The sequence below is a fragment of the Pholcus phalangioides genome, unplaced genomic scaffold (genome assembly GCF_987345545.1).
Source record: "Pholcus phalangioides strain wild (caught in Gottingen) unplaced genomic scaffold, Ppha-v1.0 ptg000009l_1, whole genome shotgun sequence".
Lineage (NCBI taxonomy): Eukaryota > Metazoa > Arthropoda > Arachnida > Araneae > Pholcidae > Pholcus > Pholcus phalangioides.
In genome coordinates, this window is record NW_028301602.1 from 43,116,854 (window position 1) to 43,248,389 (window position 131,536).

The 131,536-nt window shown below is 34.3% G+C and overlaps 4 protein-coding genes across 5 annotated transcripts; 2 read left to right on the forward strand and 2 right to left on the reverse strand.

The window, feature by feature from the left end:
• Positions 1 to 6,959: 6,959 nt before the first annotated feature.
• On the reverse strand, positions 6,960 to 26,122 carry LOC149083112 (uncharacterized). Of its 2 annotated transcripts, XM_089236252.1 has the most exons (8): positions 25,821 to 26,122; positions 24,148 to 24,368; positions 19,298 to 19,448; positions 17,990 to 18,121; positions 14,886 to 14,959; positions 14,408 to 14,514; positions 12,918 to 13,050; positions 6,960 to 9,985 (listed from the first exon to the last, which is right to left on the reverse strand). In XM_089236252.1, the coding sequence occupies exons 1-8, from the start codon at positions 26,090 to 26,092 to the stop codon at positions 9,441 to 9,443; spliced, it is 1,635 nt and encodes a 544-aa protein (XP_089092378.1). In that variant the 5' UTR covers positions 26,093 to 26,122; the 3' UTR covers positions 6,960 to 9,440. The 2 variants fall into 2 exon arrangements, with proteins under 2 accessions (XP_089092378.1, XP_089092379.1); XM_089236253.1 differs by lacking the exons at positions 24,148 to 24,368; positions 25,821 to 26,122 and adding an exon at positions 19,758 to 19,949 and having other exon boundaries at positions 9,315 to 9,985.
• A 336-nt stretch (positions 26,123 to 26,458) lies between these two features.
• Positions 26,459 to 38,310, forward strand: Wbp2 (WW domain binding protein 2). The gene is made up of 8 exons (XM_089236254.1): positions 26,459 to 26,654; positions 27,368 to 27,470; positions 31,917 to 32,055; positions 32,714 to 32,806; positions 32,974 to 33,120; positions 34,809 to 35,060; positions 35,908 to 36,014; positions 37,971 to 38,310. The coding sequence occupies exons 1-8, from the start codon at positions 26,599 to 26,601 to the stop codon at positions 38,016 to 38,018; spliced, it is 945 nt and encodes a 314-aa protein (XP_089092380.1). The 5' UTR covers positions 26,459 to 26,598; the 3' UTR covers positions 38,019 to 38,310.
• Positions 38,311 to 46,469: 8,159 nt separating this feature from the next.
• Positions 46,470 to 85,808, reverse strand: l(2)gl (LLGL domain-containing protein l(2)gl). Its single transcript, XM_089236255.1, has 25 exons — positions 85,418 to 85,808; positions 81,869 to 81,997; positions 78,236 to 78,333; positions 72,072 to 72,153; positions 70,113 to 70,222; positions 68,850 to 68,993; positions 68,337 to 68,493; positions 67,295 to 67,421; positions 65,093 to 65,147; positions 64,838 to 64,992; positions 62,593 to 62,813; positions 62,277 to 62,489; positions 60,607 to 60,759; positions 58,833 to 59,008; positions 58,644 to 58,732; positions 57,571 to 57,721; positions 56,289 to 56,458; positions 55,541 to 55,657; positions 55,236 to 55,402; positions 54,219 to 54,324; positions 53,296 to 53,416; positions 50,617 to 50,910; positions 50,251 to 50,364; positions 47,425 to 47,594; positions 46,470 to 46,899 (listed from the first exon to the last, which is right to left on the reverse strand). Exons 2-25 carry the CDS (start codon positions 81,950 to 81,952, stop codon positions 46,886 to 46,888), a joined length of 3,288 nt encoding a protein of 1,095 aa, XP_089092381.1. The 5' UTR covers positions 81,953 to 81,997; positions 85,418 to 85,808; the 3' UTR covers positions 46,470 to 46,885.
• An 11,800-nt stretch (positions 85,809 to 97,608) lies between these two features.
• On the forward strand, positions 97,609 to 105,186 carry LOC149083115 (uncharacterized). The gene is made up of 2 exons (XM_089236256.1): positions 97,609 to 97,741; positions 101,381 to 105,186. Exon 2 carries the CDS (start codon positions 103,258 to 103,260, stop codon positions 104,029 to 104,031), a length of 774 nt encoding a protein of 257 aa, XP_089092382.1. The 5' UTR covers positions 97,609 to 97,741; positions 101,381 to 103,257; the 3' UTR covers positions 104,032 to 105,186.
• The last annotated feature ends 26,350 nt before the right edge of the window (positions 105,187 to 131,536 follow it).

The window sequence follows — 131,536 nt, forward strand, 5'->3', positions numbered from 1 at the left end:
TTCACTAGTTTTCATAAACTTTTGGGACACATAGTTTTAATAAACTACAATTATAAATACAATTTTTATTATTTTATGCAGAATGTTCTCTATATTATTGAAAAACTACCTTTTCTTTTTCGTGAAAAAATTGCACTTCATTACACCACATACTGCAAAAGTTATACGGAAAAAAAACAAGAGTCTATGAACTTTTGGGACATCCAAAATGCAAATTGAATGTCTGATTCAACAGTTTTGAGTTCAAATAGACATTTGAGCACCAAAGACTAAAAATTATGAATTGTTAGTGCACATTTTTAATGTGTTTTTCTTCAAACAAGAAAATATTCATATTTGCATTTTCAGATCAAGTTCTTTAATTTGTCTATCTCATGGGTAAACAACCTTTTCAGTCCCCGGGCCAGATATACATTAATTCTGCCATTCACAGACCAGAAACTTGCATTTGTAACCTGTATTTTACAGGACATCCCCATAATTTTGTCATTCCAACTCTTTTGTAAAATGTCCTGTTTTTCCCCTTATTTTCAATGAGGCTTACTTGAATTTTTGAGATCAAGAAAATTAAGATTACTTTCATGACAAATAAATTATTGACTTGGACAATTCTTTTTGGATATAATTTGTAATTTTATTTACCTTTAACAATTTTTTGGCCATGATTGGCAACTTACCGTTGACAATATTTTTTGGCTGTAATCAGCAACTTTACTTGCATTAGACAATTTTTCAGTGATAATTTGTGATAACCTATATGGATGAAGATTTCCTGCATTTTTATAAAGGAGATATGATCAGTCTAGGCATTTATCATGTTGAGTGTTTTGGTATTTTTGTACAGGAACACCTTTTGTGGACTGGCTGGAATCTCTTGGCAGGTCATATTTGTCCTGCGCTTGTGCACCGCTGGTCTATCTGATATCAAATTTGTATTCTTGATATTGCAAAGTTTTGATAATACAGTTGACTCTCATTATATTGACCATTCTATTATTATCACTGATAAGTCCCAAAATGTTTTCATATAACAACTACTCAAGATAATGTGTTTCCCATGGAATGATAGGGGGAGGGAGTCGTTGCTACAAATGTTGATGACATGATGTTTATTAATATTCTTCTGTTTTTGCGAATCTGTCAATACTCTGCAAAAAATAATTATGGAATATCTGTGTTTTCTGATTCTACTATCTCGGAGGGACCTAAGCTTTCTTTTCCACTGCCCACCCCCCTTCTTTGGCAATATTTTTTTTTCTCATGGAACCCCCAAATTAAGTCAACCCATAGGATCTTGTTATACCCAGTTTCTACTGTCCTCCTCCGGACCATTCCATTGCCCTCTTCAGGAAACACTTTCTTTCAAACCAAACAACTCAGGTCTATCACTGTGGGCAATTTGCGACCTATTGAGTTGTGCGGAAGTGTGAGTGTATGTATAGTGTGTTGTTAGATTTTTCAGTGCTGCCATCGGTGTTTCAGAAACGAGTGAAATTTAATGATTGAATATTCATACCATCACAGGCCTGTAGCTCTATGTGGCGAGAATTTTTAGCAGGGAGATTGACTCGCATTCACCTCTCAAAGTTGGCTTGGGAAACACTAGTCTATCTGATACAGAAAATTTGTATTCTTGATATATTGCACAGGTATATATTTTAATAATACAGTCAACACTTGTTATAATGACCATTGTATTATGACTGGTATGATAGGTCCCATACATTTTCATATAACTACCACCTTATACATATGTATATGTATTCCTTTTGAAATAGCAACCACCCGAGATAACACATCTGTTTCCCATGGAATGATTGAGGGGTGATTACAATGAGCAGTAACTTTAACATTCTTCTGTTTTTGCAATTGTCAGTACTCTGCAAAAAAAATTGAATATCTGCCAATGCTAAAAACCTTAGCATAGATATTGTTTTTGTTATATAGTTAGCCTTAGCATAGATATTGTAGTTTTTATAAAGGAAAATACCATTTATTGCATTTTATTTAAATATTGACATTTTTTGTTTCTTGTAAATTTGTGTCATTGTTTAAAAGAAAGAGTTCTAATCATATCCATGTGACTTGGTTGTATGTAATATAAAAGTATTTACTGTTAAACGTGTGGATTTTTCCCCTTCCCCTGATGTTTTTGCAGCACCCATGTTTTTTTGTTTTTTATTGAAAATATTTAATGGATCATTGTTTTGTTTTTAGTTATGATCCGCTGATTTAATTTACAGATCAAAAAAATCGATGTGAATATATGTATGTATTAATGTATGTACAAAAATGTATGTTGCTTTGATTTCCCCTGTGATAAAATGTTCTTTTTATGGTGTTTATAATAAGACTTTATATTTTTGTATTTTTCATATGATGTTTTTTCATGCACGTCTTTCAATTTCATTTTCTTTGTGCAGCGTTCATTACTGCTTGTGCATTTTGTGACAATATCTTTTGAATTGTATGTATGTATTCCATAAAGTAGTCTCTTTCTGTAACATATAATATACTGTTAAAATTAAACTATCCAGTATTGCTTGAGCCTGAGTACATTTTCACATTTTAGTATCGCTTTAATTTTAAGAAAAAAATTGCTCTTATTTATCAAGTAAAAATTTCTAGAGGAAAGTTTTTTTTCACTTTGCAAAATTCTTGTGAACCAAGATACACATAATCAAAGATTCTAACTGCATTAATAAATGATTGTGAAAAAAAGACTCTCTTAAACTACCCTTCATATTTCATTGCTTTGTCTTCCATCATCTCCCCCCCCCCCTTCTTTATGGTAAAAAGACTTTTTTCGTAGCTGTGGTTCTTGTTTATCAACTGTACACAACCATAATTCATTTTTTCCTGTCAGTAAAATGAAATTATATGGTGAAATTAATAAATTAAATAAAGTTAATTAAATTACAAATTTTACATTATTTAAAAGAAAATAAAAACAGAACAAAATGGTATTTGAGTAAACACAGTAGAACAGTTATTTATAATGTGATGAAGAAAGCTGGGACCGGGAAGAGAGCAGTAGCTTAATACAAGTAAAATGCTTCCACCCTATGACAATATTTTTATTAATTAAATTAAAGAGTGAATGATGATAGCCTGTATATTCAAAGAAAAATTATTTATCCTTCATAGTATATACAGGGTGTTCTTAAACTGTTCACACACACACTCAAGACAAATAATATTTGCAATGGGACATATGGTCACGATCCAGTGTCAGGAAAAACAAAGCAAATTGGATGTGGCGAACCTATAAAGTGGCCTCCACGCTCACTGGACATGTATCCACTGCTTCTTGTTAAGATACCTGTAGATTGTGGAAAATCTCATTGCTAGAATCCTTCTTGCAGCAGACGTCTATTTGATACCAGGAGGTGTCTAAGAGAGGGTGTGCTAGTCTTTCATTTGATCAGCCACTGTGCAGTCGTCCCACTGGATGCTCATAGTGAGGATCCAGGTTAAACTCGTTAGTGGCTGGCTTAAGTTGGTTTTCTAACTTTGAGGTGCCAATGAGAGTCGTTCTTTCATTTGAAAAAGTCTTTCCGCAAAGAAACCTTCAACACGATACATAAAAGGAAAATTCAATCTTATTTACCATCTTCACTTCAAAATATAGAAGACGAGTGGCAGCATCAGCAAGAACACAAAACAAGCATAACTTCTAACAAATATGTCACGGCCACATATCCACTTACGCACACATGCACGATTTATTAGAAATTTAACTGAAGAATGTATATTAGGTGCATATATGTATGGTTAAGTAGTAGTAGTAGCCGTTGTTGTGGTCGAGTGATCATAGTGACAGACGCACATAGTGAAGACCCGGGTTTGAATCCCACCTTCATTACAGTGGTGGTTGGCTGAAATTGGTTTTCTGTGGTTCTTTCCCGAATTGGAGGCGCGAATGCGAGCCAATCTCCCAGTTAAAAAGTCTCGTCACAGAGAGCAAAAGGAGATATAATTATTCAATCATTACACATCACTTCTGAAATATAGATGGCAGCAATGAAAAATCAGACACTGTATATGCACTCAGACTGTTTTGTTAAGTACTCACACTTCTGGTGCAAGTCACTCTGTAGTAAATTGCCAATGGACCAGAGTTATGCTCAGTTTGAAAGAAAAGAAAAAGAACGGTTAAGTAGTAGTAGTATATTAGTCTTTCATTTGCCGATTTGAAATGTCCAACGACACTCAGCATCTCATTTGAGTCTTTTGCTGATCTGCACAAGATTGTGCAACTTATAATTTCATTATTTCTCTAGTTTTCAATGTAGGCAATTTACTTTACGCTTTTGACACACTGAATGTATTGGGACCATAAATTCTATTGGAAATATTGTTCGTCTGATGGGTACTATCACCCCCTCAATTTTTTCTAAACAGTTTACGAACACCCTGTATTAATTCTTCAGAGCTATCTCAAAGCCTCTTTATTGAAACTAGCCATCAAAGCTATCCTTAAAAAAATTTTAATGCGTGTTATGAGGAATTGAAAAGTGTGTCTCTGGTGTATTGGTTAGCGCACTTGCCCGGTATGCAAGGGGACCCAGGTTCGATTCCCGGAGGAAGCAAATCACTTTTCTTTCCAAACATCAGTTTCTGCATTAACATCCAGAAAATTCAATTTCAGTGTCTAAAATGTTTTGCACGATGAATGCACATGCAAACAAAAAAAAATCGTAGCAATGCTCTTGCTACTTTATTTCTAGCAAATAATCAAATTAATGCTGAACAGCATATTTCATTCAACAAATATGAATTTAATGCATGTATAACATATATATAAATCTTGGTTACAATTAAACCATTCTACTCATAAAAATAATGTATATGTACTTATGCACAGCATAAAATAGACATTCTCCAAGCCATCTAACATGTGAGTGTGTAAAAAAAATAACAGACAACCGAATTATTTTCACTAATGATATGTTCATAAACTCATATTGAACTAAAACATTCTAAATGCACAACTAATAAGTAATAAATGTATCAGTTAAGTATTTTTATGCACAAAAAAAATTTAATTTTTAAAGATTGCAATATAAAGAACAAGTTTGACCACTCTTTTTACACTCAAGTATGTATACATGGTGAATTTCAGCTAACCTACCAGGTGAAAGTAGGCCATAGACCAGCTCATGTGGAACATAAAAAAATTGCTGTAACTCTGCCCTTTCTCTAATCATTTTCAAGTTATGGTGGGTAGAAGAAAAATGTCAAGTCTGCAAAAAACCCAAATTTATGAAAGATTGACACACAAACTGAGCACATATTTGAAAATAGCAGAAAAGATTCTGTAAGATTTCCACCAGAATATCTGGATTTAATGGCGAGCTACAACTGTCAAGACATTGGCAGAGTGCGAAATTGAATTATTGCCAAAATCTGCAACCACCCTTTTAGCCATAGTCGGTCAAATTTACCAAAAACTTGTCTGTTCCACAAGCTTTTGAAAGAGGTTCCAATGAACCATATTGGTTTTCTAGTTCAGAAAAATGTAGTCGTGTTTGTAATGCAAGTTTTTGGTAAATTTAACCAATTTTAGCTAGAAGGGTGTTTGCAAAATTGTTGGTTATAGATTTTGGAACTAATTTGGCACTAATTTCTCAATGCTTGTAGCTTGCCATTGAATCTAGATATCTTGATAGAAATGGTGTTACCTTATAAATATTTTCTGCTCTTTCTAAATTTGTGCTTAATTTGCATGTAAGTCTTTCAGAAACTTTGCAAATTTGAGTTTTTTCAATTTCCCATCTATCTACCATAACACAAAAATGGTTGGAGATGGGACATAGTTGTTACTGTGTTTTTACTCCATGTGGGCTCATCCATATCCCCCTCCCTCCCTTCTCTTTCATTTGGTAGATGAGGTGAAAAGTTCACTCGCTATATACTTTAATGAGGGATGAAAGTAGGTTTGTGGTCGAAAATATCATGAAAGCAAGGTATGAAAAAAATTGAAGTTGCTTCATGTAACATTATGCAAAAAAAAGGAAATATTTTTATGTCCTTTGAACAACAACAGTCTGAAATAATTGAAACATGACTAGCAGTAAAATATATTTCACAATAAAGGAAACTTATATAAATGCGGACCTATATATTCACAAAAGTATTTACATATAGTCAAAACATTTGCAGATAAAACTAGCACAATAGAAATGTTGTAGAGTCAATGTTCGTTTTTATGATCCTTTACAGATATCAAAAATTTGAACAAAACAATGCAGATCACTGGATACCAAGTGAAGATAATTGGGAAGAAAAGGCATATTCCTTGGAGGGGAACCGAACCACCAAACTCGCACTTTTCGGGCGCGGTTGATGGTTTGATTCCCAGCAGAGCAATGTAATTTTTCTTCACAATTATCTTCACTTGGTATCCAGTGTCATCTGCACTTCATATAATTAATGGAGAGTTTCATCGCTTCGTTCTATGTCGTCATCTGGAGGCTAATTTCGTTACGAGCTGTTGCTGAGTTAGGAGGTTGCCTATTGCGCAGTCCTGTTCAGCCCAAAAAAGAACAGTGTTCTTAGAAACATAGAGCAACAGGCCTACAGCGGTATAATTATTCATTCATTAAACTTCACTCACTATAAGTTGAGGGAAAAAACTGTTAAAAAAAATTTATTGTAGATGGCAGCACTACACAGAAACAAACTTCACGAAAGGTCCACTATATGTACACACACATTCCAACATGTACCAATTCGTTAGAAGTTCTGCAGAGCAATATGGACGAGGTGCATGTCTGGTTTAGTAGTGTTCTTAGGGGAGAAAATGTTTGTCCTGTGTAGCTTAATGGTATAGCATGCGCCTGGAAAGTGCAAGGTTGGTGGTTCAATTCCCCACAGAGGGATGTGACTTTTCTTTAATTATCTTTGCTTGGTATCCAGTCTCTCATCTGTACTTCATATCAACAATTTTTTTTTTTATAAATGGGAAAGTCATTTAAAGGTACAGCATATTGCTTAGGACAAGAAAATTAGTTTGTAAAAACATGCAGTTTAAACTGGAGGTTCATGAAATAGTGCATCAACTGTACATAAATTCTTTTAGGAATCTAACGCTTTTCAGTGCTATGCTCGAGCATATATATCACTAGAGCACTATTATTTGGGTGGAATGGAGGTAAGCTTACTGCAGAAAGTCACTATTTTAGTTCCACCAGCATAATGGATTGGTACTTATATCAGGCACGGATCCAGAGGGGACACATTGCTCTGCATTTGTGACTGGCTGATATTGATATTACTCTGCCTGAAAAGGGGTGGGCGAATTACCCTAGAAAAAAAACTAAAGGAGTCACAAATTGAAGCCAAGAAGTAAACTAATTTCTTATCCCTTTTCATGAAAAAAAGCATGTTAGCAGCAAAATCATCAATCTTGATCAAATTATTATTGCTTTTCTATTTTCAAATATAATTCTTAAAACAGAATAAAAGTTCTTAGCAATGTCAGGGACAGAGACTTTGCATAAACTATCAAAATGTTTAAATTGTTGGCAAACACACATGTAGTAAATGTTAGAAAAGATCCTAGATTTTTTTAATATGAGGATGAAGAACAGAGAAAAATAAAAAAAAAAACATATCACTTCACAATTTATATCCAGAATTCTAATACATTACAACCTTGGTTATCTGATGTAATTAGAATAAGCCAACAGGGAGAAACAATGTATTTTTTGCTATACGTCACCGTCTGGGGTTATTGTCATTAAGAGCTATTAGCTGAGTTAGGAGGCTGCCCTGCAGTGTCCTATTTAACACACATATAAGCTTTATCTGCCCTCTGTAGCTTAACGGTAGAGCACTCACCCAGACTATAAGAGGTTGGTGGCTCAACTTTCCGCAGGGGCTTGTCAATTTTCTTTCTGAGTGTCATCTCCACTTGGTATCCAGTCGAACAAGCCTACATCAGAAAATCATAATTTCTGTATAAGCCAATATGAATCAATTTGAAGGGCCAGTAGTGGCCAATGTTTTCCTAGCCAGCGCAACTATCAAGACCACAAATCTTATTTGTGCCACTCAATTTTTCGCTTTCACCACCTTTTATGGCATCCAAAATACTCCCATTTTTTGAAAGAATCTCTGTGTCCCAAAAAATTTTACTCAAATCCATTTATTCATTTTTCACAATTTTCTGGAAATTGATTTTTTGAACACTTCCAATATTTTGGAAAAATGTGTGTGACAAACTTGGTATGTTAAACTTAGCACCATAGTGTACTACTAATAATAAGTTGGCCACCTATGGGATCTATACCAATTATGATAGAATATACATAGGTATACTACTACTGCTTAACTGTATATGCACCTCGTACACATTCCTCTGTGGAATTTCTAACAAAAAATGGTACATGCCAGAATGTGTGTCCTAAATATATGTGCAAGTCTCTAATATATATTTATGTTATTAGAGTTGTGCTTGTTTTGTGCTCTGTTGATGCTGCCATCTGTCTTCCATATTTTGAAGTGAAGATGGTAAGCACTTCAATTTTCATGTCATGTAAGTATCATGCTGAAGGACTGTCTGCTCTCTGCGGAGAGACTTTTTCAAATGGGAGGCCCGCTTCATAGGTTTACTGAATATTTGTATTGTACATTCCCCCAACATATGAATAATTTGGTTATCTGTCGCATAAATAGCTTTGTTGTAGGTTATTTGGATGAAATTTCCACTCATAAAAATCAAAAAGAAAAGCCTCTGGAACTACTTATTGGCTTCTACTAAGATCTTGAGCATAAAAAACGAAGTTGATACAAGTAACCATCACATATTCTTAGTTCATGGGGGGGGGGGGGGACAAATTCAACTGAAACATGATTCACACTACAAAATGTGACTTATACGGAAATTTATCATTTTATCACATAGGCTGGGGGTTTATAAAAAAAGACTAAATATTTGGAAAAAAAATCTATAAATTCATAAGATTTCAACATTATCATGCTTATAAAAATACAAACATCAACAAAAATTTTCTAATGACATCACAAAAAATAGAATTGATCAATGCTTTAAAAGCTATAGTCAGACAATTAAAACAATAGCATAAATGGCAAACAACTAATCAAAACAAAATTTGAAGATAAAAGGAAAATTTAAAATTTCAGAAACAAAAAAATAAATTTTTTCATAAATGCAGAAAATTGCATGACTTTAAAAACATCTCAACTAAGTAAAATGCATCATAATAAATTTCTAGCAAATAATTAATAGCAATAACAAATCATGTATTTCTTCTATATATATATATATAAAGCAGTGATATCTGGTCAAAAATAAAAGCTTACGTGTGTGAAATTTTTTTACATACTTTTATGACACTGCAAATAACCTTAATGTAAAAAAAATGTGTGTGAAGCGATCTGTATATTGCAATTTAATTACACGAATAACATTTTCATCCAAGAATTTCTGTTTCCACGGGAATGAGCAATTCATCAGTCTGTGAGGAGGCTTCAGCAGTCAAAGATTCAACATTTTCATTCATGCCAGGCACATCTGGAACTATCATAACAGATTCCGTTACCACAATACTCTCACCATCGCAATAATGCTCTTCCATACCAGGACAACCACTGCAGCAAGCTCCATTATTCTGGCATTTATTTGGTCCACATTTGCATATATCAGCCATTTCGGCTGATGCAGATATGATATCAATAACTGGCACAGGCGAAGATGGTTCTGCATCAACATTTGAAATCTCATAAACACCACTCGAATCTTCCACATTGTCTTCGGATTCTCCTTCAACATAGTTAAGCTCAGGTGGTATGGTTACAATAGGGTTTTGGGCTACAAAAGTTGATGGCAATAACTGTGTCAAACCCATATTTTGAAAAGTTGGCTGTATTGACAATGAGGAATCCTCGACTGGAGTTATGAATCCTACACTACCGAAAGATTTATTACTATTGGGCGTCAGAGGAACCAAAGCATATGCTAGAAAGAAAAAAAATATACATTCAAAAATAAGAAAAATTAATATAAACCATAAATCAACAAGTCATTGTTTTTAATGCTCTTTGTGATTTTATTTATGTATGTGATCTACAAATACTTTCTAATTTGATAAATACTTTTTCTAATTTGATGCTGTGAATGGTGAAGTGACTACACTCAAAAACAAGCTGCTATGCTATAGAAGTTCTTTGTTGCAATAAAGTCCTTTTTTTTTTACAAAGTCCCTTTGTAATACTAATTTATTTTTGCTGGTCATTGTATTGGATAAAATATAATATGGCATGAATATAAAATCATTCTGGACTTTTCATATCAGTTGTTATAATAGGAGGGGTGCTAAATTGCACCCCTTATCATGGGTGGGAACATCCAAAGTTTAGTGAATTATTTGATCGCTCTAATGAAGAAGGGTCGTTATAACGAGTGTCGATTATATTTCTCTATATCCAAATTTTTTTTACAAAGTCCCTTTGTACATATCACACCTTTTTATTTTATCCATGAACCTGATTGGGTGATATGCATTGTAAAATAAAAACATCTTCCTTAAATTCTCCTTCATCCGATTGGGAAGTTGCTCATCGCAGCCTTCTGATAAGTTTTATAAATATGTAAATAAAAAAATATCTCTAAATTTCGGACTTACTGAAGATGTTTTATGATTACAGTGCACATAACCGAGTCAGGTTTGTGGGTAAAATAAAAGTGTGTTGTAATGGTGTGCTATGTGATGTGTCCAATCGGACCACACCATGATGATATTTGTTTCTATCTTGAAGATCCCAGTTCAGCTCATTTTTCTGTCTCATCCATGCAGATAGAAAAGATGAACTCCAAGAACGTCTGAATTATTAAGTATGATGCTCAGAGTGTGCACTGTAAACATACAAGGCTAGGTTTTCCCGCAAAAATATTAATTTTGTCTATGCATATTCGTTCTTTTATATGAAATGGCTCAAAAGATATCTAAAAGAAAAATAGATGTGAAAAATAAATTTCAAAACTTTTATTAAATAAAATAAATATGGAAACTGATTCCTAGGCAGACATAAAAAAATCAAGCTCGAGTAACGGTAATTCTGATGATGATTGGCAGAAAAATTCAGCTCATGATGTGGTAGTGTGGTGCCAGCATGTGCATCCACATCAACAAAAATGTTCATTAGATCAATCTGTATTAGTTAGCCAAGGCAAAAAAAGTGTGGAAAGAATGTTCGTTAGCCAGAAAATTTGTAAGCTGAGGTGTTCGTTAGCTGAAGTATCAATGCATAGTTTTTAAAAGTGTATTTGTTAGTAAATATTTAGTTATAAACAATACTCTATTTTTATGGTAAATAAATATATATATATTACTTTTACAAGTTTTTATTTAAGGTATCTGTTTTAGCACATGCAAATAGTTGTTTACTATAAGAAAAACAGGAATCATATTTTATTGGAAAATAAATAAATAATTAATTTATTAGTTGTGCTTTATTTAGCTTTTTAATTGTGATGCCATCAGACAACACAGATACACAAAGCCTCTTACAGACTGGTCGTCATCTAGGATGCTTTGATATATGTATTACTCATATTGTGAGATATTGATAACTCATGGAGTCAAAATTGCTTTGTACACTTCCGATATTACTCAGGCTGTGTCACCCATGTCTCTATTGCAGTTCGACGATGACGTGAAGTTATTCTCTCCAGTAGAAAATGTAGGGGCCTAAGAATTGCATGCCAACAACTTTTCCAGTGGAGTTGTCAGTATAAACTCCCTATTTCATCATTAAAAAGCGAATCAATGCATTTAGGTAGACGCACCAATCCTGAATATTATCAACTAGGTAATGAAACGTTACAGCAATTGGACACATGCGTGGATTTAGGTATTGCAATGAGCCTCATTGTGGATTTCAGTGATCATTATCACGGCATAGTCTACAAAGCTAACAGAATCTTATACATGTTATATATACTGCAAGTGTGATGCGCATATGTTGTCATATCCTTTCTGTGTGTACGTTCGCCTGACTCGGAAGTTCTGTTCACAAGTATGGAGCACTTACAAAATCAAGGACATAAAGCTCCCCGAAAAGCCACAGAGGTAGTTTACTGAAACGAATAGCAGGCATTGCCAGAGACTTCAGTTTCTGGGTTTGCCCTCGCTAGAATGGCGTAGAATCGCTTCAGATCTGAAGATGTGCTACAAACTAGTCTACCAAATTGCTTATCTACCGCCGAGAGAACCTTTCTTCGAAATCATAGACAGGCGCGTCAGCCTACAGAGGCATCGCTTCCAAATAAGAATACCAATGGCCAGAAGAAATTGCCTTTTCCATGGATACAGATGCCGTGCGGCGAGAATATGGAAGTCTGCCATCAGAACTTGTATGCGCCTCCTACGCAAAATTTGCTTCCGCTATTGAGGATTTCGACCTGCTCCGTAAGCAAAGTGCTATCCTTTCTGACTATTATTTCTAATTATCTTTATTATTTGTTCATCATTATTATTATTCCAGTGTAAGTGCATTTCATGCCTTCTGGGGTTATTGTAAATAAATAAAATAAAATAAATAAAATTCATTTAAAAAATTTCCTCCGGTGCACAATGTTGCTCAAACAAAATTTCTTTAAAAATTTTTGCTAGTCTTTTGAGACACTAATAATTCTAAGTTTTAGTACTTTCGGAAAATAAATCGATTACATGCACAAAATTGCTAAAGATAGCTAAACTATGCAAATGCATTTACGTATAATCAGGGCTCTTATTACACATCCAGAGACTATACCGTTAATGAAACTGATAAGAAATAATTCTTATAAAGAAAATTTGATACATAAAAATTAATTGATAAGCAATAATTGAAATTTTACTAATTCTATACAATTTGAAATAAATTAAAAGTTTTGAATCTAGTCTCACCAGAGATTGTTCCATCTGGCATTGTTTCATAGTTTATGGCAGAAAAAGGAATATTTAAGACAACATTATCCGTATTGCATGAAACTTGAACATTTCCACCATCATCTGCATGCGTGGGTTGGTCTTCTTGTGTCTGTAATGCGAAATATTTCTAATCATTATAACACAGTTAAGCAAAACAAAATCATAAAAACTTAATCCCATGAAATATCCAGTAAAACTGATACATAATGATGCTAAAAAAGACAGTGTTTTTCAACCTTTTTTTCGTCCAGCACCGAAAGTGCAATTAGATTTGTCTTGCACTATAATTGTCTACTTGTTCAAACATTTATTTTTTGTAATTAATTACATTAATTATCCACAATTAGTAGTTATAAAATTCTGAACTTGAAATTTAACAATAAAATTAGTGAAGAAAAAATATCACAGGCTTATCAAACCAACAAAAGTAAATTTACATGTCGATTTTTAGTGACTAATTTGTTTGGTTTTTTCTTTTTATAATAATATTGAAAAATTTAGGTTCTTTTTTAGAAAAGGGGCTACCAGCATGTATCACTATAGTCCGGAAGTTTAGGCACTAAAAATGGTCGAAATAGGCAGGCAAAAAAGGCACTAAAAAAAGGCATTTATAGTTTATGAAAGAACAAAAATAACTACAAAAAAGTATTAAAGGTCTAAAAACTAGTTGAAAACTTGGTTGCACTTAATTCATATATTGTTTTAATTATGGTTTATAATAACTGCATTATTATCCAAGTTAAATTGATTTCAATCCCAAAATAAAATGTTACTAGACCCTCAAGATTAGGCCAATTCCAGGACCACCATTACCAGACGCTGAGCCGGTAGAGAAAATGATTTGTTTCTGTAGTTGAAATATGGCTATCTTGTTCTATTTTTATAAAAAAAAATTAACTTTTTATTTATATTACCAGGTATTTAGGAGTCCTTCAAGCACAGGGCCCTGTGTGGCCGCATCTGTTGGTCGATTTAATCGACTACTAGATATGTATTCTTAATAAATAGCCATAGTTGTTTGCAGTGCATTTATGGTGCAAAAAAAAAATGAAATCAAAACAACATGGGCCCTCAGAGCCCTGTCTGCTCCTATCCCACTTTGTGTGAGCCATGACGTCAATTCATGACCTCTTGGGACAGTCATGCACAATGCAGTTCAGTGGCTAATTGAGACATTATGTGAAGCATTGTGGAGAAACAAAAAAATTTAATTTACCTCTGCCCAACTAGTGTTAGGTTATCTAAGGTACTTCTCATAAATTGATTGTTTCAAAATGACATAGAAAATGCTTTGCATCTGAACAAACTGGTTCATTATCATATTTTATCAAAGGTAATTAGTTTTGAAAAAAAAAGAAAATTCATTCATGGCACAAATGCTTGATTGAAATTCTTATTTAGTAGCAATCAAAATCAAATAGATGTAGACATTACAAATAATAATAATACGGGAAAAAAATTGAAACCTCTGAATGTAGCTTTCCATGCCTCTTATTCAAATGGGACCTCATATTATACAATGAAGTAAAGGACTTGTTGCAACCTGATTCAGTACATACATATGGTTTCTCACCTACAAAAAAAAATAAACGCATAAAATACTTTTATAGCACACTTCCAAATTGTTGGAACTGAAACCCAATTGATTTTATATCTTTAAACTAAGGAAAGGGTCCAAAGATGACATCTTCAAAGAGTTTTGAAAAAATTACTACTGATTCTACTCATCTAAATATGCACAAAAAACATTTTTAAAAATTCGGCGAAATTATTATACGCCATTCAAAAAATTGTAAATAGAGTATTAACATTTTGAAAGAATTTGTGAACTTTTACAACACCACCAACTCTCAAAAGTTTCTCTCGTACAATTCCTGAACATAACATTCCTAAATTTTAAAATTAAAAAATTTTCTATTGCATGAATCAGTTGTATTCACATACCCGTATGTGTCCTTACATGTTTCTTCAGATGGTGACTTGCTGAAAATTTCTTTCCACATCCTCCTTCTTCACACCTAAAGAAACAGAACATAATGAAAGGTGAGCATTCAGTTTCCACTGGAAAAAGTATTTTTTTCATTTAAATTAACTAGGTTGCTTAGTGCTTACTAAGTAAAATTAACTTTGTTAATCATTAAGAATGCATATTTTTTTCATTTGATCATTCAAATTTAATTTAAAATCAATGAATGAACTCTCTGACAAAACCAAAAATCTGTTTACATAAAAAAAAGTTTGCAACACACATCCATTAGTTGAGTTAGAATTAACTCCAAGAATAGCATTTTTCTTGAAATGTTAGTTTATGAGGCTATGCTCTTTTGCAAAGTAAATGTCTGGTGGCGATCAAATATCACATATTGTGCAGCTATCCCTCGACGTACAGAATGAAATAGTTGAAAAGCATATTATAGTGACTATACAGTTTTGTACATAATTGATCGATGCATGCATTATGATGTGTGACGACGCATTATGTTAGGGGCCATTCAAGTATTACGTAAGCAGATTTTTAGCCATCGGGGACCCCCTCCCCCCATCGGCAAAATTTCGTCGGCAGCTCAGAATATTTCATAACTTCAAAAAGGGGTGGTTGATGGCGTAAGCAACCTTCAAACCCCCTTCCCCCTCTTGTCATCAAAAGTCAGCAAATCCAAAACCCCCTTCCCCCCCCCCCCGATGCTGAAGTAATACTTTAATGACCCCTTACTTAATATTTTACATGTTATTATTCTTTCATGGATTTAACACATTGTGGTAAAAATGAGCAAACAATAGGTTTTTCACTTTTCATATTTTAATTGTCTAACAGTGTTTATGTTTGTACAGCATTAGTTATCATTTTCAGTCAACACTAAGGGCATAGAATCAAAGGCTTTGTAGAGAAACCAATTTCCCCCCGTCCTTCTTTTTATTGCCCACTTCATTTCTTTCTTTTTTTATTTTTTACCCATGTCTCCCTTGCCCAGTCATTGTTCATCCACAGCTTTTATAACGGTCTTTAAAGCACTGAACAGGCGCACATTAATGCCAGCAGCTTATCGCAATGCCCCAACCAGGATTGGCAACTCTCCTAGAAGCTGCGACACACACATTGAGGAACACTGTGCCATTGACATGAAAAATATAAACTTTAAAGATGGTAGAAGTACGGCTCTTCTGTCTGCTCTTTCAACAACCCTTCAAATGAAATGTGCTGTCCATGATTCTAAAGGATGCATATGAAACATAATACTTCCTCGAAGTTGAAATCATGAAATAAATCTGCCTTATCTAAAATTTCCATGATTCCTATACTAGAAATAGTAAGATATTTCTTTTTGAAATACAAAAACTACTTTTATTTTGTTTTCAAGCTTTGTCAATTTGCTTCCACAAAATAAGGTAAATTAAAATTAGCACAACCAAGATGCATAAAAAATACTTTTTTGTGCAGTTGTACCTAAATTTAACTCACAAAATTTTTTCTTCAAATTTTTACACTCACAAAAGTAGGCTATATCTAGAAATCAAACATCCATTTTCCTGTATTGTGTCTAAGGATTGAGCTTCAAATCAATATTCACAAGATTTTCTAACTTCTTTTAATCAGATTTATGACTTTACCACATTAAAATAACATTTATGGTATATGGGGTATTTTTACTTGAAATTTAATTAAAGCCAATGATATTTTTTTAAATCAAGTGATCAAAATCAAGCTGATTTAAATCAGCATACCCTGAGTAAAAGCTACAAAAACCGAGGAATTATTAAATTAAGATATTAGGATAATTTTAAACATAATATGGAGCTTTTATACTAGAAACAATCAAGAACAATCACTATGGTAAAGCTTTGTAGAAGCAAAGAAAAAACACACATTCATGAAATACAGTGGAACTTCTGTTAACAAGAGGTTCAGTTAATGAGAAATTTGCATAACGAGCAAAAATTTTGAACAAATTTTGATTCGATTAACGAGAGATGATTCGCATTGCGAGCAAAAATTTTGTGCTTTGTTTATTTATTCAAATTATCACAACTGAGCAGATGGTTTTTCTCTTTCTCGCTCACACACATGCTGTGAAATTGTGGGTAATATTCTCCTATACTGTCTTTGGTCAGCGTGCCCAACTCGAAAAATGAACACCAGTACAAGTGTGACTGTTTACAGTACGAAACTAGATGTAGTCTTGTAACCACAGGTGTGTTCACTTGAAGTTTTTTGTTAATTCTGCTTGGAGAAAAATGTGGGCTAATTACATTATTAAACATGACTTTGAGGGTTAGCTCATGAACAAGGGCTACCATTTCTGAAGAGATTGTGTCCTTGCAGAAGACTATGGGACTGGAGGTACATGAGCCCAACATTCAAGAACTAGTGGAGGATCATAGTAATGTCCATAGACGAGCAGATGGATCTCCATTGCACGTAACTGTAAGACCTTATGCAAGAGCTCTCGTCTGAGAAAGACGTAGAGAGAAATGAGGAATCCTTCACTTCAAATGAGATTAAGAGATGTGTGGCACGTGGGAATCTTTGTCGAAGAGAACCACCCCAAATAAATCTGTAGCAGTATGAGCAATAAAATCTGTCCAACAATATTGCGCTTTCTCATTTCCGAAAAAAACAATAAAAGTGGCAAAAGCAAGTAATATATAGGGTTCATAAACATAAGGGTATATTACGTCTAAGATATATATAGAGAGAGAGTTCCTTTTTTTAAACTCACACAAAGTTTGCAGATTGTGAGTGCGCTATATAGTCTTCCTTTCTCTGGTCGTTTAGAGTAAGTTAATTTGTAAACATTATCGAATTGTATGTTTATTTATGGCATTATTACTTTTTAAATACTTTATGTATTATTTATTGTATTATTATTGTGTTGCATTATTGAATGAATGACGTTTTTATTAGTCATTTTCATGTGAATGAATTATTGTGGAATGAATTATCTAAGTTTCCATTATTTCCTATGAGGAAGTTTGATTTGAATAACTAATTTATTAAGTTTGTTAACCGAAGTTCCACTGTAAATGATAACGAGAAATTTATAACTTACTGGTAAGGTTTTTCACCCGTATGTATTCTTGCATGTTTGCGCAGATCACTCTGTGTAGTAAAGTGTTTTAGGCACCCATTTTCATCACAATTAAACGTATTACCAGTGTGTATCCTCTGATGCGACTTCAATCTTTAAAAAAAAGTAAAGTATTATCATGTACATTTTATATTAGCTATTGAGATTAAATTATATATAACACAGGTTTTAAAATATAAATGAAAAATTTGAATGTGTAATAGATACAGTGTAATCTGTCTAAGATGGACACTGTATGAGACGGAAACCTGTTTAAAATGGAATCAAAATATAGTCTGTTCAATGATTAATGCTTTGATTTGCACCTTTATGAAATGGAAATCTGTCTAAAACGGAACATTATTTTAGTCTCTTGACGTTCTGTTTTGTACAGGTTTTACTGCACAAGGAAAATAGTATCAATTACAAAAGTAGTGCTTGTGATCATGCATAAGATACTCCAGAGTTTCAGGCTCGAATTGTGAGTAAACCAAAGTAGGTTTATGTGAATTATCAGTCAATGTGTTGCTTTGCTGAATTATTTCCAGATGTGAACTTATTTTATTACAAAGGGGTGTCCCTCCCCCCTAAAAATTAAATATAGAAACAAGATTAAGTGAGCGCACTGATAGTCTTAAGAATCAAGAATGCCAGAAATTGACCATCTCCTCACACTGCTGACAAGAGGGTCACAGATTCAAATTTCATGGAGCGAGATATTTTCTTAACATTTCTCCATGGCCTATTTAGACTTCTGCGAAAGCAGCATATATTCAAGCTTCCAAAATATATTGGCAAATGATAATAAATCAACACCACCATTTGCAGCGCAATGGCTTAGGTACATTAGGAGCGGGAATTTTAAGAACATTTGAATAGGCCAATTAAATAGCTATATTTCGAACCTACTAATCAGAATGTTGCTTTAGACTTACATGCAAACTCTCAGCTTATTCAAATTATAAGGGACTCAAGGGACACATTTTTTTCCGCTGAGCAACCGGAAGTGAAGATTTGGTAACACAAATTAACCAATCCAAGTCAGCATGATAGTGATTATATTTGAGCTAAGCCTTCTTATGGTAACAGTTTTTAATGTGTTTCATGCCAGTGTAATAAGCATATAAAGGCTTGCTCATTATTAAGTAATCTTGGCCAAAATGTAATTTTTATTCTAGTTTCCAGAGGGTTATACTAAAGTCTGACTGTGTTATCGCGACTAATTTTTTGAATTGACTTCGAATTAAAAATTTTAAAAAATATGAACGCAAAATACCTTATATGACATACCTGTATAAGGTTTTGAAAGTCTTCTCACACCCTGTAATATCACAACCGAATGGCTTCTCTTTTGTGTGTACTCTGATGTGTATTTTCAAGCTATAGGATGATAGAAAAGCTTTCCCACAGCCTTCCTCCGTGCACACAAAAGTATATTCCCCTGTTAAAATTGGAAAAAGTAATTAATAACAGTTACAGGAAGTATAATCAGGGCTGTCTTAAGAGTATCATGGGCCCCCAGGCCAAGTGATTTTTCAGGGGGGGGGGGGGGGGGGCTACCTGGCAAATTTTTGAAAAATTCAACTACTTCTAATTTTTCTGAGGGCCATACCTGGGTGGGCCCATGCATTAAGACAGCACTGAGTATAAATGAAAAACTTAGTACATGTTCATGATATGCAGTTATGGGATAACCCATTTGAAAAAGTCTCTCAGCAGAGAGCAGGCAGAACTTCAACACGATACTCACGAAATATAAAAATCCAAGCATTTTTGCCATCTTCACTTTGAAATATAGAAAACAGATGGCAGCACCAGCAAGACCACCTTTGTGATAGTGGTGGTTGGCTGAAGTTGGTTTCCATGGTTCCCAACCTCGAGGTGCAAATGCAAGCTGATCTCCCGGTTAAAAAGTCTCGCCACAGAGAGCAACAAGCCTACAATGATATAATTATTCAATCATTATACTTCACTTATAGTCAGAAAAACTGATGGCAGATGGTGGCACTACACATAACAAGCATTACACAAAAACAAACTTCACGTCAGATTCATAACAAGTACATAAACATTCCGACATGTACTAATTTGTTAGATGTTCTGCAAAAGAATGTGGACGAGATGCGGGTGGTTTAGTAGCAGTAGTACCAACAAGAACATGAAACAAGCCTAACTCTAACAAAAAAAAAAAACAATAGGGGACACAAATTGTGCCATGTTTCAATTTGTTAGAAGTTCCACAAAGAAACACATGTATGAGATGCATGTATTATCAAAGAATAGTAGTCATAGAATAACATATATATAGATCCAATAATTCTAATATGATGGTAGGTGTAATTTTTGCCTATTCACACAATATTTATTGAATTTTTTAAGTTATAGGAATACAGTAGAATTTTGCTTAACTGGGGGAGGGGAGAGATGGATCCAAGGTCACTTCAAATACCAAGAACCTCAATGAATAGAGATGATCCCAGAATATGTAAGACATAACATCCTGCCAATCACAGGTGAATTAATTTTTTCTGATGGTAGCTTTTTATCACGAGATATCCAGCTCCCTATTTTCCTGCACATGCCACTTTAAACTTCTTAAATTTCTTGAGTGAACTTTCTTGCAGTAAATGGCTCATCACCATTCCCAATGTATTTTTTGGAGATCGCAGCTTTCGATTCAAGATTGAACCAGAGATACCCCTTGGACATGTTGCTGTTTAAACCAAACGAAAACGACTTCATCAAGCTCATCACAAATCTTGTTGTTTTTTTTTTTAATCAGGTATTTTAACTAAGATTTTTGAGTCTATTTTAATATAAAACTCATCAATTTCTTCTCGATACAGTAATAATTCATGAATGATTTGACATTTTTGAATAGCTCCGATGCTGTTTTTTTTTTTTTGTTCTATCAACACAACTCTCTTCCATTCGTTACTACTACTAAACTGTGCATGTATAGAGGTACATGGACGCAACAGGTAAATGTCGGAATGTGCATGTATGCATTGCAAAACTAAGGCGAAGTTTGTAGAATGCTTGTTATGTATTGCCACCTGACTTCCAAATTTGGGAGCAGAGAAATTTTACGGTTGTTTTTTGCTTGTGTCATGCATGAAATTTTTGGATGTTGTACATAGGCTTGATTGCTCTCTAGGGGAGAGACTTTTTTAAATGTGAGATCAGCTTGCATTCGTGCCTTGAAGTCAGAAAATGACAAGATGATCTTAGAATAGACTGTATCACTTGAAGTTTCCCTTCCATTATTAAACCAGTCCCTTAGCCAAAATATATGGGGGGAGGAGTTGAATGCTGCCATTCAGATTTCACAATAAACTGTTGGTCCCAGTCTAATTAGTGTACAGAGAATGACCATGGTAAACCAGAAACTAAAATTTATGTTATCAATCTTGAACTACCCTGCCTTCCCCCTCCGGTTACTACAATTGACTTGCATTGCATGGTGTTGGTGCACCAATTTATGATTGACCATTCTTGGTGTTACTGAATGCTAAAGACAAATCTTAGCTTTTGTTTTAAAAGTCGATAAAGTATTATTTTTTTATCGTACTTTCACCAATGCATATAATAACTGGATCTTTTCGGAATGATGCTGGAGCTGCAGAATCATGGCAACTTGTTTTGCAAAGAGTCAGAAAGTTTATCCTGCAAGCCTATAGCCGATAGCTCAGTAAATTTGAGAAGCATATGAGGACTCAGAAAGACAGACAGAATGAGCCTGGTTGAACTCCAAGACTTTTTCTTCCTTCAGGAGAAACTGGCTTTTGTTCTGGAAATGCTTGGTTTATACAACTTCAGCCAACCACCAGTATGCCGTCAGTGGGGTTTGAACCTGCGTCTTCTTCATGCAAGTCCATGATGATGCCATTTCATTTGTTACTTTCTTTCAAACTAAGCACAACTCTGGTCTATCGTCAAGGACAATTTACTACTGATTGAGTTGTGCCAGAAGTGCGAGTGTGTGTGTACTTAACAGTTGAGAGTGCATATAGTGTTGAGCGTGAGTTCTTAGTAGTGGCATCTATATTTCAAATTGTGAGTGAGGTGTAATGATAGAAATATTTGTAGTGTTGTAGAACTGTTGCTCTCAGTGGCAAGGCAGTGTTAATAGAGAGATCAGCTCAGATTTGCACCGCAAAGTTGGGAACCACAGAAAACCAACTTCAGCTGACCATCACTGTGGTGCCAATGGGGTTTGGACTGAGGTCCTCGCACATGATGCAAGTCCATCACTATTACCACTCACCCACCACAGCTGCTCCATTTCTTACAAGAGCTCACCCAGCTGGAAGAGGCTGACAGTCAGCTAACCTTGTTGTGAACGTCATTTGCCCCATTAACATATTTAGAGATGAAAAATTTTCGAGAATAATCTCTAAGAGAATATTCTCTAGAAGGACTACTTTCTTTGATGAGAATTCTTGATGAGAATATTTTCCTGTTATTTATAATATAGTTACATATAATATTGTTGAGAATAAATACTCTCTGGAAGGACTATTTTTATTAATTACTGGGGAATGTTCTCTTATCGAAAATAATAAGAATTACTCTCAAGTTATTAATAGTCCTTCCTGAGAATATTCTCCTCAATGAGAATATTCTTCAGCTATTTATAATAGTAGTCCTTCCAGAGAGTATTCAAGAATATTTGTAACAACATGTATTATAATAAATTAACAATAAATAACTTGAGAATAACTCTTATTATTTTTGATAAGAATATTTTCTAGTAATTTATAATACTAGTCCTTTGAGAGAATATTCCTTGTTTCCATCTCTCTCCTTGACAGGAATATTGAAGTTTGTAGCCCACAATATTGAAGCTTGAAAGCAAGAAAATTAAACCAACATGGCTGAATTGCCCAACTTTTAAAGAAATATGAGTGATAGAGAATATTTAAGTGTATGTACATTGACGAAAACAACAGTTCTGTTTATTCTAATTCATTATTTATTTATTTTTATTATTTATTTAATTCTCGATTATTCTAATTTTCACATCCAGGAGAATATACTCGTTCGCCGAGAATATTCTCTTCCTCACATCTCTAAAAATATTTAAACTTCTGAAATTGCATAGGCAGAATTATTCTCATTTTAATAATAGAAAACACAATGCTTTCGCATAACCTCTTGCTTACCACTGTTTTCATATACACGATTAAAACTTAAGCATCACGACTTTAGTTTATACTGATTGGTGTCCAGACATTAAAACATAAATTTAGATATCATTTCATTCCGATGCTTTACTTAATCAATTAAAATTAGAGCTTCTTTGTAACATAGAAGTATCTCCTGGTTATACTCACTTTCTTTCTGCTTTGCATATGTAAGGGTTCGTATATAACTAGTTCCCTGGAATGCTCATAATTTTTGAGCAGGGGGAATTCCTTTAAAATGGTGAAAATGTAGTATTTAGTGCATCTTCGCCTCCCTGGCAGCAAGGAAGTTTGTGATGACCAGCCTGTGGTGAGTTCATTTATTTTTATGTGTGTGTAATGATATATTCGGAAAATCCATTCTTTAATTATTGTGAATCATGTATATTAATTGATTGATTTCGTTCAATCTTGGCACAAAAACACAATTAAATACCGATTTAAAATTTGCATTTAATTGTGTTTGAATAATTATCATTGATACATTTCAAAATACTTAAAGTTTGATTAAAGTTAATAATTATTGCGGTACACAACACACCTGAATGTTTATTTGATTACGTGTGTATTTTTCATATAATTATAAGCATCTTTGTGTCACCACAATCACGACAACCTTGGTCAAATGACACACCTTATTCAAAGAGATCATGGTTGACAGTGGCTCAGTAAATCAAGACTCCACTGTATTATATCATCCTAATATAATGTGATCACAACCAATGTTCTCTGTGACCTGTGCATGTTTGCGGTCACCCTTTTGAACACACAAAATCTCTGCCTGATTAGCTAATTCCTAGGATGACATGCTCATCAGCACTTCTCCCTCTTCTTCCCTCAACCTAGTTGCAGTTTTTCTAAAAATCTACAGGAAATAAAAGCAAAAATGCAAGACATCCAGCCAAAACTTCTAATAACACACAGAACATTGAAGCATTCAAAGTAATGCATTACCCGTGTGAGTCTTTTTGTGGGTTTTAAGATTACCGGCTGTTGTGTAGGTTCTGGAACATCCTTCATAGTCACAGTGGAATTTCTTCACTTCTTTTATATTAGTCTCCTGGTTTCGACTCTCAACTGTGATTGTAGCGTGCGATAGATTTTCCGGAAGTGAACTGTTCCCGGGATTGATCTGCATACATATTTGATCAGCTGATATCGTTTGCTGGATATATCTGAAACAAGCATTAAAATGACAAGTTTTAAAATGTTCTTGAAAAGACAGATTCTCCAGATTTAGACAGAAAATCAGTTGTTTATTATGGCCAGAGTTGGTGTTTGGTGAAGTAGTCGTGGAGATCAGTACACCCTTTACCCAGTAGATCACCCTCCGATAGACAGTCAACCAATCCTTTGTGTCCTGTAGCTTTACAATCGGGAAACTACCTGAGTGGATGTCAGGAAAGGCCAATGATGGCAGAGTTAGTTTATAGTTGGAGGCTCCCAACTCCCCAGGTGGAGTCTACCGACGAGTGAAGAAGTATAACATTGCAGCTGATCAAGACTTGGAATGTGATCAGACGATCTTGGCATTGCCTTATATACGACAGATTGCTTGGTTGTTGAATAGTTAATCGTAATTTGCTGCTGACTAAACAACAAATCCCTACCAACCCCATCCCATTAGCATATCCTCCAGAGCTCTTAGAAAACAATGTCATGTTTTTTAACATAAATAACAAGGCAGGTGTCTCTTGATGATGGCTTCCATCTGATGACCTCTGATCGGCCTTAGATGATACGACTTGGAAATTACAGGTGAATTTAATGAACAATATCAAATTTATTCATGTAAAAGCACTTATTTGAATAGGGTGGTGCCTCTGCACTTGCCGCGTGGGTCTGATACTCTTACACCATATTTGCTGTGGTTTTGTTTAGCAGATTTGCCATGCTCTTTCTCTCCCTCCCTCTTTTTTTTTGTTCGCCCTTTGACAGCACAAAATGAAGGAGATGCAACACAAGCTCCTTCCCCTGAACCCATTACCTGTGCAGCCTTCCAAGTTAGGCAATCGTAGAGTGTGCATTGCTTGGCTCACAATGAAATATTTTGTGACAGCTTATATATGGATGGAAAACCACTCTCTCAAGGACAACATATAGCACATGTTCGTGTAGACACAACCTAAGGTGCACTACGCACACTGTCAAAGATCTCATTGGGTTAATATCTAACAGTTGATTGAGCCAAAAAACTTCATGATCTTTTCTATGCAATCATCAAATTTTTTGATCATCAAGGCTAGACAAATTGATAAAAAACCTACGTGCCAACCAAAGGTATTAGGAGCCAAGGGAATTTCTTTTTTTAGACTTAGTGAACACAGATAGAAAAAATTTAGGATGCAAATATCAATTTTTTAGTTGCCATAGCATCTGGATCAAATCCCTGGTGATCATATATCAAATACAGAACCTATGCAATGAAATCTTGAGACCCCAAAAACTACTTGTATTTTTGAATATCATGAAGTTTCCATCAATAAACTAAAAACTCACGTGCATGTTAATAAATTTTTTTGGCAATATATAAGCACCCAATCAACCAAATTCATGAATCAAATACCATCACAAAGATTTCTGAGTGTAAATATTACTTTGTCCACGGCAAGTTATTGAATATTTACCCGGTATTTTCTTGATCTTCGCTGTTGAAATTGCCATTGCTCGTTTTAGACGGTGTGAAGTGTACGTCCAGGGAAGAAGAGTCATCTTCTAGGTGCCTTTCTCCTTCAAGATTCTTGTTGGAATCTAGAGTTTGATTATCTGGATAATCGGGAGCACCTCGAAGGTACTCGTCGAGATCGAATACGGATGAATCCTCAAAAGAAGACGGGTAAACCAAGTTCCGACAGTCCTCCGAAGTCAGATGGTGAAATTGATCGCAATTTACATCCATTACGACGGACGATCTCGTGATGATGCAAAGCAAAACATTACCCGATAGGGGTTGTTAGCCTTGGAAACGGCTACTCCACTGGCATCCAGTATTTTTCATCCTGTATTTTTTTTTCAAGATATGGTCTTTCAGGGTTAAGGGAGGAAAAAAGAAAAATGCTCATGATCAGGAAATAATTTCATCATTACCTACAATTTTTTCAGTTTTTACAAGAATTTCCTCCGTTTTACATATGTAGGATCCCAAACAATTCACGTAATTTTGACTTTGTGATATGGTCAGAAAAAGTTGGAAGAGAAAGAAATCTGCGTCAACGATCAGGTAATGACTCTAGCGGGTAGATCCCTGTATAATATTGAAGTTGATATCGATGACGTAATTAGAAAGAAAGCTGTTGATGCAAGCTGAGTATTGCGATATTACCGTGAATACTAATAAGTAATGGTTTCAACTTTTTGAATTGTCATAGTTGTTATTACAACGAAAATCGTTGATTTAAAAGGAAAATGTCGCTCAACACAGCGCACGTTAATGGTGGAGTTCTTATTTTCAATGGTGAAATGTGAGTATCATACCACTACGTACTTGTCATAATCGTAGTACGTATTTGTCTTGTCATAATTTTGTTTTTATTGTCACAGTTAGGGTAGAAATTTCGCATATTCCCGTCTTTACTTCAATGTGTTATTGGATCAATGGATAGTAAAAGCTATCGCCAATTATGCGTAGGCTATTGTTACGTAATTTAATGAGGAAGTCTACAACTACATACAGGGGGGAGAAAGAAAAGCTAAATTAATGTTGAATACCCTATATATGTACAATTATCCTTTTAAATAACGTGTTGACTAACCAGGAATTTAAACTTTTGAAGTCCATGTAAATAAGCTTCGCATGCAAAATTGTTTAATTAGAATTGTATTACCATGTAGTAGATATATTAATTTTTTTAAATCTGAATATCACTTCTACACTGTTCTGACGGCGTTAACAACTGGTTGGTGCAAAGGGAACAGCTATAGTATAATCGCTTATGGCATTGTGTAGGCGATTTTTTTTTCTTTTTGCGGGGAAAAACGCCCGAAAACATGACAAGAAGTTCCCAAAAGTGAAACAAACAAAAGAAGCAGCTTTGGCACCAAAAAGGACTTTTAACTAAGGATTTATGGTGCCGGGTCGAAAATTAAAATTATGTTACGGATTGAAAATTTTTGCTTGTTGAATTTAAGCTTTGTTTGCATGAGTTGATTGTATTGAACCATTTTACTTCAACAGTATAATCCTGTATTGTGATGGCGTTGAAATGCAGTTTGAAGGTATTGACGTGAAAGGCTTTGCTGGAACAAAGAAGGGTAGGATCTATCTCACTACTCACAGGGTAAGTCGTTTTTTTTTTGTGTGTAACACTTTACAAGACACTTTCTTTAGTTGGGAAAGTGTCATATTGAAAAAGCAATATAAGTAATGTGGCTTTTCAGTATTACTAAAAAACTGTCAAACCATAGAATGTGAAAAATTACAGATTGGCCAGAGTTGCCAACTGCTACGGTTTGTCGGTAGTTTCTACAGTTGGACTTACTAAACTACAGAGTTACTGAAAAAACCCCCTCCCCATATTAAAGAACCCACTTTTATGCATTGAATTTAAATAATGAAAAAGTAACACAAAAAATAAATAAAAATATGACATACTTATTTTAGAATGATTTAACAATATTTTAAACATTCGTGGGAAAACCAAATTCAAAATGAAAGTGGGAAAAATATTGCAATCCACAAAAAAAAATTTTGAGGGTCATGTTTTATTGCCCCCTTCCCCTCGTCAACATGCATTGCTGCTGACAGCCTCAGTCCAAATGTTAGCAAGTCTGCAATAGCCCGTAATCGAGATCGCATATGTACTCATTGCGTGTTCCTCTATGTACCAATTTGTTATATATAGAAATGTCCCAAAGGAACGTTTACAAGGTGCATGTAGGGTTAAATAGTAGCCACAAAGCAGAATATGTCGAAATCTGTGACGTACATTGCACAACAATCAATGCTACTGCAGAACAATTTGTAAGAACTTTAAGAAAAGTGTAGAAAACAGTATTGTGGGAATTTTTACTGCAGAACATTTCCATTCAGTCAGCCGAGAGCTCGTTGCAGAACAATGCAAAGCATTCTGCTTTTGGGAGTAGTTGTAGTCTTTCAGTCGGTGATGTTTTAATAAATGGAGGGTGGGTGCAAATCAAATTTGCACCTTTGAAATATTTGACAGGTTTTGTTAATAAAATAAATTTTGAAATTGAATTATGGCTTGAATCTTTGATACTCATTGGAGACGTTTTTATTGTCATGAAAATTTAGCTAATGGCATGACTATTTTATTAGTTGATGCATCCTATCAACTAAAATGTCCGTTAGGAGAGGCATAAAAATGCAGAAAAAATCTCTTGTTTGTTGAAAATTTCTCAATCCGAGGTGTTAGCAAAGTATCACTGTGTGCGTGTGTGTGTGTGTATATATACAGGGTGAAAGTTGCCTGTTCTGCCAAACAAAAGGGGGGGGAGGGTGATAGATGAGCTGAAGTTAAACATAAAACACCTTTCCAACTTTTGCTGTCTCGGACCTTTTCAGAGTTATGGTGGATAATGGATTATGGAAGAAAAGCATGTCAAGTCTGCAAAAAACCCAATTTTGTAAAATTTCTGGAAGACCTACATGCAAACCAAGCACATATTTGAAATGAACAGAAAATCCAGTAAGGAGACAAAATTTTCATCAAAATGTTAGGATTTACTGGTGCCCTACAAGTGCTGAGATTTGCTAAGTTCAAAATCAAATTGTCTCAAAAATTTTTCATCTCAAATTCTACACCCCCTTTTCTAGCTACAGTCTGTCAAATTAACCAAAAACTTGTCCATTGTATTAGCTTTCAAAAGAGCCTACAATAAACCATATCAGTGATCTAGTTCAGGAGAAATTCAGCCTTTTGTTTGCAATGCATCACCGAAATTGTTTGTTGAAGTAGACATTCTAATACAGTGGTTCCCAACCTTTTTCAGTCCACGTACCCCCAGCTGGCTCGGTTCCTTTCCGCGTAACCCCAACCCCAAATCCTCCAGACTCCCCACCCCCCCACCCCCTCCAATCTGTTTCATCCATTACAGTTTTCGAAAAAATTCAAAAAAAGGAGCATGTTGAATTAAATTAAATGGTCTATTTTTTCATTCAGATTTTTTTATTTTTAAATTAAGCAAACAAATTAACACAAAGATTGGGAAAGAAATTAATGTGATGTTTGGGACTGTATTGAATTACAAAGTTTTGAAAAATTAAGCTCAAAAGAGGATTAATTTCAAACTCAAATCCGCGTTCAATTTGCTTCTATACTTATTTTTTATGTAAATATATGAAGAAAACGCCCGTTCAACAAGCTCCGTGCTAACAAAGGGCAACAAAAACATTATGGCTTTTCTAGAAAGTTCAACGTACTCATCACCGCGGCAAATGCAAAAACTGACTAGTTTCACCATTCCATCATTGAAGAGGATCTTCAGAGGGGTATCTGATGCGAGCTCTAGCAATTTCTCCTTTCCTGGAATCGACAATAAAGCTGGTTCAAAATACTTTGGAAGGATTAGATATCCACCGATCACCCATTTCGGACTCTAAAAATATTTTTCAAACAAGGATTTTAATCCCTCCAAGTGGCAGACTGTTAAATTTAGCTCAGCTTGTGGCAAGAAATTGTGAAGTGTTTCAAACACTTCCTGAAAAAAAGGCCACCTCTTGCCGAAGTTCTAGCAGCCACATCAGGACTTAACCCCGGGACAACCACCTAACTTCGGTGTGCAAAAGCAAACCGTTGTGAAGGATGTCCATGTCTTCACACAACAATTTAAACAACCTGTAGTTGGTAGAATTCACCTTGACAAAGTTGACAACCTTGACCGCTTCATCAAGAATGTTTCGCAAATTTGGAGACAACGGTTTCGATGCAGGGATGTGTCTGTGAATATAGAAGTGAGTTCATTTTATTTTGTGAGCGACTTCTGCCACGACGGCCTGAGTAGCAACCTTCCGGGGATTTTCCTCCATCTGTTGTGAGCCCAATGCATTTTAACTATTAAATTCTTTTTTCAAGGAAATAATGGTTAATTGCTTTAAATAAGTCTTTAGCAGTCGTACGGCCTCTTCAATGGGTGACAATCTGACAAATAAAAAGACTTACTTCAAGTACTTAGCAATTACAAGTAGCACAGAATATTGTGCAACGTCGGTACTTTCATTACTTTATTCTCTTCATAAGAGAAATTAAACTCATTATAAGAGCACTTTCCTCTGCAAACATGCATCTGAAAGCATATTTTCACCAATAGTGTGATTTTTTTTCTTGTCTCACAATACGATAGCTAATACAAATACAACTCCACAACAGGCAAAATGGTGGCTGAAAAAAATGTAGTAAGAGATTTCGGTAGCTTTGGCACAATCACTTTTGAAAGATTCAAAATGTTTACAGGTGCACGGTATTTCATTTTGGTGTTTCAGTACGTTTCCGCACAGATCTAGTTTTTAGCCACTGATCCATAGCGCAAATCACGTGAGTAGTAGGTGCTTGGTAGAAAATTGCGAGAGTAACACGCACACGCCTCAATACAAACGCCCACAACAAAAGTTGAACACAACACTAATTAATTCTTCGCTTTTATGCACAGCCCGGCATTGTCAATAATCAAATCTAAAACGCTAAAGAAAAGTGAACCGAGAGGAAGGAGTGCGTGAATCTGTGTCATAGGTTAGGGGCAAGCGGGATAAGGGAAGGCCGGACCTTCCAGCGAACGCAACCATGGCCCCCACATTATGGAGTAGGGCCATTAGGCTGGGACCTTTTTCAGGGCCCCCGGTTAGACTTTTCACGGGCCTCTTCTGTGGTTAAATTATAGCGTGAAAAATAAAAAAAAATGAGAACTGTCCCAGGCCACAGGGCTAGAGTCCTGTCAGCCCCCCCCCCCCTTTGTGGGGGCCATGAACACAACCCCTCTGTTATAGAAGATTTTATTAATAGGGAAGTCAATATATTACAACTGACAATATTAGTAAAAACCTCTACCTACTTTTAAAAATTCTTTTTAATGTTTTTTTAAATCATTTTGCGCTTTTTTCAGATAGATGGCCGCCATTACCATTTTCTTTTCGCGTACCCCCAGTTGGGAACTGCTGTTCTAATAGATCTTGGCAAAAATTTTATTTTGTATCTCATTAATCTCTCAGCTCCTATAATTTGAGGAATTCTGATGACAATTCGATTTTAAATTTTTCAGTGCTTGTAGATCACCAATAAATCCAGATATTTTGATGGAAATGGTGTCACCTTATAGTATTTTTTCTGCTCTTTCAACACATGTGCTTAATTTTCATATAGATTTTTCAGAAATTTCACAAATTCTGATGTTTTTCAGATTTGACTCATATTTTTTTCCATAATGAATTATCCATCATGACTCGAACACATTTGAGATAGGATAGGGTTGGTAGGGTATTTCATGGTGCACTTGGGCTCGTCGATCCCTCCTTTTCGTTTAGCAGAACAGGTTACATTGACCTTGTATAAAAGTCCTTATGCAAGTCCTGAAGTTTGCTATATTAACTTGCAGAACACACAAATAAAAGCCACTTGATTGGAAATCATTTTTAAAAGAAATTGATTTGCACAATTTATAAAAGTCGAACATCACTCATTGAAGCCTACATGATAGCCAATGATATCACCTTTTTTTTGTCGTGTGATACAATTACATTTTATTCATGTTACTGTTCTCTCCTTTTTTTCCAGATGATTTTTATAAACAAGAATTCTAGCGATCCTTTACAGTCATTCAGTTTCCCTTTCTTCAGCATGTTTGGCATTGAGTTGGAACAACCGATTTTTGGAGCGAACTACATAAAGGGGAATGTGAGAGCACAGGCTGCAGGTACCATCCTGATCTATTCTTGTTTTTGTCAGAAAAATCTGAAATTCCTGCTGATCCAGGAAAGAGAAGTCATAAGTTAAGGGCTTGATAAATCCTAGGTCACCATGGGAACTAGGAAATTTGTATTTGCGCCTAAAATTTTTTATATGTGATTGCTAAATTGGAGTCAGAAGATGAAACAATTTTTTATTTCATTGCGGTATGTCTTTTAACATGGAGAGGAGCTATCAAGTCCTCTCAAAAAACAGTAAAAAAACATTATTTAGGGGGTTTTTTTCTCCTCAAGCTAAAACCAAGCTCTGCTCTTAAAAAATTTAGTTAGCACACACATATATATATATATTTTTTATCCCAATTTGCCAAGCCCTGGCCAATAGCAAAATGCAAAAGGAGGACTGTGGATATGTCATAATGTCTACATTGGAATTTGGTTGGTTTAGTTCAATATGCTTTCTCTGGCTCCATGTTTGTAAACCAAGACTAGTTTGTTAACCAAATTATTCTATTCATAAACTGAGGGTTTTCTGTATTTGTTCTTTATGAAAGTTTTATTCCAATCGAAAATATATATATATATTAAAGGGGAAAAAAATCCTACCCTAAAATTGATTTATAATGGTTTTTTACGTTTGTCATTGTTTTCTCTTCACCCTGAAAGGGAACTGGACTGGTCAAGCTGTTTTCAAGCTGAAGTTCATGAGTGGGGGAGCAATCGAATTTGGTCAAGCAATGCTGCAAACTGCAAAAATGGGTAACTTCATTCTTCTCAGATGATTATTGATAGTTTTCAGAAATGCTTGTGGTTCAAGTTGCGATTATGATGATCTTTAAAAATATTTTGTAGTATTATCTTTTTATTGCAAGAGTTTTATGTAGTATCTGATAGTTATTCATGACAATTCATTTATGATTTCACAGCAAGTCAGTATATGCCGCAACAACCTCCAGCGTATACTCCTCACCAGGGGCCGTATTATCCTGCGCCGCCTCCGGCATACACTCCTCCACCAGGTGGTTTCAATGGATTTGTACCACCCACTCATGTTTTCCCTGATGCACCTCCTGGTATGTATATCTGTGTCTATGATGGATTTTTTTTTTTCTGTTGGCTCTTGTTAAAAAAATGCATAGGTGCCAATGCTTCAGATTTTTCGTTTCTTTGTAGTAGAAAAATCCCTTAAATTGTTTTTTGCTTCACAGAAATTAGAATTCTCTAAAGAAAATCCCCTAGTCTTCCCCAAGTTAAAAAAAGGGAGAATTGCCAAATTTTTTTAGCTTAAATATGATACCAAAACTGAACAAAATTTCCAAGCATTACTAAAATCTCCAATGTTGGTAAAGAAAGTGCTACTGCAAATCAGAGGGGGCATTAAAATGAATTCCACTGAAAAGGGAAAAAAAGCATAAAATACATGACAAATATATAAGATGAATATTCAGAGTCATGATCAGCTTGATTACAGTGAAGAATAAAAATTCAAATAGGCTTTGTTGAAAATACGGGAAGAAACAGGATAATTTTTATGAAAAGTGATTAGAACCAAAATTACAGAAAAATATGGGAATGTCCTAGAAAAACACGTCAACCATATGGTCACCCCCCCCAAAAGACACCTATGCGAATGTTACCGCTTGCACTGTTTGTGAAATATTTGGTTTTCAATGGCAGTCGAGTCTCTATAGCCAAATCAATATCAATCTCATATTTCTTGGAGAAAAATATTACTGTATATATGTATATACATATCCTGCAATTAGCCAGCATGCTGGGAATACCCATATTTTACCAGAAATTTGAGTCACAGATTCTAGAAAACTCTTAAATATCTTTATTGTAAAAATTCATTGAATTGGCTGAATGCATTTTGTGTCATTATTAAACCTCACTTTTTCCGCTATGCTGGGAATGGACTCCTGACTTTCAAAAAGCTGGTAACCCTGAGTTTTACAGCATGCTGGCTAATACATACTGTATATATAGGCAGTCTTTTTGTCCAGCAGAACTGTAGTGAACTTTATTATATGCAGACCCTGTATTTTTAAACTTCCAATTATTGAAGTGTGATAAGTCATTTAAAAAACATTCCATAATTTTGGACATAATATGTATTAAGATGTTTGACTAGGGTTTTAAGCATTCATTGCTTATTGTTGTGTAAACCAGTGTTCTTTTACAACTGCTGATTGGTTAAAGCATTTCAGCAACTTTGCAGACTGGCAGAAATGAAAGAAAAATTATTTCTTTCATTTCTGCGGGCCACCAGAAAATGAATAAATAACAAATAATTTAAGGATCAGTAAAAAATAAATAGGTGAAATAGGCTAATAAATAAAAGGAATAGCTGGTGGATTGAACAAAATTGTAATATAAGAAATAATTTGTGTGCACCAGCAAAACATTTTGAGAAGTAATATGCAGACATGTTGGCGGCTATGACAGAAATAAAAACCAATATAGAGAGATGGTGTAATATTTAATAAATCCGATTATGTAGCAGCTATATGAATTGGTCGAAATGATTTGTAGACCATCAGGTAATTTTTATAAACCCAACCTTCTGGCAAGAGGTTGGAGGGGATTGTGTAACTAGTCCACACACAAAACAAAACATTAGTCTACAAAAACATATTTCAGTCACTCCAGTTGTTTTTCTCGGTACATCCCAGAAGCTTGTTTACTATAAGTTAATGGTATAATTGTGTTCTTCATTGCATATCAGTTAGCATCATGTTCGACTTTTTTTTTTTTTTAGCTAATAGTGTTTACACAACTGGTATGCCTCCACCATATCCTGGTATCTACCCACCACCATACTCTGGTGCTCCTCAACCTGGTTACCCTCAAATGGGTTATCCACAAGCTGGTATGCCACAACAACCACCGGGATACACACCTTCCAGTTCTGGCTATCCTGGTGCTGGTCCACCGCTACCAGGATTCAACACCAATGTGCAACAACAGCAGATGCAGAATGCGGCGAGTGCTCCAGCAATGGATATTAACAGTGAGTAAAATTCTTGATGTTTCTTGTCTTCCCTGAAATAAAAATACAGTACAACCTTTCTTCAACAGAAAAGCAAGGGACATAAATTTTTTTTCCATTTAACACAAGTTTCCATGTAATGAAGGTTCGATTGACATAATGTGTAAAATTAGGTTTTCACAGCATCTCTATAAAATTTCACCCCACGCTGTTGTTCTAAATTAACAGTATTTACATTATTTTTGACTTTCTAAAATTGTTGTGTCTGATTCAGTTTGTACATTGTCATCTATGTTTATGTAATCCTCAGAACCAGGACCATAACTAGGGTTTTATTGTGGGGGGAATGCACATGATTTTCTTGCCCCTACCACTGTAAAATTCAATGATTTTATAAGCTCGATTAAAATTTCCCTACCAACATTTTGCCACTCTGGCAGTTGTCCCCTTCACCTCCCTTTGAAACCAGCACTGCTATCACAGAAAGCAGCTTACATGTAATTTCATGTCTTGCATAACATTTGGAAATCTAACCCTCGCACCGATCAAAAATGGCTGAAAATCTGCTTACGTAATACTTGAATGGCCCCTAAGCATTAACAGTAAAAATTTGTTTTATTTTCACAGATGACATTTGTAAGCTTGAATAATTCATAGAAATAATTTATTTTTTTTTAATTATTGTACTGGAATTCTTCCCATCACTATCGTACTCACTTTATACAATTATTTTGCGGAACCAATTTATCACATGAAATGAGGGTCACCTGTTGTTAGTTTTAATATATATGTATGAATAAGTATATATATTGTGCACATATTTTTGCATACATCTTCCTCTAGAGTACAAATTTATGTAATATTTCAGATTCAAAAGAACAAGAGGCTATGGCATCTGCTTATTACAACCCGTACAATCCTAACAATGTGTACGTTCCACAGGCTAATGGATATTCACAGAATCCTCCTCAATATGTAAGTTTTTTTTTTACATCTATATATTCTCTTCCATCATTTGATTAACAAAAATTTCCAGTAGAAAATTTTTAAAAAATAATTAAATTTTATATGTAAAAGAATTGCAGAGTGGAATTTTATCATATTTTATACACGTAGAATCACTTATCATTAGAAATATAAGAAAAAGAAATTTAAAAGAAGCAAAGTATATTGCTCTGGGGATGGGAATTAGCGCATAAAAATGTAGATATTGGCACTCAACATTCTGAAGTTTGATCATGATTATTTGGTGTAATTATATTACACCTTTGATCATCCCATCCACAAGATACTTCAGAAGCAATCTTTTCCTGACCGGTGCTAATACAGTTGAGCAGGACTTGATAAATTTTAGCCATCTGGTTGCCATGGCAACTTGACAATTTTAGAGTGCAGTAGCCCAGGTCAATAAGACACCAAAGGATGTTTGGAGGTGTCACGAGTTTGATACCTGGTTTGTCCTTCTCAGTAATGGTACAACAAAAACAACATGATCACAGAAAAAGATTACAGCCGCAGGAAATCCTACAACGAGGGGTTAGTTTTTTCTCTAATAGGGTTGTTAGTAAATGGAATAGCTTACCCCTGGAGATAGTAAATTGTAACACAATTGACATGTTTAAAAAGAAAAGCATGTTGGGGTAAATCTAGAAGCTATCCATACTTAGAATAAGACAACCATAAGTATTCTTTATGGGCATTGTATAGTATTTTATCATGTGAATATATTGATTATAATTTTTGTTAATTGCTTTTTTAATTGGGTTGCTATATATTTTTTTGGAAACGTATGACATTCATATTTTTATGGGCATCTTTTTCTCAGCCACCTCGTTGGGCATTTTGCCTGTTGTAGCGTTGTATTTGTATATAGTGCAGTTTTTCTCAACCGCTGGGTTCTGGCATCAGTCAAACCGGGCCATGAGTGATTCATCTTTTAATTCTTCCCCATTTATTTTCCGTAATCGTGTTTATGACCGGGCCTTCCACTCAAAAAAAAATATTCAACCGGGCCATAGCCTTCCAAAGGTTCAGAACCACTGGACTAGTGCACCAACCACTTGGTGGAAAAAAAAAAAAACAAAGGCTGCCATTCTCAGACTCAATGATAAATTCTAGGTCCCGGGCTAATTAGCCCTCATGTGCAGAAAATGATTTTTTTTTACTTTCCCTAATCACTCTTTTCAACGCCCTTCTTTTATTAGTAAATGATGACAGGTCACCTTGACCATTTTTAGACTCTCTAAATGCCTTTTTCTTACATTTTTTTTCATAAACTGGGGGTGTGTAACAAGTAAACATTTTTTTTTACGAAGTATGCTATGACATTGTGCAAAACAAAGAACTAAGATTTTTCCTAAATTCTCCCCAATATTTTTACATTTATATCAGCATATCCACTAACATGGGAGAGGAGGGGATCACTGTGTCCTGGGGAAAAAAAGGAAGTACATTGTTTTAGACCTTTTTTTCCGGGAGAAAGAAAGTTATGTTCCAAAAAAAACCATGTTCTGGTGTGTAGATGTTTTTGCAATTTGTCAAGCCCTGCATTATACATTATAGCTATGGAATTGCAGCATCTTGCACTGCAGACTTGTAATTTAAAATTGCAACCAGAGATGTGGTCTAAAGGCAAGATTATTGTAGTCACTGAGCATTGTTCTTTTCGGGGCTATTTCTTCAACAGCCACAGATAATTCACACACAATACTTTCTTACATGCACCAGTTTGTTAGAAATCCCGCAGAAGGAATGTTATGAAGTGTATGTACAGTGTAGTAGTAGTCATATAGCAGCTCTGCTTTGACATCATCGAGTCGTTATATGGATATGAAACATTGTGCTTTCTATTTCTGAATTGTACATATGCATAAATAATAAATCTGTTTTATATAAATCATATTCAACGACCAACCTTACTTTCTTTTCCAGAATTGCCCTCCTCCACCTTATAGCGAGGCCTCAAAGAAAAACCAGTAAAGACAGAAGCCCTAGTCAGTGTTTGAGATAATAACGATGCGGGCATACATGTATAAGTTTCAATATCTATTGTAAAATGTCCCAGATTCTTTGGATTCTGTTCAAATACTCGTTCCTTTTGAGACTTCATTTTTTGCTTGCAATAAAGCTGTTAATATTAAATATGTATATTCTAATATTGATCGCCAAAAAAAAAATATGTAAGCATATATTTGTGTTTAAACATTCCGTAAGAGTGGAATTTCATGTTAGGTATTATAAATGTTTTAAATAAAGTTATGCGTGTATTGAATATTGTTTGTGTGTGTTTGTTGTTCAAAATTAGACGTAGATGAAGTGTCCTGTATTCCTAATTTGAACTTACTCATATTTATCATACTCTGAAGTGCTATAAAAACTGGTACACACCCACCTAATGTTGTATGCGTCCCTCTCGAGCACTCAGAACTGCTGCAACATGATATGACATGCACATATGTGAAGGTATTCTGAAGACAATTCACACAATAATTCTCTCGGGGCAGTCCACAATTCCATAACGGTGCAAGGTATCCCATATGTGCTCAATAATGTTCATGTCTGAGGGATTTAAATGGTCCTACGGAGAGTACTGAAGTCAGAAGAATTGTGTTCCTGGAACCAGTCAGTAGTCATTTTCGACTGCTGTTATTTTGCATTGCCTTTTTGGAATTGTCCAAGCCAATCAGAATGCACACAGGACATGAATGGGGTTTTAAGTCATCAGAAAGGATGTTTAGTACTGGTCACCATTCATAGTCATCTATAGCCTTATCAGGGCGGTCCTGTACCGTGATATAGCCTCTGAACAGTCTGTTGTCATGCGGGGTCCATGACTTTATGGGGTTTTCTCCATCCTGTACATGTCCATCAACCCGATACAACTAGAATCAGTGTACAGTTTTCACGCTGATACTTGATGCCCTGACGTTGATATCTGTAATGATTTGAAGTGTTGCTCATCCATCTCATAAAGCAATTCTTGTCAGCCATCTGTGACCCCGTTCTATCGGGGTCTTTTTCTGTGCACGTTTTTCAAAGATTAAACTTTTTTATGTTCATGGTACGCACTTGCAATAGTTGTATGTAAAAATCCAAATTTCAGCTCCACCTTGGAAATGCTGTAACCCTTCGTGTGTGTTGACTACTATATATATTATATAAGTCACGTTCAAAGTCACTTAAATTGTGATAACTTGCCGTTTTAGCAGCAGAAACTGATCGAGCAGCTTCTCTAGATAACTGTTTTATATAGGTGCTTCTGACCACATCGACTTATGTTGATTAGTTGCATTTCTTCTTTATTTACAAACGCTTATCTGTACCAGTTTTTTCAGCACTTCAATGTGATATCATACCGTTAATGCTTATTTATATGGACCAGGCCTGCCCCCCCCCCCCCGGCTTTAGAAAATACACTAGAAATGGTATATATACAAGAGTACACATATTCTTTGCCTCTCCCCCTGGAAAAGTTGAAATGACTGCCCTGGTGTGGACCATAATAGTAGTAAACCAAACATGCACCTCGTCCACATATACCTCTGCAGAACTGCTAACGAATTGGTACATGTTGGAATGTGTGTGTAGCGAACCTTCCGTGAGGTTTGTTTCAGTGTAATGTTGGTTAGGTGGTGTGCTGTCATCTGCCATCAATTTTTCTAACTATGCATGAAATGTAATTATTGAATAATATACAGTTGTGAGTAGGCCTGTTGCTCTCCGTGGCGAGATTTTTTAACGGGGAGATCGGCTCACATTTGTGCCTCGAAGTTGGGAACCACTGTGCACTGTGGCAATGGTGGAGTTCGAACCTGGGTACTCACGATGCGAGTCTGTCACTATGGCCAGTCGACCACCACAGTGGCTATGCACCATGCTATTAGATAGCACGTTATTTAGGCCATTCTATTATAATGGCCAGATGGAGCACAATTGTTTTCTTATTCATAATATGTAATTTTTCATCTAATTTTTTAATTCCGTTCGATCCAATACAATGTCGGAACTCAGCTCTGTCCTGCTCCTTTTTTTGCAAAATGTACAAAATCAGTATTTTTTGTTTGCCAAAATTGTTTTCGACCTTAACATTGGAGAATTCAGTACATGGTTGTGAATGTAATTAATTATTAAAAAAATTTTCAAACCTAATTAGTTCATAGCTGCTAACTTTGGAGAATGAGAATTTGGGAGAGGTTTTCGTGCCGATCCAAATTCCTTACAAAATAAATGTAAAAGGGATGGATCTAAAACATTTTAGGGATTTTTCATTAGTAAAAGTCCTTAGGTTCTTACCTCTCAAAAATCAAATCTTGCAAACCAAAAAATCAGTCGGACCCAAAACAGGACTTGGCCAAACATACATACGATCGTCCCAATTTTGGATTTCGAAAGGCGGTGTTGACAACACTTGCTGATTTGCAAAATTTTGTGTTTTCTCTTGGCGACAACTTACACATCGCTTATGAAACTGGTTTTTTTTAGGTAAATTTTTTGGGGAATAATTTTTTACAACCATGGGCGAAATACAGGAGATATAAGAATTTTTCTGTAGTCTGGGAGATAAAGTAGAAATTCGGGAGACTTGGCAGCTATGTTAGTGTTACCAGATTCTGAAACTTAGAAATGAGGACGCACATGCACACTCTCAATAATGTCAGTTACCGTGTCTTCACAATAGATGGTGCTTTTATACCTACCAATTTATATACTTTCTCTTGAAAACCATGCTTTGGGATCTCAAATTATCATGAGACCACCATATGCATCCGAGGCCCCCGAATGGGGGCAGGCATGCATAGAAAGAACCACAGTGAATACTCACTCCACAAATGTGTCAAAGATCAAGGAAGAAAATTTTTTATAAATAGTTCATTTTCCAATTCCTACAGATGGCAGAATACTATAAACCTGTAAAACACAACTATCCAGTTTGGGGAAGGGGGGGGGGGAGAATGCTTGTCTCTAAACTTTGAATTTTTTAACCAAAAGCTAGTTTATGAATAAATTTCCTGATGAAACAGAAAATGGCAAAGTCGTTAATTTTTTTTTTTTAATTGGCTGTTGACTAGAGTGAGGATTCTTGAATAAGAATTTGCATGTACTTTGAGACGCGGTTATGCAATTTGATATATTGGGTGTATACTTTCAGCTGCCCAATAATCACACTTGCGATTCCTTATGAAAAACAAATGTAAAAAAAAAGTTTTCCATTTTTGGATCGTTACAAATATTTCAGGAGTTATTAACATTTTAAAGTTTTGTGACGTTTTAGTTGTAATAATCACTACACGCCAAACGAAAGTAAATTTCATCCCATGCCAGAGGGTTGCAGCTTCTTGAAAATGAACAAAAATATTTGATTGCCTTCTTTCATGATTACATGAAGGGGGGAAAAAGCGGCAGAGTGATGTTATAACTTTGTTACTGCATGTTATTAACGTCCGCTGTATTGAGAAGTTTATGTCTAGATTTATAAAGTGTTAGCCAAATGAGATCTATCTGAAAAATTGTTTTCCCAAAATCAACACAGTGCCAAAATGTGGTCATTTTCTCTCCTTCACTATAAAGTGATGTGCTGTGAGGGAAGGTGCATAGGTTACTTACCTGTTTAATTAAAAAGTCAATATTTTTTAAACAATTCTCATAGATACTGTTACGCGTAAAAAAACTTCGATGAAGGATGTAAAAATAATAGCTTGACTAAGGTGGCTGGTGGAAACAGTAAAATAATAACGATTCAATATCAGAAACTTTTAATCAAACCAATTACTTTATGAATTGACATATTAAAAATAATTACTGGTTTTGGATTTTTTTCTATTGATCATCGTCACATTTTCGTACCAAATTCTACATGATTTTTCACTTGTGACTACAGTTGATTTTTATCTCACTGAAATGTCTTTTATGAACTTGTAACTCTGTCTTCATAAATTTGCTTGTAACTTTTTACAACAAAAATTTTGAATACTTTGAAATTTATTCCAGCCTACACGTTTCATGCAGAACTTGGTCATTTTTTTCTGATGAAATTTCATTCAGGGGCATATTTATGGGGAGGGGGGCTCTCAGCAGAGACACACTTCGAGCTCTCACTGCCCTAGGCCAGTGGTTTCAAAGCATGGCTAGTGAGCCACATTTGGCCTGTGGAGCACTTTGGCGTGGCCTGCAGACTTTATTTAGAAGAAACAAAAATTATGCTTACATGCCAATGAGGGACAGAGCACAAGAGTTTTTGAGGCCCCGATTTAATACGAGTATATTTTAGTCAGAAAAAATCTGCATATATAAAAAAAGGCATACCCACCTATTTACAGAATTCATAGAATGCTGATAAATACTATTATGAATTTTTGAATTCAATTTCAGCATTTTTGAAAGAAATAATTTTAGAATTGTTGAAATTATTTTACAATTGATGGAAATTTCTAATGAATGGGAGAATAATTCCAGAACAAAAATAAAGGAAATAATTTTTGAAACAAATATTTTCAGAATTAATAGAAATTATTTTCATAGTTGAGGGAAAAAAAATTTCAGAACTGAAATTATTTCAAAATTAATGATTTTTTTTTTTTGAATTAAAATGATAATTCCAAGGTATATTGAAGGAAATAATTTCAGAACTACCAGAATAAAAATAGGTACAGAATTATTTAAATTAATTTCAAAATTAAATGTAATTCAAAATTTTTTTCCAGAATTGGTGAAAGACATGATTTTTTTCATAATATAATGAAAGATATTTCAGAAATGACATCTTCAATTATTTTGGGCCCCTGTTTAACTCAGGGCTGCCTGTTAAGATATCACTGTGCCATTGTAAATATTCCATCTTATAATTCTAGATACTTCAGTACGAGTTGGTGACCTCAACTTCGTGGGAAGTTTTTCAATTTGGCCCATGACGTCTGGAAGGTTGAAGTAAGTAGTACCATAGGCGGAGATATAGACTTGGAAGTCTGGGGGGGACGATGACGTCAATTCATATACATATTAGATCTGCCCCCAACCCAGTATCTCCGCCCATGTGTAGTACTACTACTAATTTTTCTACCCCTTTGAGATGCTTTTATATTTCAAGCTTGGCCCCCCTCAAGAGGGGCTGACAGATCTCCAGCCCAAGACGATTTTCATTTCTTGTTTTTTCACGCAAGAAATTTATCGTATAGGGACCCGTGAAAGTCAGGTCTGGCAAGAAAACGATCGCCAAAGCAGAATGTGCCAACATCTGCGACATACGTCGCAGAACAATTAGCGCTACTGTAGAACAATTCGGAAGAATTATAAGAAAAAGTGCAAAAAACACTATTACATGTATGGGGATTTTTACTGCAGAACATTTCCAGTCAGCTGAGGGCTTGTCGCAGTACAATGCTGAACATTCTGTTTTGGGGAAAATGATCTCGGCCTAGAGGCCCTGCTCCAGGATGTGGGGGCCATGATTTCAAGTTTCTCAATTTTTTCCCTAAAAATCATGTTCCACTTTCTATCTCTCAATTTTCAAAAAAAATATTAAAGCCATCTCTTCACTGTTCTCCTAAAAATATAGTTTTAAATATTGTTTTATACACACACAGACCATATTATAAATGACAAGTTTTTGTACTTGATGTGAAACTTTTATCAAAGAAAATTTATATTTGTGGGTATAACCACTTAAAAATTTGGAAAGTAGTGAAAAAAACTACATAGTTTGTATAATTATTCATTTTCACAATTTTTCCGAGGGTCAGCCATTTATTCAGCTTCAAAAATGTAGTTATACGTTCAGTGAATTCGGAGGTGATATAAGGCTTTAAAAAAGATTACATAACTCCCAAATGATTGGTCAAATGAAAAAAAAAATTTTTAATACTTTTCCACAAGGAATAATGTGTAATTATTGGTCACTCGATAGTACCCACCCTGCACATGTGAAAGGACAAAATATACTCGATTTAATGCAAAGGGAATTTTTTTTCTGATCAGCAAAACATTCTGCGCACAGAAACATTCTCAGACTTAAGTCCATATTTTGTAAAATTTGTGAAAAATGACTTACTTTTGTCCATAACCAATAAATGGACAAAAATAAAACTACTAGCAAGAATAGACTTCTCTAGAAAATAACTACACGGTATAGTATCATATAAGTAAGATTGATGTAAAAAGTATCAATCAAATAATACCCCTGCTGCTACCTATCAAATAAAGAACTTAATTCTTTGATTGAAATAGTTTATTTATGTGTTACAAAATATTATACCATATTTTTTATAAAAGCAATAAATATTAGTAGAGTTTACTTCAGAATTTTAACTATTGTAAAATAGGAGTAAAATCTGCAAAGAGAAGCGTCAGACTTCCTTGGCTTTTTTTTTTTTCTTGTAATTCAAAGGCTATCTACACCAGAATATATCCCTTTAAGACCGAGCTCTATCAATCTCATGCGGGTGATAAAATTTGTTTTCAAAAATTTCCTAGTATTAAGGGAGCCTTTGTGGTGGTCATAGTGACACTCACATCGCGAGGATCTGGGTTCAAACCCCCACCATCGCAACAGCGGTGGTCGGCTGAAGTTGGTTTTTTGTGGTTCCCAACTTCAAAGTGCAAATGCGAGCCGATCTCCCTGTTAAAAAGTCTCGCCGCAAAGAGCAACCCAGGCCTATAACATTCATTACACTTCACTCATAGTTAAGGGAAAAACTAAGAAAATTTATCACAGATGGCAGCACTTACACATAGCAATCATCACATAAACAAACTTAACGGAAGGTTCACAGACGTGCCAACTTTTAAAATCCAGAAATCCGGCGATTCTCCCGAGGGGGTACACCTCCCCCCCCCCACACTTCAACACTCTTATCAAAAAAAATTCAAAAATTTACTCGAAAAAAAAAATTTTTTTTAATCAATAAAAAAAAAATTACATTCCTTCCCCCCCCCCAAGGCAGGTTCTGCATTGCCCCCGAGTAGAATATAATTCCATGTCGGTCATCACATCTACATACTGTTTATAAAATATGTTTCCTTTCGTGGATGCTATCAGTGATTCTATCTTGGGTATATGAACTCTTGAAAGCTTTGTATGGCTTGGAGTTTTATATTTTCTTTCTGAAGACGTTTAATCGGAAGGAAAAAATTCAAATTACAAAGTTGCCGACGAAAAAACGTGTTTACCGCACGGCTGTTAATGGAATACAATAACGATTATACAGGAATTTCGGCAACCACGGTCATGCCCCTGATAAATGATGGCCGATAAACGCTAGGAAAACGAAGTCGCTTCTTCGCCAGTTACGTAAATGCGGTCACTTTTTTTTTAAGGCTACTCCATGGAAATGACTGTCCTCTATGAGTGTTTTCCCTAACGACGACGGTAATCATTGACGCCACGACAATGTGAAAGCTCGCGTAAAATCTAATTTTCTGCCAAAATCCAGAGAAATTTTAACAAATCCGGGAGAGCCTAAATCGGGAGTTGGTGTATAGTGAACCCAGACCTGCCAATTCATTAGAAGTTCTGCAGAGGAATATGGACGAGGTGCAGTGTCTGGTTTAAGTCTTAAAGGGTTCCATATTCTATACTTGCACAATTATAAAAGCTAAGAGGCACATCCGAGTATTATAAAATACAATAAAATTTTGAAACTTGAATTTAACATTATTGCTCATGACTAGGATTTTTTTTTTTATGACCTAAAGACGATAATGTCAGATTAGCTGAAAAAAATCAGGAAAAAAAATTCAAGTTTTTTAACCTATCAGCAATATTTCATTTTATAGGTCATAAAAAATCCACTACTCCATGGAATTTAATATCAAATCGTTTTTTTTCTAATACAACACATTTTGAGAGAGCCGTTTTTGTATATCTCACAAATAACAGCAGAGATTCAAATGTAGTATTTGTTGAACTCTATACAAGAGACAAAGCATTAAAGTGGGCTTACTATAAATTCCTGAACTTGGTCACGAGGATATGAATGCACTCCCACCTTTGGCTATGTATTCCTTACATACGTTTACAACAAATATGTGCCACCACAACAATAAACAATTATTTTCAATCCCAAAATAACATTTTTCTAACTGCTTTTCAATGGAGAATTAATTTTCAGACATTCAGTTGAATTTTGGAATTTAAGATAGAAAAGGTTCTTTAATAAATTTACATTTCTGCTCTTTAAATATGCCTGTCGCTCAGGGAGGATTGATTATTCACATGCTAAGTCATTCTTTTGGTTACTTGCATGCTTGCACACTAGCTCAGGTTTTCTAGAACCCTTCTTAATAATGGCCAGGGGACTGAAAACTTGCACCATTTACTCTATACAATATATACCTATTTTCTTTTTATATATGTTGAATGTTTTCCCCTTCGGTGCAGTTTTGTCAAAAAGTTAGAATTGACATAATTTACTAATATGCAAAAACAGAACAAAAATGTAAAACATTAAAATCGACAGTTTTATTAAGCTAGAAAAATACAGCTTCAAAATGCTCGTAGTTTGACAAAAAAAAGTGGAAATATGTAAACAATTAAGAAAAAATTTTAGCTGCTCTTTATAAATACCAAGCAGCTGCTATACTTTTAAAGTGAAATATATACCTTAAAAAATTGCATTTTGATAAACTTGTAAAAAAATTAACCCATCAACATTATCACACTGTTCCCGAATTGAGCAGTTCATTTCTTTATAAAGCTGATTGCCTCTTTACGCGTGCGCTCAGTTCAATCCAATTTTAAGTCTTTTCTTCCTGAAGAAATGCACAAACATTGAAGGACGGACACTGTAAAAGCATTCAGGTTTTCCTACCAGATGGGGAGGAAAAAAGGCTCCTTGATTGGTATAGATGCCACTTCAGTCTATAAAATCTATAAAAAAAAGAAAACCATTACTCCAAATAACGCAAAACATTTTCTCACTGCAACGACACCCAAAATACTAAGTTACCACATGTTGAACTCCTCAATACACTATCCTTTATTATGATTAAGTTCCATGAAGATAATTTGTGTAATGCACAATAAAGTTGTGTGGCAAACCACTTTACAATTAGGAACTGAATTTATCACTCTGAACTTTGTTACACGCAAATGATTTTTTAACACATTGTGATACAAACAATGGCAATTCAAAAGAAATACAAACACAAATTTGGTGATGAATGATAAATGGCACCTCTTGATATAACCTCTACAATGATATTTTTTTGTTGGTCCACAGAGTATCATATCAAGGTTTAATAGTAATTGAAAATTATGTAAGAACACACTTAAAGCAAGGACTGCCTGTCAACTCACGAGTGTTGATCAAATTTAATTCAAATCAAGTGATTAAATTTCTAAAAAAAAAAAAAAAAAAAAAAAGATTCCGTAAAAAATTTTCCTGAGCCTCACCTGCAACAGAATTAACAACAGTCTCTTTAATAGAGGTTGAAGTAACCTTTAACGTCTCTGATGTCTTCATAATCTTAGAGGTCACTTCATTTTCAATGACAGACACTTTATTCTCAATGACAGAAGCCACCTCATTTTTGATGACAGAAACTTCCTCCGTTGTGAGATTTCTGTTCAAACATAGATATGAACATGTTTAGAATATCATAATGTACAGAAATGAGAAAAAGAAAATATAATGGTTTACAAACGAATTAGTTCTTTAATATGATAAAATACTTTTTTTATACAGATTAAATCAAAATTTAGGTCACCATTTCTTAGAAAATTAGATTTGATCTGTAACAAAGCAACGAGCAAATTCAACCCTCATCCTCTATCAAAAAGCAGGGATTAAAAGATGCATATATAATAAGGAACCATGTGAATAGAGAAAAACAACCATGCTTATTTCTTCACAATAACTATTTAATAATCTGGTAATTCAAACCAGTCAGATTGCTATCCATAGATTTCAATACCATAGCTGCCAACTTGGAACTTTGGAGAATAATACACGTAAAATTTCCCAAGATTCAAATTATGTACAGACAAATATAAAAGGGATGTCTTAAAAACCTAATAAAAAAGTAAAATTCTAGGTATTTTTTGCCTTTGGAAAAACATTACATCCTGCCACTCATTGCCAATTACCTCTCAAAACAACATTTGTCATCACTGCTCTGGGCAGTGATCACTGACACTAGCCTCTTTCTCAGCCATCTCGTTGGGCATTTTACCTGTTGTGGCCTTGTATTTAAAATCAATTGTGCCCAAGGATAAGAACTGGAACGCATAGTAATTCAGGTGATCTTACACATTAGAACGTGCCAAGGCTAGACTAATACTGGCCGTTTGGCAAGAAAAAAATTTAAAATTTGGTGCAATGGTAACAATTTCTTCCCCCCACCCAAAAAAGTTAAGTAAAAGGTAACAGAAGGATACTGGATAAACAGGATCAATTCTAATTTTTACCATGATTTTAAAAAATTGGAGACTTAACATTATCAAAAGTTGAGTTATTTTCAAATTTTTGCGCGTACAGTAAAACTGTTCTTAAATGGACAATCCTCAGATGCGGTCACCCTTTTTTATAGCCAAATAACTTCATATAATAAAAGTATGCATTTTAAACCCCTGGTTCAGACATTTGTCTGGCCAATTGTCTGTTAAAAAAAAAAAGTACTGTATTTTGAATTTCACAAAGATAGAAATTGTTCACCAAGTTTAAAGAGGTATTCGGAAGACCTGCGATATTAAAAATACAATTTATGAATTATAAAAAGAAAAAATCTGAATTGGGCACAATGTAATGTGAAAATCACCTTTAACAAGATAAAGTCAAACATGACAGTGGATAGCGTATGCTAAAGAGAAAATAACTGGCACAGCATGTAACCTAAATATCACAGCTAAAAATTTTATGCAAATATTCACTTCAGCTATTGTTTGAAAACAAGAAAAATATGAATTAGTTCTTCTGAGTAAAGACAAAAGCCTATTTAGAGTGAATAGGACAATTTTGGTAGCCAGTCGGTATACGCCAATACCATGAAATATTGTCTTGACAAGCAATAAATGACAGGTCATCCGAGGAGAAAACGTTTTTCTGTTGGAGAAAAAATAAATTTAGAATTCAATGGAAATGTTAAACACAAATCAGCTGTATGGTCATTTTTCAGGCATCCTGATTTTATTCCGAAGTTTATTTTTTCCAACTTTTGTCAGAAATAAGTTTTAACAGCAACCCGAAAGGAAAGTTTTTTTTATAATCACCCCGTATTTAAAGCTATCCCGACATATGGGCCCCTAACTATCATACCATTCATAGAAACTGAATGAAATTTTGGCATAAGGTATTTTGAGGTATGCGCTCAAGAATGATATGGAAAACAACAGTGTCACTCTAACAGTTACGGTTACAGTGAGAAAATTTCGAAAATATCAAATGACAACACCAAGTTTTTTGTATTGGAATGCGATCTCCATACTGAAAAACACTAAATAGCGTTGGAATGGCACCTGTAGCACGAAAATCCCGGAGCTAGGCAAGGAAAAAATAAAAAGGACTTTGCCGTGAGCATTAATGTTCGTTTCATTCGTCACACCGTTTCTTCGGCTGAGATCCCAGCCTGATTAGTCCTCCACAAGGTCATGTGGAAAATTTGTGAAACACAATAAAATGCTTTATTTTATGCTGCTTCTGTCCTTATTGGTTGTCCTCACTTTTAGCATATCTACCACCGGTAATTTTCATGCTGCAGTTGCCGTTCGAACGCTATTTAGTGTTTTTCAGTATAGAGATCGCATTCCAATACAAAAAACTTGGTGTTGCCATTTGATATTTTCGAAATTTTCTCACTGTAACCGTAACTGTTAGAGTGACACTGTTTTCCATATCATTCTTCAGCGCATATATCAAAATACCTTATGCCAAAATTTCATTCAGTTTCTGTGAATGGTACGATAGTTAGGGGCCCATATGTCGGGATAGTTTTTTTTATAATCACCTTGTATTTGGCATTTCAAGGCTGTTTATGCTTTCTATTAATTTGACCCCGATTTAATAATTAAATGAGTGAAATTGGTTTCCCCAATCCATTAAATCTAGGTTCAACTATTTCAAAAAGAAATTGAATATTAAAAAGACATTAAATAACCAGTAAGTTAAACAGAATTTATAGTAAGTTACAACGACAAAAATTTAAATTCTGTTCACATGGAAAACTAAAATGTGTGGAAGTCAAAGCACTGATCAATATCTAATTCATTTGGATATGTACTTACGCCAGATGGTCTTTTACACTATCTACTGTGATATCTAGGTCTTTTTTATCTTCATCCTGAGATAAGTTAGCATCAGGTTTGCTCTCTGAAGTATTCATTTTGTCTTCAGTTTTCCTAAAAAGTTTAAAAAGAACTTTTTTCAAAAAGACCAGAAGCATCAAGTCTGATTAGATAGCGTTAATCTATAAAAATCTCAATTCAATGATGCTCGTGTTAAATATACCTAGATAAGAACATTGTAAAACCAGAAGACATAAGCCTTTTTAAATAGTAAAAATTACCTAAATATGAATTTAATAACTAGTTTTGTAGAAAGACTTAAGCTAGTTTTCCGCAAAGTTTTCTGAAGTAACAAAATAAACTTACGAATCATCTGTGCACTCATCCCTTTTCGTATCTTCTTTAACGTCTGTTGACATTTGTTCCTCTTTGGGGTCTTCAGCAGTCTCCGTCACAGTCTGTTCTTTTGCTTCTTTGACAGTTTCAGGTTCTTCTGCCTTGACCTCTTCCACAATGACAGGCCTTGCACCTTCTGGTAGCTCTATTTTGAAATCTGCTTTAGTCACATACTTGGCTGAAAGAGTGAATCGTCTCATCTCGCAGGGTGATTGAAGATGGAAACCTTCTCCAAATTTCGTGAACACGACACTTGAAATCCCACTGAAATAAAAATAGTCGAAATTAAATTTCAATGAGACCTCACTAGAAATTTATTGCAGATGGCAATCAACTGCATTCTGAATGATCAGATTGAAACTTAAATAGACCTGAACACATTTGAGTGCAAATATGTTATCTTTTTTTTCATCATGCAGCAGTTGCAAGTTCTCCAGGTAATGCAACAGTTTCATCACACGCTGATAATTGAGCGGCCTTTGCACAACTGTTTTCTTCCAAGTATAGTTTGTCAGCATATCGCCAAAGTGAAGCTCCACCATGTATGGGCATCAGGAAGTGTAGTGTCACAACGACCCATCTACTGCATTTGCACTTAGTGTTTGTTTACTGCCCAAACCTTTCCAAATATGTGGGAATAGCCATGCTCTGTTAGAGATTGGTTATTTGTGGAGATGAAGATTACAAGAAAAAGGGTCTGGCCACGAATAAAAACAGTCTTTCGATGAATCTTGTATTGACAAGTGGACAGGACGTTTCTATATGCAGACCCTTTTATACTATATTTGCTGCTGCACTTTGTGCAAATTTTTCAAGAGCATTCATCCAGCACCTAGAGGTAGACCTCTGCACTCTGACGTCAGTAAATAGTTCATTTTCTCAGAAATATTCAAGAAAAAAATTCCATGCTCATGCTAGTATCATAGTTGTGAGGAAAAGAAATGATCGGGCTCAGAATTGGCAATTTCTATGTCGCACATTCAATAACTATGCGGTATTTGTGAGACAATCAGGAAGATTCTACGCCAAAATAAAAAATGAAATATGATGCTGTGTTCCAAGATATGGCAAACTTGCTAGATAGTCTGAATGACATTTATGTAAACAATGCAGAGATCTATTTCTAGAAGGTGCTGATTCATCCCATGTCTTGTCAGTGATGATCGTTGAATTCTGCACGAAAACATCCATGTCTGAGGCAAGGGCCCGGCTTCTAATATTAGCCGAGTAGTTGCTTCCTTGGCCAATTTATCTTTTTCATAACAGTCAATGTGGGCTTAAACTTATGTAGGAATCTGTAAATATGCTTAAGTTAAAAATCTTTTTTCTTCAAGCCGAGCACAACTCAGATCTATTGCCATGGGCAATTTACTGCCTAGTGAGTTGTGCCGGAAATGTATGTGTACCTAACAGTCTGAGTGCATATCTAGTGTTGTGTATGATTTTTTAGTGCTGCCATCTATATCTCAGGAGTGAAGTGTAATGACAATATTTGTACTGTTTGTAAGACTGGCTCTCATTTGCGCCTTGAAGTTGAAACCACAGAAAACCAACTTCAGCCAACCACCACTGTGGTGATGGTGGGGCTCGAACCCGGGTCCCACGATGCGAGTCAGTCACTATGACCACTCAACCACCACAGCGGCATAAGATTAAATTGCTCGGACATTGGAATGTCGTGTATGAGGATTCATAACAAATTAGATGCTCTGTGTATATGACTGCAGGCTTCGGCATCTGTTCGGCTCGTATGATGGCATTAAGTAATACATAGATCTCCACCTGGAAGACACTTTTCATTTGTTATTCTTTAACTCCATTGTTCTGCTACCAATCACCCGTATCGCATGCACTGCCAGTTGCATATTGCCAGTAAGGATAATGACAGCCACCTTCTATAGGCACCTCAAACTATAGTCAGTGTTTAAATTCAAATCAATAAAAATGTAACTCGGCACACGTCCTGCTTGTTGTCATCTTATAAATTTAATTTATATTGTATTATCACAATTTTTAGAAATTACTCATGTTGGTCAGTTCAAAAAATTTTAAGATATGTTTCAAGAATTCTGTTGTATTGTCATTTGTTGATATACAGCAAAGAGACCCCCCCCCCCACTTTTGAGTGGAGTTACTTCCTGCTAATCCTGTTTGAAACTTGAAAACTCAACCTGTAGACTAAAAGCCACAGCTGAATGCAATTGATTTCTGAAATTCGAGCAAGAGATGATCAAACTGAATTGAAATGTTTCAAGTGAGTGGAAGGAAAGTTATTGACAATTGCAATGCTCATTCACAAATAACATCTGACAATCAATGTTTTCCCCACCTGATCAGATTATTCTCAATACAAGAACTTTAGATCAACATTAATTTACAGATAACAGAATTATGTAACAATATACAGATGTTTTCACACATAGATCTTCGAAAATTAAAAAAGGTCAAAACATTAACTCAATACCCCCCCCCCCCAAGGGAATCTAATGATTTTTACACTGTATTAAGATAAATTTCAATTTATTTTAAAACTACAGTACACCGTGTATATCACTAGTAATAAAGTTGTATAATTTTAAAGGCCAAGTCAGTTCAACAACTCTTCATAACTTGATTTAGTAAGACAAAATATTCACTGTTAAGACTCACTTGATATCTTCTCGCTTGAGACATGTATAAATCTGTTGCCTCCTCAAATCAGGTATGCTGTATAGACCAATCTCCCCCTGATTTGAAAGGCATACCATGACAGGCTCAACATAGCTCTCATCTATTAAAAAAAATGAAAGTACAGATAAACAAGATCAATGAACCAATATAAATTTGAGGAAAGTTTCAAACTGAACAAGTTCATAATTGATAAAATAAATTGTCATAACCTAAAAATTCACCTACACTCAGCAACATCACTTAAATATGAACTAACAGTCATTGGTTTACTTTATTCCAATCATGAAAATTGACGTATTAAACAAAATTGGAAAAAAGATTAAAACTAAACAATTTTGAAATTTTATAAAAATCACTTTCAAGAATATTAAAATCTTTCACAACTTGATTTTTAAACATTTCTTAAATGTTTTCCCTTGGTAATATTTCAATTTGTGTGCCTAAAGTATAGCAAGGTTACTTCACGAAAGACTTTTATCAATTAATTGGTTTAGCAAAGAATGTAGCCTAACAAGTTTTATGCAAGCCTTTCAACAATTCTCTGCATATGTTTACCATTTCCTAATAGGATAATAAATATGCTCAACTTCAGCTTTTTTTCTGCCTGCACAAACCATTAGCAACCGCATATCATACAAAATAAAGGTGCACAGCAAGTCTCAAGTGTCAACCATGCTTTGATCAACCCATGTTCAACACTTTTCTAGTGCTAGTTACTTGTCTCAAGTATTTGAGAAATCTATACACATTGGTTGGGAAGTTCAAGCAACAACCTGATGAACCCCAAATGCATCCTAGTTTTTATTTACAAAATTTCAAACTCAACAGCAAACCAAAGACAAGCAACTGAAGTTGTTTCAGTGAAATACACTTTTGGCCACAAACTTCTAAAAATTATTTACCACTTTTGCTTCTGAAATCAAGAATTCCAACTTTTCTGACTCTGGAGCCTTCATGAGCAGTAAGTTTGAACTTGCAATATGGCTTCAAACTTGGTAGAGTAAATACCTAAGTTCAGAAAATAATTTAATCAGTTTACACAATTTTTCGAAAACCAAAAATACCAGTGAATCCTTAAAAAAAAATAATTTGAAAAACTTAAATATATTAGATATGGAAACACCACAAATATACTCCCGTGTTAAATAAATGAGTTATTACTGAATAATTTATTGGTTTTGAACAAAGGGAGAAGAACAGTATAAAAACAAAAAATAATTTGAAATCAAGACGTCATAATATTTGTTTCTAGGTTAACAAGAACCATACTCTTAATGAAAAATTCATTTCCTAGGAAATTGATTTATTGACTGAAAATAAAATTTACAGTTAGCACTGTTTGGTGCAGCATAAGCTGATTGTGACTGACACATTGTCAATCATTTTGATAGGAAGGAGCTATACCGAGGGTTTCTGGTATGTGTATAGATAGTCATGTTAACTTGCTTTGAATCCATTAAAATTGATTTAGTCTATGTTCTCTACAAATCTAATTTTAGACTGATGATCAAATTTTATATATATCAAAACGGGGCCACAACTTGAATAGGCTACTTTAAAATTTTATTTCTTTAATGCTGTTAGTATTGTGTATAATAGTTTATTCTTTTATAATTGTCACTTTTAGCAACTCACCATTATCCACAAAACCATTAGTTTTTATTTAAGCTTTTTTGGAGAATATTCTCCAGAAAGATTAGAATTTTACATCTCTGGGAATATTTTACATCATTCAATTAAGAATTGGATTTTTTAAATTGAAACATTAAATTCAATTTTCAATAAGGAAGTTTCAGATGTGTGTAGAAGTTAATTTTACACCTACAAGCATTTTAATTCCTTTTTTTACCACCATGTTTATTTCTCAAACTCTCCAACATAGTCTTGTTAGACGGAAGAGAATTTTCGAAACAAATTACCTTGAACTGTTCTTCTGAACATATTAGCACCCTGTGATTTCCAGAAAGATCAGCAGGCTTAGCTTTCTCATTCTCAACCTCGTGAGGTTTAGGTAATGGACGACCAGTACCATCCAAGATCTGAATAGCTATCACCGGGGCTCTGTGTTTCAGCTGAATTTCTTTACCTGCACATTAGAGAAATTAAATAACAATGATCATGACTTTATCTGACAAACATTTTTATTTAGATGTACTATTTTTGTACACTGCAGCATGTCTAGTTTGGATTTAATTTTTTCTTAACTGAAAACAAAAAAACTTACCAAGTTGGAATACCACAGCATCAGTTTCTCGTTTATCTTTCTGAGGACGAGATAAAGTGAAAACATATATTGCTCCAGCATTAGTGCCAGCCCAAAGAGTTGAAGTGGTCATCGTATCTAGAAAGACAAAACAATAGTTACACTTAAAACAATCCAGCATCAAACTTGCTAGACCAATTTAAATTTCAAATTCAAGGACTTAAAGATTTCCATAATAAAATTATCTGACCTAGTCAGGACCTAGGGTTAGCCAGTTTAATAAAAAGAATCTGGTTCATTAAAAGATGTGAATGTTAAACTATATACATTGTGTATTGAATTTTGTATTCCAGAAAAATATTTTAATGCACGAGTATTTAAAAAAAAAATTATGTACAATAAAAACTACAGATCTTAAACCTACAGATTTATGAATTTTCATGCACAAAGTAAGACAAGATCACCCGTAAGTTACATGAAATTAAGCCTCCCCCCGGTACCCTTTATCCACAAAACAATTTTTTCACATCAATACATAAAACAATTAATAAAGACCTGTATATAATTATATGAACAAACATCAATTTCTATTCCAGTGAAATAACATTTTATGCAGCTCGCAAGCCAAGGTGTTTAGCATCCAGAACTTCTATCAAGTACAGAAGTTCTTGTATCCTCATTAGAAAATCCCTATGCCAGATAAGTTTAACTGAATATTAAACTAAAATTTTTCAAGGCGGTTTTAAATTAGTTGAAAAAGCAATTTTACTGTTAATGATGAAACTCTGATCCAAGTACAGGCAGCGAACCATTGAGCCAAGGCTATCGTCAGCTGAGCGAGCTTCAACTTGTCTTTCAACTGGTTTAGTTTCTTGAATCGGAGTGGAAGTGGCACCATCACCAGCAACTGGCTCGACATCTCCAGTTTCTTTTGGGGTGCTATTTATAAATACATGTCACTTATTACAAGAGTTATTCAAACCAATTTTAAAAATAAAAACATGCATCAATCACAAATAACAATATTTTGTTACAATTTGAAAATCTGTTCATGAACATGTTTTGTTTTAATTCAAAACAGTCAGGAAGTTAAAAAATAGAACCCCTTCTAGAATCTAATCTCCGAAGATTAGTCATTTATAAAAGTATACAGTTTATCAAAAACAAAGTTTTTCCAGAAACTAAATATTTACATCATTAAAGGATGCCAAATAAATTTCAAAATTTCACCTAGTGCACATGCTCCAAGGAAAAAACAAAGCAAACTTTTTCCTAGAATAAATGATTCATAATCTATATTTCAATTATGAAAAGATTTTGCTTGTGACCTGGAAAACCCATTGGTTACTATAAAATATTAAACCTTCCATTACAATGATAAAGATTAGTTAAAAAAATTTCATAAAAAAGGTATTGAAGAAACTAAAAAAACTATTTAACTTATGTAACAAGTTTTGAAATTCGGGTGTTTATAAATGCATGCCGTATTGTAAAATTTCCAAGAAGATATACAAAATCAAACCATGCACGATGTCATTGCACAACAATGCGCATAAACATGCAATTAAATATGCCGCTCAATACGCCAGTACATACCCGCTATGCAAGAAGCCACTTTGAGCAGAAAATGGAAAAGCTGAAGAAAATAGTAATCTCAGAAAGTGACACAAAAGTTTCTATATATAATTTCAATGACAAATTTCATTCAATAAAGTTTAAAACTGTTGGTTTATCAGGGGAAACATTAAAATATGCCAAGTGACTAAGAATTTGATCGACCAACACTCACTATATAATTATTCGGCTACTCGACATACAATGAATAAATAAAATTCACTTTCACATGAGTTTCAGCAAGTTTAACAACTTAAATGTGAAGATAAAGAAATGAAAATAATTAAATTATGTTCCAAGTTTATATCAGCCTGGCTTCAGATCATGCCAGTATTCAATACAAACAAGAACAATTTTTTGTACAATTACACTAAATTAAAAATATTTCTAATAGAATCTATATTTTACAAACCTAGTTTAAAAAAAATAAGACTCGCCTTTGTTTAATATCCTCAGCCTGTCTAGTTGGGGTCTTTTCCCTCTTCCCTCGCTGTGATCGTCCTTTTCTCAATCGCCTGAATGATTCTCGCAGAGACTTTTTGAAAGACTTTCTGCGGGACATTGCTGCATCACCTGTGGCCAGAAGATCTAAATAGATATTTTTTTAAAGATATGTTAGCACCATTAATATTCTTACATCCAACACCAAGAATATTAGACAAAAGAAATATTTACATTAACATTCCTTCATCGCAGTCGATCTCACTTGTGTTTTTAAAAAACAGTCAAGAAAAACACGAGCAGGAAAAAATTTAAACAGGAAATCTTTAGTATCAAGTTAGAACCATGAAAATAAATCTTACTAAGCAGGAAGGCATTCCAACTGGAAATGTTATAAATAGGATTTATTGTCTAAAAATGTATTACATTATGTGCATTTCTATCCTACTACTTAATTGCCTGCCCAGCATTTACGAAGGACATTGTAAGCGAGAGAAAAACTTCCATTTTGATTGATTCAAATAATCAATATTCTGTTGTACTCAAAAGAGTGAAAAATTAATAATTGGAAAATATTTATTCAAATAACAAAATGTTAATTTTGAGAAATTAATGAAACCAGTTCATGGTATCTTAACAGCCAAGGACTGGAATCAAATAGGAGGACTTAAATTATTCAACGCTTTCATATTCTGAAATTTCTTTAATATCAATTTTCACTAAATCCTACATTTTTCTTAATTCTGGAATTCTCACGACTTCGGAATTCTTATTCTACAATTATCGGTTTAATTTTAAATTTTTAAATTGTTCTTCCATCAATTTTGAATTGAGGACACTAAGAAAATCAGTCCCAGCATAGACCTCTAAAACCTGAAGGTGCCCCTGAAACCAGTGTAATGCAACAAATACATTTTTAACCAGATTTGTGAAAAGATTCGTATGACCCATGTCAGAAGCCCCTGCTCTAAAACCAAGAGATGTACCATCTTTTCCCTCTTCAAATAGTTTTTTTTTTATCTCTAGTGCACAAAAAAAAAAAAAAACTGCCTTGTGAAAAGAAACTTACCACTAGGATTCAAAGTACATTTAGACATAACCACTTTTTTCTGGATATAATCAAATAAACCAAAGCCATGAGCAGTTCCAGCTGCAATTCTATAAGGAAAAGTTTTGTATTTTATTTCAAAAGATAAGCTCATATTTGAAACTAAATGAATTCCTTTCAAAAACCTCAAAATGATACAAGTTGACTTACAGGCACCAATCGGAGTGCAAGGCCACAGCAGTTATAGCAGCCGGAGGTGAAAGCTGGGTGATTACAAATGGTTGATACCCATTCGTAAACTTTTGCTTTCCTTTCTTCAGAGTCAATTCATCGTGGCCTTTCCAAACAAAATTATCTCTATCACTAACAATATTCAAGGAAACCGCCTGCAAAATAGATAAGATACTTGAATGTAGACCAGTCATTAAAGAATATCAGCAGACTTCCTTAATTTCTAACAATCTTCATTCTCTTTTTAACAAACATTCATATATTTTAATAAAGCTAATAAATTCTTTATTTAATTCTCTTTGAATCCTGCTATATCAAATCATAGTTAATAAATCATTAAAACTGGAAATAACTCACTCATCTTCGTAACACAAAGGATTTTAAGATTCATAAATGACAACTTCAGAGAATGAGAAACATTAAACAGATTCCTTTTATATTTCATGGAATTTGGATTTTTTAAAAAATTTCACATTTGATAAAAATAAAGAATTATTTTAAAACGTGACATCATGCACACCACTGCCGATTGTTGCCAATTAATTTGTTAAGTACTTATTACTCTCAAATCACATTGAAAAACCACCAGGTCCAAAACAGGGCATATGGTCAAGGTAAATAAGTCATCAATAATTGACAAAACCAAATTGATGGTGGCTGTATAATGAATGTCTCCTCCCGAAATTGAAATTTGTGATTTGGCACACACAATGGCAACTAATTTACATTACGCTTGATAAAAACAGTATTTCAGGGTAAGTTCTTAAGGTATCTGACTACGTTGAAAACTTCATTTTGGAAGAAAATATGGCTTTTCATTTTTATAAATGCCTTATTTGTCGCGATTCCAAAACGGCCTTGTTTTGTTTATATGATGTTTAGAATCAAAGTTACGTTCACTTTATCGTTGCGTTTTTACATACAAGTAATATGCAAATAAAAACTTTAAACGTGTTTTACAAAGAATGCTTTGACATTTTAATTGACTCACATGATTTGTAAAAATTGATGCATTGCATCTTTATAAAATTTCAACTTTATATTTTGCTATATATTGTTGAGGTTATGAACCAAAATCTAAGGTCTATCGCATATTTTTTGAATTACAGTGTTTTATAGACAAAATGTAAGATGAAAAATTTTAAAAATTCACACGTACTTAAACATTTTGGTATAACTTATGAACATATCATGCAATACTTTAAATTTTGGTTCGTAACCTACAACATTACTGGCTAAATGCACTGAAAATCACAAAGCATTTCATTAGTAAAATTTTTTACAATCTTGTTTGGAATATCACATGAATTTTGCTTAAAATTTAACATAAAAACAACTTTTTCATAGAAAATATAATAGGTAGACCCAAAATTTATCCTGTTTACCATTTCGAGATACTTTCTGTCAAAAAAATATATATTTAAAGTTTCACTCCAGAACCATTTTAAAAAAAAGTGACAAGAAAGGTAGTCCGATACCTTTAGGAAAAACTTAAGAGAATTATTCCTTATCTGTCAAAATTTGGGAAATAAATTTTTTAGAAGCCTCCCAGATTTTCCGGGATGCTTTGTATTTAAATATTTGCATAGCTATACCAACTGACATGTAAATTGAAAATAGATACCTTTCAATTCAATATAGATATTCAATAGATACCTTTATAAGTAGCAAAGTAAATTTGATTTTTAACTAAGAGTTTGAAAATTTCTTAAACTTTTAATGTAAAACCATAGCTAGTATAAATTTTACATACTTCAACTTCTTTTTCACATTCATCTTCTTTCAGATCAAATAAGATAACTTGACCAGCTGTTCCAGCAACCATCAATGTTTGCGTATATACACAAAGCAATATTTTCTTTATGGCAAGGCGGGGATCATCACTGTATGGATCGAAACTTCCAACCTATCAAGTAAATTAATAGTTAAAATTCTTACATCAGCAATTCTAAAAGTTTTCTATTTTTTAAATTAATCAAAGGTATTTAATAATCTTTTCAAACAGCTAATGTTCTTTACAATGCTGATTCAAAAAGGTGTCGATACGTATTTGGTGGTACTCTATTTCAATTTTTACTATTTTTCTTGGTCAGCACGCTGTTCTGAAATTTTACTGTACAGTGGAATTTCAGTTAACGAGCTTTATTCTGCCAATGTGCTTGCTATACGAATCACTCGTTATACGAAGCAAGCTTCCTTACAGGAAATGGGATAATTCGTTCTAGTTATTCACATGCAAATGACTGACAAACTTCATTCACTCAATAATACAACACAATAGTGAATAAGACATAAAATACTTATAATACCATAAACATACAATACAATAATGTTCACAAATTAACTTGCTCTAAAGTCTAAATGACCAGAGAGGAAGACTATCGCTTTTTCTGGTTTTTCCAAAAATGGGAAATTGCACTATCATTGAACAGTTGACTGCTCACACTGTTACCTATTTGGGATGATTCTCTTCTACAAAATTTGGCACAGATTCCCATACTCTACTCATCTCTCACCCTTATTTGAAGTGCAGGATTCCTCATTTGTCTCAGTCTTCCTCGGACAAGATCCCATTCATAAGCTTTTGCTCACAATGGAGATCATCAGTTTGTATATGACCATGTTCTTCCACTAGTTAAATGTCAGGCTTATGTATCTCCAGTCCTATGGTCTTCCTCAATGACAATCTCTTCCGAAATGGTGACCCTTGTTCATGAGCAAATCCCTGAAGTCACGTTCAATAATGCAACTAGCCTAGTTTTCTCCAAGCAGAATTTTAAAAAATTCAAGCACACATACACATGGTTACAACGCTATATCTAGTTTCGTATTGTAAACAGTCGCATTCGTAAGGGTGTATTTTTCGAGTTGGACCCACTGAATAAAAAAGGGAAAATATTGGCAATTTTACACAAGTGTTATGCGATATTGCAACTGAGCTGATTGGTGTTGCCCATGTGAAAATAAATGAAGCTCAATTTTTGGTTAACGAAACAAATACGACCAATTTGTATAACAAGCAAAGTTCCACTGCAATTCATATTGTAACTATTACTATACAGTGGAACTTTGTTTAATCAATTTGCTCATTAATCAAAAATTTAATTTTGATTAACGAGCAATGATTTACAGTAGGAGCAAAAAAATTTACATTTAGTTTATGTTCCCAACTTAACTAAGATTTTTTTTGCCTTCACCCATATGCGTGTTGCGAAATAGTAAATATTCTTTTATGTATAGAATGCGAGAATCCATGCAGTCTTATGAAAAAAAAAACCACTAAATCTAACAGTGTACAACCTGGTCAACAGGATTTCTCCCCCTCCCATTTTCTAAAAAATAAGAAATCATCATTGGATAGGTTCTTTCCAAAGTCACCACAGTTGAAATCAATAGTTTTATAATAAAGATTAAGTATTTTACTTTACGAAAAGCTGGCCATTCTTCCTCTTCTACAGCGCTAGGTTCCACATCTTCTCCTACAAATAAGTTGGATGTATATAATGTGTACAGATGACACAAGGCCACACCAGATGCATCCCAAAAACGTATAGTTCCATCTTCGTGGCCAGTAAGCAATAGATCATGGGCAGTCTTTTTTACTTCTTCCGGCATTCCACCAGTTATAGGCCATTCCTAGACATAAAAAAAAATTCATATTAAACATATGACCAATTTCATACAAGTAGAAAATTTAAATATACTATGCAGAACATTTATTAGCATATAAAACACTTACTCTGTCAGTATATTTTCCTGATACTTGCTTGTTACCAGTTGTTACAATTTTATTCCATAGATCTTGAGGCACATCACTGTAGTGTTGAGAGCATGTTATAGCCGAAGAGTGCAAGCTGGACATGTATGGCAAGCGAAAGGGCAACCAATCTTCCGATTCCAAATCTATGACAACTAGTTCCTCTTCCGCCAGCACAACTAGTGTATGAGGGTTCTCATAATCTGAAAAATATATGAACTTTACATGTTCATGGAATGTTAGATAATAACAAAGGTTTTGCTTGCATGTAAAGTTTTAAAGTATAATTTAAAAGTCATTAATTTTCAATAAAGTTTTTACGAAATCAAGATAAATGAGAATTTCAGTTAAAACAAAGGGAAACCTATTTGTATGGAACATTACTACACATGAAGACACAAGTAAAAGGATCTATCATATAGACTTCATTTTAACCCTTTAAGCAACATTGATAAGATGTCATCTCTAAATATTAATATTAAAGTATTTTGTAAAGTTGATATTTCACTATAAAACACTTGAAAGCGGTCGACTGTGCTCAGCCTTCCACTATAAGTTTTCGTTTTGCTCCAAAACTTATAAACTGATCTGGAAAGAAAACCATGAATATTCCTCTATTATATTTATGAATTTTATCAAAGCATGAATCAATAGTATTTTTTGTAAACCAACAAAATGTATCCCACTAGATAGTTTCAATATAAATACAGGTTTAAAATGTAAATGTACTACGAATTATTTATTGCCGCGTTAAATGAATTGAATTTTAGTTTGAATCATTCGAGAAAACCACAAATGAGATGTAAATTAAAGGTTGAGGATCAACAAGATGTTGAAATGCAAGAAGTCATTCTGAAATTATGAACCTACCATTTGCATTTTTGTTCCTTAGTTTTTCTAAAAGGATTGAATAACTAAAGTTCATGAATAGGTACATTATTTTCAAATATGCATTTGTAAATAAATTTAAATTATAGTCATAATTTGATCCATCACAAGTTCATTTATTACAATTTTTTAAAGACATCTGGGAAAAAATATACTTTACTAGTCTATTTTAAATCAGCAAATTAAGATGTTTAAACCTAGTAATTTAATAGTTTCTTTTGGAAAAATCAAACTATTTTATTAAATACTAGTTCAAAGTTTAATATTTCCAAAAAAATTTAAATATTGCAATATAGTCAACTTCTTGAAATAGCATTCATTTTAAAAACAATTTTTTTTCAATTATTTACACCAGTTTCCAGGTTATAATTGAAATAAAGTTTTACAAATAAATTGATATACTGATTAAAGATAAAGTAATATATGTCCACTGAACCACATGTAAACTATATAATTAACTAGAAAGATTTTTTTATTTGACATATATAGGCTTACAAGCAAATGAATATCATTAGTTTCAACATTAAGTATTTTTTTCTAGCTTTCTTGTCAAGAAATCTTAAAATATTGCTCCATCACTATTTACTTTATGCAGCTAAAAACAGCAAACTTCCACAAAATAGCTAAGATATGCTTTGACCATGTATTTTTTTGGTTGTAAACCTTTATTACCCAACTGTCTAGCATAAAAATACCCCGCTAAAAAGTAGATTTAAGGGGTAGTCCACTCCACTATCTTCCCTACCCTTTAGTTTACACTAGCTGAAAATCTAAAGACAGCCCATTTCATTAAAAAGATAACATTTTAAAAGAGGGAGTTGCGATTTCCGCTATGCCACTTAAAAAAGTTATACCGATAATTTTATTCTTGCCTGAACTATATACACAGATCATGGTGGTTTATTTAATTAGATGTCAAAAAACAGTTAATTATATTTTAATAAAAAGGTACAAGTGTATCACTTCGTTCACTTTGCTGCATCTTGGGTAATTTAGGACCAAAATATAGAATAGAAATATGGAAGGAATAATATCCTTGGGTGACAATACCAAAGCTATTTCTTAATCCAAGTTTAAGCTATTAAAATAAATTCCATGACCAGTTTAAATATACGTGAGTTATCTGAAGGTTTGAAAAGTCTGAAAAAAAAAATTGCTATATACTTCATAAAATTTATTTTATTATATAAAAAAATTTTTCAAGTTTTAAATTCTAATGTTAAATATTTGTGGACATTTGGTGAAAGATTTTCTGAAAAATATATAGACAAGTATATACATATATATACACAAATAAGCTATTTGCTATGTTATAGTTTGATAGTCAAAAGGAACTGACCAGACTCTTCATCTCCATGTGTGAGTGTAAGGAAATCCACAACCTTTGATGTGAAATCCAACACCTGATGCTTGTCTCCACAAATTACAGTCACTGTTTGACGGTCACCGTAACTTGCACGAGGCATTCCACCAGCAAAGATTGTGAAATCATCACTGGAAAAAAAAAAATTATACATGATACAAGTAATAATGTAGGTTAAAAATCACAGCTATACCAATCTAATTTTCTTCTAAAGAATCTTAAATAACTCACCCGCCTTTAACACATTTTCTCAATATCTTTGTGATGGCTTTACATGGGAAAGGACCTGAAGATGAAAGTTTGTAAAAAAATATGACAGAAAAAGAAATAACTGACTTGTAGTTAAAATATTTAAAAAAAGTGATTTTTATTTAAAATTACTTTTAAAATGCACATCCAAAAAACCCAATAAAAAATTCTTTATAGCAACATTTCATAGGATTCACATAAATGACTGGCTGTTACCTACGGCTTTACGCACTTATATTTGTTAATCTAAAAATTTGCCCTTAAGTCTTTTGAAATATTTTATTTAAAAAAAAACTCTCAGCAAGACTACCTTATAAAACATACTGACCAAATCTCATTTATAGCTTCAGCTGTTTTAGTTCGACGATGAATTAGCCAGGAAATATTTTATATATACAGGGCACATAGGTAACAGGACATTATATTATATTGGCGAAGCATTTGTCAGATGTATATTTCCAATTAGAAAAACAAATATAGGTAAAACTGTTCTTATTTGATGCCGTACTCCCACCCTTCAAATTAGAATATTGCATCTAGAACTTATTTGTTATATCAGGAGAGGACATCTAATTAGATTTTCGGACACAGATTAAACATTTTCATTTTAATAACTATTAAACCCCTCACAACATTAATGACATATCTGAGTACAACACATGATTGATACTTTTTCTAACTGGAATTATACCTTCAGGATAACTAGGATTTACTAGTTAACCAGTAAAATACCATATGCCCTCTTACCTATGCATCCTGTATACAGATCTAGTCAATTCTGTTGGTTGAATATACAGTGGTAGATAAGAAACCGAATTATTTGTTGGTTTGGCTCAAACAGAATTAAACAGATCATGATAGTCTGGATGACAGTAAATATATCTGAATCCACTGTATAAATACACTTTTAAATTAGCTTACATAAAATCAATAGCTATAATTTCTATAGGTACTAATATCCAAACTTGAAAATTTTTGAGTTAGTCATGATGCTAAATATTTTGCTATAGAAGAAACCATGTCAGGCAAATAAAATAGGATTTTTTAGACATTGCATATAATAACCATCTGTTTTTCCCCAGATACTGCCTTATTTTCCTATAATTTTAACCCCCCCCCCCCAAATTTTTTATAAAGATCTTTTTCAACAAAGCTATATAGTGCTTACATATATTTATAAGCATGGTAAATTAGAAACATGTTAACCAATAGATTTCATTTAAATCCACTGCATACCAATTTGTATTGGAACTTGTCCCCACTATGATGATATTTCTAATTAATTTTAATATTTAACAACTTTGTTTCAATGTTGACAGCTTGTATTTCATGAACATTCAAATTTTAAATATGCAGAAAATTACTGATTTCACATAATCTGAGAAAGTATCGCCTGCCTAGGATTAAAGGACAATTTTTAGGAATTTCATTTTTTCAAAACAAGCATCGAGAATTTCTCTATTAAGATAAAAATCTGAATAAACTAGTTTCCGGTTGGAAAACGTCAATAAGTAAGTCAGGAACATTGGTATCTATGAATTGCGTGATAGCTTGGTTATTTATTCTGAAACTTTTAATGACCTCACAAATACCAAAATATTATTTGTCCAAAAGTTCAACAATAAGAGTGAACAGAAACATTTATCACAATTGAAAAAAATCTGTCAGTTCAATTTAAGAACTCGTGAAAATATGAAAGAATATAGGTAATTCAGAAATTAGGTCTAGCACCAAAATACGACTATATATTTAAGCATTCAATAAATTAGAACAGACTCCCTCTATAAAATCGCACCTTGTTATACATGTGGATATTTTATGCCTTTATTATAATTGCTGTTGATTTTTAAAATTATAATATATACACATACTCTCATGGGTATCTTTTTCCATAGCCTATTCTTGTTAGGCATTTCGTATGATCTTTATAAAAAATGCCTCGGCATATAAATACAAAGTTATTACCTTAGCTTAATAACAAGGAAGTATTTCCCAAATGTGTTATATATGCCAAGAAAAAGTCACTTATTGTATAACAAATATGTAAAAAAATTCTGAAACCAGATTTTTATTAGTTTGGTACTAAATGTTTTGAAGTTCATCTAAGTATTAAGTTTAAGCTGAACCCCACTTGATATTAATAAAAATAAAAAGTTAAATTTATGTAACTAAAATATTAAATACCATAAGGAGTAGTCGGTCCGTCTTCCGGTTTAGATGAATCTGTTGAACTCCAAATGATATAGCTTCCATCATTATGGGAACTGACAAATTTAGTTCCACTTCTATGCCAACAAACGGATTCAAGTTGCTATGAAAACATCCAAATAATTTAATAAACAGTTGTATTATAAAAACTCCATTGAATAATTCTATAATTATTCAAAATCAAACAAAAATAAAATAAGTTCTAAATAAATTACTATAGTAGAAGTTTAAACATTGAAATTTACTTCAATAAAATGAATTTAAATAAAAACTTCAATTTGTACAGGTGCTAATTCCCAGACTTCAGAAATCTAGTTTCATGTAATGAAATATTTCGCTGCCAAAGTAAATGAGTCATTCAAGCAAAAAGAACGTTTTCAGAGATTGTATAGCGACTATATGACCTGTTTTCTATGACAGTCGTTTAATTTTTGGCCACTAGATTTTTTTAACGAAGCCTACTTGAACCACTGAAATCAAAGATCAAAATTTTTTTAACTTATCTATTATATAAATATGAATTTTTATATATTTATCTTATGAAACTTATTTGTGAAGTTTTTCATTAGAAATTTATTTTGATCTACTGTTTATTGATTCGCATTAAAAGCTTCAATTAAAAGTATTTTCTACAATTGTGAAAGATTACAATCTGTTCACTTTTGACATCATATTGGAGGACAGCCTTCCTGTGATCTGAAAGTTAATGCCCTGTGTTTAAAGAAACATGGCAAGAACTAAGGAGTTTTTAGGGATTTTCAGTTTCGCGAAACATAATTTAAAGATGTTTTTAAAAATAGAAATAATTTGAATCTGGTTTCAGATCAGAAGATTTTAATTAACATTTTAATAATGTTCTTGAAAAAAAGACTTCCAGCTAAATCAAAAGAATTGGCACCTATGAAATTGTCATAACATTTCAACTTCAAGAATATCTCAGAGTATACTCAAACATTTTTTCAATCATAAACATCACAATATATATATAACGATGTTTCAATTTTATAAATTACCATACCTGATTACCAATGTATGTGTTTTCAGAATTCAATGTAACATTGTCCCAGAGAACCATAAGTCCACGGTTATAGCCAATCAATATTTTATTAGGATTAACTGGATGTTCAGCAATAGCCTCAACTGAACCTGGATTGAGCTTGTAATCATCAGGGACACTGGAAAATGAAGTTTAAATTTCATACTCATATTTTATATTTCTATCGGCGTTATATTAAGCTCATAAAACTATTAAACATATTGACATTGTCACCTTATAATCAAAACTCTTACATCTTTTTCTGAGAATGACTATCTTAAATGAAATATAATTTTGATATATCACAGCTTTGAAAAATCTGCAACAATCTGCTTTTTATAGAAAAAAAATTTAACCTTTTTATACGTTAATTCACAATGGAATGAACTATTTTTGTTCCTGTAAAATTGGAAATTGATATACGAAGGTTTTTATTATGAAAAGGTGACAATATAGTTTCAAATGAAAAAAAATAAATTTCTGACAAGAACTCACTTTTGCATGACAATATCTTGATAAATAATCTGATCCGTCATCTCAAAAGTCTTTACATCCAATAGATAAATGTTTCCACCATCAGTTCCTATCAACAGATGCTCTCCATCAGACTTAAGACAGCAGGTGGTCACTTTCTTCAGCCTTTGTACAATTAAAGTGAAAAGTAATAAAAGCAAATGATAGAATTCCTATAAACCATCTGTAGCCTAAATTTAATTACTGAATTAAGCCTATATTTTATTACTGGACTATATTGATCAAGATTTTCACTTAAAAAAATTACATTATACAAATACAACGCCACAACAGGCAAAATACCTAACGAGGTGGCTGATAAAAAGATGCCCATAAAAATAGATGTCATATTTCAAAAATACAGCAACCCAATTAAATAAAAATGCAACCAACACAAATTATAAACAATATATACACATGATAAAATATACAATACCCATAAAGAATACTTATGGTTGTCTTTTATTCTAAGAATGGATAGCTTCTCGATTTACCCCAACATGTTTATCGTATTTTTTTTTAAACGTGTCAATTGTGTTACAATTTATTACCTCTGGGGGTAAGCTATTCCATTTATTAACCCTATTAGAGAAAAATTCCCCCCCCCCGCGACACCATAACCTTGCATTGTCCCTTACCAATCGATACCGGTGTCCCCTTGTAAAAGCAGTCGATTGGCGGTGTACTAAAAGTTCATGGTCCATCCTATCCATCCCATTGAAAATTTTGAAGACTTCGATCATATCTCCTCGACACCTATGTTCATCCAATGTAAACATTAAAAAAATGAAGTCTCTTCATAACTCAAGCCCTGTGTGCCAATAAGGACACGCGCAGCTCTTCTCTGCACCCTTTCAACCAAGTCTATGTCCCTCTGTAGGTATGGTCTCCAAAACCTTAGTTCATCCTGGACTGGAGTATGCTGCAAGCCTCAAAAAAGCGGAAGAATGACTTTAGGAGAACGCGAAGAGACCTTTTTGAAAATGAGACCAAGCATTCTATTTGCTTTTTTGACCACCGCTGAACAATGTTCAGAAAACCTAAGTCGCTCGTCAATGAGAATTCCCAAATCGGTGACCCTCGTTGCATATGGGATAGTGACACCATTCAACTCGTAAGAGAACCGTGGGTTGTTCAAATCAAAATGAACGGCCATGCACTTATCAACGCTTAGAATGCACTTAGAAATATGTGTGATATCACAAATACACAATTTCGAAAACTTAACTAATGTTTATATCTTACCTTCCTTCCAAGGAACAACATTTCACTTCCTCCAAAATCCATTTACCTTCCTTTTCATTGATCTCAAAAAGATGGAGCGAGCTGTCATCACACTGAGTTATGAGGCGGCCCTGATAAAAATCCATAAGTTTGATAAAACTATAGCAAGTCATTTTCAATGTTAATTAAATTAATGTATAAAGAAATTCTTTAATGCATAAGAAAAAATTCCATGTAATTTAATAGTTTACATGAAGGTAAACTCGCATAAAATGTATATTAAGTTTATTAATGATTCATGTTTTTTAGCTTCACCTAAGGTATAATTACAGCCTTAATTTCAATATTATATTTCATACATTGTTTGCCGGTGTTCATATTTACAACATTAAAACTGTTAATCCTTTGTATTTTAGTCAAAGTTAATTTATTCTCTAATCATTCAACAAATGCCCTTCTCTTGGCTGTTCCAAACCATAAAATTTTTCAATAGAAAGATCTGGTTTTCCCCCATACAAGGTGCACTGGTTGGTCCTAACCTCTTCATGCCCGAGCTGAAAAAAAATTTGTTTATGTCCTTTAAAAAAGGAACTGGTGCAGCGAAAAGTGAAAAACTACCTACAAAATATCTGGACCTGTGATAAAAGGCTTATCAAAACTAGATATCTTGTCAATGCTGCTTAAAGGGTTAAACAAGTATTATTTAAATACTTATAGTATAAACAAAGATTACTATTTCCTAGTACTCTGATCCCATGAAAATATTCAACTAGTTTCCTGAAAAGATTAACATTAGTAACATTTAACTTACTCCAAGTCAAAAATTATACTTGGTACAAAGATACAAGTGTTTATAAAATGTCTTCCCTGGGTATTTTGCCTTTTTAAAAATAAAAAATTCTATAATAAATCCAGTTAGAGTAAGTGCCCAACCTATGGCCCACTGGGCCAAACAACTTGAAATTCTATCCAACCTCTAGTATTTAAAAAAAAATACATGTCTATCGACACATGTTTTGACTAACATTATAGTAGTAACATTTCATCTTTGTGTTATAACACGAGACATCTTCAATGTTCTTAAAACCAGTGCACAGGTGTAGACGTTATTAAATATAAAACCTATATAAATACTTTCACTTGTTAAATATGGAATTATGTAAAGGCTATATAAATTATATCAAACTTTTAATGAACCAGCAGGAAATCAAATAGACAATTGCTTTAATACATAATTTAATCACTAAGTCTGGTCTTTATAAAAATAGGACAAAACTCAGGTGGCAGGTCGCCATTGCAAATAAAAATTTAGATTATCATATAAATTTCCTGTGTACGATTATCTAATACAAGTCCGAGGACAACGTTTTCAGAATTTATAGCAGCTTGTCATAAGTAATGCCGTGGTATACGTTTAAATTTATGAATTTCCAAAAAAGAAAAATTTTGGAAATTTCATCCCGATTTTGGATCTGGAAATTTTTTCCATGACTATGAATAAAAGTAATTATTTTAAAAATAGCTTTTTCTCAAATTTGTGTAATTAACTTTTCACAAGATTTCCCAAAATAATCATTAAAATAAAGTTAATTTATATAAATTGAAAAGTAATACAACTGGAAATTCACATTAAAAAAATTTAACAAGTTTTTATTTGTAAACTTCTCAAATATGTTGATTAACTACAGCTGTCAAACATAAATGATACAATTTGGTCACGAATTGGAAGAATCAAAAATGGGTTAGCATATATAAGCATAATTAAAATTTAAGTCATTTTTCAATTTCAAAACATATTTCTTACAATAAAGTTTGACACTTCACTTGCTGATAAATTTTCATAAGTGTCTAGTATTGTCCTAAATTCCAAAGAATAAAACTTAACTAAATGTAAAACTAAAATATATTTATAAAAATACATGATAATCAGTAAAAATAACCTCGCTGAATATTTTGAAAAGGCATGATAAAAAGACTCACTTGTCCACTGAGGAAATATAGACCAGTCACATGACACTCTTCCTTATGTTCTGCCTCAAACTCAACACCAGCAGCTCCGTAACTACACTTTAGTTAAGTATAAAGCTATAAATCAATGTTTTTCTAAAAATTCAATACCAGGTATAAAAAAGCTTATTTAATAAGCAATTTGTTCATTCATAATTAACTTATTAAATGTATTTTTTTTACGAAGCACGCAATTTACATTCATTAATACACACAATAGATTCCATCTCCACATTTCACTTTTCAAAAATAAAAAAAATTTGGAACATGAAACAATGCAGATATAAAGAGCTTAAAAGCCTATTATTTCAAGAGGAAAACACTATTCAAGTCTATCAATATTGCTTTTAACAAGCAGCCTTTCAATTCGGGGTATGAAAAAATGTTTTTGAAAATAATGATTTAAACTGACTGCTTATTGATTAAGAATCTTCATTAAGAATGCTGAATTAAATTTTAGACAAGGTAAAAATGCAATTAATAAACTGCAATTCTTCATCACTGATTTAACATTCACTTTACAGTGGCGCCGTAGGGCCGCTCCGAATCTGTCCCGTATTGTACGGGACATATGGTCAACGTTATCCGCACCAGTCACGTTAATGTAGTTTGACTTTGGTTGTCATTTTGCTGGTTTCTGCCTAAATATAAACATGGCCTCACCTTAGCCATTGCCAAATAAGAGTGACGACCCCCAAAATACAATTATATTGGCAGCATATACTTATAAGCCGGGGTCCCGCCCACAAAACATCGATTCCCCCCCCCCCCCCTACCGAACAGGGTTTACGCCTAGGCCATAAGCTGCCGATTTGTGATAGGACACTACTTGCCGCTTTGCCTCACACCGACTCCGGTGTCGTATCGCTGTGCCGCAATTTCCTAATCAGAAGCTGGGCCCTCTGTGGAGACACGGAAAACACTGCAATCTGAATGAATTGATCCGCGAAAAAACTGCCTCGAAATTCTTACAATCAGATTCCCTTTAAAAACTCGACTATACATAAACTGGAAATACAGTATAACCCGTACCCTTCCGAATTCAAAAGTAACGTAGACTCTTCTACAAGTAAACAAATCCAAGCTCTACAGCTAAATTCGAAGAACGTCTGTACATCGCAGAGCAAAAAGTTTCTTCGCGCTAGACTATAACCAGCTCAACCTCAGAAACATGTCCTAAAAAGAATTTTTCCTTTGCTTCGGGGAACATACTCCGGCCCAATCTGAATCTTCCGAAAATTTTATCCGGACCGCAAAGAGACTTGAAAAATATTTACCACTACAAAACGATGTTCAACCTTTTCACAACTGCGCACCGGTAAACGTAAAAATTTAAAGACCGGGCGCAAAATACGCAAGCGGTATTGAGTATGTCATTAGAATTTAAATTATGTATCGGGGGACCACATGAATTGCCTGAAATGTTTCGCGGACATGGAAATTTCCGGGAACCAACGGTTGAACGCAGCTTTAAAATGATAAACGGGGTTGGACGCGATATGTATAAGAATTCGTAATTTATGCAAAAAGATCTCTACACGAATGGAAACTGGTTTACATTCATATTTGACTCCAAAGTAATTAAACACTTCTAACAGCAGAAGTTATTCTGGGGAAAACACTCCTACGGGCAGTGAGCAAGAAATTTGGTGTACCCATGATTTTAAGGTATTTTATCGATCAAAGCGAGAAAACCACGTGATACGATTTAAACGAGATATTGTCAGATTTCCAATGGGATTAGCCATATATTAAAAAGGCTGCCTTTTTATTTCAACTGAGTGATTGAATTGAAAATCTCACGGAAGGAAAGAAAATGCCAGCACCACAACACTATTCAAGGTCCCCCACTCCTTCCATAACAAACAGAAAAATACAATCAACCATCCGTTGGAAACGCATACGTTTTGTTTTCTCAGCTGCAGACAAAACAGGAAGGATTACAGGGAGGGGGATTTTTTTCACTCCCGACTATTCTGTCACGCATATTACCGATCTACTTTCCCCAAAAAAATTTGCGCCCCAAGCAACAAAAGCCGATTGTATGCACACAAACATATCTTTGGCATGACATCACTTGCCTGTGGCACAAGGAGAAATTTCTTTGCTGACAGATTGCAGGAGTATCAAGATGAATGAGCTTTGAATCTCCCCCTCCCCTTTTTTTCGTCTTTAAAGATGTTATGGGAGAGCGGGAAGAGATGAATTCTTTATTTGTTATCTGTTTCCCTAGATCCAGGGTAGGGCAGAACTCCCAGAGATCAAAGTTCCTTCCTCTATTCACCTAACTGAAAACTGTAGGATAGGTGTAAGTATGCACATTTATATTCAACCCCTTGAGCAGCACATCAGAAATCTCAAACCCTTCAAAATATTTTTTAATGAAGTAGGCTTTCAGATTTTCGGCAGGTGCGAACCAGGGGTTTAATGGGGAAAGTTCCGTTGACAAATCAACTTTACAAAACATCTGGGCTTGTCAATGTTAAAATAGGCTCTTAACCCTTTCCCCATACATGCTGCTGGAGATAAATGTGATAGCCTTGTTCCATGTTAAAAAAGGAAGAGAAAGAAAATGAAATAAGGATGGGGAGAAACTTGATTGTATATGAGTATCAGTATAGTGCTTATCTTTTTCACCCTCACCTAAAAATCTAGTTTTCTCACTTCCATATGCAGTATAAAAATAGGATTGGTTTCCATAAAGATACATTGTGTGTGGAGGGGGGGAACGCCATGTAGAAGGGAGAAAAACTGAGCAAAACCAAAACACCATTATATAACTGACAATACATCACTGATCCTAACCAGGGCTGCCAAAAAATTAGAAAAAGTAAGATGGAGAGAGTACCCCCTCTCAGTACAATTTAATACCTAAATTTTTGAAATTTTTTTAAATTCTCTTTTCATAGCACTATTTCAGTATCCTGTAAGATTAACTCTAGCCAAAGCAAAATGACAGAAATGACTGTTGCAAAAACAATTTTTGGTCAAAATAAGGTGGTGTTTAGCAACCACAAATAATTGTCTCTGCTCACACAATATATATTTTTTTGGAGTCTTCCATAGTCGTCTTTCACAACTCTCAATAATGCACACAGCAAATTATGAAGACATGCAAGTTCAAGAATGATGCTCCTTTGACACCACTTCCAAGAACAGTGCTAAATATGTAAATTACAAAAAGGTCCGATATATAATACAAGGTGGACCAGATAGTTTTACCGCGTTAAATTTTAGTGTTTAATGCCAGAGTAATCATTTGACAAATGAAGCACTTTCATTTCTAGCTCTTTGCTGAGCACTAAATTAGCTTGTGCCTCTGCATGCCTTAATACAGAAGACAATTGAATATTATTGGGCATCGGTCACAAAACTTAGAATAGGCCTATGTACCCAACTGCTTTGTTATGCAAACTGCTGTCTCACCTATACATAAAATGTACACCATATTGATGAATGTTACTTTCAGGACCATGTAGTAAACAATTTTTTCAACCAGGCAGAAATTTTTAATTGACTACTCTACTTGAATCCTCAAACTAAGCAAAAACTTTACAATTAATGATTCCGCCACTATTACATACATTTGGCATATAGAGGATTTCCTCCTCAAATCAACTAAGAATTTTGTTGATAGGATTTGGTAGAAAAGTAATACGAGTTGCAGATCTGCTTAACTTTTATCTTTGAAACAAGCTATTACGATGTTCAATTCTTAATTTTAGAAGAGCTCTCCTATAACTAGTATTTACAAATTGTCCACAAAAACTAACAATGCAGAGAATCCTGAACATGTATAAAAACACTGCATTGATGGCTTTTACCATTTGCCTAATGCTGTAGAAAATATTGCATTTAATACAATTCTTAGATTTGATTTCTAAATATAAATAAAAATGTCAAATAACGTCACAGCAATAAGGAGAACACTATTTTTACATATATAAACTAATTTTTACTGGCCAAGATTAAATATCAAATTTGTACCTCATTACCTACGGAACACCTAAAACTATAATTATTTAATGAGTTAATACACCATTTGCTTCAACAAGACCAGTATCATTTAATAAAGGACAACTCCAAGTTGTGTCGCAGGGAATTTAACATGGTTCTCAAATTGAATAGCTTACCCACAGAGGCCATGGATTCCAAATGTTATTTAAAGTAATGCAATGGTGTTAAATTTTTAGCAATACTGATGTGAACAGGAAAAAACAGTAGGTCTATAAAAAATATTCAGATATTCTTTTAGAAAGAAAATTAGCCAGAAAAATATATATCTGCTGTGATTTAGAAAAATTCTTAATACTGACTTATCATTTTCCTTCATTCAATTTCTTTGAATTCAAATAGAAGTGGGGAGGAAATCAAGCCAAACTGTAGGCCTACCCAATATATGTGGCACAACATACACAAAGAGAAAGTTAAGATAGTAAAAAGTCTGAATAAAATACTGTTTCAAAGGAAATACATGTCATAACATCTATTTAATTAAATCTGGTTTATAAACTTTACTGACCCAAAATTGATAAAACTAGTGATTTTTTCAGCAAAAAAACCTTTAAATCAGATTTGAATTAAATTCAACATTTATGCAGGTTTTAATCAAAAGTTTAAAATGCAATTAGTGGTATTAAAGTTTCCATACATAAGTTATAGTTCTCATTTCACCTTATGGACAATATTAACTTCTAATGGTCTTTAAAAAAAAATAAGGAAAATCTCATTTTGCATATTACAGACATGCACCTCATCCATATTCCTACAAACTTCTAACGAATTGGTATATACTGGTATATGTGTAAGTATAATGAACCTTCCATGAAGTTTCTATTACTTTCAGAAATTAATAGTATTTCCCCCCCCCCCCCAACTGAATTATTCCCATAATACATTGCCTAGTTCCTCAAAAAGCCTGGTAGTAAATTTCCATTCCAAGTATAAAAGGCTGAATAAAATTAACACTAATATAACCTTCACTGTCTTTATGGGGAAAAAAGTTCTTGGGAGATACTAGAATCATTTCTCTAAAAAATCTCTTGATAATCCTGATAAAAACTGAATTCTACCAATCTGACTTGACCCAAAAATATTAATAAACACAAATATGGAAAATTCAATTAAAATATTACATCACAAGTAAAAATATTCAAAACAGCTTGAAATACCAAAAATTGATTTAAATCAGTGATTTTTAAAAGATTCAAATTGATATACCTCCCACCCATAGAGAAAACATAGCATGATTAGAAGAACTGAACAAACATTGTTTCATGGATAACTAGTTTCCAACCTTATTTAAAATTTAAATTTGAAAAAATATTTTAAATAATATTTACATGATTTTGAAAATACAATCATTTATTTTGTACCGGTTATATCATGACCAAATGACAATAGCTTGAGTCAGAAATATGTACCCACAAGGTTCCTCCAAAAATCTGCTTGATCATTTGATTCATAACTGTTGAAATATTTCAGATATTAACCTTCCAAATGATTTTTTATGGTCTTTTTCCCCCACAGAATTTTTTCTGGATCTATCAAACACTTACGTATTTCCCCGACTTTAGCCAGGAGAAATTTAAAAGTATTTGACTATTTTTCATATCAATGAATTTCCAAATTTGCTGAAAACCCTGCATCTACCTGAATGTAATAAGTGCTCATTAATTTAAATTTACCTAATTCTTAAAATAGACAGAGCACACGAATGTAAAAATATATTACAAGTCCCACTCCTCCGGGAAAATATTGAAAAAATTTACTAAAAATCAACTCCCCACCTATGAACAAAGAAACTTGACACTTTAAAATTCACTCCGAGCCAAGATAAAAAACACAAAAACAAAACATTTGAATATAAATAGTTATTTTTCGAGATTTGCTACAGCAAAATTAATATAGCTAATTACAAGATGAAAATTTTATTGTACCTGGAAGTTTTGTTAAACCAGCTTTTACACATTCATTTTTTAGAACTGTTACACAACGCTGAAAAATAACCACATCAACAATAGAAACAGATTTTGAATGAAGATTAAGATTTGAACCTTGTAATATTAAAAAAAAAAAAAAAGAATTAAAATACAAGGCAAACCTTTGTTTATTCTCAAAACAAATTGAAAGGATACATTCTAACAAGTCCATTACGAGTACCCACAGCAAGCAATTGTAATTTGGAATCCCACGCTAGGCTACTTGGACGGTGTGGGAAACCATGAGGAACAGTCTAGAAATAAAAACATTAATTTATTGCTAATATATTACAAAAATCCTATATCAATTATTGACAGTTTTTTTATACACAAGACAATACAGCAATACATCTTTGAGTAAAGAAAAATTCCTATAGGTTTCTATGGAAAACATTTATTGCAGGCATTGCTTAAATTGTTATATCTAACCAATAAAAGAACACATTTTATAACAAACACCCACAAATAACATACCAAAAACTAAAAAAAATTTAAAGAACATCCATTAATGTTAACTCGCTCCTGCATTCTATTAAAAGAAATTGTCAATGCATTTGTTTTCAAAAGAAACTGGTATTTTTAAACTGATTATTCCCATGCTCTGATTAGAACATGCATGTATGTTTTTCTCAGTCAGTCTTTATTTCTATGAAACATTTTACTGTATTGATATAACCAACCGTCCAGTGGGTTGTTGAAAAATAAGATGACAATTGAGTTGCCTCCCTGAATGAAGGGCTGTATACTGAATTTTCTGATTTCTGTGGGGTTACATAATAGAAATTATAGTACTTTCCTGACCATCTACTGCCATTTGAAAACATTCGGTATCATTCTGGCATAAATTTACTTGGTTCTTACAAGACTGCAAAAATATACATTTTGAAAAATCTTAAAGGATTAGAATACCTATTTGTAAAAAATTTTAAGGGCCGTTAGAAAAACTGATTCTGTAAAAACTCAACCTTGAATATACAGCTTTATCTAGTTGCTATGTGATCATTTCGCATTATAGAAATCAAGGGTGTGTATACGGAATAAGACTCTGGAAGGACAATTTTTCTTCCACATCACCCCCCCCCCCCCGGATTTTCACCTTTGACAAAAAACCGGACCTTTCTCTAATAGTGATAATTCACTAAATAACATTTTCTGAAATTTGATTTCATGTTGGCTACCTTCGAGAGAAAAAACTTGCCACAATGATCAGACTTACACATATATGAATTATATTTCAAATCCAAAAGAAAAGTAAAATGCTAGACACATACAAGCACACTTAAGTAACACTAACACAATGTTCTGACATAGCTCCCATATTAAGATACGGAAAATATATAACAGTTAAGTGGTAGTTTGACAGTTAAGTAGATTAGGGTTACGGACCATCAGGACGGGAAAAGATCAGGAAATTACAAGGATTCGTATGAATAAATTTAACACATAATACAGACACTTAATCAGAAAATGTTATTGAAAAAGCTAAGGTTTCCCAAAATGGAAAATCAGTCAGGAAAGAATTTAGGAGATATTAATATATAGTTGTTAACCTAATTTATTTATATAATCAAACCCCTCTATCTCGAAACTGCCAGGGCCAAAAAAAATTCAAAAGTTAAGAAATAGTTTTCCAGTAATAAAAAGCATGAAAAAATGTGAATTTAATTGATAAGGGTAAAGAATACTATATTTTACTATATACACTAATGAAATTTTTTATTGGTAAAGTTACACAATCAACATTCAATCCAACTATATGCAAATATATTAAAATAAGTTTGAATTGAATAAAAAAAATTTACATATCTTATTTAAGATAATGCATAAACTTAGTTTGATGTATATATATACACACACACACAATATAATTTTTTGCTCATTGAGCCTCTTTACAATTTAATCTATATTAGGAGGAGCTGCTATGCTAACAGCTTATTTTTTTTTGTCTACTCCAGAGAAAATATATTTTTTATATATCCTCTGGAACATTTTCTGCTGTATTTGTCATCCGAGTCAGCCATACATTCAGCAATAATTTTAGTATCAGTCAAGGTTCTACAAGTTTTTTGTGTAAATGGACAGTACACTACATCGACAAATGAAATTTCTAGCTTTGAGTGTTTTTAGAAATGCTCTTAAATTTCATCAACATTATTCAAGGATACATTGAAATTTAAGAACTACTTGATCTGATCAGATTCATCACTGAGACGACTGGTTCTAAACCCACAGCTTTCTTAAAGTAATTTTAAATTGTCTATTAGCCAACTTTTTGCCATGCTGAACAAGCCATCCACCTGGCATCTACCCCGTCAATCATAATATCTGCCCACGATTGATGAAACCTATCAAGACAAGACTTTTACTGAATAATCTATTGTTTTTTTATTTCTGGAGAAAAATCAAATTTGTACAAAAGAAAAAAGGAATTAAATGTTTTTTTGAAGTTCCCTTTGTTAGACTAGACTTTCGAAACGAAGTTATTTGAAAATCACTATTCCAAGACAAGTGAAAATATATTAAATCAATAGGATATTAAATACAAATTAAATGCAAGGATTTCATTTTGAGACAAACCTTCTTGGAAACTTTAGATTTATTATAAGTATTAAATTCATAGTGTTCATGGGTTTCTTTACAAGCAGTCTACCAATAGACAAAGGTAAAAGAACCTAGTCATAAGCTAGTAAATTAATTTCTTCAATGTTTTGGATCGAACATGTTTTAAGAAATGATTCATGGGAATATTATTTAATGGTGGGGAGGACCACTTCACTCAGAGACTCAGATTTTACCAATAACCTAGTACAACGGCACCTCTATACCATTTACATTAAGACATTCAAGTTAAATTTAATATATTACATTTTTCAAAGAAATATTTTTACATAAGACAGCCTATATTTAAAAACAAATTTAAGTGCCTTGTAAAATAGGATATGTGCCGATCCTAAAGCAAAATATACCAAAAACAAACATGTTGCAGAACTTTATGTCAAAAACACTGGGAAATATTGTGCAGTAAAAATTCCAATAATTAGATAAGAGCTTGTTGTAAAATACAAAGCATTACTTTGAGATGTATAAAGGTATAAAGTCTTGGGAAAGGGACACTAGCCTCTTGCAATTATAAATTTAAAATATTTTTTGAAAAAATTAAGTGAAATTTTAAAAATACATTTCCATCAATTTAAATATATTTTAAATGTTAGTCATTTAAAATTTCTCCAGAATTTTTTGCAGGATCATCCCTAAAAGGTAGATCTTACATATGCATACTTCTGGATATATGTTATTAATACAAAATTTAAGAAAAGACCTTTAACTTCAGTCTTAGAAACGACACAATTTAGAAAAAGTTAGCTACCTTTACTATACTATCATTAATAGTATTGTTATATTTATACCTTTATTACATAGCTATGTAATATATAACTTGAAGACAAAATTAACACATGGAAATACTGATTAATTCACCAATTTCATATACATAAAGTTGGTCAATAGCAAGTCTAGAGAAATTTAAAACTAAAAAAAATCCAACACTTCCCTAACTATAGCTTAAAACTAAATTTCAATGAAACTTTTCTTTAAAGAAAGCATTCGATTCGCACCAACAATTAAATTCTAACAGGTATGAAATCCTAGTTAGGGCATGGATGTTTACTAAAACACTAACAAATTCCCTGGACAGATCATGCTGATCCCTTGGGAATACGTGAAGATCATAACTTTTTTTTTTTTAAATAACGTGAACATAAAATTTTTTTAAAAAGACAGACTTCTTACCTTTTTGAAATCAAACAATTCCTTATGTAACTTTAAACGTTCAGCAGTAAGGTGATGACCTTTACTCCTCATAAACTTCAACATTGTGGATGTTTCGATGAACTAGTTTAGAAAGTCCAGTCTAATCACCTGAAATTAAAAGTATTACATCAGAAGAGATTCAAGACAAACTATCAACCTAATTGAAATTTTTGATATAAAAATCACTTCAATATTCCGGATAAGCATCCATTGGCTATAAATTACTGGCAAACCATGGATCCTAGAAACATTTTCAATTAGAAAAATATCTAAATAACGCATAGATCTCAGATACGTGATTCATATTATAAAGGGATTGTAAAGTGTAAGGGATTGCTATTACAGTAAAACCTTGTAGACAATGGACCAAAAATGTCTATAAAAAAAATGACAATCCGGTTTGAAATACATAATTTTATTACATAACGGGAAATTTGACTAAAAAAAAAAAAAAGAATGACCATATCCAAGTGGTGTCTATTAAAGGGGGTTTTACTGTATTAAAATAAAGTTGAATTTCATTACTGTCCTCAAAAACCCTATTTGAACATTCTCTCCTGAACCTAATAAAACCTTAAATGATCCTTTTCCGAGTCAAGATGCTGAAATTATATTAAATACCAAGGAATTTTTATCTTTTTAAATTAACCCATTAAAGACAAATTTTTTGAGACAAAATACTGAGTAGAACTACTTCCATTGCTTATAAGCAAAATTAAAATTTTGAATAGCAAATTTTCTTACCAACCGGCATTAATGGGTTAATGTAATAAAAACAAGGACCTTCATTAAAATATCACTTATGCCCTAGAAATTGATTTATTCCGAAATATTTCAATTTAATAAATGTGTCATAATCTGTTATGAAAGATAGTTCTGAAAAATAGAGAGGCAGTAGAATATATGTATAATTTATATATTTTATTCTTTTTCAAATTCTTAAATTTAAATTATAAAAACTATGGGACCATACCCACCCCCCCACCACAAGTCAGCAGAGCTCCTTTAGACTGGGATCTTCAACGAATTCAATATGAAAAATATTTAAAAAATCACCCCAGAGCATATTCAGCTCTATGCTTATCGATAGCACCATGAAAAAAAACTTAAAGCTGACCACATAAATAAAACACCCACCCGAGATCTATTTTTCTTGTGTCTCCCAAACACTGCCTGCCCATCAAATAAACAGTACCTTGTCAGACTAATATACTTTATACCCCCAATTTAGAAGAATTTTAAGAACAGTAAAAAAACTTACATGTATGGGGATTTTTACCGCTGAACATTTCCAGTCAGCTGAGGACTCATCTCAGAACAGTGCTAAACATTCTGCTTTGGGACTTTATGCTTACAAAATCTACATGGTGCACTCTTGGTGCTCAAGAGCAACAGGTTAAAAGTGACTGGGTTTGACAGGGAGGTGCAAAAAGTAAGTAGGGATTACAAAATAAAAACCACTAAAAGGCAAAAATAAAAAAATCTATTGTAAACAAAAAATAAACCACCTTAAACTGTTTACCAATCAAAATGTAATTTAACTTTTTCCAGAATAGTGATCCACGGCCTTGGGTTTTGACACTCGCCTCTCCCCCCCCCCCCCCAAACATGAAAAATACATGTGGGTTCAGTGCCCTATACCAGAAGAAAACTTTCTTTTAACGAGATTTAAAATTGCATGGGTAAGTTCCATACTTGTCCCCATTAAAAGAGATAGAATTGGGACTCTGGGTAGCTATCGTCTAGCCCTGACAGCAATGCTGTCTTAACACATGGGCTTGCCCAAACACAGCACCTCAATAGAAACCTTACCAAAATTAAAATTTAAATTCTTGAGAATTTGCCAGATAGGACCTTAAAAACCAGTTGGCTTGGGACGGGAGAACCACGATGCTGTTAAAGACAATATTAAAAAATGGTAGAGTTGTCAAAATAGACAGTATAACCATCCCCCAGGCAATATTTTTTCATGGACCTAACATGAATTTATAGGGTCAAGAAACAATCAGCCTGGGACACTCAGTAACAGCCGCGATTGTAACAATGGTTTTTAACCTTTCAATACCTGGGGCAACATCTATAAAATTTATTGGATTGCGAGTATTATTGCCAAATAGTTTTTTTTAACTACCATAATATAATACAGTGTTTCAACCTGGACCATATGGTCTTGAGGTACATGGGTGAAATTCAAGTTCAAGGGGAGTCATGAAAAGGTACCTTGGCATCTTATTATAAAGAGCAGTAAAAATATTGTAAAAAAAAATAAAGCTCAAGTGAAATATAATCGGAAAAAGTTAATTTTCTTTCAGTATGAAAACAACTGCCTATATAACCAAGGCTGTTCTAACAACCTCACCAGAACACAGATCCTTGAGTGCATAGGAAAATAAGATTTGACACATTTTCTGATAAAAGCATTAAAGTTTATATACAGGTACTCCCAGCCATGTAGAGGGGACCCATGTACTAAAACTGACCCTGCAACTTGATACCACGATTTACAAAAGTAAATACATAAGCTGTTGCTTTCAGGTAATTAAGGGGGCTGCAGATCATCTTTTTGCCCAGCGGTCCTGGATAAGACAAGGGTACAGTGGCTGTGAAAAAAGGTAAAGAAATCCTAACGCAGCGGATAGTTAGGTAATCGTTCTTGGGTGCTAGTGTAAACCTGGTGTGCGCCGGATATCCGAAGACACTGGAGGATCAGGGGAAAAACTTTTAAGAGCCACGAAGCTGTTTTTACACTGGGCCACAAAATACTCGAGCCTCTCCCTGACCAAGCATTTGATTTTCCAGTAAATCCTAAGGAGCCAGACCTTTATCGGCTACCCCCCCCCCCCATTAACTATGGGGGTCAGCCAATATTTATCCTGTTATACACACAATATTCAGTGTACAGGGCAACAAACCATGCAATACCAGCTTTAATTCAAAAAATTTATGAAGTTTGTGCATGCCCGCCCTCCCCCCCAACAAGGGTGGGGCTGACAGCCAGTGCCGTAACTAGGCAGGTGCATAGGGCCGTAATTTAGACGGCCACTTGGAAAGGGGCCTAGAATGGTCCTAAACGCAAATTCTTGCGCAGGGCACCGGAATGGCTACTTACGGCACCGCTGCCATCCCTGGGGCCCGGAAAGATTATGAACTTGCAGCGTGAAAAAAAATAAAGGTTCCCGTGAAAGTCCGCGGGCCCGCAAAAAATCCCAGCCTACGGAAGCCCCCCCCCCCACTCTAGAATGGGGGGGGGGCTATACGATCCACCTGTTGCGTGAAGAGTTTAGGATCCACGAGTTCCCGCGGAAAGACTAAACAAAACACAAAATAGCAGTCGTTAAACAAAAGAAAATAAACGCTCGAATAGCATTTGTCAAGGTCTTAGGCCTAGTGTTTTCAAGGTGTAAACGTTAGGATTTGAAGGGGGAGGAAGAAAAAAAAAAACAATCGGCCATGTCAAAGACCATCATAATAAAGTTATAACTCAATAAAGCTAAACAATGAAAGTTATATATAGGATATATAACTCACCTGGCTTTAATATAAAATTAACCAAAGCAATTCGGTAAGAGGATGATATAACTTCTCACAATGGTAAAAGAAAATAAATCCTCCACATATAAACTACATCAAGGCCTGATAAATAGCGGGGAAGGCACACAGCGTACGAACTGAACCGGCCGGACCACGCCAATTCATTTGCTGCTGCCCAGACCTGCTGCTACAACTTCCCTCTCCCTCACTTTTCCGTGACGTCACAGCCCGCGTATGAACACAACGGAAAGAAGAAGAAGAAACAAAAAATTTAAATATTCCAACGCGAAAATCTCTTGAAATTTCACAAAATTTGAATTTAAACGTAACGCGAGGGAATAAAAAAAAATCGTAATCATATGCAAACGAGGGTTTTGCACTGAAGAATGTTGGTGTGGATACGGCGCACTATTTTTTTGTACGTACGTGGTGGATTCGGTTTTATTGAGATGATGCGCTCCGGCCCACAGCAATTTTTTTTTTCTTCTTCTTTTTATCATTATTATTTATTTTTTTAATGTGAATATTTCTTTCTGTGTGTGACTCTGTGTTTAGTCGAGTGTGAAGGTTTTTGGCTTTGCCTTTGTGAAGATCGGAGAAGATTTTTATCGTGGCGATGATGTCAAGGAATCTTCTCTCTCCTTTTTTGTGTCATGGGGTGTTATATTGAACCATGGATAAAGTTTGACAATTGCCTTGTGTCGTACCGCACAATAAATTTTGAGACAACCTAGTATTCTTCCATTTGCCTAACACAGTGGTTCTCAATCTAAATTCTGGTCCAGGTCGAGGATCAACTTAAATTTTCCTACGAGAAATAAAACTATAAAATGAATGCAGGGACTCAAGGAACCTACTAAAGGTCCTGGCCCACTCCACGGCCGACCAGGGCCAGACTTTGACTTGATCCCACCCCTTCCCTCTTGTGACTACGGTAAAAAATGTATTGCGTTCAAAGATGTATTAGGTACGGGGGAAAATCATGTTTGTGAAGATATTACCAGCAGTGCTGGCTTGGGCTCCCCCCCCCCCGCCTGGTCTCAAGAGAAGAGGGCCTCAGAAAAACGAGTAGTTGAATTTTTCAAGAATTATATCTAAATAGGGCCTCAGAAAAATCACTTGGCACGGGCCTCATGATGCTCTTGAGACGGCCTTGATTACAAAAGGATAAAATAAGTTTTGAATGGCAAAAAAATAAACAGATGTGATATAAATACATGAATTAATGACATGGGCGGAGATACGGGGGGAAAAGCCCTTCTTTAATGATGGAGCTGACTGATGTGTATATATATACTGTATATGAATTAGCATCATCATCATGCCCCCCCCCTCCCAAACTTTTTATTTCTATCTTCGCCTATGATTAACCCTTTAAGCGCCACAGTGTATATCGTCAAACTCTGTTCAAAATGTCATATCTTTTTTAATCAAGTACGCTTTGTTTCAATTTTAAGCAGCTGCAAACTAGGACTAGAGAGTATATGGAAATCTCATGGAAACACCCGTCTCACCCTTACGGGTATTCAGCTAACAAATAGTACATGGGCGGAGATACGGGGGGCAATCCCCCCCCCCCTAGCATCAAAGGTGGAGTCGACTGATCTAACGTATATATGTATATATGAATTGGTATTATCATCATCGTGGCCCCCCCCCCAGACTTCAAAGTCTATCCCCGCCTATGATATAGTAGACCGGACGCCGCCATCTTAGTATAGATCTGACTGAGCGAAATGGAAATGATTCCCGAGTAGAGAGCCAGCGGAGCCAGGTTCGAGGGGTGGTGCCAACCAGGATCGGTCGTCTTAGCGCATGGGCCTACCCAGGGGGCCTCACAAAAATGAGATGTGGTTGAGATTTTCGAGAATTGGTTTGGTAAGGCCTCAAAAAAAATCACTTGGCCGGGGACCCATGATACACTTAAGACGGCCCTGTCCCGGGGGACTCACAATATACGATCTGGCTGAAATTTTCGTGAATTTTTTAGGTAGGGCCTCAGAAAAATCACTTGGCCCGGGAGCCCATGATGTTCTTGAGATGACCCTGATGCCAACCCTCTTAATGTCCGTCGTGTGGTTTTTAGCTATAGCTACAGAGCTAAAGTCGCTGACCCCAGAGCTTAGTGCGACGTGCACCAAGCTGAAGCTTCACCCCACTGTACCGATCTGGAAAGCCCAGCCTGTCAACAGCAGGGTGAAACTAACCTTTCTCACGGCGGTCAGGAGTACATGGAAAACTGTCCCACTGAGAAATCAGCTTCACAAAATATCCGGACTTGTGAATGCTAAAACAAGACGTTTTTAAGGAGGCGAGATATCTCGTCAATGCCTATTAAGATAGATAAATATAAATGATATAGAAAATAAATTTATACTGTATATATGATTTATTTGCACAACAATACAGAAGATGGATACTGTACACCAGAGATTAATACCTTACATTCATGTTATACAAACAATAAAAACAGTTAAAGGGTTAAATTGTTTTAAAAATTATTACTTTTTTCACTCTCATAGTTAACTTTACACCATTTCTGTAAAGTTATTGGAAATATTGAGGGGGAGGGAGGGAGGGAGGGGAAGCAAAAACCTAATATTTCTATTGGCTATTCTGGATTATAGAGATGGCAAATGGTGGGGGGGGGGGCTGCCGGATACATGTTTATGCCTGTGATTTACACCTATGCATATTACCGAAAACATTTATAATATCAAAAGTCAACTTTTGAGTTGTCTCGGCTTCAATCAGGGACGGGCTCAAGTATTTTGCGGCCTAGTGGGGAAAAAAGTAAAAACCTTGAGGTCCTATGAACAGGTGTTTCCGAATACCCCAGTGTCCATAAGTACCGTGGTGCCCGCCAGTTTAGTTTCACGCTCGAAAATGAGTGTCAAATTATATGGTCATAAAAAAGCCATTCAACAATAAATCTTGGCAATTTCGGCCACTGCAAAGAGAAAAAATTGCAAGTGTGCGCCCCCCCCCCCCAGGCACTTGAAGGTTGGTCAGGACTAGAAAACGGAATACCTGCCAATGGCCTAAACTGGATAGTTTTTCAAGCTTGGGGAGCATGCATTATCCCTCCATGTAATTTTAAATAAATGATTAAAATAAGTGTCTTGTGCCCCACCTGTGGTTCAGCTCCCAGGACACCAGATACTCCTGATACTCCTGCACCACCCTTATTGCCTTGAGGAGGTGTCAAAACCCTAGGATAGATGGTTCAATGTCTGTATGTTAGAGGCTCTCTAACTTGAACAGAATTTTAGGCTATTGCTTTGTTAAGGAGTTGAAGTCACAAAATAAAATCAAAATATTTTTATCCCCCTTTGGCGGCACCCAAAAACTTAGTAGCCCGGTGCGGCCGCACTCTTCGCACCTGCCTAAGTCCGGTCCTGGCTTCTTTGCATAATAAAGCTGCAATTTTGTTGTGCAAGATTTCTGCGTACTGATGATTTATTCTCTTTAACAAGGAAAGAAAGATTTTTCTCCAGAGAAGTTTGATACGGGTGATGTTTAAAAATTCTTAACACTGTCCCATACCTACCTTAACATTTGGGGAAATGTCTCTTCTCAATATATTTTTAGCCTTATTTTGCAAATAAGAAGAATCTTCATATTGATTTAACCAGGGCCACAACTATAAAATTTTCCACCCGGGGCAAGCTCGCATTTTGAGGCCAACGTGTAATGTAGAAGGACCAGTTAAGGGTTGATTTGGTGCCCCATCTACTCAAGCGTTCGGTTCACCAGACCGCCTGCTTCTCTTTAGTTGCGGCTCTGGATTTAACCCTTCATCTACCATATTATGAAAAGTAGAATAAGAGGTTAACCTTCTCGATAACGAACAGCAATGGGACACTAAAATTTTTGTTCACTAATGGAGAGCGTCCGTTAAACCCTTCGATGAGTCTGTATATAACCGGTCAAGAGAAACATTTTTAAATTATCAATGACAAGCCTAGATATTTTGTAAATCTGATATCTCAATGGAGCACGTTTTTTCATCTCCTTTACTTTGTACCTGCTAAAAATCGGAAGAAAGCCTACTTCATTTAAGAAAGACGTGGCACTTTACAGGGGGTTTAGTGATTTTAACCTGTTAAATGGTTAAACATACAAACTTTCTCTTGCTACTATTTCATAAATCATTTTATGGTCAGAAAGATGTAAATTCAGAAATCGCGCAAAACATAAGTTCACATTAAAATATACTGTTCTCCATTAGTAGTAATAGTTAATAGTTAATTGTGCATTCAGTATTTCTGAGCCTTTACTTTTTGATGTTTTCTTTACCCGAAGAGTTTCATAACTTTGGTTCTCATCTCATACTTCCTCTGCTAATTTTTCTTACTGTGTGAAACTGTAATAAACACGTTATGTAAAGTGCACAACATAATAAAGGAACAACATCAGCTAAGTTTGTGGATAAATTTTGCTATTATACACTTGAAAGCACCTGTCACCAGATTTGTTAATCTATTTCCCAACTCATGTTGCTGAGTTAGAGTATTATAACTCTGAGTATTATAACACTGAGTATATAAAGACCATTAGACTCAGGGGTGGATATACGCCCCCCCCCCATCGTCAATGACGGAGCCGACTGATCTGATGTATGTGCACATGTATGAATTGGCATCATCATCATGCTCTCCCAGCCTTTCATGTCTATCTCTGCCTATGAGTAGACTGCACTACTCGAGTTGTGATCCATCGCTTCGATACGTCAGCCAAACAAACAGAAGCATTCAAATTAAAGTAGGAGCAGAAAAACAAAAATTACTTGATTTTAAGAAATCAATACTTAATAACATTTGCTAATGATGGGCACTACAAATGTGATTTTAGCGATATTTTTTTTGATTTTCAAAAGTTTTATAAAAAAAAAAATGAGTAAAAATACATACTATAAAAAATTTTGGGGAGGGGGCAAGCTAAATGAGAAGGCGGAAAAGGGAGATTCGTGACTGTAAAACAGGCCTTAATAATTTTTAAAGGGGTTAAAAACGAAAAAAAAAACCCTTTTTTTTTTTAGGGGGGATGGGGCTATGCACCTCTCCTAGAAGGTGATAATAGTTCTGGCTCCGACTTATCTTTCAACGAAAGTCCATGGAGAGAACAAAATGGGGGGGTTGACAATGTGTCGGGCTCTTTCTTGATTTTTTATGGTCAGACAGTCTGCTCTTGACGCCTTGTAATTTGCTCTTCAACTTTAGATCGCATCTGATAAAAAGCAAAAACCATTGATGCTATCCCACAGCAAAAGCTTGAGAAAACGTTGACGCTGCACAGCTGTGTAGTGTTCACACTCATTGTTCATCACGGTTAATCACATCCGGTTTTTTTTCTCTTGTCTACTCTCTCGTTTATCAACATCCGGGTGTTTATATACAGTATTTAAAGGTTTTTTCCACAGACACCGGAAGTATATACCTCGGAAAATATGAACTAGTAACTGACTCCTTCCGAATAATTCTTGTCGCCTCTCTGGAACCCGAGTACATACATATTGCAATACGAGCGCATAGTATGAGTTTTTCGAAAACGAAAAATGTATATTATTGTGCACGAAATTGCATTAAATTGCGTCCTAATAAGTATACAGGGTGTCTCATAAATTCGTACATAATTTAAAAATTCATAAAAATTTAAGGAACTGTTATACAGTAGAACTTGGTTAATTCGAAATCCAAGGTCATTGGAAAAAAGTTCGAAACATCCAAAATTCGAATTATCTAAATAATCAATCCTGGATCTATAAAATGACTACAAATGACAACTTAATCATCCACATTCACATAGGATAATAATAGGATAATAGTTAGCAATTATTAAAATTTTATCATTAATTACGAAACAGTTTCCGAAAACATTTTAATAATTTATAATTACAATATATATATGTAATTGATCTTAGCTGTTACATTATTCCACTTTTCTGCAATCAGCTTCACTGCGGAATTTCTTGACCATGTTCAAAAAGCCTGATTTAGGGAAACATTTCCTGGCCATCCGTTATGAGACTTTTTCCCAAATTTTGCTTTTCATTCTTATGCTATCAAGGAAATACACTTTCATTAACGCATTACAATCTGAACTTTACGATACTTTTTATATTGTTAATGACGAAAAAAAAAAAAAAATCAGATTTTGAAATGGTACACCTCGATTTAAAGGTTGAAAAGCATAATCGGTATTAAGCAGTCTCAATTCAATCCAGCTGAACAAAGTTAAAATGGGTTAAAAGTTAAAATTACGAAGAAGAAAAAAGAGTAGAGGAAAAACAGAGTTTTTTTAAATCTTACTTAGTCTTTAAAAATTTATTATTTGACAACTGATCGAAAAAAGCAATGTCTAGTTTGTTATAGAATTTTCCCAAACTAAATTTGCTCATACAAAAATCATGATTTTTTTCCCTTCGCTCTACTTGGAATTATCCAAAAAATTCGAAAAAAAGTTCAAATTAAACAAGAAATTTTAACATTAAACTAGATAGGAAACTCAAGGGGGAGTTCGTAAAAGTTCGAATTATTCAAAATACGAATTAATCAAAGCTAAACTGTACTACCTATTTTAATGCGGTTTGCAAAGAAGTTATTCTCACAGAAGAGGGATTTTTGTTTTGTTAAAAAAAACAAATAGTTCGAATTTTCGTCTGTAGAGGACATTGCACGAAAGCAAATCGCAATGCATAATTCTGATCCCGAACCTTTTTTAAATCTCTTGTGTGTCCGAAACGTTCGTAAAACTTCATCCGGTGATTCGTGGCTGAGAAAAAACAACTTCATTAATAGTGATTCATGACACAGGATCGGAACTATGGGGGGGGGGGGGGCAGAGAGGTACAACTAGCCCGGGTGGCAAAATTTAGGGGGGGGGAGGTAAATTTCAGGTGGAAACAAAGAGTACCGTTCTGAAATTATAGAATTTTAAATTGGTAGCGTTGAAATTATGCTCTTTCCGGGCGGCAAAAAATCTTAGTTACGGCTTCATCCACCAATATCAACATCACAATGAAAAACATGCAAGCGTCAGTAACAGGAATTTTCAAAAATGATCTGTGTGTTCGTCGCACACCCTGCGTTTTGCAGGATTCTGATTTGCATATTTCCAGTGGTGTGCTTCCGTAAAGCGCCCTTTCTTCTGTAAAAAAAAAAAAACCACTTCGTTAGAATAACTTTTTTTTTTCAAACCGCATTCAAATACACCAATTCCTTCAATTTGAAGAATTTTTAATGATTTACGAACTTATGGGGCACCTTGTGCAATTATAGCCCTAAAAAAATTCGTAAAATATTTGTTGAAATACCATGAAATAGGGTTACTTTGTGATAAGATTTTGATTTATGAAATTTGTTCGGTACGTTGAAACATGGTTTTTAAAAATGGGAAACAATTTTTTCTGATTTCTACGATCTCAGGTACAATTCCAAAATAGTACACAATTTTTATAGTTGATACAAAAGTCACGATTAATTTCATTGTTTGTCACAATTTTATCCCATAAGGCGGGGTAACTTTGTGACAGCCTTTCACATAGACAACACATGCAAAATTTTTTTTGTCATAATGTTTGTTACTAAACAGTCCTACCATTAAAATGCTACCACAAGCAATCTACCTTAATGAAACCTAATTACCTACTTTCTATCTTTATTTTTTATCTAGGAATTTTAAAATAATGTAAAATGAAACGCACACATTATCCGAATAAATTTTTATTTTTTAAAGGTTCTTTCTCGGTAAAGACTGCTTGTCTCCTAACAGGATTATCATGTTTGCCCTTCATTTTATTATGCAGCGTATTGTAGTGAATACCATACCTACACAAACAAACAATAAGTTTCATAGAAACTTACAATTCACTGGAAATAGTACCTGCTCAACTTTTAGGTAGATATCTAGCAAATAATAGGATTGTTACATATGTAGGTAGTTAACATAAATGTTTACATGCAGTCAACTTATTTCTCTGCTACTTTCCGGAGAGAAAGACGTTTGTTCTAGACATCATCCAACGCATTCTCTGTACTTTCGGGACAATAATTCTTGTACGCCCTTGTGCATACCTAGCATTTTTTTCGTAAATGCGTGACATTCTGCAATGAAAAAAGTTCAAAACTGTCAATTGAATTGTCTGTAAAGCACTTTTCTCAAAGTTACCCCACTGTTGGGACTATTTTTACTTGAGTACCTGTGGTAAGACGTCTTCATATACGCGTGTGTATACGTATCGGTATAAAGGGGTGTACCTGTACATCACGTATAAAGGGGTTCTAACTTGTGGTAGTTCCAATGATAAAGGGATTTTCGAAAATAAGCCATAAATGTCATTGTCAGTAATTTTGGCAAGTAAAATTAATACTCACGTGATGTAAGAAATATTTGGTGATCCCTAGCAAGAGTTGAAGTTAGCTGCAGATGCACGAAGTGTCTCAATCAGCTGTTATCAGTGGCAACTGAATCTTTCAAAAAATGACACCAAATACTGTGCTTATTTGTTAACACTTATCATCTCCACATGAAAGAGAGAGAGTTGTAGAAGTTTATTTTAAAAACCTCCTCTCGTACCAGATTTTCGAATTTGAATTTTAAAAATGTGTTTTCCACAAAGTTTCCCCCGTAGTCAGAAAGTAACCCCACTCTACGGTATATATGAATAATAAAGTTAATTTTAAATTTCTTACGAGTGATGAATTGATGTTTCGTAATATAAAGACAAACGCATTTGCAAAAGCTCGAATACAGTCATGTTGAATAAGTAGGGCTCGGAAGAAGAGTCGTGAGCTGAGGGAAATTAAAAAGAAAGCAAATCGATGATGCATTCAATAAAGAGTATTTTTTAAAGTAACGTAATCAAGAACAGTCGTGACTTCCTGGATTTTTCATACAATAGTACTGTATACACGCAGAACCTACCGCAGTCGAATAATTACACATTTTTCCTAAATGGCAATCGTTCAAAATACGTTATTTGATAGACTGTATGTGTATGATAAAAGTAATAAATCTCTGAATCGCGAATTATGCATAATTAAAAACCTGCTGATCTGGACAAATCTGTAAAAATTTACATGCCCAGTGGAGCATACGTGTATAATCTGCAGATCTGAATTTGATTAAGCTAAAAAAATATAGCATCGTACAGTGGCATCGGTACCGGATGTGCTGTGGGTGCTCGAGCCCCCACAGTATTTTGTAGAAAGAGTTTGAGCACCCCCCCCCCCAGAAATGATTCCGCAAATGAGAATTTTCTCCATAAAACTGGAGCTGAGCACCCACAGGTCTGAAACACTTCCGATGCCTTTCGTGATCGTATTGTCAGAAGCGAATAATCCCCATGTGAAAATGTCATGCATCAATGATGAAATCTCGAGGAATAAAAGGGGTTGTTTGTACCCCCCCCCCCCCGCTTTTTTTCTAAAATAAAATGTCGATTTTTCTATTGATATCTAGACGGCTGTTTTACCACCGTTTTTTGAATATCTTAGTGAATATTGCACTTAGAAACATAGCATGTTCTCTTTTTTTGGCATCAGGAGAGACAAGGAAACTACTTTTTAATTGGGTTTTGGGGCACACGGTGACTATAAAAAGTTTTTTTTTTTTTTTTAATTCCAATGAGTGTACAACCCAACCCCTTGAAATGTGAATGGCATATCTGAGTGCTACACGTTATTTGGAAACTTTTTATAACTATAAGTACACCTCTAGGATCAACGGTTCGCCAGTAAAATGCTATACCACCTATATTGCTATATAGGCACTCTGTATATTTCTACTACAACCTCTAAGAAGAAAAAACTGCAGGTAAGAAGCAGCGGTATATTATAAAATCCGCACTAAAGATTCCGTTATCTTTTGTTTAGGGCGCGGTAGCCCAGGTTGATAAGATACTCGCCTAAAGGACCAAAGGATGTTTAGACGTGTCTCGAGTTCAATACCCGGTTCGTCCTTGTCAGAAACTTTCCTGACACAGGGGTACAACAGATACGGCGACATGACCACATAAAAAGATTGCTAACGCAGGAAGCCCCACGCCAAGGCGTTAGCGCACCAACCTCTAGGTGAGTATAAAAAAGGCTGTCATTTTGAATCGGCAATAAATTGCAGGTCCGGGTCTAACAGGCCCGTACTAGAAATTTCGTTCGGGGGGGGGGGGCACTTTCATTTCGGGGGGACCAAAGTGTTAGAGAACAATAGATTTGACTACCTTTTTCCCTTTTTTCGGTCATTTTCTCACATTTCGGGGGGCCTCCCTCGCCACGGCCTTGCGGTGTAGTAGCCCTCGTGAGCAAAAAAAAATTACCGTAGTGTGACAAAAAATAACAAATGTAATTTTTTAACGTATAAAATCCGAGAATCAAACGCAAGAGAAAATACGGTACTTCGGAAAACTAAATTATAGTGTAGTAGCATTTTTATTCTTTCCTCTTGGTCTTTGTTATATTAATTAAAAGATAACTGTATGTACTAACCAGGGTCCCAACTAGTGTGGGGGGGGGGGTGGCAGGAGGGTCTGGTACCCCAGGGTCCGGACCAAAGAAGTGGGGGCACATATTCCAGCCTTTAACCTCTTCTTCAACATTACAAGATGGGAGACAAAATGCCTGCTTGCTCCGGCTGACCAAGCATCTGGTTGCGGCTCTGGCGCACACAAACAAGTAAAAAAATAATAATTTTTTACGATGAAAACTCAGCGAGTTTCGAAACGGCGATTTTCCCTGAATTTTAGGGTACATTCCTCTCTTAAAAATACAGCTTTTATGAATGAGGAATTTAAAAATAACTTTATAGAGATTGACCGTGACCAAAGAAATTATGATTTGCAGGAGATTTCATTCAATGAGCTTTCGATTTGAAGAGTATGTCGAAATTATTTGTTTCCGGCATGATCGTGATTTCTTAGCAAAAACAGATGCTTCAATTTCAATTCGCTGTAACTCGGTCAGGTCGTACAAGAATGAATACGTCATTAGTATGAAGATTTTTTTTATTTACTTTCATAAATTTTAATTTCGTAATTTTTTCAGAAAAATAGTTCTCCCCCCCCCCTCCTTAAGCAGGAGTTTAGGGGGGGGGGGATAATGCGCGACAACATTTGATTTGAATTTTTTTTTTTCCAATTGGAAATTACTTCTAGGCCTAACAGTTTTGGAATTAGCTATCGGAAAACTGTATTGGTTTAGGCAACCCTGTATACACACGCGTATATATTGATTCTATCTTTTTCAGGATAGATACTAATTTCTATCAATCTTGCGACTATTTCAAAAATTAGATTGCAGTTCTTATTGCGCTGAATACAATTTATTTTCCATTTGCGAAGGCTTTCAGGTTTGATCATTTCTTTTATCACTTTTGTCTCTATGGCAGGGGCGTAGCCAGAAATTTCGTTCGGGGGGGGGGAAACCAAAGTGATAGAACAATAGATTTGGCCATCTTTTTCCCTTTTTTCGGTCACTTTCTCACATTTCGGGGGGAACAGACCCCACCCCCCCTGCTACGCCCTTGCTCTATGGTCATCTATCTCATGCACACGATGGGAATAATACAGGGTCCAATAATTAACAGTCGATTTCGAACGGTTTCTAACGGTTGAGAGGAAATTATGTAAATTCCTTCTGAACGAATAGCTTCATATAAAAAAAGCACAAAAACCTAGCTTTTAGAAAGCAGCAAAAACTGTGAAAGAGTGTTGCTATTTCTGCGTAAATTTTGAAACTTCAGCTATGTTCATCGTTTACCAGGCACCACAGATCGAGGCTCTTCTGGCATATGACATATAGAAGCATGTACTTAAGTGGGAAATGTCGAAAAGCAAATATTGCCAAAAAAGGACTTATGTCCTTTTTGCATGAGGCGATTATCTTGATGGTCCAATCTACGGAACATCAGCTATTTAGCTTCGAGTGAAGAGAGAAATAGGACATCTACGCTTAGTTTCTTCTTGATTTTCAGACCTCGCTGATATGCAATGATTATTCGACGTTTTAAATATCAATTGGCCGCGATCACAAAATAAAAGATAGGACCTTTAAAGAAATAACAATAAAATAGAAATTGTAGTGACATGTCGTTGATATTTAGTGAAGCAGAGAGAGAAATGCAATAGGTAATTCAATCTGATAACAGATACGGCTAGACATTCGAGCAGGTACGGTGATACCACTGATTGCTTATCACAAGACACTTGTACGCAACGAGGTTTTCGTAATGTCCCGTGCCAGCAGCACTTGAGATGAGCGAATAAAAAAGAAATTACATGTAACGGATGTTGCGAACTTCGGACGTTTAGATGGGACAAAAAGTCAAGTAAGTTGATAGAAAAACGCTCTTCTCTTCTTTTATCGAACTTGCTATAGTTTTTCTTCTTTTTTTCCGTTCTGTTATTTTAAACGTTTATTTTGTTTATCTGATTTTTTTTCCCCACTCTTTTGTTTTTGATCTTTCAAGTGTTGATTAACGGAGGGTGTGCCGGATGTCATTAACTTCTAGAATTTTTTTCTCGTATTCAAATAAACGATTATGAGTCAATTTGACAGTTTCCGTTGAGAAAATATTTTTTGTTTTCCTGCAGTAAAAAGGTGGTACAGCTAAAATTGGCATTTTACGAGGTAAAAGCGTAGAAAATCAAATACAGTGGATAAAAAAATGAAACACGTCAACCTATGTAAATACGTATGGAATATGGTGCATATATTTTTATACAAATACATACATATTTTTAGGATTTTTCTTTCCTCAAAATTCCTCACAAACCATGTAATCGGATGTTCTTTCGTAAAATCATCAAATAAAACCATAGTCAAATTCAAATATCAGAAAATATTTTCCTATGATACTGAAATATTATTTTGTCTTGTTTTATCTTTTCAAACGTGCCATTCAAATACTTATGAATGAGCTCAATATGAAAAAAAGCATCACGAGTTTGCTGTTTTTGTTTTTTGGAATGTAAATAATGTTCATGAAAATTGCAAATAAAGTAATGAAGGATAGTATAGAAAAAGTCTATAATTTTTTCATAAATAGTATAGACACAAATTTTGTAGGAAAAAAAAGTACCTCATATTACGAAATAAGGGTGAGAAAGAGAGATTGTGGCACAAAATAATGGTTATAATCATTAGTTTGATATTTAATGATAATTATCATCATCTCGCTGAAAAATAAAGTTAATTTATTTGTATGTTGATAGATACTATCTTCAAGACTTTAACTTGTATTATCAATTCATGTTTTTTCGTATACACGCATATTTCATATTTCATTTCTTAAAATAATTAATTGCTCCACAGCACTTGCTCTAGTGCTGCTGGAGCCCTCAAATCAAACCTTAAATGACAAGAAACACCCTTGAAGTCAGTTTTCCTTGCTACTGTACTACGTTAAAAATTTTCGAGACATCACCAGCTGACTCATTGATGCAATAAACAATAAAAATGACTCACCAATGTCCGTCGATGATCGAAATGGATTTTTTTTTAGCATATGAAAAAATCACGTTTCAAATAATTTTCAGTGCACGCCCCTCAATGTGATCACATTGGAATCCGAGGTTTTTCATAACAATATCCGATTGATAACTATACTATTAATTATCCATGTAGCTGCTCCATGCATAAGCACCAGAAACCAAGGGGCTGTGGCATTTGAGCCCCCCCCCCCCTCCAATAGTTTCTAAAAAAAATTCAATTCTCTCTCTCCATCACCTGCTTACGCGCTTGAGTCCCGTATATACATGACAACCAACAACTTTCAGCCCCCCTTAATGTTTTCTTCATTTCTCTCTCTCTCGACGCCTCTTCCTTCAATATCGATATTTATAAAGGAGCGTCAAGTTCAGGCATCTTCAACCCATTGCTCGCGAGAACCACGGTGCTCTCTTAAGTACCCAAAGTGCTTGATGCTCGTGTCCGATTTCGTGCATTTGAGCACTTGATCAAAGCTCGAATTAAACCATCTGGTACAAATTGCATTCAAGGATTGAAATTATCCTGATTTCATGCATTTGTATGCCTAACTTGCCGTAAGGATGCCAGTGCCGTCTTAAGAGCGTCATGAGCCCCGGGCCAATTGATTTTTCCGAGGCCCTACCTGGGATATTATCAAAAATTTCAATTAGTTCCCATTTTTGTGAGGCGCCCCAGGCCGTTCCCGGGTGGGCCCATGCAATAAGATGGCACTGAAGGGTGCTCTTCTTTTGATGATGGGCACAGACAGTGCTCGCGACTGGAAAAAGATTGAAGACCTCTGGTCCAGTTCTTCGCTATTGAGTTCGTTATTTTAGATATTATTACGTTCATACTACAACAGAGGGCTTCAACCTTTTTCCCAGTCGCGACCATTGCCTGTATACCCGTCATCAAAAGAAAAACCACCCTTACGGAAAGTTTAACATACGAATGCATGAAATCAGGGCGATTTCAATTCTTGAATGCAATTTTTATAAGGTGTTTTAATTGGAACGTTGAGCAAGTGCTCGCAAGCACGAAATTGGTACGAATATCTAGCACTCTGGGTACTTCAGAGAGCACCATGGTGCTCGCGAGCAACGTGTTGAAGACGCCTGGTGTAAAGAATCATCTGACCTAAGGCCGAATTGAAGGTAAGAGTTATAATTTTGAGATTTCAAGTAGGAATTGAGACTTTAAGTCAAAAGTTTCTCTAGACATTCAAGGTTAATGATACGAGTCGATCACCGCCTGGTCTTTGAAAGAGGATTACTTGACTTACCTTAAAGATAGTGGGGAAATGAATTTTGTTCGAGACCTTTGTTGAAAATAAAGAGGAAAAGAGTTGTGGGTGCGTGAAAAGAGTTTTTGTGTATTTTTGATTGTAGGGCCGTCAATCAGCGGCGCCGACATGAAGAAAACATTAGGGGAGGGGGGAGGCTGAAGTTGCTGGTCGTCCAGCATATACGGGATTCAAGCACGCGCGCAGTGCACGGAAGGTGCATTGCATTATTTTTTTCAGAAATTATTGGGGTGGGGGGAGCCCTCGGGTCCCTAAAATTTTCTTTTTTCTTATTTCATTCATTTATTCTGTTTATTCTGAATTTTCATCAGGTGTGGAATTACCTCTGTTAATTATTTTTCTCATTTTTGATTCATTGATTCTGAATTTCCATTAGTTCTCAAACAATTTCTTTAATTAGGTCCCAATTTTCATTTGTTTTGAAAAATTATTCCTTTCATCAATTTCAATTTTTTTTTTCTGTGAGAAATGTTCATTGGATTTTTTTTTTTGTTAATTCAAGTTTAATTGTGTGTGTGTGTCTATATTTTTCATATGGAAATTTTTCATCATTCCTGCATATTTTGTAATAATTTAGTAAATTTTAGATGCGCCAATTTCCCCCTTTCCCACACAATATATAAAATCGGATTAACGGGTCCCGAAATTGCAAATACTTCTCTGACCCAGCTATAATTTTCGCATCGGGTCCTACGTCTGATAAGGGTGGCCCTGTCATCGAGAATCTACTGTATTTTAAATTAGTTATGCATACAATATTTACGGTTAAATAACTGCTGAAGGTTCCTACAGTCGTATAATCGACGGTTCCTCATCAATCGACATTCACTTATAGCATCGCCCAAAGCCTAGCAACAAATGTCTTCGGCGCTAGTTAAAGAGGTAAGAGAAGAAAAACAAAAATACGCATAGTTCATTTTCTTTTCGGTACCAATTAGTTCTTTCTCTCCTTCTTCTCCTAATGGAGCATCTCTTGCGCCTGCCTCATACTAACAACCATCCTGATGACCTCCGCTTTTTCCCCTATAATAAAAAGCACGGCTTGTCTGTGGGTAACCAAGCCTTAATTAATCTCGAATTCCATTTGGACGTTCTGAACAGACGCTATTATACTAATAAAAAGGAGTTGTTTCTAATAACTCTTTTATATTTTTATCATTTTAATTCTTTCTTCTTTCCTTCTGCCTTCACCAGTCAGATTCAGCAGAGACAAGATGGCCGTCTGAGGAGAGTCCAGATTTTTAGCGCCGCAAATCACGTTCTTCTAGACACGGGAAAGAAAAGCTTAAGAACTGAAGTATGTACTTTCCAACCCTCTAGTGACTGAGACATTGGTTTCTTCTTCATTCCTGCAATAAACATTCACGTCTGACAGCGATGGTTAGTAGTATAACCCTGAGGGTTTCTGGCTTCAAATCCCAAACCTGAGGGTTTCTCGCTTCAATCCCAAACCTGAGGGTTTCTGGCTTCAATCCCAAAATTGAGGGTTTCTGGTTTCAATCCCAAAATTGAGTGTTTCTGGCTTCAATCCAAAAATTGAGGGTTTCTGGCTCCAATCCCAAAATTGAGGGTTTGAAAAAACAATCTGAATGAATGACAGATGGTTTAATAGTTGAAGAAAGAAATTCCCTTTTTTCTAAGACGCAGACGTTAACATGCTGTGACCTAGATTGAGATCAAGAGAGTTATTACACACTTAATCATCTTGTGCGTAAGAAGAGGAGAAAAGATTTAAAAGGAAACAAATCTGTTTTTAATTACAGTCGTTTACGAGACGTGTTTTGGTCAAGACCATCTCATTCACGATGCTTTCTTTTCCTAGAAAAATCGAATCTAAAAACATTTCATTTTATGTAATTAGTTTTTTTTTATTTTTTGTTTGTTTTGGCTTTATTTTTTTTTTTACTGTGTATGAAAGTGAAATTATAACAGTAGATATTTCAAATTCCTCATGCCATAAATCTATACATCTAGGAAGAAGTTACTTCTTTCACATTTGTTCTAAAGAAAATAAGAACGTTTTCGACATTAGATACTTTTTTAAAAGTGATCAAGGTAACTTGGAACCATATTTTGTAGGGGTGCAGATGAATGAAAATGAATTTACAAAACTTTGCAAAACAGGATGTAGTAATGAATGATCTTCATCATTTCCGATTTCCATCCACTGCACTCGTTGTTGGACCGTCATTAAGTGGAAAAACAACATTAGTTAGAAAGTTATTGAAGCACAATCTTTATGGGAAAGAGAAAAATAATATTTTATGGTGTTATTCAATGTGTCAACCCTGGTTTATAGAAGAATCAAAAATACATTTTTATCAGGGCATACCTCAAACGTTTGATGATGATTATAACATTGTGGTTCTTGATGATTTATTAGAATCGTTAAATGATGAAGTATCACGTTTATTTACGGTAACATCGCATCATGGTAATAAGAGTGTTATACTGTTAACTCAAAATTTGTTTCCTAAAAATAAATTTTTTCGAAATATTTCCCTTAATACTCATTATCTTATTTTATTTGGGAACAACAGGGATTCCAGTCAAATTCAGTGTTTAGCCCGTCAGATGTTTCCGGGGGAGTCAAAATACTTCATCGATGCTTATAAAAAAAGCACTGAGAAACCATATGGTTATTTGCTGATTGATTGTCATCCATTAAGCAGCAAAACATTTCGTTTGAGAGATTCGTGCTTCTCAGACACTGAAGGTATCTACTGGGTTTTTGCCCCAGCAAAATGAAGTCGATACGTAAGAACTATCATATGCTTGCATTCTTACAGAAAGCGAATCCATCTCAACGTCGTGCTGTTCTGAAAAATGTTAGTCCATCCCAATTGCATTCTATATGTGAGGTATGCTATAATGCGTTACATAACAAGGACCTGAACTGTAATGTTTCTAAACTTAAGAAATATAAGTCAGTCATTAGAAAGCTTGCTAACAAGAAGGTTTCAAACCGTGTCAAGAAACGGTTATTATCTAATCAAACAGGTGGGGCATTCCTACCATATCTTATTCCTTCTGTGATCAGCGCAATAGGCAGTCTTTTCCAACGTTAAAAAATGGCTAAAAAAATGGCCTTAGTTCCAGAAGAATATTTGTTACCTCGGCGAATGAGAATATCTGAGGAGTCACAAACAGAAAATGAAATTGGAAATCTTTTGAATAGCAACAACATGTCGGATGATGTCAAAGTGAAAATACTTAATAATCTCGTTTCGAAATACAAAAAACTGGTCCATACTCCGTATGATCCTGTTAGAGTTTCAATCCAAAAACCTGAAGAATTAAATGAAGTGACTGAAACAGTTATCGAATCACCTAAAAAAGTTGACGAAGATCCGATAGTTAAGCAGATATATCTATCAATTCCACAAACAACAAGGAAGTACGTTCTTCCACTTATAGATAAAATGATGCAAGCTAACCTATCTTGGAATGAACAAGGACAATTATTAATAGATGGGAAATCTTTGCCAGGTAGCCATATCATAGACATTTTCAGTTTTATTCTCAGAAATAGGCGTGGCACAGAAATACCCTCTGGCTTTCCATTGTTTTTTATGAAATTGATTAAAACTGGAATACCATTCGAATGGATACAAAATGATATGGTTAAAAGAACTTTTACACAAGACTCTCCTTCACCGATCCAAGAAAGTCTGCTAACACCAAAAAAGAAAAGCTCTCCGGATGAACGCAATATAAGTTCGGTGAATTTGCCTGAAGGCTACTTCACTCCAGTGCGAGTTCCATTTAAAAAAAAAGAACCTAAGAGAAGTACACGTAAACGAAGTAGAACGCACGAACCTGGTGCTCAATGGCTGAATTATTAGGGAATATTTACTACGATTTGGAAAATCCTGCTTCTTTTGGCGGTGTGAAGAAATTAGCAAAAAAAGCGAATATTTCTGAGCAGTTAGCAAAAGATTGGCTAATGCGTCAGGACACTTATACGCTTCATAAACCAGTCAGATACAAATTTCCAACTCGAGCCACAATAGCTTTAGGGCCTAATGAGTTATGGCAAGCCGATTTGATGGACATGAAGAAATATTCTCGGTACAATAAGGGGATAAAATATTTGTTAGTTGTTGTTGATGTATTTCGAAGGAAACTTTTCGTTCAACCTCTCAAAAACAAATCACAAGATCAGGTTTTGACTGCTTTCAAAACACTTTTCAAACAAGAAAAGTGTAAAAAACTCCATACTGATCGTGGAACCGAGTTTTTCAACAGAAAATTACAGACTTTCTTTCAAGTTAATAATGTCGAACACTACTCAACACAGTCAGCTTTTAAAGCTGCATTGGCTGAACGAAAAATTCGTCAAATTAAAGACAAGATATATCGGCTTTTCACATACACCTCAAAATATAAATACATTCACCTTTTACCTGCATTAGTTAGATCAATCAATGATTCGGTAAACCGCAGCACTGGTTTTGCTCCATCAAAAATTAAAAAAATTCATCATTCGGAAATTTTTGAAAGACTGTACGGTTCTAGCCGCAATGTTAAATTCAAGTTCAAAATAAACGACCAAGTGAGAATTTCGAAAACCAGGAAAGTTTTCCACAAATCTTATCTACCTAATTGGACACAAGAAATTTTTCTCATCAAAGCACGATATAAAACTCAACCACCAACTTATGATTTAATAGATTTGAAAAAAGAACCACTAATTGGACGATTTAACGAATTCGAATTACAAAAGGTTATAAAACCGCTCGATAGTACATATTGGAAGATTGAAAAAATATTGAAAACCCGTAAAGTTGGTAAGAACAAAGAATATTACGTGAAATTTTTAGGGTACAATTCGAGATTCAATCAATGGATCCGCGAATCGGATTTAAAAACATGAAAAATCAGTTTTACGTAACGCTCGCAAGTAATGCCAATAACGATTTGTTTCCAGAAAATACACAGAGTCATTTCATTACAAAATTATTCAATCCACTGTTTCTTGAGGGGAATTGGAAATGTGCCTTAACAGACATAATAATTCCAAAAACATGGTACAACATTACTGATGAAAACTCCAAATATCACGTATCATTTTTTGAACAGATTGATGATCCAGGTGTCAGAGAATATAGAATTTTTTTAACTGGAGATGATACAGCTACACTTAGTGAGAATATAAATAAAAATATATTACACACTGCTAATACCAATATGGTATCATTTAATGTGAAAAAGAAAAAGAAAGAAGTTACGATTAATTTACCCAATGAATACGAAATACAATTTAATAAAAACGCATCTGAGTTGTTGGCGATTTTGGGGTTACCTCAAGAGGATAAAGTTCTAACTTCGACAACACACAATACGTTTTTATGGCTACCTAGTAAGCAGAAGAATAACCTCGACAATCAGTATTTCACACTCATAGATAAACGAAATTTTGATATCCCAAACTTTATGATTCCAGTTAAACCAGTCAAAGATGAGTTTTCTAATTTATCATTTTTTTCAGCTTTAAATGAGAATATTAAGTTGATTACAGGCAGAAATGCAGTCGAATTTTCACTCGATAAAACTGAGAAATACGTTCAAATTAGAGTCTCTGAAGGTTTTGAATTGATTATCAAGAAGAAGGATGCTGCATCTTTTTCTGCTATGATGAATCTAAAAAAAGAAGTTACAAAATTTTCTCATGGCCTGACGGCAAGTGTATATGATAAAGGCGCTGTAGACGTTAACGATTCAGATTTTTTTGAAATAGAGGAAGTGGCATTTAAACGTAAAATAGAAGTTCAAAAAACCGAAAATTTTTCTCTGCCTCCTGGTCTCTATTCAAAGGGTGAACAATTAACACGTCATTTTGAAAAAATTAGTTTTCAAATGTTGAAAAAGGGTATGTCGAGAATAATTGTACCACCGAACCACGAGTTAAATCTTTCTAGGGAATTAGCGGATATTCTGGGTTTTGAAAAACTAAACTATCCACATGGTATATATTATTCAAAACATGAAATCGAGTTGTTTGCTGGGGTTTCAGAAATATTTATCTATACGGATGTCATTTCGAGTCAAATTGTCGGGAATATAATGGCACCTCTACTTAAAATTATACCAGTGTTAAAAGAAAAAGAAAATGAGCAGATCATAATTAGCTTTCCTAATCCGTTATATTGCTCTGTGTCGAAAAATTTTATCGAATCAATTGAAGTTATTTTACGTGATTCATCTGGTTCAAAAATTCGTTTCCAGTCAGGAAAAGTTTTTTTAGTCTTATCTTTCATGGAGATATAAAAGAAGCTACTTTTTTCCAGATTCTTATTATAGTGACTAACATCTAATGTAACCATGTTGTGCGCGCGAGCTTGTTGCAATTACTATATTAATCAACAAACCGGAGAAGGCTTACCATATTTTCAAGGCAGGTTAATTCAGCGGGGAAATGGCTTTTTTTCTAATATATTTAGATATGTTACACCATTTCTAGCCAAAGGTGGTCGATATTTGGGTCGACAGATTTTGAAAACATCTGCTAACGTTGCAAATGATGTAATAAGTGGTCAGGATTTTAAAACAGCTACTAAATCCAGATTGACACAAATGCGTGATTCCATTGCTAGCGATGTTATTGATAAGATCCAAAAAGGTTCTGGCCGAAAACGGCGCAGGATCACCAAAAAAAAATTAACCAAGAAAAAGCGAAAAGATTTATTTTCTTAAAGTTATAAAAATAGGCGATTGAAACAAAATATCTTCACATTTAATTCCAATATGGAACAAAGAGGATGTCCGTGTTTGAAATCAGAATTAGATATTTTTGAAAAGCCATTTATTCAAGTGGCTGTGGATGATTCTACTTTTGTAGAAGTAAAACCAATCGCAAGTATCTCACAAAAAGGTCCAATCGAGTTTTTAGTAAGTGGGAGTAACACTGAGAAATACATAGACCCTTCGAATATTTATTTACATTTGAAAGCTAAAATCGTAAAACAAGACGGTACAGATTTACCCGAAACTTCTAAATCCACACCGATAAATTATATTTTGAATACATGTTTTTCTTCGTTGCAAGTATTTTTGAATGATAAACCAATAAGTAACTACGCTAATTATGCATACAAGGCATATATTGAATCGCTTTTGTTCACCTCGAGTACAGCACAAAAAACTCATTTGACTAGTTCACTGTTTTACATTGACACTGCTGGCAAAATGGATGATCATGCCCCTCTGAACTCTTTAAACTCCGGTCTTAAGCACCGTCATGAACGTTGCAAAGCCTCCAGAGAGATGGATTTGTTAGGTCCATTACATTTTGATTTAGCCAACCAATCAAAACTCTTATTGAATGGAGTTGATCTTACCATAAAGCTAGAACGCGCTAAAAATTCATTTGTTCTAATGAGTGATGTATCTGACACCAAATTTGAAATTACAGACGCTAGTCTTTACGTTCGAAAAGTACAAATAGCTCCGTCTGTTCTTTTAGGACATGCTAAAGCATTGGAATTAGGAAATATAAAACTTCCGATTAAACGAACTGACATACGAACTTTTACGGTTTCAGCTGGATTGGCATCCCACGTTATATCAAATGCTTTCTTAAGTGAAATTCCCAGTAGACTGGTTCGTGGTCTAGTACCAAACAAAAATTTCAACGGTGATGAAAGAAAAAATCCATTCAATTTCGGGCATTCAAACATAAATTATATATGTTTGAGAAAGGATGGCATGACGTACCCATCAAACCCATACACTCCTTCTGCAACATCCTATGTTAGAAATTATATGTCATTATTTACAGACCTGAACAAATTTTCCAGTTCTACTGATATACCAATTAGCTATGAAGATTATCCTAACGGTTTTTACTTGATAGCATGGGATTTAACTCCAGACTTTTCAAGTGAGGGTGACTGGATTTCCACCCCTGAAACATCGAATCTTTCTATCGAAATTAAATTTTCAGAAGCTCTAACAGAGACGATGACATTGATTGTTTATTCTCAAGTCCCAAAAACGATACAAATCGATAAATCTAGAAGCATTTACACTGATTTCTAAATATGAATTCTAACGATCTGTTTCAATTCGCTCATGGTGATAGTTTACTATCACCTGTGTTTGCGGGGGTTTATGCCTGTGATCAACTTCCGCAGAAAAGAAAGAATAAACACAAAGCATTTATTGTTAATCTAGACCAAAAACATAAACCGGGTTCACATTGGATATCTATGTACTTTGATAGTCATAAATGTTATTATTTTGACAGTTACGGAATGAAATGTCAAAATATATACATCTTAAGGTTTATGCATAAAAATTCAAGGACAATTGAATACAATGAAACAGTATATCAATCTCCGTTTTCAAAAACGTGTGGTATTTTTTGTTTATATTTTCTTAATCATATTGTGCGTGGAAAAAAATTAGATAAATTGACAAACAATAAAGAAAAAAACGAAAAAACAGTGTGTTCTTTTCTAAAAAAACAAGTCTTGCGATTCTCATACATTCCCCAAATTAATTTAATTCAGAATTGCACGAGTTTACTTTAAACCAATCAGAAGGTTCTATTCTTAAGACAATCTCGTCTATAAAAGCCGTGTATCATATGATTTTGATCATTTTGCAATTACAAGATGGATCGAAAATACGGTTACATCTACATCGGTTCAGATGGAAGGCCATACCATACAGGAAAAATGATATTTCCTGATATGATTTTAACAATAAAAGATGCAATGAGCCAAAACTTCAGCTATCCAGATTGTTGTCCTGTGGAATTGAAATACTTTAAAGTTCTGAACAATAAAAGAATAGTAGCAGAGTTACACAATCAATGGACTCAGAAAAATGTTGAAAATGAGCAGTTTGGATTTTGCATCATGAAACTAGAAGCAGGACAATATGTTCCATGTATATACAGCGAAATGTTTTACAGTAATATCTCACAGTGTATAAGCTATGTTATGGAAAACAATTTCGATCTACCTGAAACATCTTCAATCAAGATAGCTTATTTTAAGTTTTTAGAAACGGATGACCTCGTGAAAGAAATACATAATTTATGGCAAAAAAAGATAGACTCAGAAAATCTGTGTTATTAGCATCTTCGCATTACGAATGAAGAAAGAAAAACGACGAAGCAGCAAAGAAAAAAAAACTAGTTAAAGCCCTCTTATAATCTTAATAACCTTGATACTATTATGTTTTCGAAAAAATGGTTGTATCACTTTTTCGTTTTATGTAATATTTGTGCATATGAAATTAAGTAATAAACATATATTATACAAAGTTTGTCTCATGTTTATTAATGAGTAATTTGTGTCATTTTATCTGAGAACCTCAAAAGAAGAGTTGATCGTGAAATAATATAATTATTACTATAGTTAACTTATAACAAAAATACTAATTTTTTGATCAAAGTATTTTTATTGCAATTTTGCTTTCTTCATTTAATAATTTGTCGAAACTATAGAATAAATATATTTTTTCATGTAAAACAAAAATACCATTGAATTACTGAGTGTTTTCCACTAATTACCTGTTTGGATGTTTTTTAATGGTAATTTTATGGGAAAATGTGAAAATAACACAAATGGATTATATATGTAAGTCAAATATGTCCTTTAAGGTTGTGGGGATAGGTCTCCTGGAATTGGACTTGGAAGATTCTCATCAAGTTTGTTTTTTTTTTCCACGCTCTTAATTCATTATAGAGTGACCGTTGAAGATTCTGCCTGAGGGCTTTGATGTATAATGTGCATAGCTTGATGTCGAAACACTAATGGTAGAAGTGATTGTATGTTATGCTTATTCAACGAGCTTAAACTACTAATTTTTACGAAATCGTTTTTAATTTTTATATTTACAAACGATACATATTTCTATACTTAGTTTAATACATTTGTAAGAATATTTATATTAATCCAGTGATTAATAATATTGTGTTATCCTGATCGAGGTCGATTCGAATATTTTTGTTATTACTATGTCTTATCAATATAATTTATATTTTTGATGAGGATATGTTATTTTTTCTTCATTAATCACTAGAATTCTTTCAATATAACATATAATCAAATAAAAATAAAATGGAAATGCTGAAAATTTCAAAGGTATATAAAGCCTTCTAGTTCACAGCTGAAACTATTCGTTTTTTTTCATCACTGTCATCACAAGACCTAAAGAACGAACGAGATGTCTCTTTCTGGTAAGTACACTCAAATTTTATATTTTTCTATGAGATTCTTATGATTTATATTAGTGAACTCATTCCGTTCACTTTGCTTTAAAAAATAGTTACCTCCTCTTCTTCTTCCTCGGATGAGGATTTTTGCGCCATTCCTTCAACATCACAGGTTAAGAATAATGGTAAGTTTTTTTTAATAGGAAACTAGATAAGTTTATAATATTTTTAAAAAGATGTATTATCCTCAAAATTTATTAAAGTTTTTTCAATTAGGCGTTGAATCAAAGAAAAAAAAGATAAGTTCAAAAAATCTCCATCAAAACAGCAGTAAGTGAACAATTTTTTTAATTAAAAAAATTCCTACTCTTTATCAAAAATTTTAAGTAAATATATTTTCATAATTTTAATTTGTTAGATAATGTCATCACAAAAAAAAGAAAGAATCATGTAGCTGATGAAGAAGACATCTCATCAAAAGCTTTAAAGAGCAACGAGCAATATGACATCATCCTATTGGATGATCTGTCAACCGGTTTTAAAAAAGTAAAAACCCTTCGGATATACTTAGGGAAGGGAATTTCAATTGAAACTCAAGAATTTCAACGTGCTAACTATATAAATCTTAGCCGGAAAATAAATGATCAAGTTAAAAATCGATTTAACTTGCCATTGGATCTTCTACCCAATTTGATGAAAGGGATAAAGCATCTGAACGATGCATTGAAAAATGATGACGTAAAATGAAAATGATGAAAAAAAACGAATCCTGTAATGCTTTGATAATGATCATGTCCTTAACCACCCCAATACCACAACAATAGTAATTAAAATACTTATCAACCATGTTTGTTGAAACTCATTCACCATTTAATGGTTATATTAGACAATACATAAAGAAAATAAGTGAAATCGACCCAGAAATGGCTTTAATGAAACATAAAAAAAAATTCAAAAAGATTATTCAAAAGAATATTATAATGAATAGTTTAAAAATGTTTATCACACTAACAATTGTACTTAAAAAGTTTGTGAACAATATGTACATATATAGAACAGCTTACTTCACATCGAAAGCTATGGTTATAATCACTAGCAATCAGATTAATGCTAAATTATTAGAAGCTTTTTCAAAAATCCTCAATAGCATAGAAACTTACACACAGCAAGGAAGTGGATGGATAATTTTTAAAGTCTCCGAAATACAAATTAATGTCGGAATATATTACCAATGGAGAGGAGGTTGCGGATACGTTGTTTTACCAAAATCTCTTAGAAACAAAAAATGTATATTAACCATTAATTGCAATGATAATTTTTGTTTCCTGTATGCAGTTATTGCAAAACTTTTTCCTTCCAAATTCAATAAACAAAGACATAAAAATTATAAAAAGTTTTTCAAATTTTTCAAATTAAAAAATTTGTCATTTCCAATAAAATTGAGAGATATAAACACATTTGAAAGCTTGAATCAAATATCTATAAATGTATTCGGCTTCGATGAATTTGTTTTCCCACTTCGAATTAGTAACAGAAATTTTAAAATTTCTGTAGATCTTTTGCTTTATAAAGATCATTATTTTCTCATTAAAAACTTTAATCGATTTATGCATACTAAAAAAAAACTGTATTTTTTTTGTAAAAATTGTTTAATAGGTTTCCAAAGAAAATCAACACTGAACAACCATTTAATTTCATGCATTCATAATAAAGCTCAAAAAATAATCATGCCAACAAATCCTGTATTAAAATTTACAGATATAAAGAAAATGTGCAAACATCCTTTTATAATTTTTGCAGATTTCGAATGCATAACAAAAAAAATATCTGGAGTTGAACCATCACCATTAAATTCTTATCAAATGGATAAAGAAGAACATCAAGCTATATCCTATTGTATAATAGTTATCGAGAATAATGAAAACATAATATATAAAAAGTTTTATTGTGGAAAGAATGCAGCACAACATTTTATTGATATTATAACGAAGGTATCAAAAATTTTACTAAAAAGAATGAAAATATCATATCCTCTTGAGGAGAATCATGATGACATTAAAATTGACAAAAAAACATGTCACATCTGCAAACATAACTTCATTCCAGGTGATGTCGTTGTGAGAAACCATCACCATACATTACCATTAGGAATACTCGGTTATGCTCATAATTCCTGTAATTTAAGTTATCAAACGTCATACTTTATTCCTGTACTTTTTCACGGACTTAAAAACTATGACAGTCATCTTATAATTAAAGCAATACCTCCAAATGTTTTTACTCACATCAATATAATCCCAAGTTCATTCGAAAAATTCACTTCCTTCTCTCTAGATAATATTAAATTTCTTGATTCATTTTCTTTTTTAAATGAATCATTGAGTGTATTAGTAGAAAATTTAGTAAAAGATTCCTATTCGTTTCCAATATTCAATCAGGTTTTCAGAAAATATAATCAAAGACATTTATTACTAAGAAAAGGAGTTTTTCCATACTCCTATTTCAATAGCGTAAAGTTACTAGAAGACAAAAATTTACCTGATAAATTTTTTTTTCATAATTTATTAACAGGACAATCAATTACTGACTCCGATTATTATTACGCAAAAAAAGTTTGGGAATCATTTAATTGCTCAACTTTTCATGATTATTTAAAAATCTATCAAATAACAGATGTTGCATTACTAGCAGACGTTTTTCTAAATTTCCGCTCGGCAGTGCTATCTTTTTTCGAATTGGATGTAGTACAGTTTTTATCCCTCCCCCAGTTGACATGGAGCGCGGGGTTAAAACATTCTTCTGTCAGATTGGAGCTCTTTACTAATGTTAATATGTTTAATTTTATTGAAAGAGGTATTAGAGGTGGAGTTTGTTTTACAGGTCATAGATACTCTCAAGCAAATAATAAGTACACACAGAAATTTAATTGCAAAGAAAAAAACGTTTTTATATTAAACTTAGATGTAAATGGTTTATACAGTAAATCTTTAACAGAAAAATTACCTCTCTCAGAATATCGGTTTCTAAAAAAATCAGAAATCGATCAATTCAATGTTTTATCGGTGAGTGATGATTCCGATTATGGATACATTTTGGAAGTTGACTTATTTTATCCTGTGAATTATCATGAGTTACATGATAATTATCCATTGGCTGTTGATCATTTAGAAATCACAGAAAACATGTTATCACCATATCAGTTAGAAATGGTTAAAAAATTTAACATTAAATTGTCTAAAACTAAAAAACTCATTCCAAATTTTTATGAAAAAAAAAATTATATTGTTCATTACCGTAATTTAAAGTATTATTTAAAAAAAGGAATGATTCTCACTAAAATTCATAATATTTTAGGTTTCCATCAGGTAGAATGGATCAAGTCATATGTTAACATGAACAGTGAATTAAAAAGAAACGCTAAAACTGAATCAGATAAAACTTTGTTTAAATTAATGAATAATGCATTTTATGGGAAGACTATGGAAAATCCTAGAAAAAAAATAAATGTTCAGATAGCTACTTCCGTAGATCAATGCAAAAAAATAATGTCAAACCCAGGTGTCGAACAATTTACACCCTTAAACGATTCTTTAGCTATGTTTAAAGTTAAAAAACGAGCACTATTGCTGAACAAACCGATTCAAGTCGGTTTTACTGTACTTGAGTTGTCTAAGCTTCATATGTATAAAATATTTTATGAGGATTTTGTTAATTTTTATGACAAGAATGTCAAATTACTATATACAGACACTGATTCCTTAATACTTGAAATTCAAACGTCAGATGTGTATCATGATTTAAAAAACAACTTTAATCACATAATGGATTTTAGTAATTACCCTAAAAAAAGTGAATTCTATTCTTCCCATAATAAAAATATACCGGGAACACTAAAAGATGAAACAAGCGGTATTGCTATCGAGGAATGGGTATCCTTAAAACCAAAAATGTATGCATTTTCTTATGGTAAAAATATAAAAAAAAGAGCTAAAGGTTTAAAAAAATCTGTTGTTGATAACTATAACATTGATCATTATAAAAAATGTCTATTTGACAATCAAATATTTAAAGACTCTCAGAATATTATCTGTTCTAAAAATCATATTTTGAAAACAACAAAATTAAATAAAGTATCTTTGTCTCCCTTTTATGACAAAAAGTATCTATTAGATGATGGTTTAAATGTACTGTCATACGGTCATCATAAGATTCATAAATAAAAACTTTTCTAGTATGTTATATTTCGAGTTTTTTTTATAAAACTTTAACATGATTGTAACTCTTAAATTTATCTTTCTAAATTTATCATGATTGACATTATCAAAGCATTACAGTTTAAAAACTGATATTTTTTATATGTTTCAATCTTAGAAATGCATCTTATATATTCTTTGATCAGAACATAAGTATTTGAAAACGTAAAATTTCTATGTTTTCATGATTTAATGGAAATTTATATAATCATTGTTTGAATAGGTGGTGGTATATATTATATAACCAACAATTATTATATTTTGTATTTCATTGAACTTTTTTTCACTATCTATTTTTCTAAATGAAAAAATTCATACATGTTGAATCAATTTCAAAACATAATGAATGATTGTGACATTGACGTAATGAATCAATTTCAAAAGAACATTTTTTTGTTTGAATGATATTTATAAAAACACAATAAACTGTTAAAGATAATAAAACTATTGGAAATCGAATATTTTTAAGTGATATATAATGAAAAAATTATATTTAGGACATTTTAATAAAGTCTGTTTCTATCTCTGTTTATTGAAATAGACAAAATTGTTGGATGTTTGAAATATAATTTAGGATTTTTAGTATATTCCTATAGTTTGTGTGAAATAGGATAATTATTTTGATACTTTTACAGTTCATTCATTTACGTCATAGCAATATATATATATAACTGTTTTCTGACATTTAAAAAAGTTAAAAGAAAATTTATTATTATTAACAAACAATACTTCTGTATGGTGCTTACATATATATTCATGTTTATAAATGGTGGTGGTGTATTATCAAATTTGATTTCTCAGTATATTTTGGACTTTGTGAAAATTGTTATTGAGTATATTCATTTTTTAATTGCATGAATAAAACTATTTTGCAAATATTTTGTTTCATTTCTACTTAAGTCGTGAAAATTGCATAAAATCAACGTTTAGCAAATTTTTCTTCTATCTATGCTTCTACATTTTTTAAATTTTGATTAGTATGAGAATAGAAGCATATGTTTTAAATTTTACTCGTTAACGTTCACCAAATTTTGATTCATAATTGGTGGTGAAGGTGGCGGTATTTGGGGAGGATGGTGACCGCCAGTAGGTATTGTGTCGAATATCTATCACAGGATTTACAATCCTCATTCAAAACGTATCGCGTTATTCTTAAAACGAATCCTTTCTTTTACCTATAAGAAAGCCATTGTTTTCTTTGTTAAAAATTATTTTGTATTGGTTCAAGTGGTTATGAATAAAGATAATAAGAAAAATATCATGAATAATCAACGTTTAACAAATTTTCCTTCAAATGTTATTGGTAAAAACTGTGATATTTGGAGATGTAGATCGAAATCTATGCTTTTACATTTTTTAAAATTCTGATTAATATAACAATAAAAGCATATGTTTGAATTTCACTCCTTAACGTCTAGCAAATTTTGCTTCATAATTGGTGGTGAAGGTGGCGGTATTTGGGGAGGATGGTGACCGCCAGTGGGCATTGTGCCCAATATCTATTATAGGATTTACAATCCTCATTTAAAATGTATCTCATTATTCTTAAACATAATCCTTTCTCTTATATATAAGAAAGCCATTGTGTTTTATTTGTTGAAAATTATTTTGTATTGGTTCAAGTGGCTATGAATAAAGATAATAAGAAAAATATCACTTTTCATGTTAGTACGTGCATAAAAAACGACATTAGATATTTTTATGCTCGCACTAGCATATATAGTGGTATAAAACAACATCAAAAGAAAAAAGAAGACACCGGAAACAAATGATGAATAGTAAGTTTTTTTTATCTTTATAAATTTTAACACTTGAAACACATTTATATTTTCTACTATTAAAGTGCATAAACCTGTAAATAATCAAAACCCTTAGGTTTGGGATTGAAACCAGAAACCCTCAATTTTGGGATTGGAGCCAGAAACCCTCAATTTTTGGATTGAAGCCAGAAACACTCAATTTTGGGATTGAAACCAGAAACCCTCAATTTTGGGATTGAAGCCAGAAACCCTCAGTTTTGGGATTGAAGCCAGAAACCCTCAGGTTTGGGATTTGAAGCCAGAAACCCTCAGGGTTATACTACTACTATGGTTTGATGATGATGATGATTATTATTGTGATGCTAAGAATTGAATATTCCTCGTAACATTGTGATAAAATTGAATTTTGATCAGTCGCAATTCCTCGAAAAACAATTTCGATCAGTCCTCATTCAGAAATTCCATAGCGCGTAAATGCTCAACACATAGTCCATAGGCCAAATGTGGTGTTCAGAATCATGGGATAAGGCTCGTGACCTCAAACCTAATTTTAAAAAAATGAACTCCAAGCGGCACATTCCTAGATCACTTTAGGGGCCCGCGGTATATTTGTAGACTACTTGACTGACCCACGGCACATTTCCAGATCATTTAAGCTGCCCACAGCTTAGTTACAGATCACTCAAGTAGTCTGTGACACATTTCCAGATCACTCAAGTGGTCTGTGACGCATTTCTAGATCACTAAGTGATGACCTGTGGCATATTCACAGATCACTTGAGTAACCCGTGATACAAATACAAACACAAATGCCACAACAGGCAAAACACCCAACGAGGTGGCTGAAATAAGATGCTCATAAAAATATGGATGTCAAATATTACCAAAATACAGAAACCCCATATAAAAGTATATGACCGTATCACGAAAGAAAAACCATAATGATTAATACCATATTGTACACTACCCATGCGAAAATATTATGGTTGTCTTATTCTAAGTATGGATAACTTCTCGATTTATCCCCCTATGTACTTTTTTTAAAACGTTCCAGATCACTCAAGCGACTCGCGGCATATTTACAGATCGCTTAATTGATCCACAGCAGAATTCCAGATCACTCAAACTCCCCGCGGAACATTTACAGATCACTTAAGTGACCTGCTGCGCTTCTCCAGATCACTAAGTGACCTGCTGCGTTTCTCCAGATCACTAAGCGACCCGTGACTCGTTTTCAAACAAATCAAGTGGCCCACATTTTCTTAAAGGTTAAACACCCTTGCCGTATTATCTTAGCTATATCTAAATGGGTATTCAATATTTAAAAAAACACATATTCTATATACATAGAAACTTGAAAAGGACCCAATGAGAAAACTCAAAAATAATAATAAAACATGTAAAAATTCAACTATAAATATTATCGTAACGCTTTTTGAATGTTCCTCTCACTCACTCATATTATTGCTGTTATCTCAATATTGTTCCACTTGAGGAATTGTTTTCTTTTAACGTTAATGTTTTTCCGTGAGCACCACAAATAAATGATAAGATACGATTTATATTGCCTTCCATGTACGAGTTCCTTGATAGTTTATGATGCATTCAGTGTATTTAACGGATTGAGAGCTCATTGATGGAGTCATAAATGATTCCACACCTGAAATTGCTCATTTGATGAAGTGGTAGTGGCATGAATCACTCATGTGTCACCAAGAGACCAAAAGTTATATCTGCATTAATACCCAAGCCGGAATCAGTGAATGCGATGCTTGTTCAGCGAAATGTTCAATTCATACAGGCCCGGATCCAGAGCAATGTGTGCGTTGGGGGAGCAACTCATAATTTATTGTGTGGATCCGTTAAAATCGGTTGTTATACGGCACTGATAAAATTCCGAAATTTTTTCTACACTAAAGATTCAGGTTTTAATGGGGTTTCCATTACAATTTGAATTTTAAAAATCGGTTGACAAATAACGGAGTTGAATAAGTTTTTGTTCCACACCAAATTTATGAGTACAAAAATGTTGCTTTGATCAATTTACTTTTTTTTCGGTGTGTGTGTGTGTGTGTGCGCGCACGTGTTACTGCGATCAGCGTATTTTTTTACAAATGCAATTGTATTTACAAAATCTATATATAATAAAATTGGTTTTCTGTCTGTCTGTGTGTATGTTCTCTATACAAATCTACAATTTTAGATCGATCGTCGCCAAATTTTGCATATATACCAAATGGGACCCGACTTGAACGATAAGCTACTTTAAAATTTCGTCAGAGCAGGGCAAATGCTCCAAATGGGCAAAACACTGTCAGGGAACAATGGTTTTTGGGCCTCAACAATCACTTTCGGAACGTTTACTTTGGTTACCGTGGTTCCCTAGCAATGCATTTCAGACGTGTATATGCCTTTACAATGGTTTGCCACTTCTTTAATCCTGTTACTATATGTATAATAGTTCATGCTTTTGTAATGGTTTGCCACTTTTTCAATCCTCCCAGTAATGAGACTTTTTGAATATATATATATATATAGATACCATAATCATTATATCAGCATCACTTTGAGGGTCAGGAAAAGGAGGATCCCCATAGAAATCACTGTTAAAATTGCTGATTTTACTGTAGAAATGCGGAAATTTGATGGGGTTTTCTATCACATCAATAATTTTAAAAATTTTATAGAATTCTCGATTTTTGAAATATTCAATTCGCTTAGAGATATACGAAGCCCAGGAAATTAAATATGAAGTAATTAGCCAAACCTATACTTTTGAGTTGGATAATCATGCAATAACACTGATTTCAACTTTTTATTTATATCTTCTCAAGTATGAAAATTAATGTCCGTATTGTCTTTTGATATTCAGCTGCATAAATGTGGGTTAGAATATTTTAAAATAATTAATTATGGTCCCGTGAAGTACATCGAAGAAATCCCACAGCTTTAACTAAGTATTTTTGGAAGCAAAAACAGGCGCCGATGGATACCTTGTTCAGGGGGGGGGGGGGAATCGAAATACTTAGCGTCCCTTAAAGAAGGGGGAAAAAATATTCATTTCTATCTTTCTTTAAATCTAGATTTTTTTATTTCATGAGTCGCACAGGAAGTCGCCATATTGGTTAACGTGGACACAGTTTGTACGTCCCTCAAAGAAAGAGGGAGATACCACGTGATCCAGAAAGCCTTATTGAAGAAAACCCGGGCAGCGCCGGGTATAATATCTAGTACTTAATAAAAACAAATCAATTTTTGAACTTTCAAATTATTAAATCTTTATATTAAATTTTTAATTATTAATTTTTTTTCATAATTCTGTTTTAACATTATTGAATCACTTGCTTTCAGATGAACCTGGAAAATAACTATACATAATATGAATTTTTTATGGGGCGTGCAACGCGTCGTCGGTTATCAGCTAGTATCTTAGAATATCAATCAAGAACGCTAAATGTAGCACCCGTGTCTCATCATTAAGAAACTGAACATCTTGATCTTTCATTTCTAGCAACAGTTTTGCTTCGTTTAACAGTGAAAAAAAAATTGAAACTTAATAACAAGGCAACCAATGAATTTCTGTGTAATTAGATTCCCCCCCCCCCCTCTAAGTTGCTCTCCAAGTATTGAAGAAATTGTTGGAATAAGAACAACTTGGGGCCTCTGGACCGGATGAAGTTGAAAGCGATCGTCACAGGCTTTAGAGCAGGGTTTTCCAACCAATGTTCCGTGAGAGCTTTTTTGGGGTTCCTCCGAATCAAAAGAGACGGAACTCTGGTAGCTCCAAAAAATTTTTCTCGTTACTTGTTGGGAACGTGTAATCTAAAAAAATTCAGAGAGCATACTGAGATAATCGACCAGTAGGAGACAATATTCATTTTGGCTCTTTTCTTTCTTCTTTCTTTCTTTCTGTCTTCCTATTCTCACACCCGAGTCCTTCAGACAACAACAGTCAAGAAAACAAGGCTTCCTGCGAATTGGTATTCCTGAAACTCTCAGGACCTACATCCGGATTTTATGAGGATCTTCCTTCAAAGATTCGGAACTTTTAAATTTTTCATTTGTATTCTGTACCCCCGCCAGCCTCTCTTCCTTGGGATCGCCAATTGAACTGGGTGTCGGATTCTTATCGCTTTTCTGAATAGCAAATCCTAAATAGCAATCATAAGCAAGGCCGTAACTAGGGGGGAAGCAGGCGGATCTCGTGCACTGGGCGCTGGACCAGAGGGGGCGCAAATTTCATTCTGAAACCTATCCTTGAACATCACAACGGGGAGTCAAAATGTGCGCTTGCCCCGGGTGACCAAGCATTTAGTTGCAGCCCTGGTCCTAAGACAGAAAAAAAAAATTTACTTTTTCTAACTTCCCTGAGGTTATATTTCTCCCACTCTACATATTAGTTACCACAAATGGAACCTCTTTTACACGACATTCAAGAGGCCCACGTCAAAACGTCGTATAAGGGTAAAAATCGTGCAATTGAAATTTCTTTGAACCCCCCCCCCCCCTTATAGACTTCCTGTGAAGCGAGGGGGGGGGAATTATTTATATTACAAAATTTATATTTTGTGATAAAATATCACAAAAGTTCAATGGTTTCAATTGCATTTTGTTTGTTGTATAATAATGCTTAAGAAAAATTACCCGCAACATTAAATTTTTCAAAATCATATTATAAATAACTTTTAAATAACTGTAGTTCACATTATATCACTGTTGCTTAAATCTTGAGTATTCTTAATATTATTTTCCTGAAGATTTGAAAGAAAAACGTAACTTTTCACTTTCTGAAAAAGTTTTTCTTTGTTTTGTTTTCTTTTAGCAAAGCAGATAATGCATCGAGTCCAAACTCTTTAAAAGTTGTCTAAAAGAATAGAACCGAAACACTGTATATCGGTGTTTCTCAAACTATGCGTCGCGGCTCTCAGGAACATCGCCAACTTTTGTCAAGGGCGTCGCGGCAAGCTGTTAGCATTGCTGCTGATTTAGTGCTTTGAAGGGGTATTTTTCCTAAACTAAACTCTAGGCAGGGCCGCAACTAGGGAGGAACCTGGGAGTTCTGGTGACCCGGACTAGAGGGAGCGCAAATTCCACACTTTAATCTCTCCCTCAACACTGCAAAGGGGAGCCTAAATGCTTGCTTTTCCCGGCTGATACCGTATCTGTCAACAATCAGTCAATTAGTCAATCATCAAAGTTTAGGGCTTTTGAAGTGACAATACAATGAAATACTATTATAGCGACACATTTTTGGTAATCCACAGTAATTACATCGATTCAATGCATAGAAATGATCATTTTCCAAACATTTGGCGCTTGAGTTGAAATGAAAAGTAACTGAAGTTTTTTGCAACTTATAAATGTCCTGTTGTCACCTTTCTTGCTTTTACTGCAAGTGAGGATTCTTGTTCCTCAGAGCGAATGCAGACTTTTGGGACACCCTGTATATTGAAGAAATATTCAGAATTTGTTAAGGGTTACGCGGAATAGCCTTGTAACCATAAAGGGTTCCGCGCAAGTCTTCACGTTGGAAAACTCTGCTTTAGAGAAAATGGAACTTATTTCTAACTTTTTCCATCAAAGGACTTGGTAAATGACGCAATGGGAAGATCGCATTTTAAGAATGTCTGAATACATTTTCTTCAATTTCGCAATAAGTCTTGAAGCCAAATTTACTTTTTTGTTAGCCATTGCTGGCGTACCACTCTTTCTCACTGGTACAAGTTTGTTCATAAGGGGATGATATTTTTCCTATGTGCATATTTTACCACGTTGTCAGAAATATCCTAGTGTGGTTTCGTGAATAGAAAATATTTCTAAAAATTCTTCAGTGATGAGATATAGACGGCTTTTTTTCTCAGCCTAACATATCAAGGAAACAGACATTTTCTGGATATTATGCCGAGGTCAGGTGTTCTTCCTCGGCATATTATCCAGAAACTGTCTGTTTCCTTGATTATTCAGTAATGTTCATATTAACCCGAAGAAACAGTCATTTGCGCCACATCCATGAATACCAGAAATTTCGTCGAGCACTATTGAAAAGAAATGTGTATTTGAGGATATTACTTCCGACTGGTGACACAAATTATCATCTATTGCTGTTATTCTTTCGACCCCAATATGTCTTGATACAAAAATATCATGTTGCTTGCACATATTTAATTAAGACAGACATTTTCCGCAGTATTTATCATTCATTCCTTAACCAAGGAACCGACGCTGAAAGACTTGGAATGTTTCGCGAATATGTAACTGATTTAACATACGTAGAAGCCCTCATTGCTCTTTTTTTAAGATACATTCTTTCCACTTTTTTGATAAAATTATCTATTAGTTTTTTTTTGTAATTAAAAGAAATAGAATTTTTGGATGCTGTTGGGACGTCGTGGCAACCACTACTTCTTTTGGGGGCCGCATGCGGTCCGCAAGTTTGACACCCCTGTTTGTACCCGCTCTAAAGGAAGACTCTTCGTTCCTTCTGTAACGTAGTGGTCTAGCGTAGTGGTTCTCAACCTGGGAGCCATATGGCCTCTTGAGGTACTGGAATATTCTTAGAGGACGATGGTAGAAATCAAATGGGAGAGGGGGAGCCAGGAAAGCCAAGGGGCCATGGGCGAATAAAGGTCAAGAAATACTGGTCTAGCGTACTCGCCCGGTTTGGGAGAGGACGGTGGTTAGATTCCACATGGTTCGATCTACACAACTGGCCAGTTGTCTAAACCTTTGTATGAATGCCCAACTTGCCCATGCGGAAATCGAGCCATGGGTGTTAGCCAACTGCTTGATGTTTGCATTTTTTATTCGTGTATTGAAAATCTTTTATATAAAATAGAAAAAAATCTTCAATAATTTGTTGCGGAAATGCTACCGTAGTTGCAAATTGAAAATCCGTCGCTGCAATTTCAAAACAAATTGGACGAATTGGAAAAAAAGTACTTTTAGAATTTATTTAGTGCAGAAGAGAAATAAACTCGTGTTTATACCGAAGTTATTAAACCTCCAAAATAAATAAGCAAAGCCGAGATAAATGTAATTTTTCTTTTATCCTGTTTTTTCGTTGAACTGATGTCCTCTTCCTACGCCATCCGGTTTAACGCTCTTGTTGAGAGGGCATTCAATTTCTTGTTTGAGTGTTGAAAATAAAAACATTTCCTTTTATATACGTCTCCTTATTTTTTTCCCCCTACAGTCAATTTAAAGATGAACTTAATGGAAGAAAACAGATAAAAATGCTGCTTATTCAGGAAGAGGAATTCATGAAGAAAAGCGATGTTTCTTTCTTAAAAAGTTCTCTATATTCAATACACACACAAATACGATTTTCGCTGTTTGTCATCAAAGCGCGGAAAAATGAAAATAAAAGTGAAGATACAGTCAACGCACCGCTTATTACAATCGCGGATAATGTTATTATTCGGGTATTATTATCACTTGTACAAAGAATAGAACTGTCCAATATCATAATCGTTTATAGTTATCGGGACTTCGGATGATATTATCATTTTTTTCCCGTGGAAAGTTTTCTTTGCGCATTCTGATAAGCTAAAGGTTTATTACCAAATTTATTTATTTTTTTCCTGAAGTTAAAGTTATCAGGCTGCAAGGCTATGTCGAAGGCTAGAAGGTGCTCCTTCCCTTCTCCCTTTCTTCTTGATAAACATTGCCGTACTTTAATGTCATAATCGGTCTGTAGAATTCGCTGTGATTCATGCACGTTGCTTTTTGCAATGGCCTTCCTATGGTAAAGGCAAATATAAGGCAAAAAAAAAAAAAATTTCTCAGTTTTTGATCAGGTGGTTTTGACCATATTCGAAGTTCTTTTTTCCAAGAGACTTTCTCAAGGGATCTGTGAGAAACGTATTGTGTGCATTTAAAACATACTGCCAGCACCTCCTAGAGATAGAAGGACTCTGCACGCTGCTCGTGACGTCAGCAAGTGGTTCATTTTCCCTCAGAATATTCAGGGGAAAAAATTCCCTGCTCGTGCCAGTATCATCGTTGTGAGGAAAAGAAATGATCGGGCTCAGAATTGGCGATTTCTATGCCCCACATCCAATCACTATGAGGTATTTGTGAGCCAATCAGGAAGATTCTACGCCAAAATAAGAGGAAACGAAATAGGATGTTGTGTTTCAAAATGTGGCAAACTTGCTAGGTAGTCTGAATGACGTTTATGACATACAGTGCAGAGCCCTTCTATCTCTAGGAGGTGCTGGCTGAACAGACCCACCTGCTCTTCTCCCCAATTGTGGCCCTAGATTCCGGTGTAGTCTATTGAGGTAGAACCAATAATTTTAATGTGTGATTTTAGACTGTTAATATCGCAAGCTGTTATACCAGATTACTTCAGCATCATCACAAAAACATATTAACCTTATTTTGAACATCTTCATGAAGGATGAAGATATAGACCATACATGCTTAACCCAGACCCTGCGGGCCAAATGTGGCCCCCGGAGTCCTCTGATGTGGCTCGCGACCTCAAACCTAACTTTACAAAACTGAACTAAGCAGTACATAATCAAACACTTAAGTGACCCGCGGCACACTCCTAGATCACTTGAGTAACCCGCGGCAAAAATTCGTAGCTACTGAGCACTGTTCCAGACAACCGAGGCACATTTCTAGATACATTAAATGATTTAGGACGCTGTTCACGATCACTCAAATGGCCCGTAGCACATTCTCAATCCACTTAAGCGACCCGCGGTACATCTACAGGTCACTTGAGCGGCCCTCGGCACATTCGATCGCTGTTCTAGATTACTTAAGTGGTCCGGGGGTACATTCTCACTCCACTTGAGTGGCATGTGGATCGTATTTACAGATCACTTATATGGCTCGCATTCTCCAGAACATTGATCACTCTTGATACAGACAGAACGGTCAAACAGTAGAGCCAGAACGCTTCAGGGAAAGTTTCTGTTCACTCAAACTTGTTTATATGTGGTGTTACGGCATATAAAAATATCAAGGCCGATATACAATGGCCTTGAATTTCACCCTGCCGAACTTCAAATAGTTGCACTGTCATTTTTTTTTAATATTCCTTCCGAGAAATCTGTCCTCTATATATATATATACTCAATGCCTTATTACATACACACACACACACCTCTCCGCTCGATACCCATCTAATGCCCCTTGGAATCTCTCCCTCTCTTCTCTAAAAATAAAAAAAAGAGAGCTCCGTCCTAGTCTATGTAAGGGTCGGTTTTCATGGCAGCATACACTTTTTTTTTTCATTATTTATAAACCGTACTGTGGAATGTGGGAATATAGAATAAAGATGGTAGTCTTTTTTTGTACATATATACGAAAGAAAAGGGATGAAAGCACATATACGCCATCACAGAAAACATACACCATGGAAAAATGAAAAAAGAAAAGAAGTCGTTTTCTTTGTTCCAAAAGCAACGAGTTCGTGACCTTGTTGAAGCTTTTTGGACTGGATTCGTCTTCTCTCTCTCCGTACGGATTACGTCATCCACAAAGATGAGTCATCGGCCTCAAGTCAATCCTCACTGAACAACTTTTTTCTTTTACCACTTTTTTTTTTTTCTTTTTTTGTCTGGCTTGATTCGTTCTTGAAAAAAAAAAATGTATACATCATTACTTTTTTTTTATATATATATAATCATTTTTTTATTCCTAGGATATTAAATAACACACTTGAAGAAAGAAGGTTCATGTAATATCTATATGCTGATAGAGGAAACAAAAACAAAATGTTGAACAAGGTGATGAAAAAAGAGTAAATGAACGGGATCAATTTCAATTGGAAATATTTTGTTTTCTTCTTTGAACGGAAAGTTTATTACAATTTGCTGCTCTGGTACACGGTCTATATTTTTCTTTTCTTTTTTTAATTCGTTCAATTTGAAATTATTACAGTTCGGTGAGCAATCTTTGAAATTGGTGATTATCTTTTTAATTTTAATTATTTATGACAGATGGCACAATCAAAAATGCATAAAAAGTACAAAACAAAATAATCAAGGCTGCAAAAACAACGAAAATCGTGACACTGAAATTATCATTACTTACCTGTCGTGATCATTTGATAAACCCTTTATATACTGACGATACTTTAGAGTGCCAGGTTAGATAATTTGTTATGCACCAATTGTTTGAAAACAATTTTTTTAAACTTATTTCGACTTCAATTGAAAACTAAAATGACCTACTAAATAATTTTATATGATAGTTATTCACTACTTTCTAACATATATTTATATTTTTATTCATTATCATTTATTTTAATTTAAAAGTTGAGTAGATAAAAAGGATTAAACCAGGGAGGTCTTCAACATTTCAGACACGGCAGGCCAAACTGAAACTTCTCACAAAGCCCGCGGGCCACCAACTCGTGTAATTTAGTGACATCTCAATAGAAGGGCGGACCAAGAGTTAAACAGGGACAAAAATAATTGAAGACTTTTATTTATTTTGGAAATTATATTTATTTTATTGATTATCAATTTTGAAATAAATTTTTTTCACTAATTCTGGGAAAGTTTTTGATTAGTTACTGATTGAATTAATCAATTCTGAGATTAAGTTTAGTCTGAAATCACTTTACATGATTCTGAAATGAAAATTCTTTCAATAATTAGGCAATTATTCTTTTATTGATTGTGAAAAATAATTTCTATCGGAAGTTATGAAATTATTTCTCTCTCTCTCTCTCTCTCTCTCTCTATATATATATATATATAATTTTTTTCCCCACCAATTCAAAAATTATTTCTTCCAGTAATGCGAATTTTCATCCATTCTGAAATTATTTTTTCTGTAATTCCGAGTTTCCCACAGATTGTTCTAGAATTATTTATTTTATTTATTCTAGAAAAAAATTATTTCTTTCATTCATTTCACCCCACAGTGGTGGTCGGCTGAAGTTGGTTTTCTGTGGTTCCCAACTTCAAGGCGCAAATGCGAGCCGATCTCCCCGTTAAAAAGTCTCGCCACAGAGAGCAACAGTCCTACAACGATAAATCATTCAATCATAACACTTCACTCATAGTTAGAAAAACTGGTGGCAGATGGCAGCACTACACATAACAAGCATTACAGAGAAACAAAAAAAACTTCACGTCAGGTTTCACTACACGTACACGCACATTCCCGCATGTACCGGGGTGTGGTGTAGTAGGTAGGGCCTCCAAAAAATGGCTCGGGGATCCATGATGTTCTTAAGTCAGCCACCTCGTTGGGCAGTTTGCCTGTTGTGGCGTTGTATTTGTATTTGTATTGTATTGTATTTAAAAAAAAATAATTTCTTTCATTCATTTTTAAATAAATTCTTTCATCATTTCCGAAATTATTTCTTTCATTAATTCTAGAACTAATCGTTTTTCAATGTTTCCAACAATTTTCTGAAAATAATCTGCTGGCCACGGCAAGCAAATTTGGTCCGCGGGCCATGTGTTGAAAAATCCCGAGTTAAACCTCCGTGTTTTAGTGGGGCGTGGTAGCCTGGTCGATAAGATACTCGCCTAAAGTACCGAAGGATGTTTAGAGGTGTCGCAAGTTCGATATCCGGTTCGTCCTTGTCAGAAAACTTTCCTGACATAGAGGTACAACAACAAACGGCGACTTGACCGTAGAAAAAAATTGCTACCCCTCCATCGAGGGGTTAGCGCACCAACCCCTCGATGAGAAAGAAAACAAGCCTGCCGTTCGGAATCGGCAATAAATTGTAGGTCCCGGTCTAATTAGCCCTCGTGTGCAGAAAATTACCGTGGTGCGAAAAAAAATGATCAAATGATTCATGTTTTAGTTTCGAAAAAGAGCAGTTGGCCCTTTTAAAAATTACGGGGGTGGGGGGCATGAAAATGGTTACTGGCCTCTGGTGCAGGGCCGAAACTAGAGGGGGCAGGTGGCAAAATGTAGGGGTAGCAGTTTTAGATGGAGACAAAGAACACCGTTATAAAATTATCAAATTTCAAAGTTGTTGGGGCAGCACAATAATGTTTGCCCCGGTCTGCAGAAATCATAGTTACGGCCCTGCTCGAGTGACAGAGTAAATATTTGTTTCCAGTTGGGGCACCTGCTTTCAGGGAAACATTTCTATCCAATAATACGACATCTAAAGTCTTAACTTTTGCTTAAAATGTGTCCCTGATTAAAAAAAAAAAACTTTTCAGAACTAGACAATGTAAATGCGGTCTGATGTGTAAGTCGGGCGACTGGAACTCCAGGCCGACTTGTCATCTGTCATTAGTGTGCAAAGTGTGATGTCAGTATTATCGATTTACGCCGCATTCGCTGTTGTCATATATCCTAAGCTATATATATATTCTGGTCCACTATTTCTTGAGAGAAGTTTTTGATTTATTATTTTCTTATATTTTTCTAGAGTAATTTTCATTTCATTTATTATTATCATTAGTAGTAGCGACAACCCTGAATGCACATTGATAGAGGACGATTTCAAGGTCGCCTTAAGTCGGGCTATTGTTATGTTGTTCTTTGTTGATATAGAGGTGCCATCTACTATAAGCCCAACGTGCCTTGGATGCGTGCACATGCGTCCTCGTTTCTATCTTTTCGACTCTGGTAACCCTAGTGCAGGGGTTTTCAACTTGTGCTCCACGGAGTCCTTAGGACTCCTTGTAAACTTCCCAGTTCACCCATCTTCATCTATAGCTGTCATCTATCTCCTAAAGACGAAACTGGCAACGAATGATATCTATTTACTGGTTCTGATTCTAGAATTCATACACAAACGACAAAACTGCGACATTGCATTTTTCTTTTCTTCGATAGAAATACGTATTTACGACATGCAACCATAAGTAATGATGGACTGACATTTCCGAATTAGTTCGAATCAGAGAAATTCTGCTTGTAAATGTTATTCCCCTTTTTCCTATTTGAACTAGAAATAAATGATGATACCACAATAAAAGTAAGAAGAAGAAAACAAGTGTGTTGACTGACTGTCAAATCATTGACTGTCTTTGAAATCTTGACCTTGTTGTGAACTTCCGCCTTTCGACTTCATAATGTACGTAATCAGGAATGGCAAAAATTCTCTTCATTGGAAGGACAATAACCCCCCCCCCCCTCCGGTGTAATTCTCAAATTTTGTTCCGTGTGTTCTGTCAAGTTTACTAAAGTAATCGGTGACAACTACAAACAAATCAATAAGAAAACTGCCTGGGGAGAACAAAATTTGAGAGGAAAAGAATTGGATGCTTATGTTTGCCAACTTGACAGATATTCCATGAATCAAGTTTTCAGACCTGATTTCAAAATACAGCAGTTCTTCCTGTGTAAAGAAATGTATTCGTTTTGTATTTCTAAGTATTTATAATTTATGAGTACATCAGAGTGAACTTTTTGTTGAAGAATATAGCGTTGTTTTTTTTCCAAAGAAAAATAAAATATTGCCGTTTATGTATATGGGATCAAAGATCAGACCAAGTTTGTAGGACATCGTTTTAGTTATTTGCTTGCTGTGAACTTGGCCGAAACATCTTATCGTCCTGTCACATACATCATACAATGATTTGACCGCGACGATTTCCTTCAACACTCTGCTTGTTTAGCTATAAGTTAAGCCGCGAACCCCTGAACGTGCGTGGGTCGCCGGTGCTTCCGAGATGGACCGTTCAAATCCACTTACAGCAGGGACTCTTGAATATGGGTTACGAGTTACGACCCAAACTTGATTCGCAGGGCTTCCTAGAAGGGTCAACGAATCCACATACAGCCAAGGGTGTTTGAGCTATGGGGAACGACTCAAACTTGATCCTCAGGGGGCTTCCGAGACGGGTCTTACAAATTAAATTTGGGAGCCCCCAAAAATTATGTGGCACTGGAAAAAAGCTTATGCGGGCTCACCATGCGAAAATCAGTCACAGAGAGTACGAATTGCACTACTTCTTTGAGGGGCCAACCAAATATCATTGTAAATATACAGGGTGTTTCAAAAAGAATCATCCGATTTAAAAAAAATCATAACTATTCAGCTTTTAATCTGTTTTGATCATTAATGTATAGATAGAAAGAGGGAAATCTCGAGTTTTACGTAGTTGTCGACAGGTAGCGCTAACGCTCTTCGTTTGGTCGCCACTTCATTGTTTGTCAAGATAGGCTTTTCCCACAAGGCCTCCTTCATATCAAATTCGGGCAATGGATGAAATAAACATTTTTACTTATAGATGGACATCTTTTTGTGTTTGACGTTTCAATATGAAGTACGTATTGGGATAATAAAATCCTTTGCCAAAATCACAAACGGAAATACAACGTATTTTTCCGTGTATTTACCTTTTTCGTTGTTTCCCGGTTGTGTTATATAACAGAGATTCTCAACCTATGGTCCACGTCGATGGCATAGGTGGGCCGCCGGCAGACCTGATAATTGGATTCTAACTGAATAAAAAAATTATTCATTCATTGTGATTGGTATTAATAAATTCCATATGGATTCAAATAAAAATTGTACCTTAATATTTAGATTCACCATACATCAAGAGAAATGCGGAAAATTTCTATCCTAAATACGGGATATCACATATTGTTGTCAAAAGATGCAATTTACGACAAGTTGGCTAATTATTGAAAAAATGGGTGAAGGGTGGGGAAATGAACTGTTTCACAGACAGCCCTGCCCGTGTGTGCTGGTCTTGATATTAATGCAGCAAAGTTCGATTTCTGAATCAATTCCGGAGTGGGGGGGGGGGGGGTGCTCGGACCCTTGCCACCAATCACCGTGGGTTGGTCGAGCAACTCCCGGCTCCGATGCCACTGCATATTAGAGTAAGCTACTCGAGATTTAAAAACTGGTAATGTGTAATGTCAATTATAGTCTTTCACGTAATTTTGCTCATACGCCATGAAGGGTTCTTCAACCTTTCAGACATTGCAGGCCAAAAAAAAAAAAATCCATGATTCCCAAGGGAGAAGAAAAATAAGAACATAGTGGGGCGGCGAGCAAAGCAACGAATGAAAAGGAAGAAAATAGAGATGAGAATATAGCCACGAGAGAGCAAGCAACGTAGGATACATAGTAGGACGTTTGATACAACAGAGAGTATCAAACAGAAACTCACAACACTTTGTTTGCACAATCTTGCTAGTTTTTTTAAATTAAAGAATACTGCACATCTTTTAAATGTGGGGGAAAAACGTCATAATTATAAGAACCAATGCT

What these genes read in the sequence shown, in the direction of transcription:
- LOC149083112 (XM_089236252.1), bottom strand. Translation starts at nt 26,092, where the DNA reads ATGGATGTAAATTGCGATCAATTTCACCATCTGACTTCGGAGGACTGT. An exon ending in ACGGGTGAAAAACCTTACCA is followed by an intron (nt 14,960 to 17,989) that starts GTAAGTTATAAA and finishes CTGTTTCTTTAG; the next exon opens with GTGTGAAGAAGGAGGATGTG. An exon ending in ACATGTAAGGACACATACGG is followed by an intron (nt 14,515 to 14,885) that starts GTATGTGAATAC and finishes TTTTTTTTGTAG; the next exon opens with GTGAGAAACCATATGTATGT.
- Wbp2 (XM_089236254.1), top strand. Translation starts at nt 26,599, where the DNA reads ATGTCGCTCAACACAGCGCACGTTAATGGTGGAGTTCTTATTTTCAAT. An exon ending in CTTATTTTCAATGGTGAAAT is followed by an intron (nt 26,655 to 27,367) that starts GTGAGTATCATA and finishes TTACTTCAACAG; the next exon opens with TATAATCCTGTATTGTGATG. An exon ending in TTTCCCTGATGCACCTCCTG is followed by an intron (nt 33,121 to 34,808) that starts GTATGTATATCT and finishes TTTTTTTTTTAG; the next exon opens with CTAATAGTGTTTACACAACT.
- LOC149083115 (XM_089236256.1), top strand. Translation starts at nt 103,258, where the DNA reads ATGGCTAAAAAAATGGCCTTAGTTCCAGAAGAATATTTGTTACCTCGG.